Below are 124161 nucleotides of genomic sequence, written 5' to 3' on the forward strand. Positions count from 1 at the left end.
TTGAAATACTTATGCATACACGATTTTCAACTGTTAAACTACTTGCTATACAGCATATGCTTATTATCTCAAATCGTCTCAATGAGATCTCCCCTCATTCTTCTAAACTCTAACGAGTACAAGCCTAGTTTATTCAGCCTCTCCTCATAGCTCAACCCCCTCAACTCCGGCATCAGCCTAGTAAACCTCCCCTGCACTCCCTCCAAGGCCAAAATATCCTTGCGTAAGTACGGTGCCCAAAACTGCACACAGTACTCCAGCTGCAGCCTCACCAATGCCCTATACAGCCGCAGCAAGACCTCCCTACTTTTATATTCAATCCCCCTCGCTATGAAGGCCAGCATCCCATTTGCCTTCCTGACCACCTGCTGCACCTGCAAGCTGGGTTTTTGCGACTCATGCACAAGGACCCTGAGGTCCCTCTGCACCGTCGCCTGCTGCAGTTTTTCGCTCCGTAAGTAATAATCCTTCCCACCATTATTCCTACCAAAGTGGACCACCTCGCACTTGCCAACATTAAATTCCATTTGCCAGTTCCTGGCCCATTCGCCCAGCCTATCTAGATCCTTCTGTAGACTCTCCACACCCTCCGCACAATTTGCCGTTCCACCAATCTTGGTGTCATCAGCAAATTTCGACACCATACACTCGGTTCCCTCCTCCAGATCATCTATATAAATGGTAAATAGCTGAGTCCTCAGCACCGACCCCTGGGGCACTCCACTAGTCACCATCCGCCAATCCGAATAGCACCCATTGACCCCCCACTCTCTGCCTCCTATTTGACAACCAATCCTCTGGTTCAGGAGATTTATTCTAGGGATGAAGCATTTTCTTATGAAGAGAGATTGAGCAATTTTGGCCTTTACATGTTGGATTTTAGAAGAATGAAAGGAGATTTAATTGAGTTATACAAAATGCTAAAAGGGGATTGACAGGGTAGACGTAGTGCAGACGTTTCTCCTTGTTGGAAATTCTAGAATGAGAGGCCATAGTTTTAAGCTAAGGGATGATCAGTTTGAAGCTGAAATGAGAAATTACTTCAAAGGGTCATGAATCTGAATTCTCCATCCCAGAGTGCAGTGGACGCTGGACCACTAAACAAATTAGAAGAGATAGATAGGTTTTTAATTAGTAGAGGGATGAAAAGTTATGGGGAGCAGGCAAGAAGGTCAAGATAAGATCAGCCATGATCTACTGAATGGTGGAGCAGGCTCAAGGGGCTGAATTGCCTATTCCTGCTTCTAGTTCTATTTGTCTTTATATTTCTAGGTAGCTTTCTCCCATATTCTAATTTTCCCCTCCTTATTAGCTTTTAGTCATTCTTTGTTGTTCTTATGTTATTTTTATATTCTATTCTTGCGACCTGCCACCCATCTTTGTGCAATTTTTCTTTAAGTTTAATGCTGTCTTTAATTTTTTTTAGTTACCCATAAATGGTATGTCCTCCCCTTGGAACATTTCTCTCTTGCTGTGACACCTCTTGCTCTTTTGCCGTGTTTTTTGGAATATCCCTTAAAAGTCTGTCACTGCATCTCTATGAATCATCCTTTATTCTAATTTGCCAGTTCATTTTAGCTAGCATTTTTAGACCCACTCTTCTCTTCCTCAAACTAAATATTAAATTCAATCAGACCTTGGTCACTGCTACCTTGGGGCACCTTCACAATGAAGTAATTCATTAAACCTATTTTGTTGCACAACACTAGGTCTAGTTTTGCCTGTTCCTTGTTGGCACCAGAATGTGCTGTTTTAAGAAACTGTCTTGAAAACATTCTATGAATTCCTCATCTAGGCTGCTTTTGCCCATCTGATTTTTCCAGTCCATTGTAGATTAAGTTCCTCATGATTACTGACATACGTTTCTGACAATCTCCCATTATTTCATCCTATTTTGCCCCCTCTTACTGTGTCATTACCATTAGGGAGCCTGTACACTATTCCCACAAGTGACCTTTTGCTTTGTCTTTTCTCATCCCTACGCAAACTGCTTTGACATCCTGGTTTCCTGAACTTAGATCATTCTTTTCTATTGTGCTAATACTATCATTAGATAACAGAGCCACTCTCACGTTTACCTCGCTTCTTGTCCTTCCTAAATGTCATGTATTCAGATTCCAATCTGTCATACTTATTTCTATTTGCATTCAATACGTGTTTTTTTTTCAAATGCCATGTGCATTCAGATACAGGGCCTTTAGTTTTGTCCTTTTATTATGTTTGTAACTTCTACTGTTATCTGCTGATTTATTCTTAGATTTGTACTCTCTATCCCTTCCTGTTATGTCCATCATTTCTCATATTATCTTTCTCTTTTGTCTTTCTATTCTTTGATTTACCACAGCTTCCCAAATTTGATCCCTTGCCCCCATTATTTAGTTTAAAAACTCTCTACTCCCCTGATTATGCAGCTCACTAAAACATTAGTCCCAGTATGTAGATGGTGTAGACCACCCCAATGGACTTGACAATTAAACATGCAAGATAGGTATGAAAATTCATTTAAAAATACTTCCCTTACATGCTCTTTCCCTTGCCTTTTCAGCCGAATAAATTTATAAAACACAAAAACAAAAACTGCAATAGGTTATTTTTTTCCCTCTTGCACATACAGCTTTTCTGGTAAACTAACTTGAAGCTTTGGATATCTGTTCACATTTTTCAAAATCATTTCGAATGAAAGCTACTAAGTAGATAGTGCTGAAAACTGAAAAAAGTGATCTAACTAATTAAATGACACAGATAGAACCTGGGAAATTAAGTATATTGCATGATTCAACTAATTCCTGACAAAGGATACAGAACATCAGCCCAACAAAATTCAATAGCTTCGGCAATGATCACAATCTGTGATTGACCCGCACTCTGCCTCTGATGCTGGCAACACTCCAACTTTATGGTGTTTGCTAATTTGCATGATTGCTCTGTGCAGTCAGCATGCAAAATGCCATTGAGTGGCTGCATGCCTCAGCAGAAAAACAAATCTTTTGCAAGCCCAGCATCACTTACAGCTAGGCTGCACATTTTAAATTGGAGGCATGTTCCGACTGGAACTATTTGTGGAGACAGGCTGAGCAGGAAGGAAAGTATGTTTTGGAGCAACAATGGAGACAATATGCCCCAAGGTTCTCTGATGCTGTACAAGACACCTTGGTGGAAGAATTCTTTAAAATTGCTACAGTTTACAGGGAATGGTTGTCAATTGCTGAAGGAATTTGCAGGATTCTACATACATGCATACCTCTGCGTCCATCTCTGGGAGCTTTCAGTATGTGTTGAACCCGTGAAGTCAGAACAAATTCCTCCAGCAATTGACAAACACCCACTATAGACTTTAGAAACTTTAAAGAACTCTAGAATCTATGAAACACTTGTACCATTGCAGCAACACTCAGTTTAACATGTAGATAATTGATGATCTTTTTAAATAGGGGTTCCTTGCCATTGTAGATTGCAGGTTTAGCTGTGTTTAAGTGAAGGTGTTGAACAGTGCTGGTTTCATATCAGTGTTACATGGATATGCTGCATGGTTCTGGCAGCTGCTTCCTGTGCACGTGGTCCTAATATCCTCACTGAAATGGTGTCCAGTGCCATTCGCACCACCAATGTGAGCATGCACTGCAGATACCTTTCTGGAAGCTAAACTGCGCTGTGCTGAAAAACTGAGTGCTGCAGAATCAAACTTCATGGTCTTGTCACAAGAAAAGTCTTAGAGGCACAGGACAAAATGCAACTGATACGTTAAATGATGTTAATGAAAACTTGTAAGAAAAAAAGATATTTAGTATAATCCTGATTTTAGGCAACAGAAATTTTAGTCACTGAGATAAAAGTGGAATATTAAAAAAATTGAATGTATACTGAAATTGTTGGAATTTAAGAGTCAAAATGTACAAGATTATAATAAAATCTCACTATAAATTGTAGCTTTCAGATCTGGCACAGTCTATTATTAACATAGTTAACATTGAAAATTTTTTTCAAAAATATATTTAAAATAAGAACATAAAACATTTCAAAATGGCCACTGTGGAATAATATTCAAGTTTTCTATACAGATCATGTTGCACTCAGAGGTGCTTTAATACAACAAAAGGAACATTACAGATGTTACAAAATGGTCACTGCAGAAAGTGCAATAATGTTCAAATTATCTAAAGATAGACCATGTTACACTCTGAGGTGCTTCAAAATAATTGAGATAGGTGTAATATTCACCACTACATTCAATGGGACTCATACGTTCCGAGAGGTTCTATACAATTCCGCTCCTGACTTTGATGGTCTCCTCAGGGAACCCATCCTTTGCAACAGGGAAACAACTAGAATCTCAGCCCAGGGTGATGCAGCCACACACAAAGGTGGGCAACAGGATGAGGACAGTGTTGAGCACAATTGTTCCCCTTTACCTAGAGGTTTATACATTGTATCCCTGCAAACATTCCATTTTTAACTTCCAGATAAAGCAGAAGATGGCTTGGGTGATCACAACGCAGAAGTTAGGAACGGACAGACCTGCACCACATACAGCACCACCAAAAGTGCCTCACACCTGATGACATATCTATACTGGAGAGGGAATGTTTCAGACCCATGCTGTGGACCCTCTCAACCATAACCCAAGCACCTTCAGGCAATCGGACCTGATGGTAAAAGCGAGCGAATAATTGGTCAGCCCAGTTCCCTAAAAATGTTGGCTTCACAGCAAGAGGATTTGAGTATAGGAATGGGATGTTTGACTGCAATTGTGTAGGGCGTTACTGAGGTTACACCCGAGTAGTGTGCAGTTTTGGTGTCCATAATAGAGAAAAGATGTCTCTACTACAGAGGAAGTGCAGCGAAGGTTTACCAGGCTGATTCCTGGAATGGCAGGTCTGTCATACAAGGGTTGGTTAGTATTCTATTCATTGGAGCTTAGAAGAGAGGGAATCTCAGTGAAACTTATAAAATTGTAACAGGATTAGGCAGGGCAGATTCAGAAAGAATGCTCATCATTGTGGGGGAGACCAGAACTAAGGGTCATAGTTTGAGGATGAGGATTAAATCTTTTAGGATTGAGGTGAGGAGAAATTCCTTCACCCAGAGAGTGGTGAATCTTTGAAATTCACTACTACAGAAAGTAGTTGAGGCCAAAACATCATGTAATTTCAAGAGTAAATTAGATACGAGTTCTTGGGGCTAAGGGGATCAAGGGATATGTTTGGCAGGTGCAGTTTCAGGATGTTGAATTTAATGATCAAAATGAATACTTTGGATATGATTAAGTAGATAAGGAGGAGGAAGTTAGACAATCAGTGTAGTTGAAATAGGGTTAAGGGAGCAGGAGGTGGGTCTCAAGGACAAGGTGGGCTTGGAGTGGCAATGAGGTGAAGTAGGAGAGATTGGGGAGAAAGATGCAAGGTCAGGCCAAGGGCTGAGCAGCACTTTAAAGTTTAGCTCAGTAGGTTAGTGGAATTGGTCACAGCAGAGGCAGTTCACTATATTCAGATCCCTGAATAGTGAACCATTTTAACAGACAAGTAGGATCCCAAATTGCTTAATGTGATCCTTTCAGATCTGATATTAACTGATTAAACATTGAACTTTGCTTTGAAATATGTAACTGTTGATGTTGATAAAAACATCTTCATGAAGTTTTTTTTCTTGGCTTTTGAAGTTGCTATTGCATATTTGTCAAGTACTGAGAACATTCCAGTGCCTGTAGGTGACATCAGTATTACATGTTTGCCAGTGGATAATCATGTAAAATGTGGTTTCTTTGTGCATTGGAGAGCACAAATTAAAAAAAAAATCAAATTCTCTCTTGGGAAGTTAGTGTTGAGGACCACACCATTTTCCATTTCATGCATCAAGCATCAACCATTAAATATTCCTGGGTTTGGTAGGTTGTAGATAATTCTAATTTAAAATTTGTGTAACTACCTCATTAATGTGCCTTTAGCTTCAGTCTTTTGGATCAGTTTTACAATTCCCACACCAGCTTTCATGAGAATTCCAAGTGAGATTGCTATTTGGTGCCTTGATAGGGACAGATTGTATTGTAAGCCCATGGAAGATTCTGCTAAAAAAGTGATTTAATTTAGAAGTTCACCTAAAAAGAGTCATTAGATTAAGCCAGAGTACCTGATGAAAGAGCTCCATTACTGTAAGAATTGAAAATGAGCAATATCCTCTCTACACAGCCCCAGTCACCACATATTCAGCCATTGATTGAAGGTGTGTGTGCTGACTATTGCGTTTAGACGAGTGCACAAATCACCATGTTCTCACAGGCAATTAAGAGACTGGCGTAAATACTGTCAGCAATGCCCATGTCTCAAATGAATAAAGAAATGCTGATTAGTAAAGATACAATTGATTTGCCAATTCACTGCAGAAATATCTAAAGCATATGGTCATACATATTAACTATTCAAAATGTGCATTCATAGCTGTGATGAAGTCACAAAGTCTATCTTGTATTAAGTTGATCTTTCTCTAGCTATAACTAGCACTACATTCTGTACTCTCGTTTCCTTTTCTATGAATGGTATGCTTTGTCTGTATAGCATGAAGAAACAATACTTTTCACTGTATGCTAATGCATGTGACAATAACAAATCAAATCAAACAATAAATCAAAGCAGAAGTATTAATGCCTTTCACTGAATACAGATAGCAACAATGTGCATTAAGAATGAACTGGATTTTGTAGCTAGCAAAGAAATGGCATTTGCCTTTTGTCTCAGAGTACCCGCTAACTTTTGACCGGTTATAGAGCACAGACTTTCACTACTCTGGTATCTTTTCAAGTGTAGCGGCCTCTACTCTGAGGTACCTGTGAGCAAGGCAAGAAACTGTGTGGCACTTTAAAAAATTCAAGAATTTTCACTGAGTCCCATCCAGGAAAAATAAGGTGGGATATTTAAATTAGATTTAAATGAAGTACAGCAAGCAAAACAAGGATTGGGGAATATAGTCAGGATTGAGAGAGATAAAGAACAGTTTGAAAAATCTCCAAAATTAATTTTCATTTGGGGAATGAGCCTCCACTCTTAACAATACAATCTGGATAAGAGGGGTAACAGGGCAGTAGTTACCAGCCCATTAAAAGCTCACTCATTCCCGAAAGCAGTAGTGTTAACATTTCAGCTCTATTTAGTGAGGAACTAGTGGGCAAGTTCAGGATTGACTATTCTAGCCAATTCAGTGCTGTCCATCAGCAGGCACTGCAACTCTGATACCAACCTCCAGATTTCCAGGTTTAGCTGCACATGCGTAGGTGTCAGAAGATGCAATAAGGTTTACTCCATAATAACAACAAGCGCTGAAAGTTTCACTGTTATTATCAGCAGCACAAATCCAGGCCAATGCCTTTAAAATAGAAAAATGCAGCACAGAGGCCCAAACGAAAATGGACGTTGAGCCAAAGAGGAATGTTTAGGCAGGATGGCCAAAGTCTTGGTGTGTTTTAAGAATGATAGAAATGTCGAGAGATCAAAAGATCAAAGTTCTGGGGAGCTGGCCAGAGGAAACTAGAGATAGGAAGGGGTGAAGCATGCAAGTACTTGAACCCAGGGAACAGTATTTTCAATTTGTGGCAGGAGGGGAGTGGAAGTCAATATTGATCAACATGGATAGGGTGATGATCACAAAATATGTTCCTGCTAAATTGACCTTTTATCATTATGATAACCATGGTACTCCTTTTTTTTTTAAACAATTATTCAACTCCAAATGGTGAACACAGAAGTATGGAAGTTGTGTCTCTTCACAAAATTTTTATTATGGTCTTATCTAAAATTATGCACATGCTATAAAATAAATGTACAAGTAGAATCAAATGTGCATCCATAGCACAGTTATCATGCATCATTCACAAAAAACAATAAGATCTGAGCAGTTTTTAAAATCACTTTTGGTTTTTATTCATCATCTGCATTATTGACAAGGTTGACTGAAGAAAGAAATAGCCGCCAAATTAACATAGGAATAGTCTAGAAATGACAGAAGGTGCAAGACATGCATATTCTGCATGCGATATGTACTAACTTTAATTTGGCTATCCTTTGGAGGAAAAATAAAATCATACAGCTTAAATGCTTGCATAACATGCTAAGTAAAAATGTCATTCATCCTTGTCCACTGGCACTAATTTGTTTACATTGGCTTCATTAATTAAAAGAAAATGTTACAGAAATATGGCTGTCCGAGATAAATTTCATAGACAAGTTTTAATTGTCTATAAGCACAAAACATGGGGGAGTATAGAAGCTGACAATAATAGGGAAAAGTGCACACCACAGTTTGCATTTGAATTTAAACTATATTCAAACAATCTCGACAATCTGTTGGTATACATCATCAATACAACATCTATTGTTTGTGAACATCGATTCTGCATTCTTGTAGAGATTCTTTTTCTGGGATAAACCTATTTGTTAGCTTTAATACTGTCACAATTTTCATGATTGCGCAAGATTTGTCTGCTTAATGCTCATGTCACAGATCTTATACAAGATGGTAAGAATTACCATAGCAAAAATGTTACTTTAGTAACAAACATGTTTTAATGCTTTTATGTCTGAAGAATGCATCAGAGCCCTGATAAATAAGTTAAAGGTGAAAAATCCAATGCTGAAATTATGAGAACATACATTCAACTTACATTAGTAATGGAAATCAAGGTGGACTACAGACGGCATAACACATGTACTGAGAATGCACTACATGATTAAGATCCATACACTTATGAATTTTTCAATTCACATACCACAATAATTCAGGGTAAGCACAGTAACAGGCAACCCCTGAAGCAATTTACAAATCATTTAAGGGAACCAGCACCTTAGTTCTGAATCAGAATCTCTCTTCCCTCCAGCTTACCAGATGCACTTATTTCATTTGGTTGCATATCAACTGCAACTTTTTCAATTTAAAAAATGACACAGTATTCATATATTGTACATAGCAGTACTTACAACAACTGTTCGAGACACTGAACCACTGAATCACTACACTTACAATTACTGATCATTTTTAATCAATCAGCACCCCTTTCCCAATTTCTGATTTACGTCTCAAACAATTGATTGTTACTATACGACTATGCAAAATAAAAACCATTCTATAGGGCATAATAAAAAATGATAACTTGCAAACAAACTAATAATCTTGACCACAAATAAAAAGGAAAACCTAAAACCTTATGGCATTTGTAAACCACTGTCCATTTGGAGCCTACAATAAATAAAGTGTTTCACAAACAGTAACTGCTCTTTGGTAAACAGCAGCTCTGAATAATTATACATACAAGGACATCAAACATTAGTGCAGGAAGTCTGTTTTTCAAAATTTCTTGCATAAATTCAGAGAAGTAATAGTATACTTCCCCTCAAGATTATTGGCTTTTGCTTGATTAAAATACAGACCTGCATCAGCAATTGATTTCATGTTACAGCTTGCAGTCTTCAAACAGGTATCTTAAAATACAATTATTATACAGTTTAGTCCCTTGCATCCCTCATATATGTTTGTATATCTGATATATATATATTGCTTATTAAAAAAATGTTAATACACACTTATTCCTTTCAGTGCCTTTTATATCCCATAACACTATAACCTGGCAGTAAAGTAGGTTAAAATCAATTTGACTAGATACATCCAATTTAATAATGAAAGTATAGCTTAGTGGTTGAATATTTCAAATCACAACTGCAGGCTACCTACTTACTGCAAGACTATTGTGTTGTAGAATATTAATTATAATAGTCTTGTGATCTGTTCATACAGACATAGAGAAGACTAGTGGCTTGATAATCTAGGACCCTGATTACATTTCTTGCGCCTCCACAGTGTCTGTGGGTCCTTCAAATAAAGTTATTATTTAAGGCAACAAGCTATGTTGATTTTAATTTATTGCCTTGCCCAACAATTGCTGTTAATATCTTTTCATAAGCACAAAAAATCTGATACATAAGTTGTTCATATGTTATCAGAACACATTGTTCACGTCATCAGAACACAGCTTCTAACACTTTCCTCTTTGACTGAAGTGAGCAGCATTCCAGTCTCAACATCATGTAGCAGAAATACCTAAATGGAAGAACATTTACAATAGATTAACAAATCATTTGAAAGGAATTCACCTACACTCATGGTCCATTCAAAATAGTCCCAAATAGCATAGTTCCTTTATTACACAATTAACAAACTATGAATTTATTTGTTGTGTGGACTATGTGCCCTATTATCAAGTAGTTGGGAAGCAGATGCAAATTTTTTGTAGCTACTTGCATCATTACAGTTGGATTAGGTTCTCTCGCAACCTTCAAATGGGACCATTAGTTTTTACAGTGGCAGCTCACTTGCTTTCAGATGGAGGGTCATGTTGTGGCTGATATTCAGCCCTTTCCTCTTGGAGTTCTGCATGTTCCGTGGCATCGGTAGTGCCAGGTGGAGTAGCAACCTATGGCCAAGGGATTGAAGAGGGCTGAGGCCAAGGAAGTGTCCAGTAACAGCACAAAAGTCTGCAACTAGGAACTGAACGCGGATAGGATTATGCCTTGTCACAGAGCAATCAAGAAAAGCAAAACCCGATCTCTTTGGCTCTTTGCCACACTGGAAATGTAGACAATTTGTTTACATTTTTCTTTTTTTAAAAACATACAAAGGATGAAAAACATCTAACGTTACATTTTTTAAAATGGGAAAAACAGCTCCGATGTATGTAATTTTGATGAATGTAGGGTTTCTAGGAACATATCTACGTTTAGAAAAAGATATTCTTAGAAGTACCTCACACAGAATTAGATAGTACTTCCCCCTTTCAGCTTTTCTCCTATAAGTTGTTGAGGATTGGTTACATATTTTGGATTCTTTATTGTTCTCATTAAGGGGAGGGATTTCAGTACTGGGGCAGAATGAGAAAAAATTAACATGTCTAAAATAATTTATGATTTGCCTTACTGATACCTTGACCTTATCTGCAGTATATAAAGCATATTAACCAATATATGTTCTGCAAAAATATCAAAGCAAATTTTGTACATAACTTTACAAAACATGATGCCATGTGATGATGCCGAACACAACAGAATTTATAAACAGCAATACAATATGATATTATGGTTAAAACTAGTAGAGCTTTTACCATTTTTAACTTCTTTATGTTGAATGTTTTGCAGATTCCTCATCCTTTTGATTCCGAACTGAAAATGTTAAAAGAAAAGCAACAGAATGAATACTTCAAGCTTCAAATAATTTTTCTGATTTGGAACATTTTACAGTATTTTGATTTAGTAATTCAGGAGTGACTCTTTTTGGAAATATTGAAAATTGTTCTGTGCACATTAAAAGCCTGAGGAACTCCAGGTACAAAATCTTGGACCTAGTTACCATGTGGCCAGAATTGTGGGAAGGAGGTATGAAGATCCATTAGTGCCACAGTGGCCCTCAGGGAAGTGACTGATTACGGATTTCAGGGGGTAGAATGGGATGGTGGACTGCCACAATCAGGCAGTGAGAAAGTGGGTCAGTAGTCTCCCAGGATGGATGGGGTTTTGGAGAGGAGGGAAAATCACTGGTCTCAGGATATCATGGCTGGAAAGGGGTACATAGCATTTTAAGGCAAGTACTTGGAAGTCAGGAATCAGGGTTAGCAACAGTGTTCCTGCTGGTGTATACTTCATAAGTAGCTTACTGCCTACCAGGCAGCTACACCCTTCTCAGGGGCAGACAAAAGTGGGCATAATTTGCTGTCAAAATAACAGTGAGGCTCATGGTTCTTGCCATTATTTATGTGCAAGCTGTACAGCAATTTCAGGGTGAGGCCAGACATGTGGGTTAAATTGAAAAATCAAAGGTTGTTGTCCAAGATGTGTTGCAAAACCACCATCCCACTTTCTGGCTTATCATTCAAATGCATTGAATGGTATGAAATTGTTCTTGTTGTAGGGTAGACACCAATCAATTTCACCACAAAAGTTAAGTCTTGTACAACTCAGTCAAGGTACTTTTTTGACAATGTGATAAGTGTCACTTATTATCAACCAACCTTGCTGGCACTGAAAATTATTACAAGTGCAAATTCTCAATTCTTCAAGTTTTCGTTGTTCAAATTTTAAAAACATTTATTGTGTTTTTTTAATCTTTCAATCCAACCTTTTTCGCCCTCTACTTCTCTTTCTGTATCTGATTTGGCATTTGTCCTTAACTGATCAGATTGAAGGTTTATGAACTTAATTTCTAGATGCCTGCTTTCACTTGACAACCTTATCTGCTTGCACTTTCAGCAATTTACACAGCAACGTGATCCCGCAGTTAAACAAGGCAGGGCAAGTCCAACATTGTTCATCAAAGAGTTCAGGACCACCAGCAGTAATCAACATGGTTTTAGGAAAACAATTGAAACACAACAAATCTCCTGGAATTCCAAGGTGAAAATGAATTTAGCAGATCAGGGCATCATAATTTCAAATAGTTTTCTGAAGGCACTTAATAAAGCCATGTGTGATTCTTTTGAAAAAGACCAGAGGTGGGTGAGAATTAAAGACTATTTAGTTCACTGAAGTGATGACTGGCTTGACAATAGATCATACCAGCAGAAAACAAGAATTTAAATAGTGCTTTTAACTTCATAAAATGTAAAATTAAAAAAAAGCACTTCCCAGAGACGTTATCAAACAAAATGTGACATTGAGCTACATAAGACGATATTAGGGCAGATGATCAAAAGCTTGGCCAAAGAGGTAAGCTTTAAGGAACCTTAAAGAAAGCAAGCAAGGTAGAGAGCTAGAGAGGGAATTCCAGAGTTTAGGGTTGAGGTAGCTGAAGATGTGGCCCTAAAATCAAGGATGCTCAAAAGGGCTGGAACAAGAACAGTGCAGGTGTCTTGGAGGTTTGCAGGAGTGAAGGAGATTAGGAAAGGGCCTGGCCATCGAGAGGTTTGAAAACAAAGATGAGAATTTTAAAATTAAACATTCACAAAATAATGGGAAATACATATATTTAAGAGGTTATTTCCACAACACTTCTTCCTAAGTAAAATATTTTAATTCAAGATAAAGGTATTTATCAATCAATAGAGCCAACAATCACAACATTATGGAACAAATTACCGCCTTTGGAATTTTCTTCATCTGATTCCTCATCTATCCAGTGCTGATCAGTCCCTCCTAACAATCGATTTTGAGATTCACTCAATGGTCTAGGAGGAAGTGACTGTCCATCTGCAATACTGTGAAAAAGTAACTATCAATTACAGCAACAATAACTTGTATCAATACAGAGCTTTCAGTATAGTAAAACGCCCCCAAGAAGAAACAAAGAAAAAGACGGGCACTTCATGATCACAGGAGATCTCAAAGTACTTTACAGACAATGAATACTTTGGGGGGTAGGTAACATGGCAAGCAATTCAAGCATAGCACACTCCCACAGACAGTAATGTGCTAATTGTCAGATAATCTGTTTTTGTAACATTGATTTGAGGGATAAATATTGGCCATGACGCCAGCTCTTTGAAACTGTGGCATGGGACTTAAGTCGACTACAGAAGGCACGCGGCAGTCGGTTTAACATTTCACCTGCAGGTCAGTATCCTTGACAGTGCAGCATTTCCTCAGTACTACTTTGGTGTCGGCCTTGATTTCTCAAATCTCCTGGAGCTCTGAAGGAGCAAAAACTGAAACCGAGCCAAAAGAGACAGGAATGCAGGTGATGTAGACTTTAATGTATTAAAGGAGAGTGAGATGGAAAGGTTTAGGGAGGAAATCAGAGGTAAAGCTACATAAGATATAGGAGCAGAATTAGGCTACTCGGCCCATCGAGTCTGCTCCACCATTCAATCATGTCTGATATTTTTCTCATCCCCATTCTCCTGCCTTTTCCCCCATAGCCTCTGATCCCCTTATTAATCAAGAACCTATCTATCTCTGTCTTAAAGACACTCAATGACCTGGCCTCTACAACCTTCTGCGGCAAAGAGTTCTACAGATTTGCTACTCTCTGGCTGAAGAAATTCCTCATCTGTTTTAAAGGATCATCTCTTTAGCCTGACGTTATGCCCTCTGGTTCTAATTTTTCTTACTAGTGAAAGCACATTCTCTCCAAGTCCACTTTGTCCAGGTCTCGCAGTATCCTGCAAGTTTCAGCAAGATCCTCCCTCATCCTTCTAAACTCCAACAAGTACAGACCCAGGGTCCTCAACTGTTCCTCATACGACAAGCTCTTCATTCCAGGGATCATCCTTGTAAATCTCCTCTGAACCTTTCCAAGGCCAGCACATCCTTCCTTAGGAATGGGGCCCCAAACTGCTCGGTTTCAGTTTTTGCCTGAAAACACTCCTTTAAAGCTCCAGGATTTGAGATTGGAGGAATCAAGGCTGACACCAGAGCAGTACTGAGGAAATGCTTCACTGTCAGGGATGCTGTCCTGCAGATGAAATGTTAAACTGACTCTCACCCGCCTTCTGAAGTTGAATCAAGTCCCATGCCGCAATTTCAAAGGGCTGGTGTCATGGCCAATATTTATCTCTCAAATCAATGTCACAAAAACAGATTATCTGGCCAGGAGCACACTACTGTTTGTGGGAGCGTGCTATGCTTGAATTGCTTGCCATGTTACCTACCCCCAAAGTATTCAAATGGGATCTGACCAGTGCCTTATACAGCCATGTATAAGGCATGGCCACCAAGAGTGGGATGAAGGGCCTGGGCAATGCTCAAGACGCCAGAATTGGAGGAATGCAGAAATCATACATCTCTGAGCCACGTTTAAATTTTTTCTCTCGCTTAAGATAATGAGCAAATTTCAGAAAGATAAAATTTGCTTTTTCACTTAAGAAGCAGAGTGACAGCACACAGACAAAAGAGCATAAGAAATAGGAGGAGTAGGCCATCTAGTCCTTCGAGCCTGCCCCATCATTCAATAAGATCATGGCTGATCTGACTAGGCCACAAATCCTGATCCTAGGAGTGGGGATTGGGGCTGAACTTAGGATTTGGGTTCAACTCTGACCTTGTGTTTTGTTACTGGTGGAGCACACTCCTAAATAACCTTGGCATAAGTTATACAAGAATGGGGCCATATACACACATACTGATGTATGCGCACAGACTGTAATTTTATGGCCCCTCCTGGTGGTGGGGCTTTCCTCTCCTGCCGGTCAGTGGGATTTTGAATGATTCGTCACATTTTCCAGCCCTGTCCTCCTGCAAAGTAGTCGTACAAATTAAACAGACTCTCCCACACACTGGCTGAATTTTTCAGATCACACAGTCCTGCTTTCCACTATCTGAAGAGTCAGCAGAGAACACGTGGCCACTGACTCTGAGTGCCCTGCAGCCTTTTCACGCATGAATGAGTGGCAATTGCTGCAGGTGGCACTTCTGCCTTCACTTGGGAGTGGCAGGAATTTTTTAAAATCACCAATACAGGGAGAAATGAGAACCAAAATGATGGAAGAGTCTTTGATTCACTCCTCAGTCTTGAATTATAATGGATATGAAAGTCAGGCTTGTCAATTTTCCTTTATAACAAATACTTATCCAGTCTAATTGCTGCAACTGAAAACTTCTCTATTACCTTTTGCTTTCTCAGGCAACTCTGATTTTGCTTCGATAAGTTCCTCATGAAAAACAATTCAATAGGCAGCAAACAGAATTGACTGAAGAAAATGTTGGAATAATAGATACTTATAAACAAAGATTGTAAATATACTTTTTGGGCAGTTCGGTGTGGTTGACTGTGTTGGCTTGTTCGGGATCTTGACTGACCAAGCGAGTTGGGTAAGAACACCCATCACCCAGGCTGAAAGATAAGAACAGGAAGATCATATACTTTTCACTACCAGCAATGGGTACCTGACACTGACTCAGGCACCAGAAACAATAAAGGCACACCCTGCCCAGCTGATTCTGAAAAGTCCTCCACTGAACACTTACACCAAAATTGGAAGAGCTGTCCCACAGACTAGTCAGGGAATACTAATACATCAACATCAATACCTTACAGCCAATGTCCCAGACTCCTCAATCAATATAAAGACAAATCCATTAGAAGGAGTGGCCCTCGGGAAGCTCAACATTGATGGGAAACTCCTTGAAGTTTCATGACATCATGCCAAGCATTGGCAAGAAAACTCCCCATAATTACCACCAAGTACCTTATGAATCAGTTATCTCCCTCTAGAGCAACTGGAAGAAGCATTAAGGATAGCAAGGGCATATAATGTGCTTTGGGTTAAGGTCTTCAATGTCCACCAACAAGAGTGGCTCAGTAGCCTCACCCTGAAGGACATATTTGCCAGATTGGGTCTGTGGCATGTAAAAGGAGAATCAACAGGGAAAACCTAATCTACCTATTGCAAATATATTTCTCCATGACAATATTGGTAGAAGCGAAGCCCCAGTATCAGATAGAGGACACCCTCTGTGTTGTGTGACACTACCACCATGCTAAATGGGATGCAAGCTCAACTGGGCAGTGGTGCTGAGAGTCATTCACAGCAGCAGAATTGTACTCAATCACAATTGGTTTGTTATGGTTCAGTATATCCCTCACTCTACCATTACCATCAAGTCATCCAGATAGGAACGCTGATAGACAATTAAAGAGAGCTGGTATGGTCACAATGGTCTTCTTTTTATGCTGTAAACATTCTATGATTCTGTAATTAATTGGAGCAGCAGTCTCCACAAATGCCCATTTTCAAATGATAAGGGAACCCCATAATGTCAGTACAAAAGATGAGGCTGGAGCATTTGCAACCATCATCAGCCAGAACTACAGAATCGATGATCCATCTCAGCTTTCTCCAGAGATCCCCAGCATCAGAGATGCTAGTCTCTAATCAGATTCACTCCATGCGACGTCAAGAAATAGCTGAAGATGCTGGATACAGCAAAGGCAACAGGCCCCGACAGCATCCTGGCTGTAGAACTGAAAACTTATGCTCTTAGCCAAGCTGTTCCAGAGTAGCTATAACACTGGCATCTACCTAACAATGTCAAAAATTGCCCAGCCATACTCTGGGAAGGTCGGGGAGGGTTGTTAATGGAATGTTAATCTTTATTGCAAGGGGAATGTATATAATTGCATTTTTGCAGGACAGGTTGAGAGAGTAGTTAATAAAGCATATGGCATTCTGGGCTTTAACAATGGGAGCATGGAGTCCTTAAGCAGGGAAGCTATGATAGAGCTTTATAAATCATTGATTTGGCTGCAACTAGATTATTACATCTGAAATTTTGAAAAACTTGAGGGTGGATAAGTCCCCTGGGCCAGATGGGATACATCTTAGGATACTTTGGGGGGCAAGGAATGAGACTGCTGAGCCTTTAGCTTTGATCTTTGGGTCCTCACTGTCCACAGGGATAGTGCCAGAGGACTGGAGAGTGGCAAATGTTGTTCCTCTTTTCAAGAAAGGAAATAGGAATGACCCTGGTAATTATAGGCCAGTTAATCTTACTTCAGTGGCTGATAAGTTAGTGGAAAGGGCCCTGAGAGATAGGATTTATGACCATTTGGAAAGATTCAGTTTAATCCGGGATTGTCGGCACGGTTTCATGAGGGATAAGTCCTGCCTCACAAATCTGATTGAATTCTTTGAGGAGCTAACTAAGTGTGTAGACGAAGGTAGAACAGTTGATGTCTCATACATGGATTTTAGTAAGGCGTTTGATAAGGTTCCCCATGGTAGGCTCATGAAAATGATAAGGAGGTGTGGGATAGAAGGAAATTTGGCCAATTGGATAAGTAGCTGGCTGTATCATAGAAGACAGAAGGTGGTGGTAGAGGGAAAATTTTGAGACTGGAGGCCAGTTACCAGTGCTGGACCATAGGGGTCAGTGCTGGGTCCTCTGTTTTTTGTGATTATCAATGACTTGGAAGGGGCTGAAGGGTGGGTTAGTAAATTTGCTGATGATTCCAAGATTGGTGGAGTAGTGGATGAGGTGGAGGGCTCTTGCAGGCTGCAAAGAGACATTGATAGGATGCAGAGCAGGGCTGAAAAGTGGCAGATGGAGTTTAACCCTGGTAATTGTGAGGTGATTCATTTTGATAGGACAAACCTGAATGCAGATTGCAGGGTTCTAAGGAACGTGGAGGAACAGAGAGATCTTGGGGTTCATATCCACAGATCTCTAAATGTTGCGACTCAAGTGGATAGAGCCATGAAGAAGGCTTATAGTGTGTTAGTGTTTATTAACAGGGGGTTTGAGTTTAAGAACCATGGGGTTATGCTGCAATTATACTGGACATTGGTCAGACCACATTTGGAATACTGTGTTCAGTTATGGTTACCTCATTACAAGAAGGATGTGGAAGCATTGGAGATTTACCAGGATGCTGCCTGGTTTGGAGGGTAGGTCTTATGAGGAAAGGTTGAGGGAGCTGGGGCTTTTCTCTTTGGAGCAGAGGAGGATGAGAGGTGACTTAATAGAGGTTTATAAGATGATGAGAAGGATTGATAGAGTGGACGTGCAGAGACTATTTCCTCAGGTGGATGTAGCTGTTACTAAGGAGCATAACTATAAGGTTCATGGTGGGAGATATGGGAGGGATGTCCGAGGTAGATTCTTCACTCAGTGTGGTTGGGGTGCGGAACAGACTGCCTGCTGTGACAGTGGAGTCAGACACTTTAGGAACTTTCAAGTGGTTATTGGATAGGCACATGGAGCACTCCAGAATTATAGGGAGGGGATAGCTTGATTTTGGGATTGGACATAGCTCGGCACAACATTGAGGGCTGAAGGGCCTGTACTGTGCTGTAATGTTCTATGTTTCTATGATTCTGGGCAGCACTCTTAAGAAGAATGCAAAGTGATTGGAAAGATTGCAGAAAAAATTCCAGAGATAGCTCCAGGGATGAGGAACTTCAGTTATATAGATGGATTAGAGAAACCAGGACTGTTCTCCTTGGAGTAGATTGACAGGAGGCTTGATGGAGATATTCGGATAGACTAGATAGAGAAAAACTTCCCATTGGTGGAAGGATCAAGAACCAGAGAACACAGATTTAAGGTAATTGGCACCATAAGAAAATTCTTCAAAAAATTCAGCAAGTTGCTAGGACCTGGTGCAGGCAGGTTGAATCAAAGGATTCAAAAGGGAATTGGATCATAATCTGAGAAGGAAAAATGTACTGGGCTATGGAGAAAAAGTGTGGCGTGGCACAAGGCGAATTGCTCGTTCAGTGAGTGAACATGGACATGATGGACCATTTGGCCTCCTTCTGCAAAGTAGAAAAGTCTTGCTAAAGTTGTAAAGGGCATTGGTGAGACCACGTCTAGAGTACTGAGTATAGTTTTGATCTCTCTAATTAAGGAATATACTTGCTTTGGAAGCTTTTGAGGGGGTTCACCAGGTTGATTCCTGGGATGAAGGGGTTGACTTATGTGGAAGGGTTGAGCAGGTTGGGCTGATATTCAGAGTTAGAGGTGATCTTATCAATAAGATTCTAGGTGGACTGGGTAGGTAGATGCTAAAAGAATATTTCCCCTAATGAGGCATCTAGAACTAGGAAGCAAAGTTTAAACATAAGGGACTCCCTACTTAAGATGAAGACGACGACATTCTTTGAGGGTCACTAATCTTTGGAATTCTCTTCACAAAGAGAAGCTGGGTCCTTGAATATATTCAAGGCTGAGCTGGACAAGATTCTTGATCCAGAAGGAGTCAAGGGTTATGGGGACGGGCAGAAACATGGAATTAAGGTCACAATCAGATCAGCTATAGTATTACTGAATAGTGGAACAGGCTCCAGAGGCCAGTTGGCTTACTCCTGATGATCTTACTTATAATTACTTCATCTGCCACTTTATTACTCTTTCATTTATTAGTCTATATTCCTTGCCGCCCCTTGCATTCACCTCTCAGCTTATTTTCCCACCTACTTTTGTGTAGTTATCAAAAATGTTGATATAGATGGTAAATAGCTGAAGTCTAAGCACTGATCCTTTGGCACTCCATTAATTATCTTGCCATCTTGAAAATAGCCCATATATTCCTATTGCTTTCTGTCCATTAACCAATTCTAAATCCATGCTGATAATCCACTTCCAATCTTGTATAACATTTGTGTCACCTTACTGAATATATCTGAAAAGCCAAATATACTACAATTTTCCCTTATTTATCCTGCTAGCTACAACCTCAAAGCATTCCAACAGATTTGTCAAAAATGATAAAATATTAATTCTGCCTAATCATAGTGATCTTCCAGTGTCCTATTGCCATGTCCTTTAAGATAAAGTCCATCATTTCCCTACTTCCCTCAAGATTGCAAATTCTAAGTTCTCTCTTTCCCTTCTTTCATAACCAGGAGGCAGAACTTTCAACCTTGCAATGCTCGGAGACCATTGTAAAATCTAGGGAATTCTGGTAGATCAAAACCAGACCGTTCATGATCTCTTCTGCCATCTATATGCCAATTTCTGGAAGGCTCAGGTAGTAATCCTGAGACTATCTTTGAGGTTCTTTTTTTTTTAAACTTTGTATCCTAGCTCCTCAAACTCTCTTAGCAGAACTGCATTCCTAATTTTACTTATGGCATTGATTTCTATGTGGACCATAAAAACTGCCACCTCCTCCTCCTTCACACAAACTAAACTTAACCGAGGCTTAAGTTTCAGTACTTAAGCCTGAGTAGACAACAGATGCTTTGGGACTGCAGGTTGCAGCTGCACAAGATCTATTCTCCTGACCACCATCATGTTCCACCCTCCCATCCCCTGCCCATCTTAATGACTTCCTGCTCCACAATATCAGGTTCCACTTTTCCATCCTCCTTATCTACACTGATAGCAAATACCTTGTACCTGCTGGGCAATGGCAAAGGCTGAGACTCCTATATCATCAATTCCCTTACTTGCCCAAATCACAGTCACAACTTCCAGTCCTGGTCACTTACCAAATCTAAAACACCACCTATCCTAAGGGATGTGAGTATTTCCTGGATCAAACTTTGGACTTCAGTTCAACAACACTTAATTGAAGCTCCTCAAGCTGTTGGCATTTACTGCAGCTATGGTTGCCTGAGATCATGTTGCTTTCCACAAACTCCTGCATGTTGCAATTCGGCATACTTCATGTACTGTCATCTTTAGTTAAATGAACATTCAAAACCAGATTACAGTTTTTTGTAATTATGTCACCTCAATTTACTTCAATTTTTTTCTAAACAAATGCAATCCTTTTAAACTAGCTAAATTAATAAAGTATTGTTTTAAATGTTTACTGCCTCAAGCTTACATAAAGCATCCCAAAAGTAAAGGCAAAAAGCAGTACCTTCCCTCACTGAAACTAAATTCTCAGCTTGCACTATGATGCATTTCACGCATGTGTACTCTCCGCCTTAACTCTGAACAAAACATACCTTGTGAAAATAGGTAGAAGCCAGTATTTTCCTTGATCTCCATAAACCTGTTTTAAATTTTTGCTAAATCCAAGGCTAAATCCATTTTTATCAGGGCCATTTCGGAACACTGGTGCGCGGAAAGCCTCTGATGAAAAAAATCACTTGGTTAGCAGCAGTACAACCTTTTCTTCAAATCAGTAGTACAAATTTTACCAACATCCTGCAACATAGAGTAAAGAATAATCTCACGATATTTTAATAGGACAGCCTCAATTAGGGAGGAAAGAATTATTTTTCAACTTTTCAACGATAATCATGGACAGCAATGCATCTGTAAAAGCTAGGAGGTATGAGTCTTTACATTTTATTTTATATTATCAAAGTAAATTTATAACCAGTTTAAAGGTCATCTTACCTATTGTAGACCTATTTTTGCTGACCAGCCAACAGTGATAACTGAAGAGTGATAGTAAACTGATGAAGAACATGGCCGCCACAAAGAAAAGAAACAAGACATGGAATTTTGCATGAGTGTCTGGCAGATCACCCTACAGGAAGCAAAAACAACTTCAGCTTTATAGCATTTTGCCATGAACCTGACATCTGAGAGTCAAAATGCTCTGTACATCTTCAGATTTTCACTACTTTTTATAGAAAATTAATCTTTATTAGACTTATTTTTCTGGTATATTTGCTTAATAACAAAAGTCAGTAACATTTTTTGATATTGTCAGCAGTTCAATAACATATCAGGTTACATTCATTCATTAGTATTAATTATTAGCTACAATGCCAGTGACTTGAGTTTTCCATAACTTTTAATTGTAAAAAACCAATATTTGTTACATCTCATAATATTTACAAATACATCAAAAATTATTTAAAAATCAAAAGCAATCACACAATATGCATCCATTCATTTTTTTCAGATTATCTTCTCCCGATCTTTACACTTCTCCTCAGGTCATGTACCAACAGTACTCAAGAGGATATGCAGCCCAATTCTTCGTCTATGTCACTCCTGATCTGGTACTCCTGTGAACGTGCAAAAGTAGCCTAGTTCTGACTGCCCCCCAGATTGCTTTTCCCCCTACTATAGGGAGATTGCTGGCTTGTGCTAGGCTCCACCCCAAAGTAGCAATTTAGTGGAATAGCAACTACATCATAGCAGTACACTTGCCTAAGCACTCCGTCTTAACGTTTAAAATTTAAATCTCTCGCAATGAAATTGGAGGTGGGAACAGGCAAAATTCACCCATCATGCGGACAGTTAGATTCATTAATGAGTCAATTGACATCAATTATCTGAGCCCACCAGAATGTATTGGTGACTTAAGGATCACATGTGAATGGCACAACTTTTCCATGCTTCCTGAAGATTGAGAGGCAAACCCAGACTTCTGGGGGAGGGGGTTGGTATGTGTCTCTTTCAAAGGCATATGTGTCTGATTGAGGGACCTGGCTTGGACGGGGGTAACAAGTGAAAGCCACATCCATGCTCTAGCCTCTGATCTCCATGCTCCCTTACTGCCCTCACTCACTTACGATCTGGATTCTTCAACAATCCTAGGCCTTCTGCATCCTACAGTAGTCACCCCTCCAGAGGTGTGGCAGCAATGGAGAGCTGCTGGCCAGAGGACAGGGGTTCTTGCCTTTCGACTCTCAGGGAGCATGAAACCCAACTGAAGCCTGACACGGCCAGTTAATCTGGTTCCACTTCCCCTCAGAAGTTACGTGGGCTTCCCTGCAGGTTCTCCAAATGGTGGGTTGAAACCAGATCAGTTACATTAAGTTCCAGCCAATGGCTCTCAATTAGGAAGGCAAATACTTTTGAAGCCAACATGATTTTTTCCAAGGACCTTAAAATAATTTTATTAATACTGTGTATAAATTCTGTCTTTAACTTTAACATTTACTGGAATTTTAACAACAAAAGGTATCCTGAATAAAATACGAACAGATTAAGCATGAGAAAGTTATGTGGCAGAATGTGGGACATCTGCAAACCAGCAGCTAGCAGAATGTGGAAAGGAACTGGAGAACAGAAGCTAGTGAGCACTCAGTGGGCTTCAGATATGGAAGTGACTAGCTCTTCAATGGCAAACTGCAGAAAGGGAACTAGAGGATTGGAAGCAATTATGAACCACTGAAGTCAGGAGACCAGTATAGGGTTGGGAACCATTTAGTAAGGTCACGTGTATAACAATGGGGGACAGTCTGGAGTACTGTGGGTATGTCTGTAGTCTGAGTGTGTTTTGGGGTACAGATTCAATGTTGGGGTAGTAAGGTCTGTGAGCTCAGGGGATCTTAAATCCTGATAGTGAGATGCAGGAAACTGGGGTTTGGGATTATTGGATAGGGCATTCTTGATATCCGTGAACATAAGTACTGGAAGTGGCAGGGAAAGAAGCAATGATGTGCAACAGGAAAATGAAACATTTGTTAATCAGTACTGCTAGCATTCACAGTCACCTGGGAGACAGGTCGTCTGAATAAGTGCAAACTTAATGGCTCAGGCTGTCTGGAAGCCACTAAGGCAAAATTTTAGATGCATTTCCAGAGGAACTTAAGACTTTATATATTTTTGGTCCTCCATTATTTTAGTTATGTAAAACTTATACATAGCTGAGGAAACATGGCAGTTGAAATAATTAATGTTTTGAAATAATTTGAGTGAGTTTGAGACTTTTATTTATGCAAATCATCTATGTTTACCAAATAGATGAAAATATGCTACATAGTTTCCAGTTTAAGGTACATTTTCCCAGACTCCATAAAAACAATTAAAAATAATTAATTGATTTCCCATAGCATTGTATATCCTAGCAATCTAGAGAATATGTAACATGCTTATCAGTCTCTACTGCCTTCTTTTGCTGTTTCTGTCTCTCCTCTTCTGTTTCACTCTCTCTGTACTTCAGTCCTCTGAACATTTTTGCTGCACTCTGTTCTCTTCTGTTGCTCTCTTCTCCTTTCAAAATGGGATAAATGAACCAAGAATTGTTGCAGACAACATCTTCAGTGAAATTACAAGGAAGAGAGTTACTTTCAGAAGATGCCTTTCTCTTCCTTCTTCTATCATACATGCTTCCCTTGACCCCCAACACAGTCCCCTATTGCCTCACCTTCCCAGTACGTACTTTGTATGATCCCATCACTCCTTTACCTCTTCCTGGAAACTACCATCGCAATGACTGTACCTCTGTTTCTCACTTATTTCTTTGTCATTCATCTCACTCATCATATGCTTCTCTACCCCTCTGGGACAGCACTGAAAGGCACAAGTTCTCTCAATTTTCATCATTTTCTCTCAAAATTATTTGCCTTCAAGAACAATTGTTAAACAATCAAATTAGAGTGAGGAAAGAAATGCCTGCCTACCTGTAATTTCAAGAAATTACAATCAGTCCCTTCAAATTTTCACAATTAGCACTGACTTTTCTAGCCAATGAAACAAAATCTGAGATAATTAGGCTCAACTTGTTGTTTTCAAATTAAGCAATGATAAATTAAAAACATTTTCTGTCCAAACGCCCTTTGATTTCAATCTGCCTCCCTCCTCAACTTGAAAGTTTACAGAACACAAAACAAAAATTACACTATATGCAGATCTCTCTCTCATGCACAGCCTTGTTAAACAAATGTATATTGACATCAATGTTTCAAACAACAAGCTGAGGGTGGAACAGGACTTGTATCAAATTATGAACTAGAACAAACAGAACGCATGAACGGAAAACAAGTCTCTTGACAAAAGCAGTTATTGCTCTAGCAAAAAAGGAATGGAGGACAGTTATTTATTACAAACTATGCGCAGAAATTCAACCCTAGTCACTTGTAACAGTTTATAATTACCTAAGAGTCTCCATTCTGGTCAGCAATAATGATATCACTATATATAAGACTATGAAAATATATAATTTCACGTCAGAAAAACTTGAAATTTCTCATTTTTCAAAATTTGAGGAAAAGCTATTGGGCAGAAACTAAACAAAGTATTAATCCAGATGAGCGAATAGTGCTGATGCATTTGAGAAAATTCAAGTCTCAGACTGCACAACTAAAATTCATCCCAGAATCAGACCTCTGGTCACTTTGGCTCCATAAGCCATTATTTGAGATAATCAGTGAGGTTATAGTTTATCAAAAAGATGACTTTGGAAAACTTAACATCTGATAACAGCAAATTTTTTTTGCTTTTACAGAAGTTGATCAATATGTTTACTGTTAAAATATATGCTACAGTAACAGGCAAATATTTTCAAGATACTTGTATGTCATCACTCAAGCAAACATCCTATTCAGAAAATCTGCAAATTCTCCGAAGGCACATTTAGGTTAAAAGGAATCTTGATTACACTAATCAGGAGAAATTAGCATGGAGTTTCCCTCACATTTGTGCTGATACACCTGTAATCAGGGTACAAACAAATTGTATGCTTTCAAATAATTCAAGTATATAGTGGTAAGGGGCATAACTATCACTCTGCCCACGTCTTCTCAATCTTTTAATGTCCATCCGTCAAATCCTCCATATGACCAAATTACCCCCCACAAAACTGGCCCAGTATCTGAAGTTGGCTTTTTTTGGAGGTCCTATGAAATACAAAGCAGGAAGCAGTGCCATTTTTCTGGGCTTTCAGTTGCGAATTTTCTTGACTGTTGTGGAAAAAACATTATACAACTGAGATCTGCTTTGTAGTTCCCATTTCTTTAATGTATTTTTATGGCATAAGCATGAGTCGCTTCAAAAATTGGAATGTTTCCTTGATTGCAGGTTCTTAAACATCTCTGCCTAATATGCATCAATGATTGAAACCTGAATTTTAAGACTCAAAATGATATGATATACAGGTATGCGTTCATTAATTTATGCCCATTTTAAATTTAGATGGACTATAATGAGAATGTAAGATACTTCACTCTATCTTGACATTGTAAAGAATCAGCAATACATTGGACAGATTTCAGTTGAACAACCAGGATGTGCCTAAGAGGAAACTCCACACCAATGTATTTATTATTTAATGATTACTTGGTCATTTAGAGTGAAAAATAACTATTTTTGTAAATTACACACTGGCTGCACATACAGAACATTTATGAAATTACACTGAACTATTCAGCTTTTTTAACAGTGATATACTTAAAGTCACATGCAATGTACAATTTCAACTCTTATTTTCAATACCAAAAGAATACTAAAAAAGGAACACAGTGGCATTTTACCTTCGGGCAATTCACTGATGATTTCCTGCGACAAAGCTATGTGCAAATAAAGACACTTTAATGAAAACCAGATTAATTAATCCATTCATCTGCCATGCAAAAAGGCATGGATGGGATGGGATGGGATGAGAAGGGAGGATTATGAATTTGTCCAAGTGCAACTAATCTATTTGTACACAAAAAGCTGTTTGAAAATTTAAACACCTATTGTATCACCTATTTTTGGAAGTAGAATTCTTTTGCTCCTACATTTGCAAAAGAAGTTTCATTATCAAACAATTAAAATGACTAAATTAAAACTTCTGTACATGAATGTTGTCAGTGACGAAATCATTGAGGGAGTCACAAGCTTCAGTTTCAGGTAATGTTGCATTCATATAGCACATTATCACATCACAATACCCACCTGAAAGCACCACAACTAATTGTTTTCTGAACAGTAAGTAGCTGTGCCATGAATAATTAAATTGGATACATATTTAATCAGTAAGTGTTCTATTGGTCAGGATATTAGGAGAGCTTTTCACTGTGCTCTTCTCTGTATAGTGCTAAAACTTTTTGTCAACTTGAACTTTAAGAACAATTGTGATGTTAGATTAACAATTCAGCTGACAACACAGGACTTCCTAATACAGCATTGATATCAAACTAAATTATGTACCTTCACCTTCCTGTAGATATTTAATAGAATATGCTAACGCACATGAGAATGGCAGAAGCTGCCACTTTGTTGCAGTGTAGCAGTTCAGGAGCACAAGAGGCCAATTATAATGCTCACACCTGACAGATCAAATAACACGATTAAACAGTTGATGTCAATACATTTCAACATCACAGTATGTGGTGCGTTTATTGATGGCATCCTCAAATATCACCTATTTTTAAATTTTCAAGAAGTTGCTATTTCATCTTTTTGTTTGTCCCTCCAATCTGTACATTCCTTGATCAGGCTAACAGGCAACGTGATCCCAAGATTTTGTCAATATTTTTCTGTTGCTTAACTTTGGAAAGAGCACAAAAACTGCGTCAATAACACGGCACTGGAATTTTTTCACCCTTCCCACTGAAGTAGCAGCTAGTGCTCAGAAACTGCTGATGACAACCACAGTGGGTCGGATCTCAAACAATGAAGAGACAGAGTACAGAAAAGAGATAGAGAATCTGGTGAACTGGTCCAACAACAATAATCTCTCTCTCTCTTTCTATGTCAATAAAACAAAGGCGATAGATAGTCATCAACTTTAGGAAGAGCAGTGGAGGACATGCCCCTGTCTACATCAAGGGGACGAAGTAAAAGTGGTCAAGAGCTTCTGTCCAGATCCTCCCATGCCAACACTATAGTTAAGAAAGCCCATCAATGTCTCTACTTTCTCAGAAAACTAAGAAAATTTAGCATGTCTGCTACAATTCTCACGAACTTTTACAGTTGCACCATAGGAAGCATTCTTTCTGCTTGTATCACAGCTTGGTATGGCTCCTGCTCTTTCAGAGACCACTAAAAACTGCAAAGGACTGTGAACAAAACCCCCGATTCATCATGCAAACCAGCCTCCCACCCACTGACATTGTCTACACTTCCTACTACCTCAGAAAAGCAGCAAGCATAATCAAGGATCCCACACACGCAAGACGTACTCTATTCCACCTTTTTCCATTAGGAAAAAGAAACAAAAGTCTGTGGACACGTACCAACCGACTCAAGAACAGCTTCTTCCCTGCTGCCAGACTTCTGAATGGACCTACCTTGCACTAATTTGATCTTTCTCTACACCTTAGCTATGACTGTAACATTACATTCTGCACTCTCTCCTTTCTTTCTCTATGTACGATATGCTTTGTCTGTATAGCGCGCAAAAACAATATTTTTCACTGTATGTTAATACATGTGACAATAATCAAATCAATTTGTATTGTCAAGGCTGGCAACACTATACTTAAATGTGCAGCTCTGAACTGACATTCTCATAGTCAGCACCAAGAGTATCTAAACCTTGTCTTTACCCGAAACAAAAACAGAAAATGCTGGAAAATCTCAGGAGGCCTGACAATATTTGTGGGGAGAATAGAGTCAATGTTTCAAATCTATATGATCCTTCGAAATAGCTGATTCTCTTTGCACTTAACTGTGACAAACGGTCATACAGGCTCGAAACATCGGTCCTATTATCTCCCCACAGATGCTGTCAGACCTGCTGACATTTTCCAGCATTTTCTGCTTTTGTTTCGGATTCTTGATCCACAGTAATTTGCTTTTGTCTTTGCCCAAATTGTGTAGTATGTTTTAATTTTGTATTTTACTTGTACAGCAATTAAATTAATGTGAATACCAATTAGAAACCATTTTAAAAGATTCTTAACATTTAAGTACCAGAAATTGGTGACACTGCAGGCATTCTGTTCTGTCTTATATTGTTAAGAAAACTACATCTAACAGATGATTCTCGTAACAGATTTCAGTGGAATGGTTTGGTGAAATAATCGCCAAATGGAAGTTAATTGAGATTTTGTAAAAGTGTACTTTTATTATTTCTGAACTATTTGAGAGACCTCCAGTGCAAATATTTTTCATGTGTTCGTTATGATCAAAAATAAGATTGCACTGTGAAGCTTTCATGGCAAAAACATCCTGACCTATTCTTATAGAATATCATCTTCTTACATGACCCTCCAACTTGCTGATTCAATAAACTCAACACAGGGAAACCTTAAAATTATACAGTACAAGAGGCCCATTATGCCTGTGCCAGTTCTCGAGAAGAGCTACCAATTAGTCTAACTCACCTGCTCTTTCCTTATAGTTCCACATGATTTTCTGATTAGATTTAACCTTCAACTTTTTTGACAATTAATATTGAATCTGTTTCCACCACTCTTTCAGATCATAACCTGAGTAAAACAAATTCCCCTCATTTTCACTATTTTGCAAATTTTAAATTGGTGTCTCCAATTACTAAACCTCCTGTCAATAGAAATAGTTTTTCTATATCTACTTTCTCAAAGCTCCCCCTGCCCCTTGTTCTGAAGTATCTATTAAACCTCCTTATCATTATCTGCAGCAAGAATAATAATCCTGGCTTCTCTAGTCTCTCCAGATAAATTTAAGTAAACCTCCAGGTATTGGTTCTGCACCTCCTTAAAACTGTGCTGTGTCTTATCATTTTTCCTTCTCTACTTTATCACATCTGCCTAACTGTTTCATCAGTTGGTTTGTGTCCTATTGAAGTCTGCTACTATTTTCTACACTGGTTACGACATTTCCAAATTTTGTGTCACCTCCATGTTGCTTTTAATTATTTTATTTTACTACTCGATACTCAATAGGATTTAGGAGTTGCAACAATAAAGGAGGTTTCTGGCAATATGGAACAACACGTCATAAAAATAGGATGGCTTTCTGGGTGCAACTGTCAGTATTTACAACAGGAAATTTGGCACATCAGCTACAACTCTCACCAATTTTTACAGATACAGATGCAATCAGAAAGAATGCTTTCTGTGGTGTATCACAGCTTGATATGGCTCCTGCTCTGCCCAAGACCACAAGAAACAACAAAAGGTAGTGAATGTAGCCCATCCATCACACAAGCCAGCCTCCCATCCATTGACTCTGTCTACACTTCCCACTGCCTCAGCAAAGCAGCCAGCATAATTAAGGATCCCATGCACCCCAGACATTCTGTCTTCCACCTTCTTCCATCAGAAAAAAGATACATAAAAGTCTGAGGTCACATACTAACTGACTCAAGAACAGCTTCTTCCCTGCTGCTGTCAGACTTTTGAATGGACTTACCTTGCATTAAGTTAATCTTTCTCTACGCCCTAGCTATGATTATAACACTACATTCTACACTCGTTATGTTGTCTATGAACGGTACGTTTTGCCTCTATAGCATGCAAGAAACAGTACTTTTCACTATGTTAATACATGTGATAATAAATCAAGTCAAATCATAAGTTCATTGAATTTATTTTTAATTATCCCATAAATTTCTTTGTTCTTTACATCTTTACTATTTAAATAATTTGAATTGCAACTTCACACCATTGTTAATAGGTGAATATTTTCACTTTACAACTGATGAAAAATACAGCAAATACAGAGGAGTGATCTGTACATAAAACTACAGTGGCACCAGTAGACATGAAATATCACTACACTAACTAACTGAAAATGAGGTGAACTTTCATCAAGGCCCATCTGATTATCAACTGATTTTTGAAATTTGATGCTTTGCAATAAAAATGAAGATTACAAATGTAGTTATATAAAATAGTCAATGTACAGCTCTCTGAAAATATACTCAAATGCAAGGATTACTACATCTATGTATAGCTGTTTTAAAAAAGTATAAATCAAATAGGTGACACTCACAATTTTCGCTGCTATGTGACAGAAGACTAATATCTGATGCACAACGCTATGTGAACACACGGCAAATAAGTTGAAGTCATGTAATGGTGACAAAGGAGATTTCAGAATACATTTTACATCCTTTTTGGGAGTAATGAAGGAAGCGTTAGTCGTACAATAATGGGATACTTAAAAAAGGACTGAAAACTCTAGATGTGACCAGCTGAAGAGCTGTCACATGTAGAAAGCAATTTTTGCCATTTCCCCCAAATGACTTCCAGTTTGTCTTCAGAACAAAACCAAGACCTTTACTAATGCCATAAAGTGAATTTTTAATGAAAACGTGGACCAATTTTCTTGATGTTCACACTTGTACACTTCAAGCAGGAGTCACTGCAATCTAAAATATTAACACTCCAGAGACACAAGAGCTTGTTATAACTGCTCTTCTTGTCACCCTCAAGACAAGCTAATCCAGCAGGTAACTTTGCTGTAATCTGGAACCTTCCTGGTCTTGAGTTTAGTACCGTATCATGCAGTATATTTTCTTAGAGTCATCTGGGGAGTTGGGTTCACATTTTTAAAATTAATCTTAGCTAAACAAGATACAACAAAAGATAACATTTGCAAGTAAGAAATGGAGTCTAAGGGTTACTGAGGTAAACTAAAATATAAAAATATTATTAGCCAGATTCTGTTCTTGTCCAATTCTTAAGCCTACAGTCTTCCAATGGAGACAACATGTGTAATATTACTTAAAAACTAGAAGGTTTTCCAGTGGATGACTGTGGTTAATTAGTGAATGAAGGATGAGGTTATGTCTGGTTTGCTAAAAATTTGCCTGATATTCACTCTACACACCCTACAACAATACAGGAGTGCTGGTCGTGAATATCAGGGTTGAAGACCTTCAATAAAGTGGCCAAATTGAAAGATAATATATATTTTCTATATGTAGCTATCCTAATGTATTTTTTGTGGTCTTCATGATATTATTTGCTGCTCATGTATTTTTAGAGCAAAGGATTATAAAGGGATTCCAATGCAATACTTAAATGCAAACATTGCAGACCCATTATGAAGATTAAGGAGAGTCTCACCATCAGCAACCCTTGTCAAAATAAAGCCTTTAAAAAGGAATATTCCTCCAATCTCTCCAATGGCATGATTCCCAAATATCTGACTGAAAAATATAATCTTCATATCAAATTCCCAAAAAAGTGAAATGGCAATTTTGTGCAAAATAGGAAAGCATAGACTTTGAAGGTCAGATTGTGGTTTTTTTGCATGATTGCAACACTTCCTTTTGAACACTTGGAAGAGCACGTTCTACCACCTTACTCTTAATGATTCATTAAGAATGGCACATAGCTATAATATCCTTACTCATTTTGCAACTTTTTGTTTAAATGAAAAGATTATTACAGTGAAAAAGCTAGCAAAGAGGAACTACTGTCCAACAGCACAAGTCCTTGGAATTGGCATACCCTGAGTTCAACATACAATTTTGTGAACTGTTCTAGGTTACTGATTACTTTTGATTCAATTTCTTCTCAATACCGAGGGTCAGTATGTCCTCCAGGCAGTAGCCTGCTCTCTCACCAATAAATATGTTGAAGACTTCAACAAAAACATGATTAAGTAAGATCACAAATTGAAACACATTTTGTAATGGTTTTGGAGTTTCTCAATGACATAGATAGAAGTCCATAAAAATAGAAAAAGTAGAACTGATTATCCATCAGTAAATAAAACATCTGTCACCGACATTAGATTTGGAATACAAAATACAAGATCAATCTTTTCATTTACTAACTTCTACTTTAAGATATTGTACCACTCAACATGATAACTGCTAGCCTTCTATGAATTTTTAATGCAAAATTTATCTTACAGCATGTGATGGTATTTGTGATACATTTGAAGACTGAAAATGCAGGACATTATAGCAGTAACTGCTAAAATGACAGGGGAAGAGAACAGCACTGAAAATTACTATGGAAACTTCATACAATAGGAGATATTCATACACAAAATGATCAAAGAATTAGCTAGTACCTAATGGCCAATAATTTTATCAATTTAAATAAGTCTTTAAACTGATGTTTTCATTTTGTAGCTTGCATCATTAAAACTGTAGGGATAATCTCATTTAAAGCATTTGACAGAACAAAAAACTGGGAACTCAGGTTGTTATACTGAAATTTAACAAACATAATGCAGTAGTAGTTAGTTATCTATTTAATTGAAAAAACATGTTTGAGATGTTGCAATATCTATAAATGTTTTGATGTTTTTTAAGAAGAAATGTACAGGCCCAAAACAAAATTAACACATCTAGTTTTGGTGATACCAACTCCCAATTTCTGACAAAAAATGGACAAAATACAATTTCTGAAAACAGGCTTTTTTTTTAAAACAAAGAATGAAATGTTCTACATTGATGATTTGTATTACAACATTTCTGTTGTAACTCACTGATTTTTAAAGTTTAATTTTTTGTTTATTATTAGTGTCACAAGTAGGCCTACATCAACACTGCAATGAAGTTATTGTAAAAATCCTCTAGTCGCCACACTCCAGAATTTAGCATGGCCAATGCATCTAACCAGCACGTCTTTCACACTGTGGGAGGAAAACAGAGCACCTGGAGGAAGTCCACACATATGGGGAGAATGTGCAGTCTCTGCACAATGACCCAAGCCAGGAATTGAACCTAGGTCCCTGGCACTGTGAAACAGAGTGCTGACCACTGTGCCACTAACTGACATGAAATACAAGAAAATGTTGGAAAGGCAATTACTGCTGGAACAAAGAATTAGTAAGAAACGTCACCATAATTCCAGATGACCATAGGCTGCTCTCCCCTTTGAGGGCAAGAGCTGGCTGGTGGTGACAAATAACTATTCTATTGAGAAACACTGGCTGGAGTGCCCAAAACAAAGAGCAAAGCAAAAAGTCAACTTTAAATGAAACAAGCTCTCAATACAAACAGATAATCCTCAAATTGACATTTTAAGTTTGATATTTTTACTAGAGCAAATTTTTAAGACGTTAAAACTTTTCTAAATACACTTGGAGGAGACCAACCAAGGTGGTGTCTTCCAAATTTAATTCTAGAAATGCAGACACTTTGCAGTGCAAGTTTTAATGACCTCACACCAGATGGAGATTAACAGGATAAGTGCTTCAGCTAGCTCATCGGCATTTCATTCCAAATGTTTGACCAGAACAGGAGGAATGACAAATGGTAAACACCCCAGAATTTTGCAGGAAATTTTCTATTCTGGAAAACCCTAAGGTGCACTTAATGTTCACTAGAAACTGTTCCTTCAACATATTGAATTTTATACCAATCACATACATTAGTATCCCTTAATATTTCAAACAACAGTCTATTACTTGAAAGCAGTCCTCCCAAAAGGCAATGTAAATGAGATTCTCCGAACAGCTCACATTTCCACATTTAAAGGATATTTTAAAAGTTTACGAATGGCAATTAGGTACTGAAATCTTACTCACTTGCTAAAATCTGGTTCTCTAAATATATTGGAACTATACACTGAACTTTATAGCAAGCTGCTGTGAAATCAACTCTCTCTTTAAATAATGTCCGCACCAGATAAACGCATACCCAATCCACTTCTAGAACTGTGATGTTTCAAACCTGCATTTCCATTCAGTCCCATTGTCTGAAACTCTTGGATCGAGAGGGCTAAATGAAGCTATCAAATGCTTACACTATTGACAAGATCAGGATGTGTATCTAGCCTAGCAGGATGGGATGAATGTCTCCTCTCTCTGCTGGTTCTACATGAAATGAATCTATAGCCTCAGTTCAATTCCTACTGATGCCAAATTATCAGCATCAACTGCCAATTTTAAGTATGACTGGTGCCCAAAAAAAACACTGGCACATTGTCAGTGCTCATTAACTTGGATTAAAGTACACTGTTGGAACAGAGCATAGAGATTGAAATCCATTCCATGCCAGACCTTGAAGTGTTTAATGCTGGCATTATGTGCAAAATATATTATGTGCAAAATATATAATGTTTGGATCGTCAAAATCCTCACCTTGGTGATCACGAAGATTCATCAAAATGGTATTTTAGATTGATCCATTACCCAAATCTATGTAAACTATTACTAAACTATTTATTTAATATATTGTGGATTATTAACTGAAGAGCAATTTCAAAAATTTCACACAGGGACTGCCGTAAATTTCCGAAGACAGGAAGTCACTTGTGGACTATATGTTTTCTTTTTAAACATATTCAGGTTGTGTCTATACTGAATTTCTGCACACATAAATGGGTTATGGTAGAAACCACTGACCAATTAGCTATGTTAACCACAGTTCACAGGTTACACGTTTATCAGGATTGAACAGTCTTAAGATTGTTAAAACAAAACTTGAGCTTTCAATTATGTTAATATAAATAATGCAATTGTGCAAGCTAGTCATTTAAAAAAAAGACTTTAAAGAATATTAAATTGATCCAATCAAGTTTGCAACTACAACAGAACCTCAATTATCCACGCTCCCTTTATCTGCAAGGAGAAGCATGTGCAAATTCTCAGTTGCATGTGCCTACATAGGTCCTGTCAGATGATCTGTCGGTTTAAAGCTACCTCACCTACAAATGTAGCAGTTGGGACCTGCTGGTCAAAATGCCCAATGATGTAAAAATATACCCCAGCTACTGGAGCTGCATGCTCATCTGCAACAATCCTGTCAACAGTCTCTACAGCACTGATTTAGCAGACTTTAAAGAGTCTATCTGAACACTAGCAACAACACTCAGGTTGTTAGAATTTGCAGTAGTAGTAGCACTAAATAAATTTTCTTCATTCTTAAAGTGACGCCAATGCTCAGAATGGACTGGGCAAACTTAAATCCATTTGTTGCTTGCTCCAAAAACAAAAACAAAATTTAAAACCCAATTGAATCCAATTCAAGGTTCCCACAAAGGAGACCGGCAAGATCCAAGCTGACAAGGTGAGGCATCACACCCCATCTTGGGCTTGATCTGATGCTTGGTCTTAGCCAAAACTGCTGCCAATTGAACTGTGTCTGATAACATATTGCATTCAACACTTAATCTTGTTGCCCAGAAAACAATTATAATTGGAAGCAAATCTTGGGTCTTTTGTTTACTTGCATGTTAGCAGATAGCATGAATTGCTATCTGGAGAGACTAAGGTGGGTTGATAAAGTAAATGCTGCTACAGGGATGGTAGGGAGGGTTACAGCATTCAAAAGCACAAGGCAGCATTTGGTACTATAATTTGGGAGATTAATTTTCCAGGGAGAACAGTTGGATAATTGTGGCTCCAATTTACACAGTCTTTCATTAAGAAATCATATTGGATAGTTTCAAAAGGGAAATAAGTAAAATACAATTTATCTTCTACAGAATATGTAACAATCACAAAAGATAAACTTACGGTCCAAAATTTGATGAAATATTGTAGCACAGTTGCCGCAATGAACAAACAGTATAACAAAGAATATGCCAAAAACAGCATAAAAAATTTGTAGTTTGAAAATCCCACGCAGTTATTCACCCTAAAAGGAATAAAATGCAGGTTGTTAGGCAAAAGTGTACATTAGACAACACTAATTTACTATAAAATATCATAATAAATCAAACTTATGATTCTATTTTAATCTTTGAACATAAACAGACAATTAGATTTGAACAAAATATACATGACTGATATGAAAACACTTTTGCATAGATTATAGCTTGATGGATATCCATGAAGACACCAAAGGATGATGGTTAAAAAGGCTGACTCTGCATTGACATATGATTTGTGGTCTACAGCAAGGAACACAATGTGCAAACATGGAGTTAGCACAGGGGCCAATTGGACAGCAGCTGTTACTATGCTTTGAACAGACAGAGATTGAACATAGACCCGGTGTCATGCTCCTGAGAAAGTATGACCCCCTGAGAGAGACATGATTCCTTCAGCATCCATGATCCAAAGGATAGTGATTGATGAGAGCCTGTCCTGTGAATGTGACACTGGAAGAATGCTAAGTACCAGCAAGATCTGTATGAGAGAGTCAAAATAACATTGGGAGTGACAACCTGCAAGACAAACCATCGCAATAAGACCCGGAGTCTGTGACTCAAAAAAGACATCAGAACCCACTGGAGAGAAACTGATCACCTTGCCTTGCCATGGGTTATATTTAAGTCCAAGCTGTGAGTTATTTGTACAGTGAAGTTTGAACATTTTTGTGAAGCTTTTGATATCTTTTAGATTTTTTTTAAATCACAAAGCAAGTCAGAGGTTCGATTCCTTGTGTAATGAAGTGAATCAGATTTTTATATTTTGCGTAGAATGAAGCAAGACAAATGTTGAATACTTTGTGAAGTTTTGATACCTTGTGTACCAGAGTTTTTGATACTTTTGTGATAAATTGGTAGAATACAATATAGGAGATTGAAATACAGTAATTCAAGAATTCTGAATGTCTTTGTCTACAATATAAGTTGACCTGAGCTCAAGGAACAACAAGGTATTTACAAAAAATAATGTATTCCACCTTAATTTGTTTCCCCAGTTTATACCAGATCTTTATTCAAGCCTTTTATAATTTAGTTTATTTCCATTACATTTATATAGTCTGATAAATATAGATCTAGCAGGGCACTTCAATCTAGTTTGATGCATATCCTGGACCATGTGGGAACTTCATGGACAACCACACATGCAGGGCGTGTCGTCAACTAGAGGACCTCAAGTTCCAGATTATAGAGCTTGAACAGCAAAGTCAATGTTGTGCATTCAAAAGGCCGACAGGACAGTAAGTTTCTAAAAGTAGTCACCTGCAGAGTATGGGTTTACAGGTGGAGGAGGAGTGGGTGACAAACACCCTGTCAAGCAGGACCAGTAGGTAATGAAGGATTTCCCCGACTGCACCTTGCGCTCCAACCAGTATTCAGATTTGGATAATGTGAAGGCGATAGTTCTTCTGGGGAGTACAGTCAGAGCCAAGTGTGTGGCACAACAGGAAGCTCAGCTGTACAGGGAGACAGGTGGAAGACAGAGAAAGCAATAGCGATTGGGAATTTTATTAGGAGAGTAGACAGGCATTTCTACAGCCACAGACCTGATTCCAGGATCGTTGTTTCCCTGGGACCAAGATCAAGGATATCATCGAACTATACAGCAGTGAAAGAAGAATAAGGGAAGAGGGATAGCTGCAATGATTAAGGAAATATTACAACGTTAGAGGATGAAAGAGTAGGGTTAAAGAAAGAGTTAAGAAACAATAGGAGTATCATTACACTGCTGCATGTATTCTATAAATACCAACTACTAGTAAAAATATAGAGGAGTAAATCTGCAAGGAAATTTCAGAGAGGCGCAAAACAGTAGTAATAAAATTAAATAGTGGGTGATTTTACTTATCCTAATATAGACTGGAATAGTAATTGTCTAAAGGCAAGGAGGAGGAAGAAGAATTTCTGGTGTTCAGGAATGTTTTCTTGACTAGTATGGTCCCAGCCCAAGGAAGGAGGCATTCTGAATTGAGTCCTTAGGAATGATGTGGGAAAGTGGATTAAGTGTTATGAGGAATTTTTGGAAAAAAAATGAAGCAATCTAAACTGAAACTCTAGATTGCCCCATTTTCATTGGGGCAAGACCAAATTTGTCCCAGACAAAACTATAAAGTAACAATGGGTTGCATTTAAAGAGGAGATAATTTGGGTACAGTCATGAAGTGTAAAGGTGGAGCAAGGATGACAGGAGCAATAGAGAGCAAAATGAAGCAGAAAGAGGGGTATAAAACACATGTCATTTGATGATGCATGCAAAAACAAGGCTGAAAGTTCAAAGAGGAATAAGGAAATAAGTGAGGCGTAGCAAGAGTGAAAGAGACTGGCAGCTAACATAAAAAGGAATCCAAAAGTCTTCTAAACAAGTGAAAAAGGAATAGGATCACTGAAGTGATTAGGGATCAAAATGGGAATCTATGTATGGTATAAATACTAAAATGAGATTTTGCATCTTGCTGAGGAAGTCAAAGAGCTGAGTCCACTTGCCAACAAATCACTACTCTCTTTTCACGTAATATAAATTGTTCCAAGCACTATTGGCATTTATCAGTTGTCTTGGAGAGCAATATGATAGCACATCCCTTTTTCAGCAATAGAATGGGTTAAAATTAAGAGATATTAGAAAGGCTATTTGTGTTTAAAGTTAATAAGACGGATCTATCCAAGCATGCTGAGGAACTAAGTGAAGGAATTGCAGAGATACTGGTCATAACCTTTTAAGCCTTCTTAGATCCAGGGTGGTGTCAGAGAATTGGAAGATTTAAAGTGTTACACTCTTGTTCAGAAAACTATAAGGATAAACTCAGCAACCATGTACCATTCACTTTAATCTTGATGGAGCAAAAGCCCTTCGAGATAATAATAAAGCCACTTGGACTGTATAGATCAACTAAAGAAAACCAGCACAAATTTGTTAAAGACAAATCGTGTTTAACTAACCTAACTGAGTCCTGATTCCTTGATGAGATAACGAAGAGGGCTGATGAGGGTATTGCTGTGTAATGAGGATAATCGGTTTACAAGGACTTCCAAAATGCATCTGTTAAAGTGCCACGTGATAGACTTGCCAAAAAGTTGGCAATTAAAAAAAGAGAATAAAAGGGACAGTGGCAACATTGACAAAGCTGGATGAGTGACAGGAAACAGTAGTGGTGAATGTTTGTTGTTCAGACCAGGGGAAGTTATACATTGGGGTTCCCAGCAATTGGTACTGAGACCACTGCTTTTTTTGATTATATTTTGATGACAGACTTGACTGTGCATGGCACAATTACAAAATTTGCAGATGACAAAACCTTGGAAGTATTCTGAACTGTTGATGAGGATAGTGAAGGACAGCAGAAGGTCAGAAGCAGATGGAACGTGTTGGCATATGGCAGATGGAATTTAACAAAGAAACGAGAAGTGGTACATTTTAGGAAGAAAAGTCTATAGAAAGTAAATAGTTCAAGTCTAAAGATGGTGCAGGAGAAGAGGAATATGTGAATATATTTGCACAAGTTGAAGATAGCAGGTCATGTTGAAAAATTATAGTAATAGCATAAAAGTATCCTGAACATCTCCTTGTAAGTGCATGAACAAGGTTAAGGGAAAATCTCCCCCAGTTTTCTGCTCCTTTCTCAAGGTGAGGAGTAAAGTTTTTGCATCCTTAATGTCACATAGAAGCACAAAAACTCAGATCAGAAAAATCAATATTGTGTTCCACTACTCCTTTGTAATAAGTATTACTCAAAAATGTTACCCTATGGCAGTTTTACATGCAATAACAGTACTGCCACAACACAGCTGTCGTTGTAGAAAAGTTATATTTTTATCAAAATGTAAGCTTCATGGATGACTAAACTACTTTTGTACTGAAAGCACCAGTGTTTCATAATTTCTGCAAGAACTAGGAAACTGTGTAGTCTACCTATGTTGCTTGGATATCACATGTCTGTTTTTGATAGGTTTTGGCACTTCACACAAATGTAAAGCTGAACAGTTATATGAAATTGTTATATTGAAATTTTAATCAAATGCTACATTTTTCTTGGTAATATTAAGTCCCTTTCACTCCCGCCATGTCAAGATCCTTTCTGTGACAGATTTTTTTCACTATAGGTTACTTCTGTACTTGAGTAACAAGTATAACTAAAATGTATAGTGTATCATGTAACATACCAAGGACAATGATGATCCATTTTTAATACACACCTGAAAAACACAAAGGTTAACATAAAATTAATCAAGTTTTGTCCACTGAATGTTCAACTAAACTAGCAAACTGATATTTGACTTATTTCTTGAGACTGTTTTTGTGAATAGATGGACGAGTAATATGCACATCAATTCTCTTGAGATGGAAACTGATATTTGACTTATTTCTTGAGACTGTTTTTGTGAATAGATGGACGAGTAATATGCACATCAATTCTCTTGAGATGGGTTTTATTCTAAGATTGCTCTGATGATTTTCAAAATTCATTTCATTATTTTAGCCAGTCTTCAGTTGTTTTCAATTCAGATATTATGCTGGTTTTCAGCATTTCTCCCCTTTGGAAAGTTGATGCTGAGATCACCCGATTTCGCACCAACTATTGTTTCTGAAAACTGAGAATGTTAGCAACTTTATGATTCAGTTTACATGCAATTTGCATGTGTTTGTTCAGTTGAAGTAAATTATGTGCCAATATGTAGTATTTGTTAAATGTGATAATTCCAGCAAATGTGATTGGAACAGTCTCTCTCTTCCTCTTTATTTCCATTGTTTTTGATTACTACTATGCAAGACAAATAGGAGAAGAAAAATAGCAGTTACATAACATCCTTCACAAGCTCAGGACACATTAAATCATTTCGCTGCCAACCTTCTGAACTGTAGTCACTTGTCATGTAAGGAATATGGCAGGCAAGCTGTGCACAGCAAGTCCCACAAATAGCAATGAAATAAATAACAAAATAATCTGTTTTGGATGTTGGCTGACGGATAAATATTAGCCAGGATACACAAGGATCTCCACACACTTGGAAAAGTACCACAAAATCTTTTGCATTCATCCAAATGCTGAAGTTCAAGCAATGCTGGATCCTTCCAAGTATATCAGATTCTCATGAAAGTATTCTGATACTTGTTTGTAGTTTTAAGTAAATATTTTGGAGAGGCTGGATTATGGATTGAACATTTTGGTGACAGACTCAGCATACATAGGTACCTACTGAATTTAGCTTCTTACTTGTCATTCTATTTAATTTGATGAGCGTGGCAATTTGGTGGAATATAGACCAGCAACTTTGAATACCACTGGAAGAGCCAGCTGTTATTTATATGGGAAAATGTTCCATATGAATGAGTGAATGGTTGATTAGTTCAGACAGTAATGAGATGTATTATCACAAGAATATAAGAACTAGGAGCAGGAGCAGCCTACCTGGCTCCTCAAGCCTGCTCCACCATTCAATAATATCATGGCTGATCTTTTTGCGAACTCAGCTCCACTTACCCGCCTGCTCACCATAACCATTAATTCTTTTACTGTTCAAAAACTTATCAATCCTTGCCATAAAAACATTCAACGAGGTAGCCTCAACTTCTTTGCTGGGCAGGGAATTCCACAGATTCACACTCCTTTCTGTGAACAAGTTCCTCCTTAACTCAGTCCTAAATTTGCTCTCCCTTATTTTGAGGCCATGCTCCCTAGTTTTAGTTTCACCTGCCAATGGAAAAAAACTTCCATGCTTCTATCTTATCTGTTTCTATAAGATTCCACCCCCCCCCCCCTCATTCTTTTGAATTCCAATGAGTATAACCTCAGTCTACTCAGTCTCTCCTCATAAGCCAACCCTCTCAACTCAGAAATAAATCTAGTGAATCTCCTCTGCACCCCCTCCATTGCCAGTACATCCTTCTCAAGTAAGGAGACTGTACAGAGTACCCCTGATATGGCCACACCAGCACCTTACACAGCTGCAACATTACCTCTGTTTTTAAACTCCATTCCTCTCGTAATGAAGGATGAAATTCCATTTGCCTTCTTAATTACCTGCCAAACCAACTCCTTGTGATTCTTGCACAAGGACACCCAGGTCCCTCTGCACAGTAGCATGTTGCAATTTTTTACAATTTAAATAATAGTCCATTTTGCTGTTATTCCTACCAAAATGGATGACCTCACATTTACTGTCATTGTATTCCATCTGCAGACCCTCGCCCACTCAGACTATTTATATACCATTGCAGACTTTGTGTCCTCTGCACACTTTGCTCTGTCATTCATCTTAGTGCCATCTGCAAATTTTGACACACTATACTTGGTCCCCAACTCCAAATCATCATGATGCCTTTTGCTCAGATCTTGAAATAATTTTGAATGCATTGGTAGTTGATTTCCTCCCAGGTAGTTAGTTAGACGGCATTAAAGGTACAAAGATATTATGAGGTGGTATGGTGATATTTTGCTCAGACCTTGAAATAATTTTGAATGCATCGGTAGTTGATTTCCTCCCAGGTAGTTAGTTAGACGGCATTAAAGGTACAAAGATATTAAGAGGTGGTATGGTAATATTTTGCTAAATAATTGAGTGATAATGTTTTGAGGATGAATTTTATCCAATTATTGCAAACATAGTATTTGAACTAAGTAATGTTCATTCATTTTTCTAATGTTTAGTAAATTTGACAATTGACTTCCATTCTGAAGAGTACAGCCGAGTGTGAGACAGAGAGCAAACTTATAGTTGGGAATTCGGTTTACATGGCAAGTTCTGGCAAGTTTTTTGCTTAGAGGCTAGAGGTCAGAACTTTACAGCATGGAAACAGGCCCTTTGGCCCAACTTGTCCATGTTGTTCATTCTTTACTCCTAAGCTAGTCCAAGTTGCCCACACTTGGCCCATATCCCTCTATACCCATTTCACCCATGTAACTGTCTAAATTTTAAAAGACAATATTGTACCTACCTCTACTTCTGCCTTTGGCAGCTCGTTCCAGACACTCACCACCCTCAGTGAAAAAATTGCCCCTCTGGGCACTTTTGTATCTCTCCCCTCTCACCTTAAACCTATGTCCTCTAGTTTCCCTACTTTTGGAAAAAGATGTTGACCTATCTATTCCCTCATTATTTTATAGAACTCTATAAGATCACCCCTAAGCCTCCTACACTCTTGGGGAAAAAAGTCCCAGTACATCTAGCCTCTTTATAACTCAAACCATCAAGTCTCGGTAGCATCCCAGTAAATCTTTTCTGCACTTTCTAGTTTAATAATATCCTTTCTATAACAGGGTGACCAGAATTGTACACAGTATTCCAAGTGTGGTCTTATCAATGTCTTGTACAACTTCAACAAAACGTCCCAACTCCTGCATTCAATGTTCTGACCAACAAAACCAAGCATGCCAAATGCGTTCACCACCCTGCCCACCTGTGACTCCACTTTCAAAGAGCTATGAACCTGTACCCCTAGATCTCTGTTCTATAACTCTCCCCAACATCCTATCATTAAGTGAATAGCTCCTGCCCCAATTCGATCTACCAAAATGCATCACACACATTTATCTAAATTAAACTCCATCTGCCATTCATTAGCCCACTGGCCCAACTGATCAAGGTCCTGTTGCAATCCTAGATAACTGTCCACTATGCCACCAATCTTGGTGTCGCCTGCAAACTTACTAACAATGCCCTAGAAATTTTCATCCAAATTATTAATACAAGTAACAGTGGACCCAGCACCATTCCGAGGCACACCGCTGGTCACGGGCCTGCAGATTGAAAAACAACTCTCCACAAACGCCCTCTGTCTTCTGTCATCAAGCAAATTTTGTATCCAATTGGCTACCGCACCCTAGATCCCATGAGATTTAACCTTATGCAACAACCTACTATACGGTATCTTGTCAAAGGCCTTACCAAAGTCCATGTAGATAACATCAATTGCATAGCCCTCATCTACCTTCAAAAAACTCATTTGTGCAACATGATTTTCCACTCCCAAAGCCATGCTGACTATCCCTAATCAGTCCTTGCCTCTCTAAATGCCTGTAGATCCTGTCTCAGAATACCCTCCAACAACTTACCCACCACAGATGTGAGACTCACCAGTTTGCAGTTCCCAGGATTTTCCCTGCTGCTTTTCTTAAACAAAGACTTAACATTTGCCACCCTCCAATCTTCAGCCACCTCACCTGTGGCTGTCGATTATTCAAATATCTCTGCTAGGGGGCCTGCAAATTCCTCCCTGGCCTCCCACAACACCCTGGGATACACCATCAGGTCCCAGGGATTTATCTACCTTGATACACTTTAAGGTTTCCAGCACCACCTCCTCTGTGTTATGTACACTCCTCAAGATATCACTATTTTCCAAGTTCCCTAACATCCATGCCTTTTTCAACAGTAAATACCAATGAGAAATATTCATTTAGGATCTCTCATTTCTTGTGGATCCACACATGTGGATGACCTTATTGATCCTTAAGAGGCCCTACCCTCTCCCTAGTTACTCTTTTGCCCTTTATGTATTAAGCTCTTTCAATTCTCCTTTGCCTTATCTGTCAAAGCAATCTCATGTCCCCTTTTTGCCCCCCTGATTTCTCTAACTCTACTCTGACAACCTCTATATTCTTCTAAGGATCCACTTGAAGTCAGCTGCCTATGTAATATGCCTTCTCCTCCTTTTTGACCGGGCCTCATTATCCCGAGTCATCCAGGGTTTCCTTCTTCTACCAGCCTTGCCCTTTACTCTAAAAGGAATGCACTTACCTGAACCTTGGTTAACTCACTGTTTGAAAGCCTCCCATTTACCAGACATCCCTTTGCTTGCCAAAAGACTCCCCCAGTCAACTTTTGAAAGTTGATTTTAGATTAAATTTAGATTAAGAGTCAGGCTCTGAAACAGAACTTTCAGACTTCAAACAGCGCACAGGCCATTATCTGTTAATCAGCTGAAAGCAGTGACCTTCAATGTGTTAATTACTGCAGCATGTAGCTGAGCCAGTTAGTGACTCATCAATTGTTCTATATAAACAGGTTTTTAAATCATAAATGAAAGCAAAATACTGCAGATACTGGAAATCTGAAATAAAAAGCTTAAAGAGTCATACGGACGCGAAATGTTAATTCTGTTTCTCTCTCCACAGATGCTGCCAGACCTGCTGAACTTTTACATAATTTTCTGTTTTAATTTCAAGTTTTCAAGGTGCATTGAAGGCCTGTTTATGTGGTTTCAACATGCACAGAGAGAAGGCAATGCCTGATTGAGACGTAGACTAAATGTGTAGTTCGGAATTTGGTGCAGAAGGGGAAAGAGATACGCCTTTTGCTGCCTTTCTTCAGCCTCCAATAAAATATAGAAGTTACAAATTGATACCCAGAAACAGAAGGTAACTAGAAACAGCAGTTTGAAGAGCTGGGTGGAGGTTGTGTTGCAGGTGGCGAATCTGCCAGTTCAGACCATTCCAAGAAAATTAAAGTGTGACATAACAGTAAAGAAGGGAAGTTATTGACTGGTTGGTGAGCATTTTATCTTTTTCTCTGAACTAAATGAGGGAATTTTAATCTGGATAAGTATAACATTAATTGAAATAAGTATCTTCTGAAACTTGGATAATTTATTAGTAAGGTTTGTGTAGTAAGATTTACTTGCAGTAGCAAAGCATTTTAGTAGTGGGGTTTATTAACTATAAATCAAAAATAAATTATACAGTACAACAACAATGGCAGAGTTGGTGTGTCGTTGCTGCAGGTTGTTGGGAGTTACTGCGTACACCGTGATCCATGGCAAATGTCTGTGGCTTGAGGAGTTTTATTGAGTCAAAGAGCTAGAAGCTGAGCTACAAATACTGCAGGCAGAATTCTCCCAACCCACCTGTGAATAGTTTGCTGGTGGGCAGGCATAGAAAATCTGATGAGCCAAAATGTTGGAAACCTGCAGGCATAAAATTATGCAATTCACCTGAAGGCGGGTTAATGTTGGGTCAGTCTTCCCACTGGCATGTGACATGAAATTAATTTGTGCCTCATGAATAAAACAGCTGACCGTGGAATCATGTCAGGCCTTCCAATCTTTCATCATGCCAGCATCAAACCTGATTGATAAAGGGTGCTTTGCACAAGTTGGACCTTGTTACACCAGAGACTGTGAGGTGAACCTGGTGTGGTGGGATCTGTATTCAGCTAAAGAAGGTATGGACATGTAATACAAGGGGGGACTGTGAAGCACTCATGAAGGGGAGAGGAAGGAGAAGAACCTTGCAAGTGACAGTGCACACAATCATGTGTATGAGAGCGTGAATGAGCAAGGGAATGACCACCACCAGATCCAGTATTAGTGGAAGAGGCTGGTGAATGACAATGGACATCTATACCTGCACATCGTGAGGCTCCAGGTAAACTGGAGGCACAGTGTGTGAGGGAGGTACAGCACCACCATCTCAAAAGCTCAGGTAAAATGGAATCATCCAAACTTGAAAGCAAGATCAGTTCTGTCTAGGCGGACTGCGAAACAGGCCTCTAGGGCTCCTTTTTGGAATGGATATTCATTTGTTGATGCCACTACAGTGGACAGGGTACTGGTCAATTACACAGGACTCAAAACCTATTGCCCAAGAAGCAAGAGCAAGGTAGATTCTTAATTGTGCGCTTTGAAAGGGATTGGCTCACGTCAAATTTGGAAAAGCTGCAGAGTGAAAAACACTAAAGCAGCCTTGGAGAGTGAAGGCTATTGTCAAGGCCGCACAGCTGCATCAATTCTGCCATCCCATCGGCCAAGGGGAGTCACAGATTAACAATTAATGCCATTTATCAGTGGCCAAACAGATTCCATTCATTCACGATGAGCAAACAAAACCTTATAGTTCTGCCAAGTTAAGACTGGAGTTCAGAACCACATTGGTACAATGATGTAGTTCACAAGTTCTTACCCTCAAAAACAGCACATCAGGAAAGATGGAGGGGAACTTGTCTGTGCATTATTAATGAGGTTCCAAGCGCTGAATGCCACCATTCCGGTTAGTGGAAAAGGCACTGCCAGAACAACCTGCCACTGTGCCTAGTCTCTCAAATGGGAGAATTTCAACGAGATGGGAGACAACCGAGACCAGACCAGAGAAGGAAGCAAGCAAGAAATGGCCAGCAAGAATCACCTTCACAAAGATGAACCAGAGGGACACTCAGACTGGATCTTGAGCCTACCAAGCCACCTTTACAGTAGCATAGCCAAATCCTGGGTGTTTCTTGCATACATAGTGGATAATTTGCAGGTTAACTATATTCAATAAAGTTTGCTGTATTATATATCTGTGGCCATACTTCGTTCTTCTCATAAATAAAAGCACCCGAGTAAAACTTTAATTAAGAAGCTGGTTGAAATCTCTGAATTGGACAGATACAACAAGGTTCTTGCAGCTTGTATGGGTGAGAGTGGAGACAGCAGGTGCTTGAGAGAATTGACAATGGCACTGAGATACAAGAAGCCATTCAAGTTGGGGGAGTAAATAGAAATGTACTGGTAGTAGGGAACAACATAGCAGGGGGGTGGATACAGTTCTGTCACCAAGAGCAAAGGTCCCAAAGTCTGTGCCTACCTGGTGCCAGGGTTCAGGACATTTGCTTTGGGCTGGAGAGGAATTTGCAGTGGCTCAAAGACTGATATGAGAAATGGTTTTTGATTGATGGTGCACCAGCCCCAGTACTGAAAAAAATGGGAGCTGTACCTGAACCAAGAAAGAACCACTGTTCTGACTGGTCATACAACCTAATAGTAGTGGATCAGGGAGAGTGGGGTTGGGGAGGAGAGAGAAGGGAGGGATCATGTAAAAGGATAAATCAAAAGGGCAACAAGATAGTAGAGCAGGGCAGCAATTTGAGTAAACATAACTAGAGTATGACAGGAAGCAACAGAGCATACAAACATAACCAGCAGGTAAGACCAGGGATTGTAAATGCACATAAGCTGTTGTATCAAAATGGATGAATTTTTAATACAATTAGGAATGAATATAATATGTATGACCTGATAGCTGTAGGCTACAGGATGGCTAAAGCGTAGACCGGAATATCAAAGGGTACTTGACATGTCTGAAAGACAGGATTCATAGAAAAGGTGATGGAGTAGCTCTGTTAATTAAGAATGTCATTAGTACAGTAGTGGGAGATTACCTTAGCTTGAAAGAATCAGTTTGGGTAGAGATAAGAAATATGAAAAGCGAGGTCACTTGCAGGAGTAGTTTATAGAACCTCTAACAGTTGTCACACTATAGGACAGACCAGACAGGAAGAAACAAATGAGGTATGAAGGAAGGGTACTGCAATAATCATGGGCAGCTTTTATGAATAAGTGTATTTGGGACAATTTCTTAGAGTTATACATCCTATTGCCAACCAGGGAAAAGGCTATTCAAGACCTGATAATATGCAATGAGATAAACTGACTCAATAACTAACAAAAAAAAAGAGGGAGAAATTAAGAGTTTTGCACAAATTACAACATTTTAAGCAGGATCAAACACAGACACACACCCATATATAAAATTTGAGGGCGGAATGCAATATTCAATATGTAACGTACAACACATTTACAATGAATATTTATATATTACACAACCAGCCCATTAAAGATTCCACCTCCAACATTAGAATATGTTATTTGGCTCAGTCATTAATACACCCCACAAAAAAAAACAATCTCAAGGTCGCAAGCATTAACCAGTAATGCCAATCTTAAATTTTGTTATTGTGTACAAATGAGAGCTTGGAGAAAGTGGAAGAATATGGCGTTGAGACAGATGATCAGCCATGATCATATTTATTAATGGAGCAAGGGTGGAGGGCAGATGCTATACTCCGGCTCCTTATTTCTATGTTTCAATGAATGCAACTTGCCATCTGATTGTAACTGCACTGTTGTGACTCCAGTCAGCACTGCTCACTTGCATAAATTAAACTTATGAAAATGGCATTCAAGTGCCGACGTGTTTCCTTAAATATGAAAAGGATCATACTTTGAGTTATGGGAGATATTGGCAAGCTCTAATTTCAAACCATAATCTCTATTTGCTATGCTGTGGTTGGAACTTGTGTAAGGCTCCTGCTCATTCTGCAATGTGCAGATTCGTACTTGATTACGTCTGCGGCAATGCACCTTTACCTGCACACTAAGCATAGTGAGCAGTAGCCAAAAACTGAGTTTTTTTATCCACATTACAAGATTTAGAATTACTTGATCAATGTATTTGTGAGGTGAAGTTCTTTCACATTCAAGAAACAGTCATCAAAACATACCCTTCCTTCAGTTTAAATTCCAAACCAAATTAGCAATGAGCAGAAGTTCAATACAGAGTAAATCATAGCACAGCATTATCAGTGGAGTCAAAGTACTGTACTATGAATGAAAAATGAGACGGGTTCAGTGTAGTCAATACCCTGTCATTAAACATGATTTTCCTAACCCATTTATTATCCTGAGGCAGTAATGTATCACTACTGGTACATGGTGTGCCATACTTACAGAAATTTGCATCATAAGTGAATGATTTATATTTTAAAAAACATGGAGGAGCCAGTCTTTACTTTGCACATTCCTTTTGTCTGAGTTTGTAAATTTACCCAGTAGAGTATTTGAGGCACCCCATGCATTTTATAATGTAGACCCAAATACAGTATAGCCAGATTAGCTTTGGAAAGGTAATAGATTTAATACCGTGTGCTTGTCGGGATTGAGAGCACATTTCCTCATTCTTTTTCAAAACAAAAAACCCTACATTTACAAACATAAAAATCAACTTACATGTCGCAGGCAGAGCAATGATGACATCGGTCAGGTTTAATTACTTGACACCTATCACAATACCTGATAGCTGCAAAGAAGCAAAATAGATCAATATGGATCAACTTGGGTACCAAGAAATATAGCGAATTGGTAAAATGCGCTATTTATACACTATTAATGTATACATTTCTGAAGAATCTTCATAAATGCACCCTCCATATCCAATATGTCATTATTTTATGATTACACATTCAGATAATGGAACATCAATTATATATCTATACAGCTCATTAGAATTTGTTTAAGACTAAGTCATGATGTGTCATGCTACTGGCTTTTATAAAGCAGGAAAATGCAAAGCATAACAAGAGCCACAAGTTTTAATCATAATGCAAAAGGTTAATATTCTCACTGCAAGTTATGATGCAAAACAATTTTGAAATCTTTCAATAGTGACTTTCAATATTTTAATTTCTTTCATTTCCCCTTTTACTACTCATTCTTTCTCCTTCTTTCAATCATTCTGTCTCTCCCTAGATTCTCTTTTTCTATCATTTTGCTTCAAGTTAGGTAGAGGTGCAAATAAAAATTATTTTCATTCAAGCAGAAACAAAAAGAGAAATAGCTTTTGCTCTAATTGTGCAGTCACAGTAATTACATCACAAAAAGATTATTTCCCACTCTTCAACCAACACAATGGATATGGAAATATGACCAACGCATAATGCTGATACTTTAAAGTTGATTTGCACGGGGTGCTACAAAATTACTGCTAAATACAAGTAGTGTTCTGAGCATAGAATAACTCAGATTACAGACTAAAGTTAAATTTTAGAAAGTGGTAAGGGAATTGTGACCAAACCATGGCTTACAAAGGAAATTAGAGATAGTATCAGATTCAAGGAAGAAGCACACAAATTGGCAAGAAAAAGCAATTGGCTTGAGGATTGGGTGCAGTTTAAAATTCAGAAAAGGAGGACCAGGGGATTGATTAAGAAAGGGAAAACAGAGTAAGAAAATAAGTTAGCAGGAAACAAAAAAATGACTGTAAAAGGTTCTACAGCTACGTAAAGAGAAAAAGATTGACAAAAATGAATGTAGGCCCCTTAGTCAGAAATGGAAGAATTAATAATAGGGAATAAAGAAATGGCTGAGGAATTAAATTTGTACTTTGCTTCGTCTTCACAAAGGAAAATATGAACGATACACCAAAAGTGCTGAGAGAAACAGGTTTTAGTGAGGAACTGAAAGAATCCAGCATTAGTAGAGAAATGATTTTTGAGGAAATTGATGGGATTGAAGATGGATAAATCTCCAGGTCCTGATAATCTTCATTCCAGAGTACTTAAGGAAGTGGCCCTGGAAATAGTAAATCCATTGGTGGTTATTTTCCAAAATTCTATGGACTCAGGAGTCTTACCGATTCCTACAGATTGGAGGGCTGCTAATGTAAGCTCGCTAGTCAAAAAAGGAGATAGGGAGAAAACAGAGAACTGTAGACCAGTGAGCCTAACATCAGGATCGGTGAAGTTGCTGGAGTCTATTATCAAGGATTTCAACTTGGCATTTGGGAAGTAGTGATATAATCAGGCAAAGTCGGCATGGATTTATAAAAGGGAAATTATGCTTCACGAATCTATTGGAATTCTTTGAGGATGCAATTAGTAGAGTTGGCCAAGGAGAACCAGTGGATATGGTTTAGACTTTCAGGAGGCTTTTGACAAGGTCTCACATAACAGACTAATATGTAAAGTTAAAGCACATGGGATTTTAGGTAATGTCTTGGGATGGATAGAAAGCTGGTTAGCAGATAGGACACAGAGTTGTCACAAATGGGTCTTTTTCTGGTTGGCAGGCAGTGATGAGTGGGATTCCACAGGGATCTGCGCTAGGACCCCAACTGTTTACATTATATATTAACGATTTGGAAGAGGGATCTGAACATATTGTCTTAAGTTGCAGATGATATAAAGTTGGGTGGGAGGATGAGCTGTGAGGAGGATGCAGAGTTGCTTCAGCATGATTTGGACAGGCTGAGTGTGTAGGCATCAGTATAACGTGGATAAATGTGAGGTTATGCACTTTGGTAATAATAGGGAGACAGATTTTTACTTGAATAGGTGTAAATTGAGAAAGGTGGATACTCCACGAAACCTTGGAGTCCTCATGCATCAGTCGCAGTACAGCAAGCAGTACAGAAGACAAATGGTTCGTTGGCCTTCACACTGAGAGGATTTGAGGATAGCAGTGTTTTGCTGCAATTGCATAGGGCTTTGGTGAGGCCACATCTGGAGTATTATGTGCTGTTTTGGTGTTCTTGTCTGAGGAAGGATGTCCTTGCCATAGAGTACAATGAAGGTTTATCAGGCTGATTCCCTGGGATAGCAAGTCCGTCATATGAGGAGAGACTAAGTCGGTTAGGATTATAATCACGAGAGTTTAGGAGAGTGAAAGGGTTCTCACAGAAATTTATAAAATTCTAACAGGGTTAGACAGGGTAGATTCAGAAAGAAGGTTCCCAATGGTGGAGAATCCAGAACTAAGGGTCATTGTTTGAGGAAAAGGGGTAAACCTTTTAGAACTGAGGTGAGGAGAAATTTATTCACCCAGAGGATGGTGAATGAGTGGAATTCACTACCATAGAAAGTAGTTGAGGCCAAAACATTGTGTGATTTCAAGAAGAAATTAGATAGAGATCTCATTGAGACATATAAGATGATGAATGGGATGGATAGGATAGAGGTGGAGAGGCTCTTCCCACTCAGAAAGGACAGTAGGACTAGGGGGCACAGCCTCAAGATAAAGGGGGGGCAGTTTAGAACGGAGTTGAGGAAGAACTTCTTCACTCAAAGGGTGGTGAATCTCTGGAATTCTCTGCCCATTGAAGTGGTGGAGGCTACCTCGCTAAATATTTTTAAGACGCGGGTTGATGGGTTTTTGATAAGAGAGGGGATTAAGGGTTATGGGGAGAGGGCGGGAATGTGGAACTGAGCCACGACAGATCAACCACGATCTTATTGAATGGCGGGGCAGGCTCGAAGGGCTAGATGGCCTACTCCTGCTCCTATTTCTTATGTTCTTAAGGCTAAAAGGATCAAGGGATATGAGGGGAGGGCAGGGTTTAGGGGTGGGGGGGGGGGGGGGGGGGAGAGATGGGGAAGAGATCAGGATATTGAATTTGATGATAAGCCATGATCAAAATGAATGGCAGAGGATGCTCAAAGGGCTGAATGGCCTACTCTTGCTTCTAGTTTCTATATTTCTAGATGGAAATAATTTAAAAGGAGGAGGAGGAGGAGGAGTGGAATTCTCCCAAAAAGAATTCTAAATGTCAAATTTGCAGGAAAACTGGAGAAATTCATGCTTTATTTTCCAATGGGAGTTCAGACTAGAATTTCTCACATTCTGTGCACTCGAGACTACCAGCATGAACGTCATTAGATTTCAAGGGACAGGGCCTATTCCCACTCAGGAGGCTGAAATCAGCAGGCTCTGCGCATGCGCAGTGGCTTCAAACTGTTTCACTGCCAGCTCAAGCACTGGCTAGCCAAGGATTCTGCTGCAATGCTGCCCCCCCACCGTCCCGATCTCCAGCCCCCCCTTTCTCCTGCAGCAGCACCCCCCAAGGCAGTGCCAACTCCCCAGCAAGCAGACTGTCTCTGCAGTGCAGATCCCCCTAGGAAGCAGACCCTCCCCCTCCAAAATTGCTGGCCTCCCTGCACTACCAACTGATCCCAATGGCAGAAGGACCCCATACTCTCACCGATTGCCCCTCAGTTCTGCCCTCATACATGCCACTCTTGGCAGTGCCCCAAGCCTGGTGGGCAGTGTCAAGGTGCCCCCTGGACATCAGCACTTTGCCCCTCAGATAGTGACAGGGCACAGGCTGGCACTGCCAGGGTGTCCATGCCTTGGGGACACCCCCTGCCACCCAACTCCCAGGGGGGAACCAATTGTCCCCCTTAACTCCAGCAGAATCATACCAATAGTTACCTGAAAGTGGGGACCTACTATAAATCCCGCTGGAGTGAAATGCTCCTGGCCGGGGCGGGGGGTGGGGAGCAGGGGCAAGGGGGCCTGGAGAATTTAATCTTGGGCTTGCTAATTATATTAAAGACAAGTTTTAAAAAATGACTTATCTGATATTCCTGCTAGTTTCCACTGCGGATCTGAGACTGGTTTCCAGCAAAGATCTCACACAAATCCGGCACTGAGATGCACTCGCGGTGGGAAGGCGTGTGCGGTTCCCACGCATGCCTGAATCCCACACATGCCTGGCCACGAGATTGTCCCACCTCGCTGTGCTAGAAAATTAGCATGGTGGGGGTAGGAGAATCACCCCCAGAGAAGCAAACTATTTAGTCTCTCACGCCTGCTCGGACAATCAATTAGGCATGGCTGATATGTACTCATTTATCTGCCTTTGCTCCATATAACTTGACACTCTTAACATTTAATATATTAATCCAGAAAATTTCAATGGACTGAGTATCCATTGGCATTTGGGGTAAAGAGTTCCAAATTTTCCCTACCTTGTGTGTAAAAGGTTAATGTTATTTGCATCAGATAGCTTGTTCGGAGTGATGTATAATTTTAAGTTGAATTTATATAAACTTGTGTCTTATTAAAAGGTAAACATATTTCAGTTTTATTCAGGTTTTGCTTATGAACTTTGGTGCCTGGGAGTCTGGATAGACTAGTCACTAAAAAATTTTGTCCTGTGGGGTTGTTTCTGTATATACATTTTTAACAAGGTCGAAGTTGAAGCGATGGGTTAAAAGGGGTTGAAAGGTCAGTGATTCTGGAAAACAAAGTAGAAAATCTTTACTTTTACCCAGTGACAACGATCCATTAGCTTTGAAAAGGCAGGAATTCAGAGGAGGAGGAGGTCAGTGTGTATGTCAGAGAGAAGATGGGGATTTTTAAACTCTCCAAGAGAAACTGTAAGGCTAGGTGGACAGTAGTTAACTGAATAATCACTTGTGACTCAGTAAAGTGATCTGTTCAGTGGAGGTGCTACTGGAAGGTGAGTTTAGGGAACCCATTTGTTTGCTATGCAGTTGGAAGAATCATTGACTTGAGTGTCTTGGAAAGAGATACAAGTTGGGCAAAAAGCATCAAGTAAATGCCCAGGAATTCACCACAAGAAAACTGTTTGCAACTGTTTCAGTTCCAATTGAGAAACCTTTGCATCAAGCTGGTGATAACTCTTCACAGGTTTGTGTGTATGTAAAGATATTGCTGGGGTAATGGAATAGTGAGAATTTGAATCATCGGCTTTTGTTTGCATTGAGATTTTTCTACCCTTTTTGTCTGGTGTAATGTAGTTAATTATTCTTGTTCAAATACATATTTTGTTTGAATTAGAAGTTCATTAGCAAAGTCCTATGAATTTGTTCAACAAATTTCCTTCACAGTTCCTTACAAAAACATCAAAAAAGTTAGGATCAATCCAGGTTTTATTCTGGGATTTGACTGGTCTATCACTAACAGTAGTTGAGACCGTAACAACTAGTGATATAAATGAATTTGCTGCACTTTCAAAGCGAGAGTGAATTTGAGGCTTCAAACGAAAAAAGCAACTCTCTTCACTGACTGAAATATTCCTTAAATGCTTAGACTGTCTTTCCTATACACACAGCCGTTAGGTAGATAATGGTGTCCTTTCCTATTTCAAGGATTATAGCCACATGTGACAGAGGGGTCAACATAAGAAAGAGGAGGAGTAGGCCATCTAGCCCTTGGAGCCTGCCCCACCATTCAATAAGATCATGGCTGATCTGAAGTGGATCAGCTCTACTTGCCCGCTTTCTCCCCATAACCCTTAATTCCCCTATCAGGGACCTATCTACCCGTGACTTAAATATATTCAGCGAGGTAGCCTCCACCACTTCAAGGGGCAGAGAATTCCAGAGATTCACCACCCTCTGAGTGAAGAAGTTCCTCCTCAACTCTGATCTAAACTGCACCCCCATTATCTTGAGGCTGTACCCTCCAGTCCTGCTATCCTTTCTAAAGCTGGAAGAATCTCTCTACCTCTACCCTATCCATCCTCTTTGTTATCTTGTACATCTCTGTAAGATCCCCCTCAGCCTTCTAAACTCTAACGAGTACAGACCCAGTCTATTCAGTCTATCTTTATAGGCTAGCCCCCTCATCTCCGGTATCAGCCTAGTGAACCTTCTCTGCACTCCCTCCAAGGCCAATATATCCTTCCGCAAGTGCGGTGACCAAAACTGCACACAGTACTCCAGCTATGGCCTCACCAGTACCCTGTATAGTTGCAGCAAGACCTCCTTGCTTTTATATTCTATCCCCCTCGCTATAAAAAGGCCAATATTCCATTTGCCTTCTTGATCACCTGCTGCACCTGCAGACTGGGTTTTTGCGATTTGTGCACAAGGACCCCCAGGTCCCTCTGCATCATAGCATGCTGCAGCTTTTCACTTTTTAAATAATAATCCCTCCTACTATTATTTCTACCAAAGTGGATAACCTCGCACTTGCTAACATTATACTCCATCTGCCAGGTCCTCGCCCACTCGCTCAGCCTATCCAGATCTCTCTGCAGACTTTCCACACCCTCCACGCAATTTGCTTTTCCATTCATCTTCGTGTCATCAGCAAATTTTGTTACCCTACACTCAGCCCCCTCCTCCAGATCATCTATGTAAATGGTAAACAGTTGAGGCCCCATCACTGATCCCTGCGGCACTCCACAGGTCACCAACTGCCAACCAGAATAGCACCCATTGATTCCAACTCTCTGCTTCCTATTAGGCAGCCAATCCTCTATCCACGCCAACACCGTACCCCCAACTCCGTGCACCCTAACCTTCTGCAGCAACCTTTTGAGAGGCACCTTATCAAATGCCTTTTGGAAATCTAAAAACACCACATCCACTGGTTCCCCTCTGTCTACCGCATAAGTCACATCCTCATAGAAATCCAATAAATTTGTTAAACACAACTTCCCCCTAACGAATCCGTACTGCGTCTGCTCGATCAAACCATTCTTTTCTAGGTGCCTTGCTATTTCATCTTTGATGACGGATTCTAGCATTTTTCCAACTATAGGCGTTAAACTAACCGGCCTATAATTCCCTGCCTTTTGTCTGCTACCTTTTTTAAACAGCGGCGTAACATTAGCCGTTTTCCAATCTTCCGGCACTTCCCCGGAGTCCAGTGAATTTTGATAAAGTCAGTGCAGTTAAACAAAGCGTTCAAAGTACTGCAGCTCAACCACTGAAAAGCTATACCTGACTCCAAGAACAAAAGCAATATACTGAAGATCTGAAATTAAAAACAAACTGCTGGGAGAACTCAGCAGGTCTGGCAGCATCAGTGGAGAGAGAAACAGAGTAAATGAAGCATCACCTCGAATTCCAAACGATAGCTCCCAAGAACAAAGAACAACCCAGCACGGGAAACAGGCCCTTCGGCCCAATGAGCCCGCGCCGCCGCATCACCCTACACCTACCCTGCCCTGCGTGTCTGCGAGTGGAACCCTTAACTTAGCCAGATTCAGGGGAGGATAGTGTCAATTTGGTATAGGGAAGGCGAATGGGATGCTGGCCTTCATAGCGAGGGGGATTGAATATAAAAGTAGGGAGGTCTTGCTGCAGCTGTATAGGGCATTGGTGAGGCCGCAGCTGGAGTACTGTGTGCAGTTTTGGGCGCCGCACCTGCGCAAGGATATTTTGGCCTTGGAGGGAGTGCAGAGGAGGTTTACTAGGCTGATACCGGAGTTGAGGGGGTTGAGCTATGAGGAGAGGCTGAATAAACTAGGCTTGTACTCGTTAGAGTTTAGAAGAATGAGGGGAGATCTCATTGAGACGTATAAGATGATGAATGGGATGGATAGGATAGAGGTGGAAAGACTCTTCCCGCTCAAAAAAGACAGTAGGACTAGGGGGCACAGCCTCAAGATAAAGGGAGGGCGGTTCAGAACGGAGTTGAGGAGGAACTTCTTCACTCAAAGGGTGGTGAATCTCTGGAATTCTCTGCCCGTTGAAGTGGTGGAGGCTGCCTCGCTAAATATTTTTAAGAAGCGGGTTGATGGGTTTTTGATAAGAGAGGGGATTAAGGGTTATGGGGAGAGGGCGGGAAAGTGGAACTGAGCCACGACAGATCAGCCATGATCTTATTGAATGGCGGGGCAGGCTCGAGGGGCCAGATGGCCTACTCCTGCTCCTATTTCTTATGTTCTTATGTTCTTATACCAATCAGCCTAAGAGCACATCTTTGGGGTGTGGGAGGAAACCGGAGCGCCCGGAGGAAACCCACGCAACCACAGGGAGAATGCGCAAACTCCCACAGACACAGGCCCAAATCCATGTATCTGCACAGCTAGCAGTGCTAGTCACCGAGCTGTTGCGGCGCCCGTCTACCGGTCCAGGATCAAGCACACACACCGGCACAAAGTACTAGGCCACTCCCGGAACCTCCAAGAGCAGCCCACACACGACCCACCGTGTGCATGCCCCTTGTTTGACAACAAGGTGGACCTCCACCTGCGGAATAAAAAGACAAAAACATTAACATACGAGTCTGCAATTCCGGTGTCGTCCTGAGGCTCTGACCCTATTTAATACCCTCTACTATAACCCTCCATCCTTGTTTCGCTCACGTGTTTATCTAAGTAAACCTTAAACAAGTCCAACGTTCCTGCCTCCACCACCCTACTCGGTAGCGCGTCCCATACCACCATGACCCTCTGCGTGAAGAACCTTCCTCTCACATCCAAATTATACTTCTCCCCCCTCACCCTTAGATCATGACCTCTCGTAATTGTACCCAGTCTAGGGAGCAGCCTTTCACTATTGGCTCTATCTATTCCCTTCAGTATCTTATATACCTCTATCATGTCTCCCCTCAATCTCCGTCTTTCCAAGGAGAAAAGTCCCAGTTTATCCAACCTTTCCTCGTAACTCAGTCCTTCCATGCCAGGCAACATCCTGGTAAACCTCCTCTGCACCCTCTCCAGAGTCTCCACATCCTTCTGGTAGTAAGGTGACCAGAACTGGACGCAGTACTCCAAATGCGGTCTAACCAACATTCTGTACAACTGAAGCATTAGACGGCAGCTCCTATACTCTATACCCCTTCCTATAAAGGCTAGCATTCCATAAGCTTTCCTCACAACCTTCTCCACTTGTGTCGCAACCTTCATAGACTTGTGAACCTGCACTCCCAGGTCCCTCTGTATTTCTATACTCCTAATCGGTCTACCTTTTATCACGTAGCTCCTCTCTGCATTATTCCTTCCAAAATGCATCACCTCGCATTTGTCAGGATTAAATTCCATCTGCCACCTATCTGCCCAATGTACCAACCTATCTATATCCTGCTGTATCACCTGACATTCCACCTCAGTATCCGCCAACCCTGCCATCTTGGTGTCATCCGCAAACTTGCTGATCACACCACGTACGCTCTCTTCCAAGTCGTTTATGTATACTACAAAGAGGAGAGGTCCCAGTACTGAGCCCTGCGGCACACCACTGGTCACTGGCCTCCAGCCCGAAAAAGGTCCCCTCAACAACTCTGTCCCCTGTCTCCTATTGCCCAGCCAGTTCTCAATCCACCTAGCTACCTGTCCTTGTATCCCATGCGCCTTAACCTTTTCTACCAGCCTACCATGAGGGACTTTGTCAAACACCTTACTGAAATCCATATAGATGACATCAACGGCTCTCCCATCATCAACCGTTTTTGTCACCTCCTCAAAGAATTCTACCAGATTCGTAAGGCAAGACCTCCCTCTAACAAAGCCATGTTGCGTATCCCTAATCAGATTGCAATGCTCCAAATGCTCATACATCCTGCCCCTAAGTATTTTTTCCATTAATTTCCCTACCACCGATGTCAAACTCACCGGTCTATAATTTCCAGGGTTATCCCTACTACCTTTTTTAAACAGCGGTACCACATTTGCTTCCCTCCAGTTTTCTGGGACCTCACCTGTGTCCAAAGAAGAGACAAAGATTTGCGCCAGAGGCCCAGCAATTTCATCTTTCACCTCCCTAAGCAGCCTGGGATAAATGCCATCAGGCCCTGGAGCTTTATCCTTCCTTACGCTACCTAAAAGCCCTAGCACTTCCTCCCTCGTAATAGATATTTCCTGCCACTGATCCACAGCTCCCTCCAAGACACTGCACGCCACCGAACCCCTCTCCTTCATGAATACCGACGCAAAGTATTCATTCAGGATCTCCCCCATTCCCTCCGACTCAATACATAACTCCCCACTTTTGTCCTTAAGAGGACCAATTTTCCCTCTATTCTCTTGCTCCTAATATAGGAATAAAATGCCTTTGGATTTTCCTTAATCCTATCAGCCAAAGCCATTTCATGCTCTCTTTTCGCCCTTCTAACTCCCCTTTTTAGCTCCCTCCTACTCTCTCTATATTCCTCCAGCGCGCTCTCTGTACCCAGTTGTTTCGACCTAACATACGCCTCCCTCTTCTTCCTTACCAAGTCTTCGATACCCCCTGTAATCCACAGCTCTCTAATCCTACCTTTCCCATCCTTCCGCTTAACCGGAACATGCCTCTCCTGCAACATTTTCAGTTTGCCCTTAAAAGCCTCCCACTTGCCAACCGTGGACTTGCCAGCTAACAGTCCCTCCCAATCAGTGTCCTTCAGCTCCCTCCTAATCCGGCTGTAGCGCGCCTTCCCCCAGTTCAGCACCCTCCCGTTTGGCCGGCACTCATCCCTTTCCATTTTTATCCTAAGGTAGACGGACTTGTGGTCACTGTTAGCCACATGTTCGCCTACCTGAACCTCAACCACCTGCCCATTACCCAACACTAAATCCAGTATAGCCCCTTCCCTAGTCGGGCTAGTTACATACTGCTCTAGGGACCCTTCCAAAACACATTTTACAAACTCCTCTCCCTCCGTACCCCCAGCTCTAGGCCCCCTCCAATCCACTCCAGGAAGATTAAAGTCACCCACTATGACCACCCTATTCTTCCTGCACCTGTCCAAAATGCCCCTGCAAATGGCTTCCTCCACTGACCTTGGGCTGTTGGGTGGCCTATAGTATACCCCTAGCATCGTAATCTCTCCCTTTTTATTCCTCAACTCCACCCACAGCGACTCAATCCCTAACTCTTCCATATTGTCCTCCCTCTGCACTACTGTGATGTTTTCCTTAACTAACAGTGCCACCCCTCCACCTCTCTTCAACCCTCCTGTCACACCTAAAACACTTATACCCAGGAACATTCAGCTGCCAGTCCTGCCCTTCACGTAACCACGTCTCCGTTACAGCCACTACATCTAACTTCCTCACAAATATCAAGGCCCTAAGCTCATCCGTTTTTCCTGTCACACTCCTCGCATTGAAACAGACACAGTTCAACCCACCAGTGTCCCTCGGAACCTCCTTCTCCCTGATAATTTTCCTTTCACCCAACTCTCTCCCAGCCACATCCCCAGCCCCCCTCCCTATTAGTTTAAACCATTCCTAAACACACCAGCTAACCTCCCTGCTAAGACACTAGTTCCCCTCCCATTCAAATTCTCTCCACCCCTCCTGTACAGTTGCCCTTCTCTCATAAATACCTCCCAGTGGTCTACAAAAGTGAAGCCCTCTACCCTACACCAATCCCTCAACCATGCATTCAGCTGCATGATCTCGTCATTCCTAGCCCTGCTGGTACTAAGCAGCAACCCAGAGAATGCCACCTTGGAGGTCCTGCTCTTCAGTTTGGACCCCAACTCCCTAAATTGCCTACGGACATCTACCCTACTCCTCCTTCCTATGTCCCCCTCCCCTATGTGTATTATTACCTCTGCCTGGGTCCCCTCCCCTTTCAAAATTCCCTCTACCCTTTGTTACGTCCTGTACCCCTGCTCTAGGGAGGCAGACCACCATCCTGGACTCACGCCTCTGCCCACAGAACCTCCTGTCAATGCCTTGGACCCTTCCATCCCCTACCACTATCACCTTGCCAGCCCCCTTCTGTCCCTCTAAGTCATTCTGGCCCTCCTGCCTATCCTTTTGTGCCCCTGTCGATGAATCTTGGGGGGGCCACTGGGGAGGCTGGGGGACCATGACTACTCTTCTTCTTCTTTTTCCGCCTAACAGTCGTCCACCCATCCTGCTCTTCAGCCCTTGGGACCTCTTCCTGCTCACGGTTCTTAGACATTATCTCTTTGTTGTCCCTGACCAGAAACGCATCTTCCAAACGCCCCTCGAGTTGCCTGACCCGGGCCCTCAAGCGCTGCAATCTAAACATTTAGCACAGATGTGGACCTTGGGGAGACGTGACGCCACCAAGAACTCCCACATGCGGCACCTAACACAGCTTATGTTCCTCCCCATAGCCCCTGCCATGTACCAACCTCCTGTATGTGGCAAAAGGTAGAAAACTGCAACTCCCTTCTCTAAGCCTGCTCTCGCCTAAGCCCAGCAAGCCAAAGCCCTTCTCACTCAGCTCCCACTCACTCTGCTGCCCGCTCCTGACGCTGCCCACCGTATGCTGCTACCTCCTTTTTTATACCCCCTGCTCCCCCTTCCCGACAATCCCCTCGCCTAACTTCTGGTACGGAAGTAAACTACACTCTCACAAACACCGCGAACCGGAAGTACAGTCACAAAGCGATTCCACGTAAATCAAGTACTCACCACAGCCACCAAGTACACTGCTCCGGAGAACAATGTCCTCTTGGACTCGAAATATTAACTCTGTTGCTCTCTCTACAGGTGCTGCCCAACCTGCTGAGTTTTTCCAGCACTTTGTTTTTATTTCATGACTTCCAAGAACTTGACTGGCTAACAGTTACAATGTTTCTGCTACATCTAATAGACATTTCAGTATAATCAAAACATCAGAACAATGTGTTCCTTAAAACATAAATGATATTTTTGTTCTTCTAATAAGCCAGAGATACTGGCAGCTTAGTGCAAAGGTATGAGCATCATATGCTACATCTATGGAGATGATCCAGAAATTAGTGGGTCTGAAGGTGACATAGGCATGGATAAGGGTTTCATAGGAAGAAGAGCTGAGACAGGAGCAGTGATGCATAGTGGATGGAACAAGCACCCAATAGTGATGGAAAAAATATAAAGTTGGAAACTCAGCTCAAATGTGAACAGGATACCAAGGCTGAGAGAAGGCCCGGAAGAGTGATGAAATTGGTGCCAAAGGTACAGAGCTGAGGGTGAGGGTTGATGATGCCTTCAGTTTCTCAACCTTTAACTTGAGGATACTGTAGCTTATCCAAGATCCATGATTAAATTATCAGACAGAGGCAGTGTAGCAATTGAAATGAGAATGGGGAAGTAGATCTGACCGTCATCAGCATACATAGCAAAGCAGACTTCATTATCTGCAGATGATGTCACCAATGGGCAGCACATAGGAGGAGATATTGGTCAGATCCTTTGGGTATTCCCAAGGTAAAGATGCTGGGGTGGGAACAGAAGCCATTGCTGGAAATGCCCTGGTTTTGATTGGATGGGTAAGCGTGCAAGCAAGAGACAGCAATGTAACTAAGCTAAACAATGGAAGAAAAGCAATGAAGGAAGGCGGCGTGAAGAAGGTTAACCACCTCAAAGAATGCAGAGAGATCAAGGGAAAATGAATTGTGGTTTCAATATCTTTTGTGATTTAATTTAGGGCTGTTGGTACCACGGTAGAAACAGAACCTGATTGAACAGAATCGAACATGGAGTTTTGGGGAAGAATCCTGGAGCGGGATAGAGAATAAGGGATGGGGTGGTCATTTGTGAAGTCAAAGGGGCTTATTTTTGACAAAGATGCTGCGGGAAGTTTTGAAAGGCAGGGGACAATACCCGAGTAAAGGAAGTCACTTAAAATGTTAGCTTTCCAGAAAGGGAAGCCATGACATTTAAAACCAATCTCCATTGTTCAAGTTTCAATCCAAAACTGCAACCTCAAGAATCCACCACTACTTTTGTTTTACATATATATAACTCTATTCTTTATATTCATTCATTTCCATCCATTCTGCCCCATTATCAGCAGACATATGAGAATGTATCCCAATCCAAATTGTTCCTTAAATTTCACCTCACCGAGCCAGAACATCCCTGGCAGTGATTTATTCAGAGATTGATAAATCTCTCCCCACAGTATGCCGTTTGAGATGAGCAAATCAGCAAAATGAAAAACTGAACTCGAATCCCTAACGCATCATGGGTCAACGTGCTTATGCCCCATTCTTTAAAAGAAAGGTTTTCTGTATGACCAGATATTTCTGCATTTTTCTTTTGCAGGAGTCAATATGTTGCAGCCAAGGGGCAAGAAAGCAGTCATTTCTTGCATGGCAGGCTCAAGATGTCATTAGTGATCATCCAGGCGTAATTTATCCAAAGGGACATCATAGAATGACTGTTTGGCATTTTGCTGGTGGACACAGCTCAGAGTACAGCAGCAGGTTAAAAAAAAGTGGGAAAAATAGTGTTTTAAACCATGCTGAGCTCTGGGAAGTTCAAAAGGATTAAAGCTGGAATTTCAGGAAGCTATCTCAAATAAATGAGATTAACAAACTTCTTCGAAATAACAGATGCTATCAATTGATGTTTGTCATAAGCAACAAATTACTGGACCATTTTTTATGGTCAGATAAGGAATACTGAGAATGCGCTAGAATTTATTTATCACCAAAAAGAGAAAATGCTGGAAAACATCAGCAGGGCTGGCAGCATCTGTAAGGAGAGAAAAGAGCTGACATTGAGTTCAGATAACCCTTTGTCAAAGCTAAACAGCATAGAAAGTGGGAGATATTTATACTGCAGGGTCAGGGAATGAAAGACGAGTCATAGCAGTCTTTTCCCCTGGTTTTAATGGCTAACAGTTGTCCACAGAGAGAATAAAGGGTGCGAATGGCCAAATGGCAGAGAAGCTGTAAGCTGCGACAGATGAAGATGTTGGGGTGGGGGAGATAGGACAGGTAGAATGTAGAAAAAGGGAAAACTGCTGGTGGGGTAGAAAGGTAAGGGAAGGGGGGGGATGAAGTGGGAGGAAAGAGTGGGGAGGCAGGGAGAAAAAAGACGACAAGAAAGAAATAAAAGGTAGAGAACAGTTAAAAATTAGGTAAAATAGAATGAAAACAAAAAGGAGGTTGAGGTGGGGTAGAGCAAATCATTGGAAGTTGTTGAATTCGAAGCTGAGGTCAGAAGGCTGCAAAATGCCTAGCTGGAGAATGAGACACTGTCCCTCCAGTTTGCATTGAACTTCACTGGAACATTACAGCAAGGACAGACATGTGGGCATGGGAGCAGGATCACGTGTTAAAATGGCAAGCAACCAGAAGGTCAGGGTCCTGATCTTACACAGACTGAAGGTGCTCAGCAAAGTGGTCACCCAGTCTATGCTTGGTTTCTCTGATATAGAGGAGACCACATTGGGAGCAGCGAATGGAATATTGCAAATTGAAAGAGGTGCAAGTGAAACGCTGCTTAACCTGGAATGAATGTTTTAGACCTTGGATGGTGAGCCATGAATGATGGGAGGGGTGTTGGGTATAGTGAGTGGATTAGTTATTCCAGAGGGAATGGTCTCTGCGGAATGCTGACAGAGGGAGTGAAGGGAAGATGTGCTTGGTGGTGGCATCACGCTGGAGTTGGCGAAAATGGCAGAAGGTTATGCTTTGCACGCGAAGGCTGGCTGAGCGAAATGCGAGAACGCATTCTCTCTTTTGGTTTCAGATTCCAGCACCTGCAGTAATTTGCTTTTATGTCAATTTTATTTAGTGTCTTGTTACAGTAATTTAGAGCTGAAAAAATAGTGGAAGTTGAATATAATGGAACCCGTTCATTATAAATCCCTGATACGTCTGTTTAAATTGAATGACACCTAGAATTGAAAATATTGTGGAATCATTAACAAAAAGACGCAGTCCTGACCAAATGATGGAGTGAAGGTCATTCGTGAAACAGGGAAGTTTGGTGAGGATGCTTCACTGAGGAACTCCTGCAGCAGGAACAATGATGACTGTTCTTTGATGATTATAATCATCTTCCTTTGCATCAGGAAAGATTGCAGCCATCTGACGGTTTTTCCCCTTGATCTCTGCATTCCTCGGACCTTTTGGAGCCACACTACTAAATTCTTGATTTTGAGGATATTGAATATTTGGATTTCAGCTCTTGTGGAACCTGGACTGAATGTCAATAAGCAGGCTATTGGTGAATGAGCATTGTCTGATAGCATTACTGATGATTCATAAGAAGTTATGAGGGAAATAATTGGTTGGGTTAGATTCGTGTTTCTGTGGGGAGGACACTTGAATAATCTTCCACATTGTATTCAGCACTACAGTTGGAAAATGTTACAATCCCTTTTCTGTATCCTCTGCACTCAGTTGCTTCTTAATGCCATATGGAATGATCAATATTTGCTAGACTCTAGCAACTCTGATACTTGGACCTCAAGAATCTTCAGCACTTTTAGCCGAAGATAATTGCAAACTCCCACCATTGTCTCTTGTACTCTTGTTTGGGATTCATCATGATTGAAGGTGAGGATTTTATGGAGCAACTCCTCATCCTGTGGGTTAATGGGTCATTCACACTGTTATTGACTAGAAATAGTAGTTCTGAGCAATGTCTACATGTTGTTCAGCACATAGATTTCCAGTATTGTAGAGTCACTCAGTTAATATCTTGTTCTAAAAGATAGATTTTGCTGCCCAGGTACCCTGTTGCATACTCCCCAGTAATTTTGCAGGTGGTCTCCCAGCTTAGACTTAGACTCAGAGCTTGATGATTATTCAGCAGTGAAGGATGTGCTGGGCTAAGGTTACAGGCTGGTATAAAATTTTGCAGTTACTAAATGCCCATAGTATTTCTACTGCTAGATCTGATATTAGTTTGTCCCACTCAGTACATGATAAAACATGTCATCACCGTGTAGATCTGCCTTCACAAGAACTCTTGTAATCATCTCTTCCACCAGGGCTGTTGTAACAGACATGTCGGCGTCAGGCAGATGTTTGGTGAAAATGAGGTCAAGTTAGTTAGTTCCTTGCATTGGTTCCCTCAGTAATTCGTCATACAACAGTATGGAAACCATGATTGTACTATTGAATTATTCTTGATGAAGACCACCAATTTTATGCTCTGTTTTTCAATTGATTTCAACATTGCCATGAGGAATATCAAGGTGGGAGATTCTTAAATTGCAGGATATCAGCTTTTAAAACCTCTCATATTACAATAATCAACTTGGGAGCAAAGAATATGAAAACAATGCAGAGTACATAATTTACCAAAAGTGAATTACTTTGTGCATTTATCATTATTTGCTCTTATTAATTTCTCATGTAACTGGAATAGCAATTTACCTCCATTTGCAGTTCTGGTGTAAAGAGGTAAGTCCTTGGCAGCTCTTCTGAGAATTTCTTGCTGTGCTTCTGGTCTTTCTTCCCGATCATACTGTTCCTTGTCAGTTTTGACTAATTTGAACTGCAAGAAAATGGAAGGCATTACATTCAGTTCTGAAATTCACTACCATCTTTTTCTTCAGGATCCATTACAAGACCCACTTTTAAATTACTCCAAAGTTCAATTATGTTAATATGACAGCAACGGCCAGCAATTTCAATTTCACATGGCTTTCTATAAAAATACAATGTACAGTCTTCCAAGCAGAATATGTTACATTGTATTTCATATAGCTACATTAGCTTTCAAGATTCCCAAATCTTGTTACATCCATTCACTAAAGTATGTGTCCAGTTCCTACTTGCAGCATTTATTGGTAGAATATTGCAGCTTGCTTTATTTTTTCATTAGTATTGCAGTCATTAGACTACACTTAATTACTAAAATATTAATGTCACAAACGTTCATTTGACCATATCCACTTGCCCTGACACCAATCTCTCAAGCTAAGTCTGAACTGTGGAACATGGATTTGGAGGAGTAAACCAATGTCTACCAAGACCATTTTCTTCCACTTTTGCCAATAAAATATTGTTCTTTTTATTCTTAGTACTTCACCACTGGAGTTTATTCTTTCAATCACTACATCTTGGCCTCTGGCATTTCTTTCTAAAGGCCCTCTGATTTACCAACTCTTTTTGCTTTCAAAAGTCTCTTAAAGCCCTTTCTCTTCAACCTTAACTTAGTCCAAAGTTATTTCATTCTCTACCTCTTGCTTAGCATCCATTGTTTCTTCTGTCTAAAAAACACTCAAAGATGTATCTCTTTATGTGAGCAGCACTATAAAAAAAGTGTTCTGATGTAAATCATTTACATTTCATTAAATAGATTTATGGAATAGTAATTCTAGAGAGACTTGCAAAGTGAATTTCAGCCAATGAATCAACAAGTGATTGTAATTCCTGATATACTGACATTCACAAATTCCTTCCGCAAAAAGACAATGACTAATATCACAAAGTACTGTTAGTGGGAGAGGGGAATTGTGTCCATTATGAATCATTATCTAAGATGGAAAGGGAGCAGATTTTAGCAAGGCCTTTCAATATAATGAGTTTGTTTTTCTCCTCTTTCAGGACAGGGAAATGTCAGCAAAGTCACATTTATTTCCCATCTTCAGCTGATCCAAAATTGTATTAGTCGGCTTTCTCCTTGAACCACTGTGGTCCATTTGGAGGGCATTAGGCATCAATCACGTATTTGGGCTGGAGTCACATGGAAGCAAGACAAGATGGGGGACAGCAGATTCACTTTCCTGGAATACATTAGTAGACTTGAGGAATTTTTACATCTATCACAGCAGCTTTCATGGTAAGTTTTCTGGTCACGGTCCACAAAGTACCACATTACTGAATTCATGTTCACAAGTGGGATTTGAATTCTTGACTCTGGGTTTCTAGACTGCTTAAAACTAGTATCAAAAGACAAGTTTCCTTTTATGATATAGCTTATTGTGTATCCAGAAGGAGTAGAAGTGCTCCTTTGGGCTCAACATTAAACACTCCCTGCCCTCTCACTCAAAGACTTTAATTGGCATGTTGACCTTGCTAATGCACCCACAGCTTTTTAATCATGAGGCAATTTGCCATGGTCCCGGTAACAGAATTGCAGTAAGAAGTCTCACAACGTCAGGTTAGAGTCCAACCAGTTTATTTGATAGTAATCTCACAAGCTTTCGGAAACGGTGTTCCTTTGTCAGTTGTGAGGAAGGTTCTGATCAGAGAAGGGCATATAAAGTCACACACAGTTTACAGAATGCTGATTAGAATGCAAGCCTTTACAGCTAACCAACTATTCAAGTCTTAAGATGCAGACAGTGTGAGTGGAGATAGCATTTGCATAGGTTGAGATGTGTATCATCTCCAGACAGGACAGTATGTGAAATTTTACAAGTCCAGGCAAGTCATGGGGGTTACAGATAGTGTGAAGTCCTGGCTAAGCCAGAGATAGAGAGGTTTACTCGAATTTAATGGCAGAACATAATTTTTTTAAAAAAACCTGTTTCCTGCAATTTAGGGAAGGCTGTGGCACAGTGTTATTGTTGCTGGATTAGTAATCCAGAGACCCAGGGTAATGCTCTGGGGACAAATGGTGAAATTTGAATTCAATAAAAAAAAAACAATCTGTAATTAAAAGTGTCATGATGACCACGAAACCAATGTGAATGTCAGAAAAACCCATCTGGTTCACTAATGCCTTTTAAGGAAATCTGCTGGCCTTACCTGATTTGGTCTGTATGTGACTCCAGACCCAAAGGAGCAGTTGACTCTTAAAGAGCCTCAGGGATGGGCAATAAATGTTGACCCAGCCATCAATGCCCATATCCCATGAATGAATAAAAAAAATTTGACACGCTGTTGCTTGCCAGATAAGTAAACCAACTCTAGGATGCCACAGCCGTAATTGCTCATGAATGGTTCCTGGCAATCTCTATGATAGGAATAGGCTTCAGTTGCAGAGGGGTTAGCAATCATTTGTGTGGAGCAGGTTTAAACTGAGGGTTGTTTGCAAATCTCAGTTGCAGGGAAGGCTTCAGGTTGCTGATTGTGGCAGAAGCTGGACAGAAGCTACATTTCAGCAGAAGGGAGGTTGCAGATGTATTTGAGAAACCAAGAGGAGCACCTCTTGGCCTACAAGAAGTGCTATAAAACTACTTACCTTCAAGAGACAGCAGTTCCTGCCTTCATTTTTCTGCCCGTTTCCCAAACTCTGGGATACCAGGCTAGCAATACCAAAATTTAAAATTAGGTTAATGCAAACGATGAGAGTCTGATCTACATAGAATGAAGTATTCTGCCTCTCCAAGGCATACAGATGCATGGTTCACAATCTGCTGGTGTAAAAAAATGGTCATGTGCATTGGTTTGAGGATATGTTCCCCATTTTTATCTCCCCAGAGGATCAATATCAGGACCCTGAACCTTTTTTCCTGGATTCACCAATTTACCACTGATGTTCAGAGAGTGCCCCCTCATTGGCCTTGTAAACACCCCACACTGACTTAATATGCCCAGAGTGGTAACAACAGGGTTTGCATGTGAACTGATGCAAATAGTGGCTCAATATCAATTTTTCAAAAAAATGTTAAAAGCACAGCTATTAAAATGTTCAGAGATCCATCAATAAACCCCATAGACAGTAGATTGTGAAATTAGCTGTAGCTTACTGCGTAAACGAAAGACAGAGACACAGCTTCTCTCTGTGAAGTTCAAGTGGAGATAAAAACACTTCAGCAGAGATGATATCTATCAAGGACTGTCGTCAAGAATCACCAAATTAATCATCAAATCCATTAAATCAGTTGCATGTTGAAGATTCTTTCCATGAGGACATAAAAGGAATTCTGAATGAAGTACCTCTAAAGTTGTTTTATAACTCAGTCAACATTTAACAAAAAGAAAGGTTTGCATTTATATAGTGCCTTTCATGGCTGCAGAACATTCTGAAGCATTTTACAGCCACAATCTTATCAAATAGGCTATTCACAATTTCAATTTTTCTAGATTTTAACCTGAATCTGCACCAGTTCTAAATGAACTAAAAAACATATGTCGGCATGCTGCAACAGTTGCTCGCGAGAACGCTTATGTAAAGATCTGAAAGGCAAGGTAGGAGCAAGACCTGCTTCCTAAACAGGTATTGGTGCAACCGAGTTTCTGCAGCTCATAACATGAAACAACCTAAATAATACTGCAGTGTTTCAGAGAGCACTGGTGTTACTAAAACCCGAGTCTTGCTGTGCATGTCTTAATTTCCTGGCAACATTTTTTTTCCAGTAGTTTGAAGGGTGTAGTCTCTTGCTTTTCTAATTTGCAAATTACAGGAAAACTGTGCAGCTCAGAGCCTTTATTATCTAAATGACCACTCTTGTGGATTAAGCAATTAGTATATGCCAAGTCAACATGATTCACAGACCTACAATTTCCATACTTCAAAGCCACAACATCTCCAAGTTGACCTTTCTTGTTAAGATTTCGCTGTCACTGAATGACAGTGATTTGCGACAACAACAAAGCATGATCACGGTGAGTAAAACTCACTACAAAGAGCAGCACAGGAACAGGCCCTTCTGCCCTCCAATTTGTTTTGCTGCACAGCAGGAAATGCATTTAAATGGTCTCCTTCTAACAGTGAATATAAAGTATATATACAACTATAATAAACAGTATCAACCCATCCCCTGCAAAGTTGCTATGAGGCACATCTGCAATCAGAAAATTGGGATATGATCATTAGGTCATTCCCTTCATTACTGATTCGCCCACCATAGTTACTCTGTATCTATCCTACCAGATCCTCCTTATATTTTAAGCACTGCAATTAGATTAACTCAAGGGAATACAAGCCATTTCATGCAACCTGTCCTCATTATCTAACCCTTTATTTAACCCCGATATCATTCTGGTGAATCTGCACTGCAACAAGGTAATATAAAACTTTCCTAACATTTGTGTGAAAACTGAATGCAATGTTCCAGATGTTAGCAAGGCTCCACATAACTGAAAGATTATTTCACCCATGAATTCCATCCTCTGAGATTAAAGGTCAATATTCCATTGGCTTTATTTGATTACTTTCTGTATCTGTGCACTTTTAGTGACGGACACCAAGTTCTTCATTCCTCTCTTGACAATAAGAAATGGTGATTTTCCTCAGATCCAAGGTGAATAACCTCACTGAGGCAAATTTTCCCATTCCATGGGAAATCCCATGCCATGGGAATCACAGCGAGGAATGGACCATGGAAAGGTCCGTTGACCTTCAGCAGGATTTTCCAATTTCGGGGCCAGAAAATTCCACCCGTTGAGTCTCAGTTTTGTCCATCTATTTTCCAAAGCAACATCTGGTTTAAGTTCACACATTTCACTGTGGTTCCCAATTTACTGTCATCTGCAAACTTGGACAAGTTCAAGTCATTAACTTACATTTTGAAAAGACTGCAGTACAGGTCCATGGGGAACACATCTTAGAGAATAAATCCTTTAAAACGCACCTACTGACAAGTTCCTACCTCTCAAACAACATTCACTGACACTGCAACATTTGCCATTCTAGCAAGCTCAAAATATTTAACTAGATTAGTTCCATGATAGGGGATGTCCAGCACTACTCAGATCTGAAACTCATCAACAGCAATATGGATTTATATAGGGTTTTAATGTAATAAAACATCCCAAGTTGCTACATGGGAGCATAAACCAGACAAAATTTGACCCCAAACCACATGAAATATCAGGAACAAAAGCTTGGTCAGAGGGAGGTTTTAAGCAACATTGAAAAAGGACCTGAGACAGGCATAAAGAATGGATTTAATAAGGAAGTCAGAGCTTACAGATTAGATTGCTGATATCATGAATGTCAGTGGTATCTGAAGAAAACTGCAGAATTACATAATGGTTATAACACAGAAGGAAGCCAACTGGCCCATCATTTCTATAGTGGCTCTCTGAAGGAGCAATTTATCTAGTGCCATTCCCCTGCATTCTCCCCATAGCCTTGCACATTCTGCCTTTTCAGTCACTAATCCAATTCCCTCTTGAATGCTTTGATTGAACTTGCCTCCACCACATTCTCAGGCAGTGTATTCCAGATCCTAACTATTCGCTGTATAAAAAAAGTTGTTGCTACTGCTTCTTTTGCCAATTATCTTAAATTTATGCTGTCTGGTTCTCTATCTTTCCAATAATGGGAACAGAATTCCCTTACCTACCCTGCCCAGAGATCTTAGATTTTAAATACTTCATCAAATTTCCTCTCCAAGGGGGAACTGTCCCTACTTCTCCAATCTTTGGAACTTCCCAGGAACCATCCTCTAATGCCTTTACATCCTTCTTAAAGTGTGATGCCCAGTGCTGGATGCAATATTCAGTTGAGGCAGAGCCAGTACTATAGGTATTGTGGGTGCACAAGAGCCCAGAGCTGGGGGGAAAACACCGAATTCTCAGAGGGCTGTAGGGCATGAAGAGGTTATGGAGATAGAGGGTGGAGGCAACCAAGGCACTTACATGCAAAGAGAATTTTAAACTTGAAGTTTGACTGAAACAGAAGTTAATGTAGGTCAAAGAACACAGCGATCATGGGTGAACAGAACTTGATGCAAGTTAGGATAGGACCAACAGAATTTTGGATGTACTAAAGTTTATACAGGAAAAGAGACGCAAGGTTAGCTGCAGAGCATCAGAATATTATTCCATCACAGATTAGATTATGAGCGTCAACAAGCATGCTACACTATTCAGCTATGAAGAACATTAGAACATAGTGCTTTATTCCACTTCTCCCTTCTTTGCAGCCTTACCACTTATCTTATCCATGATCTTGCTGCATGCTACTTGGTCACAGTGGCCCGGTCCTTGCAGTTTGTACTGAAGTCAGAGGGCACTCACCACTGACCTCAAACAAAACTGCTCAAAGAACTAGCTATCTCTGTGGCGTTTATTTCCTCTTCCTTGATACTACATTGTTCCTGTGTCCAGCAACAGTGATGTCATCAAGTAGGCTAAGTAGCTAATTGCATTGTAGAATTCTTCCAGGCAGCAAACCAGGAAGTAAAAATCATCAATTTTTCCTCACATTTTAATCATTTTACATTGGGACATATTGTACACATGGGTTTACGGTCTTTTCAAAACTTTTCAAAAATTAAAATCTCTGGATTTTTATCATAAGGATGAAATTTGACAATCCACAAATATGTAGACTTCATTTCTAATTTGCCAGGAAGATTATTTAGCAATAACTTTGGCTTTGTACACCAAGAATAACATTTTCACGGTTTTTACAGTGAGACCAGCAGCATTAAAGTGGACACTAACATCATTAAGAGCGACTTCACAAAATTCAGAAATAGGGAGCTTCAACAGCACTACATAGATCACTGACAGCAACGTCAGGATTTCTGCATTTAACTGCCAGAGGCTGCTGGCAGTTTTGCAGTTGCAACGACAACAAAAGTTGATAGATGTGTCATAATTACGACAGCAAAATCCAAGCCACAATCTTGGTTTCACTCCCATTTGCAGGGCCCCTAGTGTATATATTATGCTACATAAACAAATTAATTGACCTGACATATCATGAGACTACAGTATCAAATCAAACATTCTTTCTCTCCACAATAAGTTGTTTTTTTGGAAAAACCGCAGCTTTATTTATCATTGCACAAAATTGATTAATGGCTACGATAGCAAGCTTGGGCTGGAGCCACATTGCCAAAAAGAAATTAAAATGTTTTGTTATTTCCTCATCCACTTTACTTCATTAATGCAGAACTTTAACTGCTAGTTTAGAAGAGATTAGTGCCCCATTTTCCCTCTTCCTCCTGCTTTTCCATTACACTATCTCCTACCTATACTCCACTCTTCATCCATGACCCGAAAAATCCCCCCACTCTTCATCCATTACATCTCCCAATTGTGAGCCTCTATTTAGGCTTTGGGCCAGCTTACCAACACATGCTCATGGTACTAGTTTCCATTGTTGTGATCACAACAGCTAACTGCGCTAGATAATATTTTCATATTTCTAAAATTTTACAATAAAGACAGAAATTTTTGCATGACCTGTATTTTTGGGTCATTTTTTATTTTCATATTTTTTGAAATGCAGGACAGTTGCAGAAAGTTATGAACATACTAGAGTAGTTTTCAAAAGTAAGAATATTAAGCATGATACAATCTAAAGATTTATAAGAATTTACACCCCATTGCAACTTTTCTGTAATTTACTAATTTACTAAATTTATATATAAACTTTAGTGAAGCTTTTCATTATTACTCTGGTTTTAGAATTTTGAACAATAGCAAAACATGTTTAACAAACTTCATACAGATAGGAAGGACCTAGATTCCAATGCCACCTTCCCATATGACAACTTCCTAACTTCAAACAAACTACCAGGAATTGAATGAAAGACAGATGGATCCTTACTGGAGTGGGAGGAGTGGAAGAAAAAGAACCATGAATCACCAGGTTTTATGTGCACACTAGCAGATGGTTCAAAAATGGCAGAAGCCTGGAAAGTGCTCCCTTCCCATCTGCTAAGGATAGAAGACATTGAAAACAGGAAACAAATGGACATAAATCAAAATCTTATGACTAAGTTAAATTTTACTTATTTCCCTACTGTATTGCATGCAAATTTGTTACAAAACTACAATCAATTTTACTTGGTAAGGGTGAAATAACTGGAGCTGAAATAGGCTCAAAGCCTTTAAGAAGCCGAGCAGATCTTATTATATGAAGTCACCAGAAAATCTAGCGTAGGATTCATTTTTCAATTGAGCAAAAGCACTTAATTTCCAACCGAGCCGGTTGTCCATTTACCCTAATTACCAGAAGCTAGAGCACAGGTGTTTAAATGATAAAGGAATTTGACAGGATCTATACAGAGAATGTATTTTCACTGGCAGGAAATCCAGGAAAGGAGGAGACCATTTTAAAATTAGAGCTAGTTGTTTAGAAGTGAAATGAAAATGATTTTTTTTAAGAAACACTAATAGTGCAAATTTGCAACTCTCGGCAGAGGCTGTGGATAATGGGTTAAGTGAAGTTGAAATCAGCCAGGCCAATTGTAATTTGTTTGTACATATTGATGCAGCAGCACTGGTTCCTGCAATCTCAAGGGAGGCTAAGACACACAGACCCACAAATAAATCCTTCATTCAAACAGGTACAAAGCAACATTCAAAACAATCGGAACGATTACAAAATTTTAATCACACAGAAGGATGCCATTCAACACAAGTAAAAAATTATCCACAGTCCCAATTCTTCACTTTTTTCATACCCATCTAATACTTTTCACACACTTATCCACTTTCCATTTAATAACAATGAATTCCATTTCCATCATAGTTTCTGGTAGAGTACTCAATTTATTAATAGCTCTGATTAGAAATAAAGTCTTCTAATTTATCCCCTCTCTTTGGAGAGTGGGCGAGGCGGAGTAGAAGGTGACTTAAACAAATGTCCTCTAGTTAACAACTCTTACCACTGGAAACAGCTTTTCTCCAATTTCCTTATAAACAAGTTTTTAAACTCAAGTTTGAACAGTTCTATCAAATGTTCTTCTATATCTTGTTTGCATCAACAAAAAAAAAAGGCATTTTTTCTCATCTTTATTCAGAATTACAGTTCCCTTTCCCACATATTACTACAGTGAATCTCTTCTCTTTCCATGGTCTTGATATTCCACTTAAGGTGTCCACAAAGATGCAAAGTAAAGCAATGTTAATATTTTAAACAATTTTTCTACACAGGCAGCAAACAACTCAGAGCAGGATGGGAGGATGAAAGGTACCACCAAATTTCAAAATAGTCTACAGTTTAATTCTAAAAATGAAAAAAGCTTTTTGGACTAAATGATACTAAAAATACATCTGCTCTGCTAAAATACAGAATATTTAGATCTTAGTATTAAAACTTCATCTTAGTTACATACAAGAAAGCAACAATTTCAATCACTGTCTTCACACCTTTAACAGTGATCAACATTTTAGATTTTGCGACAAATTTTCTTCCTAAACTTATTTCAGCAAAATAAACACACACACCTCCCAAGGGCAAGTCATTGGAATTGGTTTATTTTGTGCCTTACCATTTCTGAGAGCACATGGTACAGCTTTTAACAGCTACAGTGATTAGGAGTGTCAAACATAAGTCGATGTGATAAGGATAAGAGAAATATAGTCATTATGACTAAAACAAAACTTACACAGGTGGGAAAAGTAAACAAGAGTGGAAAAGAAAAGGTCATGCTGGAAATAACACTAGAATGACTTCACAGGAGCAAATAACCAAGAATGCCAAAACTCAGATCTAAAAAGGTGAGAGAATGATGAACTCAAGGAAATTTGTAATAGTAAGAGGGTTGTATTGGAGAAATTAATAGTACTGAAGGTTGATAAGTCTCCCGGATCTAATTCTGCATCTGAGAATGTTGAAAAAAAAATCAAAGAATCCCTACATTGCAGAGGCAGCCATTTGGCTCATCAAGCCTGCACTGACAACAATCCCACTCAGATTCTTTCCCCGTACCCCCATGTATTTACCCTGCTAATCGCCCTGACACTGAAGGGCAATTTGGCATGGTCAAATCAACCTAACTTGTACATCTCTGGATTGCGCAAGGATATCGGAGCACCTGGAGGAAACCCATGCAGACACGGAGAACATACAAACTCCAAACAGACAGGTTGGAATTGAATCTGGATCCCTGACACAGAGGTAGCAATACTAATCACTGTGCCACCAAAAGAGGTGACTACGGCAATCGTGGATGCTTTGATGATCATTTTTCAAAATTGTATAGACTTTGGAATGTTTGCTGCAGATCAGAAGGTAACAAATGTCATCTCAATATTTAAGTTAACTGCTAGCCTTGCATTAGTAACAGGGAAAGTGTTTAAGTTTATTAGAAAGGATGTGATAAATGGACACTTGGATAATAATGATCTGATTGTGAACAGTGAACATGGAATAATGAATGGAAAATCATGCTTTTATGAACCTGGAGTTACTTTTGAAGGTGTTACTAACAAAATTGATAAAAGGGTAGTCAGTGGACATAATTTGTACTTGGGAGTAGCAGCAGGCTTTTGACAAAGCCTCCAAAGGTGGTTAGTTAGCAAAATTAAAGCACATGGGATAGGTGGTGATATACTGACATTAATTAAGGATTGTGCAAGGGTACCAATCAAGTGGGCTGCTTTGTCCTAGATGGCGTTGAGCTTCAAGTGTTGTTGGGGCTGCACTCATCCAGGCAAGTAGAGAGTATTCCATCACGCTGTCTTGTGCCTTGTAGATGGCAGACAGATTTAGGGAGTCGGGAGGTGAGTTACTGGTCACAGGTCACAGGAGTCCCAGCCTTTGAACTGCTCTTGCAGCAACAGTGTTCAGTAGTAGCCCAGGATGTTGATAGTGGTGGATTCAGTGATGGTAACGTCACTGAAGAGGAGGTGGTTAGGTTCTCTCTTGTTGGGGATGATCATTGCCTGGCACTTGTGTTGCAGGAATGTCACTTGCTAACCTAAGCCTGGGTATTGTCTAGGTCTTGATGCATTTGGACACTGACTGCTTCAGTACGTGATGAGTCGTGAATGGTACTGAACATTGTGCAGTTAACTGCCAACATCTGCACTTCTAACCTTATGATGGAAGAAAGGTCATTGATGAAGCATGACTGGACCTAGGACATTACCTGGAGGACCTCCTGAAGTGATGTCCTGGAACTGAGATCTCCAACCATCTTTGTGCCATGTATTAACTCCAAACAGCAGAGGGAGAGAGTCCCCTGCCTCCCCACCCCTTCTCAATTCACTCCAGTTTAGCAAGGATGCCTTGATGTCATACAGTCAGATGCTGCCTTGATGTCAAGAGCAATAACTCTCAGCTTTGGAATTTAGCTCTTTCATCCACATTTGGACCAAAGCTGGAATGAGATCAGGAGCTGAGTGACCTTGGGAGAATCCACACCGAGCATCAGTGAACAGGTTATTACTAAGGAAGTGTTGCTTGATAGCACTGTTGATAACCCCTTCCATCACTTTACTGATGATCGAGGGTAGGTTGATGTGATAGTAATTGGTTGGGTTGGATTTGTCCTGTTTCTCATATACAAGACATTCCTGGTCAATTTTTCACATTGCTGGGTAGATGTCAGTGCTGAAGCTATATTGGAACAGCTTGGCAAGGGACATGGCAAGTTCTGGACCATATCTCTTCAGTACTACTGTCGCCGTCAGGGTCCATAGCCATTTTCTCCCCCCCCAGTGCCTTCAGCCGTTTCTTGATAGCAGTGTAGTGAATTGAATTGGTTGAAGACTGATATCTATGAGGTTGGAGGCTTCCAGAGAAGGCCGAGATAGATCATCCACTTGCACTTTCAGCTAAGGATTGTTGTGAATGTTTTAGCCTTATCTTTTGCATTTGTGGAGCAGTGAGTTGCTTAGCTGTCCATCACCACTCACAGCTGGGAGAACTGCAGAGCCTAGATCTGATCTGTTGGTTGTGGAATTGCTAAGCTCTGTTTATTACTTGCTGCTTATGCAGTCTGGCGTGCAAATAGCCCCGTGTTGTAGCTTCACCATGTTGACACCTCATTTCTATATATACCAATTGTTGCTCCTCATGTCCTCCTGCATCTTCATTGAACTAGGGTTGAATTCCTGCCCTGGTAGCAATGGCAAAGTGAGAAACGTACTGGGCCAATACAATTCTGCAGTTGCTAATGGACCACAGCGCCTCATGGATGCAAAATCTTGAGCTGCCAGATCATTTCAAAATCTAGCCCATTTAGCATGGTGGTAGTGCCAGACAACACAATGAAGGGTACCCCCAATGTGGATAACCTACTACTGCTCCTATCAAAAAAACGAAACCAATTGAAACGTGTGTTCTTTTGAGCTTTTATGTTTGTTATGTCTTTTGCAAGCTTATAAAATATGTATGCTTTCTGCCATTAAAAGCTCTTAAAATTCAATGAATTAAAACAACTTGAAAATAACATGCAATAAAATACTTCAACAACATATGCAATCTTACTCAAGTCAGGTCCTATATATCACACAATAATGCAATGTCATTTTCAAGGAATAACAATGACTGATCACAGAGATAATCTGATTGTTTAAGTAAACTGAAATACACTTTACAATGAATCATTGCATGCCAAAGATTGCATTAGCTAAATAGGATATTTAGAAACAGCAAGTCACCACTTTGGACCTTGGCAGAGAATTGACTTTAAATATCATGGCTTTCACAACAGCACAAAAATCAGAGACCACTAGTGCTCTAGGTCTTGGATTTCATTTGGCATCACTTTTGGCATTACCTTGCTGCTTCTTCCTTCATATCTAATTATTATTTGCAGCCATCTGTTATTTTTATGTGAACCAGGCTGCAGTGAGCAGCAGATTTCAGAAAATAAAAACCAAAATATGTAAAATGCATTACACCCATTAGGTACTGATGAAGGCTGTCATCCTTTGCCTCCTCCTCAGCAGTGTATCTGCTCAGTGTTGTGAATTCAACTGCAAATAAAGTCCCCACAAACTATACTTCCCATTTGTTCGTGGGCAGAAATCTCAATATATTAAACCACCTGATGGTTGACTTATTGCTGTGGGAAAGCAGAAACATAGACAATGGAAGTAAGAGTAGGCTTTGTGGCCCCTCTAGCCTGCTCTGCCATTCAGTAAAATCATGACTAATTAGATACTTCATTACCTTTTACACACACTATGTTAATCAGGATCCTATCAATCTGTAACTTTAAACATTCTGAGTTTCCACAGCCCTCTGGAATACAGAATTTCAAAGATTCATAAATGTCTGTGTAAAGAAATTTCTCCTCATCTCAATCCTAAGTACCCTACATCTCCCTTATGGTGAAATTGTATCCCCTGCTTCTAGACTCCCCAACCAAGGCAAACATCTTGCTTGCACCTGCCCTGTCTATTCCTTTAAGGATTCTGTGTGTTTCAATGAGATCACCTCTCATTCTTTGAAATTTTAGAGAAAAAAGGCCCAGTTTGCTCAATCTCTCTTATAAGACAGTCCTGCCGTCCCTGAAACTGATAAACCTTTGTTGCATTCTCTCTAGCAATCAAGAGGTAAGGGGACCAAAACGGCACACGTACTCCAGGTGCAGTTTAACCAAGCTTCTATGCAATTGAAGCAAGACATCACTCCTCCTATTCTCAAATCCTCTTGCAATAAAGGTAAACATTCCATTAGCCTTCCTAATAGCTTACTGCACCTGCATGTTAGCCTTCAGTGACTTATGGAAAAGAACACTTAAGTCCCTTTGAACATCTACACTTTGTAATTTCTTTCTATTTAGGACATACTCTGCACATCTGTTTCTTCTACTAAAATGGATTATTTCACATTTTTCCACATTATATTCCATCTGCCATGTTTTTGCTACTGACCATCTCTGTCCAAATCCTCCTATAGCTGCTTTAACATCTTCTTTACAACACACATTCCTTTAGCTTTGCTGTCTCAGTGCCAGGTTCAATTCCAGCCTTGGGTGACTTGTGGAGTTTGCACGTTCTCCCACTATCTGCAGGGGTTTCTTCCGACAGTCCAAAGATATGGAAGTTAGATGGACTAGCCATGCTAAGTTGCCCCTTAGTGTCCAAAGATGTGTAAATAAGATGGATTAGCCATGGTAAATGCTTGGGGTTATGGGGTTAAGGCAGGGGGACCTGGCCTGGGTAAGGTGCTCTTTCAGAGAGTTGGTGGGCCATGGATTCTTAAATGAAGAAATTAAGAATACCTGAAGTTCATCTTCAAACCATCTGCCTAGGTAAGTTAAAAGTATTGTTTATCAAGACTCTCGCATTGGATTTCTTTTTCATTTAAGGTTACTCTCCATCTCAGAGAAACTGTCATTTTGGATCCCTGAATTAAACAAAATTGATATTGGATAACGCATAAAAGTAATCCAGAGATTAAATTTACATCAACGTGCTTTCTGATGGTGGTTATTAGGCGTATAGAAACTATAACATTTCTGTCACAGAGGTCATAGAAGAACTCAGCCAGTACTGAAGTCTCTCTGCTTTAATGTGTCCTGAACAACATGCAGAATCAAACAAATTTGCAATCTCCATTAATTCCCCTGTGAGTTGTTTTCTGGCTGATCCTGCAGCCCTCACATAGAACAAAAAAAATTCCCAAACTGTGAGGAGTGATTAAAAGCATTAATAAGACTTATGTAATTTTCAGAGGTGAAAGTGACAATGAGAGAAAATATCTCAGACTCAACATACATTCTTTTAAGAATTATCACTGAATACTCATCAGTTCCAGCAACAAAATATGTATTGGTAAATGGTAAGATGTCAGTCCTGACCTCTGAAATATTGGAGTTCGGATCTGATGCAATTGACATTTTTATTGAAATTCAGACAACTGCAGTTTACTGTCAAATTCCCATATTTAATATTTTATATCCTATTTCTTTATTAGAAAGAACATTTTTCTGAATTTTCAAATTAGAGTCACTCAGAATCGACAAGTGTTCTCGGGCAATGCAGCACTCACGTCTTTTAAAGGATTCGCTGGGGCTGTAAAAATGGTCTTCCAATAGGACCACACAAACATGACAAAAGATAGATGGAACACCACGAGGTAGATAACTGAAACAGAGAATAGAATAAAGATTTTAAGTCAGCAAAACTTACAATGCTCTATCGCTGGCAATGCATACTTTGCAGAAGTGCAAACTATAACGAGCTTCTAGAACCACAGAAACTTACAACACATGTGGCATGTTGGTTATGCCAACTCTGCCAGAGCATTTTAAAAAATGAATCCCAATGCCCTGTGCCTCCCCTCTGAAAAAAATACCCAACTTTCCCTCAAAAATATAACATTTCCTGTGGCAAAACGTTACATGCTCAATCAACTATATAAAATAAATTCCTCCCAATGGTTACATTTATAAAGTGCATTTAACATAGGTCACCTAAAATGCTTCGGAGACTAAAAGGAAGCAAAATGAATTTATGAAAATTGAAGGATAGATTATGGACTCAAGTTTAGTTGAATAGATAGGCTTTTTTTTAGAAGCAGAGAGAGATTGCAATGTAAAGGGGTTGGGGTGGGATTTCCAAAGAGAAAGCCCAAGGTAAGAGGCAGACCAACAACAATGAAGAGAAAGGGTGCGGGTTAGCAGTGATAGAGAGAGGCAAGACACTAGAGGGATGGGAAGAGAAGCCACAGAGGAAAATATGCAAGCTGCATTTACACAGGTCAAAGTTAAATGATGCAATGATAGTCCCACAAAGCTGGACACTGGAGGAAAGGCAAAGAATAAGGATTGTGTCTAATGCTACAGATAAGTCAAGAATGACAAGGATGAATAAAACACTTGTGTGACAATCACACTTGAGTGGCTCTCCACTCAAGAAAAGTTAGTACTGACGCTAAAAGGAAAGTGGAAACTAGACTCAAGGAATTCTAAATGCATTTTGGAAAGATCAGGTGCAATTAAGATGTGACAATTTTAAAAGAAATGGAGGGTAGAAATGAGTTGGGAACTGGAGAGGACAGATAGATCAGATTTTTGAGGGGGAAGATTTGAGAGGAAGACTGATGCTATCTGAAGAAACAGACCCCTTTAAAATGCCAGCTAACATGTCCACTAATTGCCATTCCAAGGAATCTACGGTTTTTGTCTCCTTATTTAAATTGGGATATGTTTCCATGGAGGCAGTTCAGAGAAGGTTCACTCAGCTTATTCTTGGCACGATGGGGCACGAGGAAAAGTTGATCAGATTGAATCAATACTAATTGGAGTTTAGAAGGCTGAAAGATACTCATATTGAAACATACAAGGTTCTGAGAGGTCTTGGCAGAAGTAGATACTGAAAAGATGTTGTATAAGCATCTAGAACTAGATGATAATCTAGAACTAAGGAGGGATATATTTACATTGAAGGCAGTTCAGAGATGGCTCACTTGGTTGGTCCTTGAGATTAAGGGATTGTTTATGTGGAAAGATTGAGCAGGTTGGGTTTATGTTAATTGAAGTTTCGAAGAAAGTGAGATAATCTTACTTAAAGTTCCAAGGAGGGTTGACAGAATGATTCTGGAAAGTTGTTCTCCCTCATGGTGGAACTTAGAACAAGAAGGCAGAGTTTCAAATGAGGATGAGGAGGAATTTCTCCTCTTAGAGAGCCATTCATCTTTAAAATTCTCTTTTCCTGGCAGCAATGGAGGCTGGGCCATTGAATATATTCAAGACTGAGTTAGAAAAATTTATGATCCACAAGAGAGCCAACAGTTATGGGGAATTAGGCAAAAAAGTGGAGTTCAGGCCACAATCAAATCAACTATGATCTTATTGAAAGGCAGAACAGGTTCATGGGCCTAATGCCAGTTTTTATGTCTACATTAATATGATGTGGAGATGCATGAATTGGACTGGGGAGGTACAGTATGAAATCTCGCAACACCAGGTTGAAGTCCAACAGGTTTATTTGGTATCACGAGCTTTCGGAGCACTGCTCCTTCATCAGGTGAGTGCACCGAGTCCCCATTTCAGCCAATTATACATACTGAATGTAATTTCAATGTGTTTTGGTCACAGCTCTCAAAGTACATAAAGTAATTTTAAGCCAAACAAGAGTGAATCTCAACAGCAGTACAGAAGAACAAAAACAAAGAGCTTACTTTTTGGTGGCTTTAGAAGCAACAACTTCTAAACCACTGATTTGTAAAGTCAAATGTCTTGGAGATGTACAATTAAAACTTGGGAAGTGACCTCTGGACTGAGGTTACATCAATTCTGCAGCAATATGTGATCTGAGTAGTTTGATTTTCTGTCAGAACTAATATTTGTGCTCTTGGCACATTTTTCTACTTCAACATTTTGCATCCACTTGCACTCCTTTGTGCACCCCTCCCTCTGAAATGTTCTCAGGTCATTTGGCTTCTTGTTTTGGTGTCATCCATGGCTTTTCATGCGAGGCAGAAGGCTGTGGATTAATTCACAAAGAGCTGCTTCCGCTGCCTCCCTTCCTATTTTGCCCAGTTTCCATTTCAGGGTGGATTCAACAATGACAACTACACATGAACAAAACAGATGTTCCAAAGTAATGCACACAATCTTTAAAAGAACTACACACATTTGCATGTCATGTCTGGCCAGGATTTTCTCCAATATCTGTACAGACCTTGTCTGATGAGGGAGTGGTCTACACAGATGAGCAATTTGGCTTATGTAGGCAAGTCTGTCCCAGTGAAAAATAGTGGGGCAATGGTTATCAAGGCATGTACTGCACTTCATGCCTTTTACCCCAGATAATTTCCACTTTCAAATCTTATGCTGTCCCAAGATCTGGAGGGGGTGATTTTTCTGGCCTTGCCAAGGCTGGTGCAAATTGCCCCAATCCCAGAAAATAGCATGCAGACTAAAAAACGGGCTTTGCCCCACCGAACAATTTATAATCGCCCTGCTTCCTTTTCTACTGGTGCAAACCATTACCGATTAGCAATTAAATGTGCTTAGCACATTCGACGCTGGGTTCTCCAGCTCCAAGGGCCTTCAAACTATTAGGCACGGTACAAGCCCAACGTGTCTCCCAGTGCACCGAGAGATCAGGGCACCCTTTCAAAGGGGCCTCTTGGCTTTGCAGCCGGGATCACCAGTCTTGTTTGGGCTCCTCCCAGAACCAGATGGAGTATGAGAGTAAGCTTGCAGGGAACATAAAAACTGACTGTAAACGTTTCTAGGTATGTTAGGAGCAAAAGATACAAGATAAATGTAGGTCCCTTATAAATCAGAAACAGAGCATGCAAGTGGCTCTATGTTTCCCATGGCGTCATGAAGCCCCATTCAAAAACCGCATAGGATTCCACTCCCTTAATGTCCAGACCATCTGTGACAATGCCAAGTGCATGCTGCAGGTGTGTGCCTGGTTCCTGGGCAACATCCATAATAGTTACATCCTTGGTCACTCTCAGATCCTGGTGGTCTTAGAGAGAAAAGCAGCTAGTGTTGGCTCCTCAGGGAGGAGGGATGCCCCCTCAGGATTTGGCTTATGCTGCCTGTGCAGAGGGACTCATTACAACTTGCACATTGATGCAGCGTACAGTCAGCTCAAAATGCTGTTCCGGTGCCTGGACCTGTCAAGGGAGCCCTCCAGTATAGCCCCCAGAAGCGTGTAGTGGTGTGCTGCGCACTCCATAATCTGGTGCTACAACAGGACGAGGAGCTGGCAGGGCAAGGAGTACACAGAAAAACTGGTTGGACTCTAACTTGGTGTTGTAAGACTTCTTACTGTGGTTAACCCAGTCCAACGCCAGCATCTCTACATCAGAGTGACGGATACACAGAAGACTGCCACATCTCCTCAGGTGAGTACGACATTGGGGAGGGTGCTGATGGCAAACCCCCGGAAGCAGCAGAGTCAAGGCCTCGAGCAAATGCTACAATCCAAATAGGGTGCAGAGCTCAGGGCACTTTGATTGCTTCTCATTTCAGGGGTGCCCAGGACTAGGGTGGGCACTTGCATGGTTCCCTCCATACAGGGTGGACTTTCTTCAATTGTGTACCGTCAGCAAAAAGTTAGCCCTGTCTGTGCTCCTTTCATGGGTAGGACATGGATGCTCCAGGATCATACCAGCATCACTGTCATGAACGTGTGAAGAAAGCTCAACCATTCAACTGGCATTCTTGCAGAAAGGCAAGGGAAGAGGTGCTGTCAGTTGGCATCCAGCATAGATCTGAAGGTTGACAGTACATACAGGAATGAAATGGGAGTGAGGCGGCTCTAGGAAGGTGCATAGTGATATTTAACACATTATATCAGGGTTTACATCAGTGGTCACTATCGCATCATGCTTATCACCTGTGCCCATAGTGTGACTATATCATCTGGACGTTCCTAACCCTACCACTTCAGCTAGATGCTTTGCCAGGATCCAGAGCTGTGGCAGAGGTTGTCAGCTGTCTGCCATGTCCTGTTGTCTGAGATAACCTTAGTGGACACCCTCTGGAGGACCAGGACCTGGAGGGCCCTGACTGCTTCCCCACAGTATGGGTGTGCCACCTTCCTGGATGTGCTGAACTGGTGATATGTCAAGTCACAGGGGTGGGGGGGAGGGAGGGAAGGAAGGATCTGATGGTCTGGATACCCCAGGGTCCCGTGGGTGGAAGGTCTTAGGCTATGCACTGGATGATCTTCTCCCTGTGGAAGTCTGGGACCCCTGGGGTTTTCCATGGGATAGAGGGGCAGTTGCAGTGAGATCCAGAAGTCCTACTGCCTGCTAACACTGACACTTGTAGATACCCACAAGTGCCACCCCATGCAGTTCATGCTCTGCACCATGCATTCATCACCCACCACGGAGTGCATGTCATGCATCAATGTTTCCACAGTGAACATCACCCTGACAGTGCAGAGTGCTGGTAACATCGCCTCAGACTGAAGGCAATGGGGTTCTTCCAGACAAAATCCAAGGTAGGATGATGAACTCCCTTCCTGGTACTTGCAACTCCATCTCTGCAGCTCCAGCAGCTGGAGGATGACTGAGTCCAGCAGCACATCATCTGTATAGGGCTGAGCTGAATCCCGGCCTCCAGCATTCCTGGGACATTCCTGCCTCCGCCTACTGTGGATCATCAGCAGTGAGGTGCTGACCATTGAGTGGCCCAGAGCCTGCATACTAATATGGTTCATCAAGGTGCAGGCTCCGGGTCACTCAGTGGACGGTGCGGGGGACAGTTGTTATGCCTCCTCTATGTTGACCTGTGATATCTCTTTCTCTGAGCTGCCTGAGCCTATTACCACCAGAGGTCAAGAGGATAGACTAGCCTGGTCGACTGATGGGTGGGGGCATTAGTGCATGTGCGGAGGTATAAGGACAGCAGAAATGTAATTCATGAATGGCTGGATTTGTTGAGAGTTCTCACTTTTGCTTCTTGTCCCCACCTTGCCTTCAGCACAGGTTCAGTCCTGCCCCTCTCCAAGCAGCTCTAGGGCTCTCTCCTCTAAGGGAGAGAGGATTTTCAACTCCTGCTGGCTGTGTCCACACCTGCCAACTGTGTTCATGGGTGTCCTGCAATGAGACAGATGGGGAGAGTGTAGGCAGGACTGGTGCCAGATCAGATGCTTGACATGGGTGACTGGGAGATGACATGAGAGGAGCCAAACTGCAGGGAGGATAAGGAAGGGTATGGGAGGGCAAGTGGTGGGATCCGTGAGTTGGCAGTGAGTGAGCTCCCATTGGAAGTGTGATGGGAGTGAGCGCGTGCACGGCAACAAACCTCTCACAAGAGGTTATTGCAGAAGGTAAGGGGGCATGGAGTTGGGGGTAGGGTGTTAGCGTGGATAGAAGATTGGTTGTCAAATAGGAGGCAGAGAGCGGGGGTTAATGGGTGCTATTTGGATTGGCGGTTGGTGACTAGTGGAGTGCCCCAGGGGTCGGTGCTGGGGCCTCAGCTATTTACCATTTATATAGATGATCTGGAGGAGGGAACCGAGTGTATGGTGTCAAAATTTGCTGATGACACCAAGATTGGTGGAACGGCAAATTGCGCGGAGGGTGTGGAGAGTCTGCAGAAGGATCTAGATAGGTTGGGCGAATGGGCCAGGAACTGGCAAATGGAATTTAATGTTGGCAAGTGCGAGGTGGTCCACTTTGGTAGGAATAATGGTAGGAAGGACTATTACTTACGTGGCGAAAAACTGCAGCAGGCGATGGTGCAGAGGGACCTCGGGGTCCTTGTGTATGAATCGCAAAAACCCAGCCTGCAGGTGTAGCAGGTGGTCAGGAAGGTGAATGGGATGCTGGCCTTCATAGCGAGGGGGATTGAATATAAAAGTAGGGAGGTCTTGCTGCAGCTGTACAGGGCATTGGTGAGGCCGCAGCTGGAGTACTGTGTGCAGTTTCGGTCGCCGCACTTACGCAAGGATATTTTGGCCTTGGACGGAGTGCAGAGGAGGCTTACTAGGCTGATACCGGAGTTGAGGGGGTTGAGCTATGAGGAGAGGCTGAATAAACTAGGCTTGTACTTGTTAGAGTTTAGAAGAATGAGGGGAGATCTCATTGAGACTTATAAAGATGATGAATGGGATGGATAGGATAGAGGTGGAGAGGCTCTTCCCGCTCAGAAAAGACAGTAGGACTAGGGGGCACAGCCTCAAGATAAAGGGGGGGGGCGGTTTAGAACGGAGTTGAGGAGGAACTTCTTCACTCAAAGGGTGGTGAATCTCTGGAATTCTCTGCCCGTTGAAGTGGTGGAGGCTGCCTCGCTAAATATTTTTAACACGCGGGTTGATGGGTTTTTGATAAGCGAGGGGATTAAGGGTTATGGAGAGAGGGCGGGAATGTGGAACTGAGCCATGACAGATCAGCCATGATCTTATTGAATGGCAGGGCAGGCTCGAAGGGCTAGATGGCCTACTCCTGTTCCTATTTCTTATGTTCTTAAATGAGAAGGGCGATTTATCTCGCTGCACCAAGGTTGTTATTCAGTGTTTTCCCTGATGCCGTAAGACCATGCAGCTGTGCAGCAAACTGGCACACAGTACCGCTGTCACCATTGCCCTTGCAGAGTTGATGACCTTACTGGCAAGCCTTCTGCCCCTTTGTGGGCAGAGTACATCCCACTTCTGCTCTACCGCATGAAATATTGTTAACTGCCTAAAGGTATAGTGCGATTTCTTACCAACGCCACCTGTGAGATACTCTAGTTTTTTCACTTAGCCAAAACATTGAAAGATTCCACCCATTATGATTGAAGTCTGACAAGTCCCCAGGACTAGATAGCTTGCATCTTATGATTTTAAAAGATTTGGCCAATGAGATAGTAAATACTTTGAAAATTATAACCAAAAATTCCCTTGATTCTGGGGCAGTTTAGCACTCAGCAAAGAAGGTCCAAGGAGCTGATTAAGAAGGGGAAAATTGAGTATGAAAATAAGCTTGCAGGAAACATAAAAACTGATTTTAAAAGTATCTATAGGTATGGGAGGGAAAAAAACAATTGGTGGGCAAACGCAAGTCCCTAACAGTAAGAAACAGAGCATGCAAGTGGCTCTATGCTTCCCATGGTGCCACACATTCACGAACTGTGAAGGATTCCACTCCCTTAATGTTCAGATCATCTGTGACAAGGCCAAATGCATACTGCAGGTGTGCGCTCAGTGCCGGGGAGTATCTACATCCTCGATTGAATCGGATTTAGAGTCGGGGAAAGTTTGATTTGATTGGAAAAAGAATGAATCTAACAACCTTTATTCAACAACGTAGGGAGAAAGAGAGCAGGAAACTATAAGCCAGTTAACCAAACAGGTCACAGGAAAAATACTGGAATCTATTATTAAGGAGGATATAGCAGGGCACTTAGAAAACCTTAATGCAATCATGCAGTCAGCATAGCTTTGTGAAAGGTAAAAATGTTTGCCTTATTGGTGCAGCTGAATTACCTGAACAGAAAAAAGCACAAAACCTGACAGGCATCATCCTCATTTCCAAAGACTGACGATAAGGACTGTCTGAGGAAACACCTGTTTCCCACACTGCTTTAAAAGCACGTCACTGACTGTAAAGATCTTTGCAATGTGTTGAGTTGTGATATGTGCCATATAAACATGTCTTTACTTTGTTTGTTGTGTGGGGATGGGTGAGATCCCACAGGACTTGTGATTGAGAACATTGTTCTCTGCCATCATGGTGTGATTCGGATGAAAACATTGAGAAACACAAGTTCATAAATGGTACAAAGATGTAAAAACATAATGTTAGATGAGGGAGAGAGACTGTAAGCAACTTGTGAATTGGCCCATACCTTACATATTATGACACAGAATATGTGGTCAAAAAAAGTCATTTGGTCCAGTGAGTCAATGCCCATGCTTACGCTCCACTCAAATCTCCCCTGTTCGTTTCCAATCAAAATCTGCCAGAGTAACTACTGTCATGCCCAGAAGATATGAAGGAAAAAATATAGATACATCCTGCTGACTTTGTAAGCTTTTTTTTAAGTGGACAAACGCTGAAGCCCAACTAGCTACAGCTCACACGAAAGGAATTTCTAGCCTTTAGAAAACGACAAGAATCTTGCTATTTCCAAAGCAAGGCAAACGCCCCCTGACTACAGAAATTAAATTCCAAGAAAACGTGCATAGACCTTTTACATTTCTCTGGCCAGTGGAGATATTACAACCGGGCAGTCAGGTCCCAGGGATGACTGTGGCTCGACAGACCATAAACATTTATTTTGTTTAGCAATGCAGAGGAACAGAATTGCACGATTGCCAATTAACTTTTAACAAATTAAAACCTTTACAGAACAAGATTAACTAGCATGCACTGCTTCTTCATCCCAACTAAACCTTTATGGAAGCACACAGATTTGTATGGATTACACAAGTGACAAAGCATATTCTAATTTCCTGAGTACACAGTCCATGTAAACCAATGAGCACATCATACTCTGAAACAAAGTGACAGATACTACTCAAAGCAAATTTTCAGTGAATTTCTCTGTCCAGTTTTAAATTGCCTGTTCTCACCTACACTGTTTTTTTAGTGCAACTTGTGTACCAGTACTGATTGCAGGACTGATTCACCCTTGCATGCTTCTCCCATTGTGAAAGTCAGCACTACTGGAAAAATGATCACCCCAGTTTCAGCCAGCTAATCTCTCTGGAGGGATACACCAGTGGACTTTTGACTCATATGAAACAATAATTCCCATTTTGTCTGTGGTCTTTGCCATGTACCTTCTTTTTCACTTATCCCCCTTTTATTGCAAACACTGTCGCTGCATTTTGAATGTGTGCAAACTAAATTAAACATTAAATTTTAGCTTATTTTGAGTTTACTGTGGGTTATTAATAGAGAATTGGATCACTCCAAATTTGAGGCGATTGGGAAAAATATACCACCACAAAAATGGGGGAAATCAAAAAAAGACCTGTTTACAGATGGATAGTGAGAGGAAAATTCCGGGCTGTTTTAAATTAAACACCCTCCTATCTGTAACATTATCTATTCTCCTCTCCCTCAAATGCTGGTCTATTTCTTTTTAAATGCATCCAAATGATTCACTTCAACTGTGGTGGCGAGTTCCAGATTCTTATTACTCTTTGGGTAAGGAAGTTTCTTCTGAATTCCTTATTTGATTTTTTGGTGACTATTTTATAACTATGCTCTTCCCCAGAAGTGAAAACTTCCTATCTGCTCTATCAAAGCCTTTCATAATTTCTAAAGAGCTCTACGGGGTCATACCTCAGCATTCTTCCTTCAAAAGAGAGAGACAGTCTGTCAATCCCATCTTGATATGTAAACTTGTGCTTTCTGGTGTAATTTTTAAAAATTTTCTCTGCACTCTCTCCAGTACTTTTATCACTTTTATAATATATTGACCAGAATTGCATACCTATTCTAAGCGTGGTCTAACCAAAGTTCAATACAGATTTAGCATAACTTTCAATTCTATCTCTACAGAAATAAAGTCATGTTTGCATTTTTGCAGCCTTGTTAATCTGCAGTGAAACTTCTAGCAATAGATGTACTCGTATTCCAAGGTTCCTTTGTAGCTCTACTCCATTTAGTCTCCCACTTCTTGCTCTCAAAATGAGTGGAGACACGCGAGGATGGTTTTCCCTTTTCCACCTCTTAACTGATTGCAACAAGATAAGTTTGTGTTTTAACCCCTTGAGTGCTGTGACTCTCGAACAGACAAGACAGGCTTTCTCATAATTTTGAGAAAAATACGCATTTACTTCTCAACACCCAACTGTATTTACAACAGCACTCACACACACATTAGAATATCACAAAAGATATAGAGTGAACGTACGTCCAAGAAGTCATGATTATGCTTGAGATTTTGAGATGGAAGCTGGGAATATCACAGATGATTCCCTTTTGGCTCATTGAAGAAATGGAGGTTGGAAGTTTCTGGTGATAAATTTAGAATAGTTTACTCCTGGCAACAGCAGGTTTTTCTCTTTACTCCAGTTGAGGAGTACTCCTAGATTCATAAGGCTGATTTTGGAGATGAGGGGGTTGGACTATGAAGAGAGACTAAATAGACTGGGTCTGTACTTGTTGAGTTTAGAAGGATGGGGGCGGGGGGGGGGGGGTGGAATCTTATAGAGACGTATAAGATAATGAAAAGGGATGGATAGGGTAGAGGTAGAGAGATTCTTTGTGCTTAGAAAGGATAGCAGGACTAGAGGGCACAGCCTCAAGTTGGGGGGGGGGGGGGGGGGGGGAGTGGTTTAGATCGGAGTTGGAGGAGGAACTTCTTCACTCAAAGGGTGGCAAATCTCTGGAATTCTCTGCCTGCTGAAGTAGTGGAGGCTACCTTGCTAAATATATTTAAGTCACGGGTAGATAGGTTTTTGACAGACAAGGGAATTGAGGAATATGGGGAGAGAGCGAGAAAGTGGAACTGATCCACTTCAGATCAGCCATGATCTTATTGAACGGCGGGGCAGGCTCGAAGAGCTAGATGGCCTACTCCTGCTCCTATTTCTCATGTTCTTATGAGGTGCAGCTAAGTCCCTGTAGTGAAGAACTGGCTTGGATCTTCAAATTGGTATCCAAATAGCTAGCCCAACTTCTTTGCCAACTCGTGGATTCTAAGCAGGGTTCTTCCTTTTCTCTGCAGAACCTCATCCCTCCTTGGCCACCTTTACTCCCGAAGAGATATTATGTTGCTCTCAAAAAACATCTTAATAAATGTTCTTATCCTAAGCATGTTTCTGCCAGGTGATCATAGGATTAGTATTCCCACAATTCACAAAAAAAGGTCCCTAACAAAGTGAGCACTAACACACAACGGGGTTAAATCTCAGCCATTTGCATCTCCCTGTGATAAAATGGGAATGAGGAAAACCATTATATGGAATTTATGGATGGGTCTTTTTCTGAATGGAGGTCAGTCACCAGTGGAGTGCCCCAGGGATCTGTTCTAGGACCCTTGCTGTTTGTCATTTTCATAAATGACCTGGATGAGGAAGTGGAAGGATGGGTAAGTAAGTTCGCTGATGACACGAAGGTCGGTGGTGTTGTGGATGGTCTGGAAGGATGGCAAAAGTTGCAGCAGGACATAAATAGGATGCAGGACTGGGTGGAGAAGTGGCAGATGGACTTCAACGCGGATAAATGCGTAGTCGTCCATTTTGGCAGAACCAACGGGATGAACGAGTACACAATCAAGGGCAGGAGTCTTGGTAGTGTTGAGGAGCAGAAGGATCTTGGGGTCCGGGTCCACAGGACTCTTAAATCGGCCTCGCAGGTGGAAGAGGTGGTCAAGAAGGCGTATGGTGTACTGGCCTTCATTAATCGAGGGATTGAGTTTAGGAGTCGGGAGGTAATGCTGCAACTTTATAAGACCCTGGTCAGGCCTCATTTGGAGTACTGTGCGCAGTTCTGGTCGCCTCACTATAGGAAAGACGTAGAAGCTATTGAAAGGGTACAGAGGAGATTTACAAGGATGTTGCCTGGACTGGGAGGCATGCCTTATGAAGTTAGGTTGAGGGAACTGGGTCTCTTTTCCCTGGAGAGACGTAGGTTGAGAGGCGACCTGATAGAGGTTTATAAAATGTTGAGAGGAATAGATAGGGTGGATTCTCAGAGGCTATTTCCCCGGGTTGAAATGGTCGCTACGAGAGGACACAGGTTTAAGGTGCGGGGAGGAAAGTACAGAAGTGATGTTAGGGGTAAGTTTTTCACTCAGAGGGTGGTGAGTGAATGGAATCGGCTGCCGTCAGAGGTGGTGGAGGCGAACTTGCTGGGGTCTTTTAAAAGACTTCTGGATGAGTATATGGGGTTTTATGGGATTGGGGGTTATAGATAGGTGTTGATGTGATCGGCGCAACTCGTGGGCCGAAGGGCCTGTTTGTGCTGTAGTGTTCTATGTTTAATTTTTCAGCCACTAAGCCGATGGGGTCATGGTGTATTGGCTTCTGTAAGTATCTAGACAACAGCAATTAAGTCCAGAGGAAAGTTCTGTTGGATTTTAAATGTCAAAAATGTTGCAAAAAGTAACTTACATGCCCTAACCAGACAAGCAGGCCAACGTCCAGCCTTGGGCATTTTTCATGTATAAATTGGCAGACAAGGAGGAAGGTTGCCTGAACCTTTCAATTCCCTCCTGTTACAATGCAAATTGTCCATTCTCCATGTTGTTTTTGAAGTATTTATTTGTCATATATCCGCAGGTACAGCTGCATTGGCATGATAGTTGTCTTGAACCTATTTGCCAATTATTTGCCCAAGTCTATTAATATCCTTCAATTTGTTGCAGCCATCCTTCATATTGACTGCCCCCTATTTTTTGTCATCCACAAATATAGAAATTGTGTTTCGATTCCAAAATATTATGAATTGTGAACTACAGCGTACCAGCACTGATCTTTGTGGAACACCTTTCCCACTCCTTGAATAATTATTCGTTGCTTTCACTCACCCCCTCAATGCCTCACCCACGAAACAAAAATTTATTTTATTTTTTCCTCCCTCAAACCCCTCTCCAAAAATAAAACAGAATCTGATCCAGCAACAGATGCAGACCCTCCCCCCCAAAACAAAACTCTCCAACACACACACCACTTGGATATCCACCCCAACACCCGAAAACACATAAATACCCGACCAGCAGCCCCCTCCTTCGAGCACGCATCACCTCAACGGCTACGTCCCCCCTGCCAACTACATAAAACACAACAGAAGCAGACCATCACACACTAAGGTCCAGGAGGCAAGACAACAAGCCACAGGATAAAGGCAAGGCAAGGCATCACGGCGAGCAACAAGGGTTGGACGTGAGCTGAAAGAAAAGTGGCAGAGCATTAAGAAAAGGGGGTATGTCCTTTCTCTTCCTGCCCCAAAAATCTCTGCTTTGACTTGAAGTCAACTGGAAATCCATTCTGCCACTGATCCTCTGACTCCATAATCTCTGATCTTATTCATTAATCTATTATGTGGCACCTTACTGTAGGCCTTTTGAAAGTTCAGATAAATTACATCTGCTGTATTATCATATACTTTGTCTATTATTTCCTTGAAAAATTCAATAAGGTTGGTCAAGCGAGGTTTTCCCTTCTGAAATCCATACTATCTATTCATACTTTTTTCATTTCTAGATATTTGTCTGTGCTCTCATTTAGTAAGGATTGCATTATTTTTCCTACTAATAATCTTAATTTGACTGGGTATATATTCTCTGAGCATGTTCTGTCTATATTTTTAAGACGCGGGTTGATGGGTTTTTGATAAGAGAGGGGATTAAGGGTTATGGGGAGAGGGCGGGAAAGTGGAACTGAGCAGCGACAGATCAGCCATGATCTTATTGAATGGCGGGGGAGGTTTGAAGGGCTAGATGGCCTACTCCTGCTCCTATTTCTTATGTTGTGTTATGTTATCTGCCAATCCCAGCACTATACCTTTTTCTAACAAGCAATTAAATAGTAGCATTGTCTTTTCTATCACTTCCCTCGATTCTGGCAGGTGACTATACCGACAAGTGCAGTTGCTTGGCACATAGCTGGAAGCAATAATCAACATGTATAAAATATGTAGGCCCAGCTCAAAGCTGCTGGGTGGGAAAGGAATTGGTGTACTATAGCGCAGGAATCACTGAATGCTGTGAGGTTATGTTTATTTTATTTCTTTCAAACAGTTACAAAGCCAATGCTCAGAGTGGACAGGGAACGCCCTTAATCCATTGCCTTACTTCCTCCAAAAACCAATTCAAATTTAATCCAATTCAGTCTTCTCAAATGGGACATATTGGATCTAAGCTGACAAGAACAGCATTACACCCGATCTCATGGTTGATTTTGCATTTGATCTTAGTCTATAGGTCGAGGGGTGCTGGTGAGGCTATTGAAAAGTAATGGAGTGTTCAAACGTAATGCTAAGATAATGAAGTACAAGACTAGATTTGTACAAAGCCTTGGTCAGGTCTCATTCTGATCACAATGTCCACTGAGTGTACCTTCACATGGGTGATTCTTAGGCCCTGAAAAATGCTCAGAAAAGAGCCATTAGATTTAGACTTATTTTTAAGTGTCTGCAGTTAAAGTAAAGTAATCTTAGGAGGAAATTTGACTGAGGTAAGATATTGAAAAGATTAAAAATCAGCGATGGTTTTGTGCACTAGAAATGTTTGAGAGAATCAGGGAACACAATTACATGTTACTTAACCATAAAACTAGGTTATTTAGGTGGTGTTTCTTTTCACGCAGAATTATTAACTATTAGGACAAATTGCCAGCACGTGTGAGTGTTTATTTATTGCAAGCATTCAAAAGTGAGTTAGATGCATTCCTGAGAAACTGAACATACAGAAAGTAGGTAGGTACTAAAACCTTTCAATCACCAACATCTCTGGGAACTTGGGGGTCAGAAAAAAAGCGTGGCTAAGAAGACTGGGTAATGGAAAGTAAAAGTCACACCACAACAATATAAAACAATTTTAGCTTGAAGGACAGGTTTATCTTTTCCAGTTCCTAACTTTCATATATTTGACTGGTTTAGTGAAGACTACATAGGATGGTTGAAAATAGAATATGGAATTTCCATCATCAAATATTATTCACATTTGATTCAGATTTCACCAATGTGCTTACACCCCATACTATTCAATATGCGTCATTTAGTACAGCAACCTTTTAAAATAATTTAATGATTTCTTGTTCAATTACTGTCGACAGAAAATTCCACATTCTAAGCATATCTTTCAAAATTTCCTATTAATTTTTTTAAAATTCTTTATGCATACTTTGGAGTGAATTGACATTGCCGGCAAAACCAGCATGTATTTATTGATCTTGAGAAAGTAGTGAGAAGCTGTCTTCTTGAAGCACTGCATGTGGTGGGTGAAGGTACATCCATGGTGCTGTTAGGAAGGGATGTCCAGCACTCTGATCCAGCGACAGTGAGAAAATGGCGATATAGTTTCCAGTCAGAATGGTGCGTGACTTGCAAGACAACTTTCAGGTGCTAGTATTTACATACTCCTGCCATTCTCATCCTTCATGATGGTCAAGGTCATAGGTTTAGGAGATGCTGTCACAGAAGGCGAATTGCTGCTGTGCACCGCGTAGCTTGTACACTGTAGCTATGTTAAACCAGTAGTGGAATGTTTATGGTGCTGAAGCGAGTGTTGATCAAACAAGTTGCCTTTTCCTGGTTGGTAGCATGCTTCCTACTCTTACCGAAGGCCTGTGCAGCACACAACCTCATCACCAACACAACCTTCCGTCTGCCTACCTGTAACAAGACCTCCTGGATGCACCCCCGCATTGGCATCTTATCGATTGTGTCACTGTCAGGAGAAAAGACAGGCAGGATGTCAGAGTAACCAAGGCCATGTGTGGTGCTGACTGCTAGACAGATCACAGGCTCATTGTCTCCAAAATAAGGCTCCGCATCAGACCCAAGAGGCAACCACAAAGAAGCAAGGTTATGAAAAGAATCAATGCGGCCAAGCTAAAGAACACCAGATAACTTCAGCACTGGGTGAAGACTTAGAAATCAAACCTCGCAGGCAGCACTGAGGACGACTTGGAATGCTTCAGGGATGCTATCCATACATCTGCATTGAAGATGCTCAGGCCCTCCACCCACAAGATTGGTTTGATGAGAACGATGAGGAGATACAGGCTCTACTTGTTGAAAAGCACCGTCTTTATCAGGCCTGTCAGAACGACCCATCTTCAGCTGCCAAGAAAAATGCTTTTACTAGTGCTCACAGAACAGTCCAGAATAAACTGCGTAAAATGCAGGATGCCTGGCTGAGCACCAAGGCAGATGAAGTACAGGGATATGCTGACAGAAACAAGTTGAAATGCTTCTGTGAAGCCCTCAACACTCCCTATGGACCTCAATCTCTTGGGAGTTCTCCCCTCCTGAGTACAGATGGTACAACTCTCATTACAGAGAAGGCTCAGATCCTGCTGAGATGGGCTGAACACTTTGAAGCTGTCCTTAACCGACCGTCATCTATTATTAACGATGAGGCAATAGACAGGATTCCCCAAGTTGATATCAACAGCGCCATGGATGAACCACCGGTAGTAGCCGAGGTCACGAAAGCTGTCAGCCAACTATCCAGTGGCAAAACCCCAGGGGCAGATGCCATTCCCGCAGAGATCTATAAAGCTGCTGGTCCTGCACTTAGAAGCTCACCGAGTTGTTCCAGTCCTTTTGGAAGCTAGGATCCATTCCTCAGGAACTTAAAGATGCTTCCATCATACACCTCTACAAGAGGAAGGCCAATCGGCAAGTATGCGACAACCACCAAGGAATCTCGCTGCTCTCCATCACAGGAAAAACTCTTGCAAAAGTCCTGCTTAGTCATTTGGTCACTCATCTGGAGCTGGGCCTGCTTCCAGAGTCACAGTGTGGCTTCCGCAAAGGTCATGGGACTACTGACATGATTTTTGCTGTGCGCCAACTTCAGAAGTGTCAGGAGCAGAATCGCGAGCTCTACACAACCTTTGACATGATCCTCCACAGGCCTTGTTGGCTTACAGTATCAAAGGCTTTTGTGAGGTCAAAGTTCAGCTGCTGCCCGCCCCCCCCCCCCCCCCCCAAATTCAGATGGTACGCCAGTTCCATGATGGCATGATGGCCAGAATACTGGATGGTGGAGAATCGTCTGAGGCACTCCCAGTCATCAATGGTGTCAAACAGGGCTGTGTGCTCGCACCCACACTATTCAGCATGATGATTACTGCCATGCTGAATGATGCCTTCCAGGACAGTGTTGCTGGAATCAGCCTCAAGTACAGAATGGATGGGAAGCTTTTCAACCTGAGGAGACTTCAAGCTATTACCAAAGTGAAGGAGACTGTTCTGAGAGATTTCCTCTTTGCCGATGACTGTGCCCTGTATTCTGGCTCAAAGCCAGAGATGCAAGTCAGTATGGACAAATTTTCCACGGCTTGTGACAACTTTGGACTCACCATCAACATTAAAAAGACTGAAGTCATGCACCAGCCTGCTCCTCATGCACCATACACAGAACCCAAATCACAATCAAAGGGCAGAAACTACAGGCAGTGGACCAGTTCACTTATCTTGGCAGCACCCTCTCCCAAGCACTGACTATTGATACAGAAGTTAACTGCAGAATAGCAAAGACAAGTTCTGCTTTTGGTGAACTGTGGTCCACTGTATGGGAATACCGAGGAATCAGGCCAGCAACAAAACTGAAGGTCTACAGCGCTGTGGTACTCACTACCCTCCTGTATGCCTGTGAAACGTGGACTGTGTATCGAAGGCATGCAAGACAGCTCAATCGTTTCCACATGACTTGTCTTCGCAGAACATTACGCATCCAATGGCAAGACAAAGTATCAGACACTGAAGGTCTCTCTACAGCAAGTCTACCATCAGTCCACACACTGCTGATGAGAGCGCAGACCCAAGCAGCTCTTTTTTGGGGAACACTCTGCTAGAAAAGGCTCACATGGAGGGCAGAAGAAACATTTCAAAGACACACTCAAAGCATCCCTGAAGTCGCTTGACATCGACACGACCACCTGGGAAACGCTGGTACAAAACTGCCCTACCTGACACTGCCTCATCCACAAAGGCTGTCAAGCTCATGAAGCAAGGTGTATTGCTGAAGCACAACTTAAGCGCAAGCTGCAGAAGTCCAGAGCCACCAGCGCAACAACTACAGTGTCTACACAAGTCTGTCCAATATGTGCCAGGACATTCCATGCCCAAATTAGCCACCTTCGGACACACCGCAACCAGCCTCAAAATGACTAATGGTGTCGAGGTCCTTATCGATGATGATGGACGAACAACAACAGCATGCTTCCAAAAAGTATTGTTGAAACTCTGAAAGCTCAAGGAGTACGAAATCAAATGTTGGGGATTCCTCACGTCACTCCTGTTGGTGGGTCTATCCTCTGCATGACTAATCTGATAATACAACTACTACATCACCATGTCACTCCAAAACTAAAGAGTAAAAAAATTACCTGCGCCGTGGTTTAAGGATAACTTGGGCTTTTATTTTTGGTACTTAGTCCAGTTCCGGCTAACTGAACAATGTAACTGTGTTTTTGACTGATATTATTTCATATCACAACAAATTTCAGCAAAACGTCACCAACTTGCAACTTCATAGGAGCACCAAAAATGGCTGATGTGCAAAAATAAAAATTTATACCCAGGGGATATCAGTTGACTTTTAAGTTGAGGTTCAGAAATCTTTACTCTCCAAATGGTTCATTCTGTAATTATCATTGAATGCTAAATGGTTAAAGATTCCTTACTCTATTGTGAGCCCTCCCACTGATGACTGCAGAAAATATGCATGACAAAGTGAAATTGTTGTCACATCACAGCTAAGTTCCCTATTTATTGAATTATCCACATTCAAATGCAAAACATTTTTATTGTGTCATTTTGAGACATGAAAGCACAGATTGCCAAATATAATCCTTACCTTTTTCTCCAATGCTTTGGATGGTAACTGCAAAACAGAAAAAGAAACTGTTGAAACTTGGAAAACCAGAAGATACATCTTGCACATTAACTGAAGTTTGCATTTCAGTGAGTATAAACCATGATACCCCAATTAACACCAGTCACAACACAATATCCTAGTTGTTTTACAGCTCTACCTCCAATGGCAGTTGATTTTACAGACCATAAAATGCACAAAGTAGTATGGTTGCAATGACCTACCTAATTTATCTTGGGGTGATCTACCTAAAAGGGGAGATTTTCACTAGAGCCTCTGAAAACATTCTCACTTGGTGTTAACGCAACATGGAATGTTAACTCATGGGTTTGGAAGAGATACAGTAGACAGAGGGGAACCGGTGGATGTGGCGTTTTTTGATTTCCAGAAGGCGTTTGATAAGGTGCCTCACAAAAGGTTGCTGCAAAAGGTTAGAGTGCACGGAGTTGGAGGTAAGGTGTTAGCGTGGATAGAGGATTGTTGTTTAGTAGGAAGCAAAGAGTTGGATTCAATGGGTGCTATTCTGGCTGGCAGTTGGTGACTAGCGGAGTGCCACAGGGATCAGTGCTGGGATCTCAACCATTTACATAGATGATCTGGAGGAGGGGGCTGAGAGTAGGATAACGAAATTTGCTGATGACACGAAGATGAGTGGAAAGGTAAATTGCATGGAGGGTGTGGAAAGTCTGTAGAGAGATCTGGATAGGCTGAGTGAACGGGCGAGGACCTGGCAGATGGAGTATAATGTTAGCAAATGTGAGGTTATCCACTTTGGTAGAAATAATAGTAGGAGGGATTATTATTTAAAGGGCGAAAAGCTGCAGCATGCTACGGTGCAGAGGGACCTGGGGGTCCTTGTGCATGAGTCGCAAAAACCCAGTCTGCAGGTGCAGCAGGTGATCAAGAAGGCGAATGGAATGTTGGCCTTTGTAGCGAGGGGGATAGAATATAAAAGCAAGGAGGTCTTGCTGCAACTGTAGAGGGCACTGGTGAGGCCACAGCTGGAGTACTGTGTGCAGTTTTGGTCGCCGCATTTGCAAAACGATATATTGGCCTTGGAGGGAGTGCAGAGAAGGCTCACTAGGCTGACACCGGAGATGAGAGGGCTAGCCTATGAGGAGAGATTGAATAGACTGCGTCTGTACTTGCTGGAGTTTAGAAGGCTGAGGGGGGGATCTTATAGAGACATATAAGAAAATGAAGGGGTTAGATAGGGTAGAAGTAGTGAGATTCTTCCTGCTTAGAAAGGATAGCAGAACTAGATGGCACAACCTCAAAATAAGGCGGGGGGGGGGGGGGGGAGCAGTTTAGATTGGAGTTGAGGAGGAACTTCTTCACTCAAAGGGTGGTGAGTCTCTGGAATTCTCTGCCCATTGAAGTGGTGGAGGTCACCTCGCTGAATATATTTAAGTCACGGGTAGATAGGTTTCTGATAGACAAGGGAATTAAGGGTTATGGGGAGAAAGCGGGAAAGTGGAATGATCCACTTCAGATCAGCCATGATCTTGCTGAATGGCGGGGCAGGCTCGAAGGGCTAGATGGCCTACTCCTGCTCCTATTTCTTATGCTCTTATGTAGACACACACAAGCTATGAAACTAAATCACAACTACATATGTGCACAGTTCTGTTTACAAAGTTTAGTAGCATTGAAGCACTATGGACTTTTTTGCAGTATAAACAGGTGGCTTTCCCAATACAAAAGCAAAATACTACAGAAGCTGGGAACAGAAACAAATGCTGTGAATACTTAAACAGGTCAGGCAGCATTTGTGGAAAAAGTGAACATTTCAGATGATGAAAGGTCACAGGCCAGAGTGGATTTCTACAGTAATTGGGAGATGAGTGAATTGTTTCTATTTCTATAGATAAAGCTGCTGGGTTAAAAAATGAAACATTTTGAAATAGTGAGAATCTCCTTTAAAAAAGTGAGAATCGCCTTTTCATTTTCCTCAATTTAATTTTCCCGTCAAGCTGTTAACCCTACTTGAGCTCTGGTTTTGCAGGGATTGCCCTCCAATACACTGTTCAACTGGCCATCCTTACATGGTGATGGTTGCAAAGTATTTGGAAGCATTGGCAACGCTCATAATCAAGTCTAGATCTTGATCTCACCCAACACATGCACTTTCTGTCAGGAGTCACTAGCTAATGATCAGGATTAGGAACACTGGATGCTTGTCCCCTTCTTAGGTTTTTTGTTCTGATTAGAACTGAACAGTTAGAAGCTTGGAACTTCCAAGTATTAGCAAAAAGTTTTATCCTCTTCAATAGGCTCACAAAAAGCTACGAGCATCTGAATTGGATTACATGTAAAAGGTATCAACTAAACAGAGTGGGTATTGATTCGTCAAGTTTTGGTAGCCCAGATTTATACACCATGGTACTACATTCAAACAAAAAACACCACAAAAAGATGGGATTTAAATATGCAGGAAAAGTCAAACCATTAGAGAATGCAAAAATTTAGCTTTGATCTAACACTTCCTCCTGGCTCGTTGCACATCTAACACAGACAATAGCAGTTTCCACATACTGTATCCACTACTGCCAACTAAGGGAAAGCTTAAAAGAAATGCACCAAAATTGCAAGCGAATTGTGCAAAAATCACGTTCTATATTTGTTGCTTACTTTGTCAGTTCATGGTTTCCTTTGTTTTGACATAATTGGTTAAAAAACCTACAACAGAGTACTATTCCCTACTTCCTGCTGAAAATCAGACCACTGTACAAACAGTACATTTTGGAGGAAAGCTAAACTTTGATTCTTCTCATTCATCCTTTGCACCTTTGGAATATATTCAACAAATTATTCTAGCAAACGAAGGCCTGATTTTTCTTTGAGCTCCGTTTAATTTATAACCTTTTCCTGGCATGTAATTATTGTACAGAATAATTTATCAATTGGAGGAAGATGCAAAAAGCAAGACAGCAGATCTTTTAAAACACAAAAAGCGGAAATCACAGTAAGTCAAGCAATATAATTGAAGAATACGAACGTATTGGGTATGTCTTCAAAACTGAAAGAAAGTCAAACCAGCATATTAATACAACCAGAAAGAGGGATGGGGGAATATATATGAAAAATAAAAGAGGTAGCATCAGTAGAATAATATACCATATAATCTCAGTCAATCAAGACAGTTAAGGAAATGAAATAGCCAGGAAAATAAGAGCCCTGAGAGTAAATGTGATCAAATTCATGAAATGAATAACCTGAGAGGTGGAGGGAGGATAGATGTAAAATTAAAACAAGATTAAAATGTTAAATCAGAGAAAGCCCGAGGTCAATATTTGTACCCGAGGGCCGCAGCATACTGAAGAAAAAGATGAGATAGTGAAAAGAGAAGAGATTTTTCATAACCACTGGAAGTCTCAAAGCACTTTGCAGCCAATTGTGAAAATCTCAATAAAGACTGGTAACTGTTTTTGGAAATCCAAAGGCTCAGGTATATACTAAAAAAGAAATCCAGAAAAGGTTCTGGATTTAAAACAAAAGAATTTACTGCCCAAAAATCTAAAAAATATGAATAACTACATTCTTAAATAGCTATGGTAAAGATCCAAAAGTACAATTAAAAGTTTCATATACTTTAATCCAATTTTTTTTAACCTAACTTTCCTTCTACATCCATTTGCTTTACATCCCATACAGCTCAAATAAGATGCTTCTCAAAAATTGGAAGATTAACCACTTGGTCTCAAATATTCATAAAACAGTTGAGATTTCTTGGGCCTTCTGATTTCCAGCAAGGCTGTTCCTTCAGATTTCCTCTACCTATCTGATCCCTGTAAATTCTTAGTTTAACTTAGGCACCACTACCATCTTAAGCGGAGCTACATCAAAACTCCCTGGTTCTAATACTTTCACTCTAAAGTCTTACATTTAAAGCTCATTCTTGCTCTCTCCTCAGCAACTATCCCTAGAAGTCCAGTTCACTATTAGAAGCTCTTTGGTTAACAAGAATTTAAACTCTCTTATCCAGCACACCAAATTTCAACTGAATCTTTCTTAAAAAGATATTTCTTGTAGCAAACTTGTTCTGAAAACTTAACTAAGCCTAAACCACATGCAAAACAGAATTAACTTATGGTAGATGCTTTTCTATTGTTTATCACCCAGGCAATTTGGCCACATGATCAGTTAGTTGCTGGATGCCAGTTACTTTGCAAGCAATCCCCTTTCAAAGAAATTTAGTTCTCAGAAGTACCATCAGCCCAACATAAACATATATGGGCCATCACACAATGTGAGCTTGGGTTGAGCTTCATCCCAACAGATTGCAAGGACAATGACAAATGTTCAAGAACTGGAGGGGAGTTAATCTAACGAGTTGTTGTGTTCATCAGCATTACACATGTGGACAGAAAAGAGATGATTGGAAAAATAATCAAACATGTGGTTTCCTGAATCTAGAGAAGACCACAAGCAACAAATGCAATAGATTATCAGCACTGCCATCTTTCAGGTGTAAGATTAAACCAAGGACCATCTTCTTTCTTGGGTAGACAAAATAGATCCCATAGCTCCTTTTGTAAAAGGACAGGAGTCCTTCATACCTTGGACAACTTTATCAAGATAGATTAGCTGGTCAATTAACACATTTATTGTTAGTGAGATCTTGCTGCTGTTATAATCCCAGTTGATGTTATACTGAGAGCCCCCTTGACCCACTAACTCAACCTTCCAGATGTATGATTTCAAATTCTGCTTTCAAAAAGATGCATTTTCAAATTTTCAACACTTTCCTTCATTTGCTTCCATCAAAGTTTTGTTTTCAAGTTTCATGCCTCCCTCTTCAGGGCTTTTGTCTTAAAGGCTTTTACACAAACTCCTGAAATCCAGCCATTGATTTTCACAATTATTTCAAATAATGTCTCCTAAACTGTAATAAGAATATCCCAAACCTGAAAATTACTTCAGATATCTTTTTGCTGTCTCAGCTTTCTTCTCTGCTCTGCCTGTCTTTACTGAACAATTCTCTGTTCTAGCACCTTTAACCTCATTTCTTGGAAACTTCTTTTGATTTCTCTAGTTTTCTTAATTAGCTGGTCAATAACTCTGTGCTTTTCTTCACCATTACTCCATGGTTTGGTTTTCTTCTAGCAAAGCTGAGAGAGATGTTCTCTCTCTAGTCTTCGAAACAAACTGCCAATGAATTCAACTACCTTAAAATGAGCCCCCGATTGCTATACAATAACTTCTATTTACTCTTCACACAGTAATTTCTCTAAAGCACAATAGAATCATAGTTTGAATTTAAATCAAAACCCCCTCACATACGAAGACCTTTTTCCGACAAGAATCTAACAAAAGGTTTACCCTTCCTTGCACAGAAACATTAAATAAACCCACTTAAAACTATACCTTATTTCTACCATTTACCAATACAAATATAAATCTCTTAAAACTACCTTTGTTTTCCTGACACTGTGGTCAAATTAGCTCCAATATTTGCCTACACAACAGTGACTGCACTTCAAAAGCTCTCTAATTAAACTGCTTTGGAATGCCTTGAAGACTTGGAAGGAGCTACACATTTCTTTCTTTGTTGCTTCCTCCACCAAAGTATATGTAAATTGCTGGTACTCAAAGAAATAGTATACAATAAAAACAGAAAACACTGGTAATACTCAGCAGGTCTGGCAGTGTCTGTGCAGGTTTATGACATTTCATTAGAACTCTTCTTCCAATGAAAGGTCATCAACTTGAAATTTTAACTGTTTTCCCTCCCATAGAAAGAAGATTGCCCTCCATCTCCAAGAAGATTGCGCATATCGACATGCCCTCCATAGATGCACCCAGACATGAATATTTCCAGCAATTCAGACTTCCATCAAACAGTATTTTGCAGCTGTAACAGTGTTCGTGTCCATGGACAGCATCAGATGTGGTAAATAGACTGATGATATTTCTGCATTTGCATGGGAATGGGCTAGGCTAGGACAGCTGAAGTAATGAAAATGGTCTCTCCAGAAAAGAGAGAAGTTAGGGAAGGGAAAGATGGATTCCAAGATGTGATCATACACACTAGATGATATACCATTCTGTCACTACAAAATGATCTCACTATGCTATACATCTTCCTTTCTGCCCCGTTTTTGGAGATACTGCTCTCTCTGCAACACTGGTTCACTTTTCCACCACTCCAACTTCCAGTTGCCATTCCCCAGGTATTCTCCTATTCAAATGCAGGTGATACATTGATTCTTCATTCACGTCCACTTGCAGAGTTGTCCACCATCCTAATGTTTCTCTTATATGAAACAGTAATTTATATTTACTTTCATTTGTCAAGTAAACTATGCTCAGTGTGCATAGTACAGACTCTTCAACAATGGGTGAACCAAATGCAGATTAGGTGACTATTATGCTTATTATCTTTGACTCGTCTGCAAGTATGAAGCTAAGCTAACAGTGGTTCATTTTTTTTGCCAATTTTCCTCCTAACAGAATTGTTATAGACCTTCTCCACTCTTACCTCATCTTTCTCCTCAGTGCCCCACATTGCTAATGGCCTGAGCAATAGCTTCACCAACTTCAGTTTTTAATTACATTGTCATTTTCAAACCTAATTTCATGCCTACATCCTAGTTTTACATCTCTTGCCTTTACATCAGGTTTCACTTATTTAAATAATCATGCATCCCTCGTCTCTAATGTCTCAATGCTTCTACTGCTCAACTAAGGCTGTTCCATCATTATAACACTTTTTCACTGTGCATGTTTGATATATTTCTCTCTACCCCTCCACCATTTTGCTTGCATTAATATTTTGTTCCATCTCCCGTTCTTAAGAGTATGAATTTTGAACAGTCAACTGTCTGCCCTCTCCACAGATTTTCAATTTTTTGACAGTGATGAATCTTCTGGAAAATCCAATGCAAGATCATTTGCATCTTTACATCCAGAGTATGAGCTAAGCACTTTTATATCCCAATTAATGGGTTGTGAAGCAATCGAGGCATATAGTATTCAAATAAATACATACATAAGAGGGTCTGACACATTGAGAACAATGCCTCTGTCCATTAAGATGGTATAGGTCATAAATGTTGGAAAAAGATTCAGGAACAAAAGCAAAAAGTCAAACATCCAAAAATTTTTCATCTCCTGTTTATTCAGTTCTTCTCTGAAGTCTAAGACACCTATAATATTCTATTCGCACCCAAATCATTTAATGTTAATGCTGTATATATTCTGAATATTGTCATGGAAACCTCAAATTCAGATCTATAAAGCAGCATTAGTTTAAGGAGGGCACTGAGGGAAAGGGTTTTATTTTTAAGAAATTTAGCATTCATAATATTTTCATAATGACAATCATACATCATCTTTAACATTGCAAAGCACTGCAAAGTTTCTCATGGCTGCATTATCAAAAAGTTGACATTGAGTGCTATAAGGAGATATTCGATCAATTATCAAAATCTCAATCACAGATTTGATTAATTATTGTCACATGTATACAATACAATGAAAAGTATTGTTTTTTGTGTTTTAGGTAGGTTTTTAAAGAGAACATTATAAGGAAAGGTAGGTTAAAAAAACTTTATAAAGGGGAAATTTTTAGGTTTAGGGCTTAAGCAGCTAAAGCACAGCACTAGCAAAGGAGCAATTTCTGTATCATCTCTAAATTTCTTAATCATGTCACCTACATTTAAATCTAAAGCAGCCCATTTGATTACTCCCCCTTCCATAAATATTCAATCCCTTCATTACCAACCAACAGTGGCAGCCATGTCCACCATCTACAAGATGCACTGCGGGAACTCATCAAGGTTCCTTAGGCAGCATTTTCCAAACCCACGACTACTACCATCTAGAAAGAACGGCAGATACCTAGGAACCCCATCACCTAGAGGTTCTCTCCAAGCCATTCACCATCCTGACCTCAAAATATATCACCGTTCACTGTCACTGGGTCAAAATCCTGGAGCTACCTCCCTAACACCACCTGGGGACTGTAGTAGTTCAAGAAGGCAGCTCACCACCGCTTTCTCAAGGGCAACTAGGGATGGGCAATAAATGCTGGTCTAGCCAATGACACATCCCATAAATGAATGAAAAGAAACACATCATGAAAAGTGCTGGACCCTGTGGGACCCCACTGAAATAGTCTTCTAGTCACAAAAATACCTGGCAACCCTTTACTGCTTGAATCAATCTTGAATACAACATGCCATAGATTCCACAGGCTTTTACTTTTATGACCAGTCCCAGAAATGGGACTTCGTCAAAAGCTTTGCTGAAACACAAACAGCTAAACTTCATTAATCCTTGTTACTTCCACACACAAAAAAAGTCAAGTCAGTCAGTGGGGCCAAAGGCAAGCATTTTCCATCTAGCCCGTAAGTATTAATGCGGACTGCAGCACTATTGTGCCATTCAGGGTACGATCAACGCCAGCAACAAACCTGGGACTTCCTGGGTTGCGAGGAATCAGAGAACACTATAGAAATGTAATTAATATCTTCTTCCATTTACCTACTTACTTAATCAAAAGTAGGAGTCAATCTTATTTAGATTTAATAACCCGATCGAGGTCAGAAACTTTGTCTTACTCTCCATAATACAAAATTCTAACGTCAGTGACATTAGAAGCTCTTCTCTCCGCATATATTTTGAAAAACAACAAAGCAATTAATTCTACAGGTGGCGGACGATGATCACAATCCACTGCGATTAGGCTGCAAATTAAATCCTTCGCTGGCCAAGCTCTCCAGTTTTAAGATCAGGCAATCCATGGTCTTGTTAAGTGTCACCGCTGACAGGGAGTGGAAGTTGCTGGGTAGAGGGACGGTTCCAGATGGTAAACCGGGCGTGTGTGCGCGCAAAGTGCCGGTGGGTTCCACTCTGTCAACTGCCTCCTCTTTTAAAAAAAGGACAGCTGCCCGGTCCGAGGCTGAGCAAAGCCCCTCAGCCCCGCTCAGTTTGTTCCTCCAACTCTGCCCCGCCTTGACAACAAGCATGTTTTGAACAAAATTATCAACGGTCACACAGATAGTGCGCGCGTTTGTGGTTTACTCACAGATGCATAATTCCACCACATAAGCGTAATAAGACCAACAGGCAACGAGTGTGATAAAAAAGACGGGAATCCAGCCGACTACCCGCTGACAACACCTCAGAATATTAGACGGCGCCATCTTCCTCCCCTCCCCCGCGCCGGAGGGCCGGCCTATGCGTCATCACGCACAAGCACATAGGCGAGCGGAGGAAGGGGGAGAGAGAAGGGGGCGGCTGTCACGTGGTCTATCTCTGATGCAGCCCAGGTGCGCATGCTCTTGTTTCATATAGGGATTTCCCTTTGTCCAATGCTCAAGTCATGAGTGTATGAGTGTGATGGAACACTCCCCATTTGCCTGGGATGGGTGCTTCCCAACAACACTCAAACAGCTCAGATTTTTCAAAAAATTATTTGTGGAATATAGGTATCGCAGGCTGGCCAGCAATTATTGTAAAAAGTCTCACAACACCAGGCTAAAGTCCAACAGGTTCATTTGGTACCAAAATCCACTAGCTTTCAGCGTGCTTGCTGCACCTTCGTCAGGTGCAAGCACTCTGAAAGCTTGTGAATTTTGCTACCAAATAAACCTGTTGGACTTTTACCTGGGGTTGTGAGACTTCTTACTGTGTTTACCCCAGTCCAACGCTGGCACCTCTACATCAGCATTTATTGCACAGCAAGAAGTCTCACAACACCAGGTTAAAGTCCAACAGGTTTATTGGCAACACAGCTTTTGGAACCTCGCTCCTGGGTGAGGACTTGTGTTCGCAAACAGGACATGTAAAAACACAAACGCAATTTACAAGCTAATGGTTGGAATGCGAGTCTTTACAGGTAATCAAGTCTTAAAGGTACAGACAATGTGAGCGGGAAGAGGGCCAAGCACAGGTTAAAGAGGTGTGTATTGTCTCCAGCCAGGACAGTTAGTGAGATTTTGCAAGCCCAGGCAAGTCATGGGAATACAGATAGTGTGACATGTACCCAAGATCTCGATTGAGGCCGTCATCATATGTGCGGAACTTGGCTATCAGATTTAGCTCAGGGATTCTGCGTCATGTGTTGTGAAGGTCACCTTGGAGAACACTTACCTGAAGATCAGATGCTGAATGCCCGTGACTGCTGAAGTGTTCCCCGACTGGAACGGAACACCCCTGCCTGGTGATTGTCGAGCTGTGTTCATTCATTCGTTGTTATAGCGTCTGCATGGTCTCCCCAGTGTACCATGCCTCAGGACATCCTTTCCTGCAGCGTATCGGGTAGACAATGTTGGCTGAGTCGCAAGAGTACGTACGTGTACCTGGTAGATGGTGTTCTCATGTGAGATGATAGCATCGGTGTCAATGATCCAGCATGTCTTGCAGAGGTTATTGTGGCAGGGTTGTGCGGTGTCATGGTCACTGTTCTCTTGAATGCTGGGTAGTTTGCTGGGGACAATTGTCTGTTTGAGGTTGTGCGGTTGTTTGAAGGCAAGAAGTGGGGGTGTGGGGATGGCCTTGGCGAGATGTTCATCATCATCGATGGCAAGTGGAAGGCTCCGGAGAAGATGTCGTAGCTTCTTCACTCTGGGGACGTACTGGATGACAAACGATATTCTGTCCACCATGTCCCGTGTTTGTCTTCTGAGGAATTTGGTGCAGTTTTTTGCTGTGGCACATTGATCGAAGAGTAGAGCGCCATGTCCTGTACTTATTAGGGCGTCTTTCAGTGTCTGTTGTGATCCTCCTCATCTGAGCAGATCCTGTGGATACGGAGGGCTTGTCCGTAGGCTTCTTTAACGTGTTTAGGGTGGAAGCTGGAGAAGTGGAGCATCGTGAGGTTATCCGCGAGCTTGCGTTATCGTGAAGTGCTGAGGTGACCGTCCTTAATGGAGATGCATGTGTCCAAGAAAGGATGTCCCGCAGCATGGTACATTGGGGAGACCATGCAAACGCTACGACAATGATTGAATGAACACTGCTTGATAATCACCAGGCAGGAGTGTTCCCTTCCAGTTGGAGAAAACTTCAGCAATCATGGGCATTCAGCCTCTGATCTTCGGATAAGCATTCTCCAAAGCCTTCACGACACACGACATTGCAGAATCGCTGAGCAGAAACTGATAGCCAAGTTCCGCACACATGAGGACAGCATCAACTGGGATCTTGGGTTCATGTCACATTGTCTATAACCCCCGCGACTTGCCTGGGCTTGCAAAATCACACTAACTGTTCTGGCTGGAGACAATACACACCTCTTTAACCTGTGCTTGGCCCTCTCTCCACTCACATTGTCTGTACCTTTAAGACTTGATTACTTGTAAAGACTCGCATTCCAACCATTAGCTTGTAAATTGAGTTTGTGTCTTTATATGCCCTGTTTGTGAACGCAAGTCCTCACTCACCTGATGAAGGAGCTTGAGACTCCGAAAGCTAATGCTGCCAAATAAACCTGTTGGACTTTAACCTGGTGTTGTGAGACTTCTTACTGTGCTTACCCCAGTCCAACACTGGCATCTCCACACCACATTTATTGCCCATCCCTAGTTGCTCAAGGGCAGTCGAGAGTTAACTCCATTGCTGTGGCTCCTGAGTCATGTAGGCCAGATCAGTGAGGTCGGCAGGTTTCCTTTCCTAAAGGATATTAGTGAACCAGATACAAAATTCTGAGATCACGTGACAACTGACAGAAGAACAGCTTCTTCCCTGGCTGTCTTAAGACTTTTGAATGGACCTACCTTCTAATAAGTTGATCTTTCTCTGCATCCTAGCTATGACTGTAACACTACATTCTGTACCCTTCCCTTTCCTTCTCCTCTATGTACTCTATGAATAATATGCTTTGCATAGCACGCAAGAAACAATACTTTTTACTGTATACCAATACATGTGACAATAATAAATCAAATCTCAACACCATCCAGGATAAAGCAGCACCCCCCACCCCTGCTTAATTGGCATCACATAACGAACATCCATGCCCTCTGCCATCGACACTATGTAGCAGCAGTATATACCATCTACAAGAATCACTGCTAAAATTCACCAAAGATCCTTAGACAGCACATTCCAAATCTACAACCACTTCCATCTGGAAGGACAAGGGCAGCAGATACATGGGATCACCACCACTTGCATGTTCCTCTTTAAGCCATTCACCATCCTGACTTACATTGAGTAACACTATCACATACTCAACTGCAGGCAACCATTATTGAAGTAACTTTATTTACACCTCCCCAACAAAGATGGCAGCAGAGAAGGTTGTATAACAAAATGCTCAGCTCTTGCAATGGGTGGGGGAATAACATGGTATCTATGATATGGTCTATTTCTAGCAAAGAAGAGATTCAATTTTTAGATCTGGCAGCTTCAGTCATTGGGACTGGTTTTATTTTGGCTGAAAAACATATATGTTAAAATAAAGCTTCCAAACATTGCAATGGTGATGCTACGTCCACAATAGTGCAGTGGCTGTGAAGACCTTTGGATTGCCCAGTCACCCAGTGGATTATATGAGACCAAAAGAGAGAGAGGTCACAATGTACTATGAAAATTAAAAGGCCTACAAAAATACATAACAAAATTGAGTTTGGCATATAAAACAACATTCAACATATCAAACAAACCAGTTCACCAGGATAAACAAAGCAATTAGGGTTGCAGAGAGTAGAAAGGAAAGCTTTCAATAAGTATATTCAGAGTAAACAGGAATTCAAAATTTGTGAAAGACTCTAAAGGGAATCTATATGGGTAGGGTTACCAAACCTGTTGGAATAGCCAGGAATCTAACAGAATAGGCATCAAATAAATGGCAGTCCAGGAGATTTTAAAACAATATTTTAAGGAAATCTAGAGCCTGAGAACCTGAAGATGTTGAGATTTGTTCACCTTGTCTATGTACCAACCGACATAAGAACAGCTTCTTCCCTGCTGCCATCAGACTTTTGAATGGACCTACCCTGCATTAAGTTGATCTTTCTTTACACCCAGCTATAACTGTAACACTACATTCTGCACTTTCTCATTTCCTTCTCTATGAATGGTATGCTTTGTATAGCACACAAGAAACAATACTTCTCACTGTTTACTAATGCATGTGACAATAATAAGTCAAATCAAATCAAATCAAGTTTGAACTCCTGTTTCTCTGTCTTGAATGTCCCAGTCCCTTACCACTCTGACCAGATCATGGGCCAGCTCCTTAAAACTTGTCTGGGATGTGAGATAGGGGATCCCACCATCCAAACATACCCTTTCATTCTCCTGTTTTTCCTGTGGGGACAGTTAGAATATAACCAAATCAATCATAACTGCAGACTTTCCAATAGCCAACTATCCACTAGCACTTGGGTAATGAACATTGCCTGCGGGTTATCAATGCTGCCATGCAAATATCGCTCCTAAATTCAGAAAAACTCTATGCATCCTCAGGACACCACTCACTGTTACATTCTGGTGCTTGCTGACCAGGAGACATGCCACCTGGGACTATCTCTGGACTCACCTTGCCAGGCCTAAGCTTGTCATTGAAATATTTCCTGCACTGATCCACTCCCTCCTCATCAGTCCTTTGATTTGAGTTATTAATGTCATATGTATTAGTATATAAAGAAAAGTATTGTTGCTTGTATACAGACAAAACATACCATTCATAGAAATGGAAAGGAGATAGTGCAGAATGTAATGTTACAGTCACAGATAGGGTGCAGAGAAAGATCAACTTAATGCAAGAAAAGTCCATTCAAAAGTCTGATGGCATCAGGGAATAAGTTGTTCTTGAGTCAGTTGTACGTATCCTCAGACTTTTGTATCTTTTTACTGATAGAAGAAGGTGGAAGAGAGAATGTCCAGGGTGCATGGGGTCCTTAATTATACTGGCTGCTTTTCCGAGGCAGTGGGAACTATAGACAGTGTCAATAAGTGGGAGGCTGGTTTGAGTGATGGACTGGGATTCATTCATGACTCTTTGTAGTTTCTTGCAATCTTGGGTAGAGATGAGCTATACCAAGCTGTGACACAACCTGAAATAATGCTTTCTATGGTGCATCTATAAAAGTTGGTGAGAGTTGTGGTGGACATGCCAATTTTCCTTAGTCTCCTGAGAAAGTAGAGGCATTGGTGGGCTTTCTTAACTATAGCATTGATATGGGGGAACCAGGACAGGTTGTTGGTGATCTGGACACCTAAAAACTTGAAGCCTTTGACCATTTCTGAAGTGAGAGTCATGTCCTCCACTACGCTTCCTGAAGTCGATGACTATCTCCTTAATTTTGTTGACATTGAGGGAGAGAATATTGTTGTCAGACCAGTTCACCATATTTTCTATCTCTTTTCTGTACTCCATCTCGTCAGTGTTTGAGATCTGACTCACGATGGTGCAAACTTGAAAATCAAGTTAGAGGGGAATTTGGCCACACAGTCATTGCTGTATAAGGAGTGTAGTAAGGGGCTGAGGACATAGCCTTGTGGGGCACCAGTGTTGAGAATGATTGTGAAGAGGATGTTGCTGCTTGTTTGTGGTTAGAAAGTTCAGGACCCAGTCACAGAGGGAGGAACAAAGCCCCAGGCCATGGAGTTTGGAGATGAGTTTTGTCGGAATAATAGTGTTGAAGCCTGAGCTATAGTCAATAACTAGGTGCCTGTTATAGGTGTCTTTGTTATCTAGGTGTTCCAGGGTTGAGTGCGCCGACAGAGAAATGGCGTCTGCTGTGGACCTGTTGTAGCAGGAGGCAAACTGTAGTGGATCCAGGCAATCTGTGAGGTCAGAGTTGATTCATGCCATGACTAACCTTTTGAAGCACTTCATAATGATGGAAGTCAGAACCATCGGACGATAGACATTAAGATACACTGCTTGGCTTTTCTTTGGTACCAGGATGATGGTCATCTTTTTGAAGCAGATAGGGATCTCAGATTGTTGTAAAGAGAGATTAAAGATGTCTGCAAATATCCCCGTCAACCAATCCATGCAAGATCTAAGTGCTCTTCCGGGTACCCCATACAGGCCAGTAGCTTTCCATGGGTTGATCTTCGAGAAGGCTGCTCTGACATCTGCAATGGTGACCCCGAATACAAGTTCAGCCAAGGCTTCCGGGTGGAGGTTGTGAGCTCGTTGGCCTCTTGCTCAAAATGGGCATGGAACGCATTGAGCTCATCAGGGAGGGGTGCGTTGGAGCCGGCGATTTTAATGCCTTCATCTTATTGCCTGTTATGTCTTGCAGATCTTGTCATAGTTGACGGGGTCATGTGACTAACCTGGGACTCTAGCTTGGTCCAGTACTGTCCTTTCACATCTTTGATGTATCGTTTTAGATCATATCTAGCTTTCATGTATAGGTCAGGGTCGCCTGACTTGAACACCTCAGGCCTAGACTTCAGCAAGCAGTGGATATCTTTGTTCATCCATGGTTTCCAGTTGAAGCTAACAGCAGCATCCTCTGCTGTTAGCCTCAGCAGCCACCTCCAGCCATGCCTTATTGGTCAGCTTTGCAGGATTCCTATTGCCATTGGCATTGTTACCACTTCCAGCAGCACATCAAACGAGGCATCAGAAAAAACAGGGACAGCTTTGACATAGGCTCTCTTCCTCCTCTCTGCTCTCTGCTCAGCTTTTCCTTCCATCATGGAGACAAATTGCAACCTTAGCAATGGCTGTCGCTCACCCTTAAAATCGGGCCTGTTCCTGCCTTCGCCCTGCCTCATTCCCAAATCCATCCATTTGGAAATGAATGCAACACTAGACTAGTTTTGTCCCTCAAGCCTGCTTTGCCATTCAAGTAGATCATGACTAATTTCTACCGCAATGCCACCTACCCATTTTATCTTCATAACCCCAATATCTTTGCTATTTGGAAATCTATTGATTTCTGCATATTCAATGACTGAGTCCACAATTCTTTGTGATAGTGCATTCCAAAGATTGATCAGCCTCTAAGTGAAGAAATTCCTTCTTCTTTTAGTCCTAAATGGACTATATCTTATTCTGAGACTATGTTCATGCTTCTAGATGCCCCTCCCCCCCACAGCCAAGGGAAATATCCTTCCTGCATCTACTTGGTGGAGCCTGTAAGAAATTCAATGAGATTGCCTCTCATTCTTTTAAACATATAGGTACATTTTCCTTAATCTCCCCTCATTGGACAGTCCCACCATCCCAGTGATTAATCTAGTGAACTTTCATTGCACTCCCTCTATGACAAGTATATCCTTTATTAGGTAAGGAGACCAAAACTACAAGCTGTGCTCCAGTTGAGGTCTCATCAAGGCCTTGTGCAATAGTAGCAAAGCTTCTTTACTGCTGCATTCAAATCCTCTTGCAATAAAAGCCTATGTGCAATTTGCCTTCCAAATTACTTGCTGCACCTGCATGTTAGCTTTCAATGACTTATGAACAAGGACACTCAAGTCCCTTTTGGACATTGTCACTTCCCACACTCTCTCCATTTAAGAAAAACTTTGCATTTCAGTTTTTCTGACCAAAATGGATAACTTCACATCTTTCCATCTTATAATCCATCTGCCAAATTCTTACCCATTTACTTAGCTCGCTAAATTCTCCTGAAGCCTTTTTGCATCCTCCTCACAACTCATATTTCCAACTAGTTTTGTGTCATTAGCAAATTTGGAAATATTACATTTGCTTCTCACATCCAAATCATTGACGTCGATTGTGAATAGCTGGGAACCAGGCACTGATCATTGTGGCACTCCATTAGTCACAACCTGCCAACCTGAGGAATCCTTCTGGAAATCCAAATAACCCACTTGTAGAAAAAACAGAAAATCCCCCATCTTAAGTGTCCAGTTATTACAGGCAGGAGTCTTTGGCCTACCAGCCGCATGTTTCCAGCTGACAGAAGATGGCGCAATGTTTGCCAGGGCTGGAATTCTCAGGTCCAACTGCTGTCAATGGGAATTCCCACTGATGTCACCTCACACCAGTGGGAACTCCATGGGCAGAGATGGGCAGAGATTCTCTGGTGGGACCAGAGAATCCTGCTGGCGTGAACAGCCAGAGAATTCCGGCCCACATCCTTTACGATAGAATCTAGCATTTTCCCTACTACTGATGTCAGGCTAACTGGTTTGTACCGTCCTGTTTTCTCTCTCCCTCCTTTCTTAAATAGTAGGGTTACATTTGCTAACTTCCAATCTTCTAACTGTTACACAACCTATAAAATTTTGGAAGGTGTCCAACACACATTCACTATCTCTACAGCCATCTCTTCCATCATTCTGGACGTAGGTTATCATCACCAGGGAATTTATCAACATTCAGTCTCATTAATTTCTCCAGTGCTATTTTCATGCTAATAATAATTTCCTTTGGTTCTCATTCTTGCTAGTCCCTTGATTCTCTGGGAGATTTTTTGCATCTTCTTCTATGAAGTCAGCTACAAAGCATTTGTTTAGTTTCTCCGCCATTTCCGTATTCCCCATTATAAACTCTCCTGATCCTGTGTTGGGCCCACATTTGACTTGGCCAATCTTTTTCTTTTTACGTATAGTTTTTAATTATGTGCCTTGCTAGTTTACATTCATTATTAATTTTCTCTTTCTTTATCAGTTTCTTTGTCCTCCTTTGATGAATTGTAAAATGCTCCAAATTCTCAGGCTTACTATTTTTTCAACAATTTTATAAGCCTCTATCTTTGATCTAATACAATAATTAACTTTTCTTGTTAGCCATGGCTGAATCACCGTTCTTCCTATTTTTTCCTGTTTGAGGTCTTGTGCTTCAAAGAAATGTGAATTTGTTGTAAACCATGTATTAATTCTTTAAACACTAGCCTGTCTACCATCATACCTTTTAGTATAGTTTCCCACAGTCAGATTGCAATTCATACCATCATAGTTTCCCTTGTTTAGATTTAATATCTTAGTTTTGAATTAAACTACATCACTTTCAAACTTAATGTAAAATTCTATCATATTTTAGTCATTCTTCCCAAAAGTCTCCTTTACAATGATTACAATTATTACTTTGCCCTTTCTCATTGCACAATATTAGATCTAATGGCCCATTATCCAATTGGTTCCAGAAAACTATCTCATATAATTCCAGGAATTCATCCTCTATAGCATTAATGCTAATTAGGTTTACTCAGTCTTTTTGTGGATTGAAGTCCCCCATGATTACTTATAAGCCTTGTTATATGTAACTCTAATTTTTGGGCTTGTAATATGCCCTACATTACCACCATTAGTGTCCAATAAACAACCCCTAACAATATTTTCCACCCCTTACTCTTTCGTAGTTCCCCTCAAACACACCCTACATTCTTGATCTTCCAATGTAAGATCTCACTCACTGATGTACAAATCTCACCCTTTAAGTAATAGTGCTAGCCTGCCTCTTTTTCTGAAAATCTCTGGAATTCTCTGCCCGTTGAAGTGGTGGAGGCTGCCTCGCTGAATATTTTTAAGACGCGGGTTGATGGGTTTTTGATAAGCGAGGGGATTAAGGGTTATGGGGAGAGGGCGGGAATGTGGAACTGAGCCACGACAGATCAGCCATGATCTTATTGAATGGCGGCGCCGGCTCGAAGGGCTAGATGGCCTACTCCTGCTCCTATTTCTTATGTTCTTATGTTTTCCTTTTTCCCTTCCTCCCAACATGTTTAATACCTTCAAATGTGTTGTTTCCAAGCTTGGTCATCCTGTAGCCATGACTCCATAATGGCAATTGAATCATACCCATTTGCTTCCATTTGTGCTGTCAGTTCATCACTGTTATGGCAAATGCGGTGTGCACCCAGACAGAATACATTTATTTGTGTTTTTTTTGTTATTGTCACAACCACTTGCCCTTTATGCTGGTGCATTTAAAAGTTTGTACCCTCCGTTTCTTCCTGCTGCACTCAGATTATCAATTCCCTTATTGTTATCTTGCTGTCTTGCCTTGTCCTCTTTAATTTATTGTGCCTTCCCTCACCTACACTATTCAGTTTAAAGCCCCCTTTACTGCCCTAGTTATACAACTTGCCAGAACACTGATTCAAGTACTGTTCAGGTGGAGATCATTCCAACATGACAGCTCCCTCTTTGCCTGGTTCCAGTGCCTCATGAATCATTTTCTTACAAACCAATCTTTGAGCCAATCATATTTACCCTATTCCAATTTGCTCATGGCTCAGGTAATAATCCTGAGATTATTACCTTTGAGGTTTTGCTTTTTACTTAGGTCCCAACTGCTCATACTCTGTAAGTGGAACCCCCCCTTCTAGTCCTACCTATGTCATCAGTACCTATGTGGACCATGGCAATCGGATTCCACTGCATACCTCTCCGCCTTTCATTACAAGTTCCTTTCCAGCCCAGAACAGATGTCCAAAACCCTGGCTCTGGGCAGGCAACACAGCCTTCTAGACCTGCTCTCAATTGCAGGGGACTGTGTCTGTCACCCTGACTACACTATCCCCCACTACCACTCCATTCCTACGAACTCACTTTGATTATATACCTCAGTGCCATGATCAGTTCGCTCCTCCAGTCTGCAGACTCCACTTTTGTTCCTACTGATTGTAAGAACAAGCTGGACAATTGCAAGGGCTGAGGCTCCTCCAATTCTTCTTTCTCAATCCCCATACCTGCCTTATCAGAGCCACATTCTTCTGTTCCTGAACATGTTCAAAATCCGATGACCTTAGGCTAAAGGGTGTGACTGCCTCCTGCAACAAAGTGTCAGCTAACTTCCTCTTCCTTGATATGTTGCAGTGTAAGAAGTCTCACAACACCAGGTTAGAGTCCAACCAGTTTATCTGATAGTAATCTTACAAGCTTTCGGAAATGGTGTTCCTTCCATTTATGCTGTCACAAAGAAGGAACACCATTTCCGAAAGCTTGTAAGATTACTATCAAATAAATTAGTTGGACTCTAAATTAGTGTTGTGAGACTTCTTACTGTGTTTACCCCAGTCCAACGCCAGCATCACTACATCATGTTGCAGTGTTGCCATTCAATCTTCACTTCAGTGACTCTGCACCAAAATTCCTCCAGCCACAGAGACTTGGATCACACAGGATTTCATGTGCTCCCACACTTTACAGCCACCACATATCACCTGTCATGCCTTCGTTGTAGTGTTTAATTAATTAAGTTGAATTATTTTACTGATTCATTTTTAATTAATGTCACTCAATGTGCATGTACTTATATTCTTATTATTTCAATAAATGTTCTAAATACCCTGATTGAAATCCTCTGGTTAAAATAAATAGGAAATACTTAGCAGCCAATCTAATAATTTTACTATTAATAACTTTACTATTAATAGTAAAGCTTATACAAAAATAAAACTTTCCAATTACTAAAATTGCCAGAGTTTTTACAGACAAATGAGAAAAATATTCACCAACAATCAACTACTTGTTTTTCTGTAATGCCACATTTTGACTTTTATCAGAATGTGGTCGGTCCTTTCTGGAGCCATGGATTGGACTGGACAGAATATCTGGGTCCTCCTCTCTCCCACTCTTTTAGGTGCTGTTATCTGTCTCTAGATCATCCTCTCTCTCTTATTAGGGATCTGACGATAGGGCACTTAGAACACAATAATATGACCAGGCAGAGTCAACACAGATTTATGAAATGAAAATCAAGTTTGACTAATCTATTCAGAGCTTTTTGTCATTGTAGCTAGCAGGGTGTATAAGAGGTGACAAAGCGAATGTAGTGTATTTGATTTTGAAAAAAAAATTCAGTAAGGGGCCACACAAAGGGTTCATAGAATCATAGAATCTTTACAGTGTAGAAGGAGGCCATTTGGCCCATTGAGTCTGCACCAACCACAATCCCACTCAGGCTCTATTCCCGCAACCCCACATATTTACCCTGTTAATCCCCCTGACACTAGGGTCAGTTTAGCATGGCCAATCAAGCTAACCCGCACATCTTTAGACTTGGGAGGAAACCTTATTACTCAAAATTAGAACTTGGGGGAATGGAATATATTAGCATGGATTGAGGATTGATTCACAGAAAGAATATAGACAGAGTAGGAATAATTGGGACATTTTTTGGCTGGTAGGCTTTAACTAATGAGATACCACAATCCAGCTATTTACAATTTATATTAATGACTTAGATGAAGGGACAGAATGTAGTGTCCAAATTTTTTGATGTACAAACTTGAGTGGGAAAGTAGGCGATAATGTAAATGTGAAGAGCCAGCAAAAGGATTCAGATGAGTTATTGACTGGACAGGAAAGTAGCAGATGGAATATAATAAAGAGAAGAAACTGACTTTGGTGGGAAAAGTAGAAAAGCAGGATATGCTAGAGCTGGAAAATGTTGATATTCAGAGACATGAGTATCTTTATGCACAAATCACAGAACATTAAAATTAAGTTACCACAAGGAACTAGGAAAGCTGATGTTATGTTAGCCTTTATTAGAAAAGGACTGGGATATAAGAGTAAAGATGTCTTAGTACAGTTATACAGAACCTTAGCAAGATCACACCTAAATAAATAGACCAGGAACATACAACATTTGGCTAGAGCATCATTATCATCAGATGTCCCCAGCTTGCTGATGAAGAAAGCTTGAAGATCAGACTCAAAAAGCAGCTCTCAGATAGTTCCAGAAAGGGAGCTGGTAAGGAAGCGGTTAGGAGAGGAATGACTGGGAGTAACAGTGGCATAACTATGGAGGGTGGCAAAGCTGATCTGGGATATTGGTAATGGGGAGCAGGAGGAGGCTGTGTTAAGCAGCTCTGTTATTGAGAGTGGGCACCTTCTGCCAGCCGGATTCGAGGCCGACGCTTCTGCTTAGCTCCCAAAGGAGATGGCAGACATCATTAAATCTTTCGGCTACAATTAGTTAGTTTCAGATTCTGGTCATGTCAGGATGAGTTAATCAGTAATAGCTGGAAAATTAGTAGATCAATTAACATCTCACACTTGTAATTTCCGGAACTACCAGAAACATGTTTTGTATTTATGCTGCTATGATTATGAACGTCACAACAAAATCTTTACATACATTCCATGCAGCTCCCAACGATTTCACGTCTAGCTTTTTTCCACAAGGTAGTGGTGCACCCTTGGAGCAAGCCTTGTATTAACCCCAGTGTAACTCAAGGAGCTAATGCATGTTGCAGAATCCACTCTTGATATCACACTGTTCCTTACTGCTATTGTTAATAGTTATCTATGGCCAGAAGCCTGCCTCCACATCAATGACATATCAGTTTGGCTGACTTCCTTTGAAATTTAACAGCATCATTACATATACATGACACATGACATTCATGCCTATGCAAGCATCCTGGTATTGAGCTTTGGAAGAAGGTCACAACATTGTGATCCAGTGAATTATAATGCCTTCAGGATTCTATTCCACTCTGGAAGATAACCCCAGCTTTAATGGTCAAATAGCAGGAAAGTCCAAGTCTTGGAATCAAGTTACCACGGGGACAACAGATTTATAATCGGAAGTGAGCACATATTTTTTGCCAGTGATTGTTCATAAGTTGTAAAATAAAAGCAAATTAAAAAGGTGAATATACATTCACTTGGATGTTACA

At 40.8% G+C, this 124161-nt stretch overlaps 1 protein-coding gene across 2 annotated transcripts; it reads right to left on the reverse strand.

The window, feature by feature from the left end:
- Nucleotides 1-7882: 7882 nt before the first annotated feature.
- On the reverse strand, nt 7883-110826 carry LOC145349056 (palmitoyltransferase ZDHHC20-B-like). Of its 2 annotated transcripts, XM_080197333.1 has the most exons (14): nt 110676-110826; nt 101627-101653; nt 82729-82823; nt 67572-67692; nt 50265-50334; nt 40667-40699; nt 36375-36495; nt 26570-26605; nt 21756-21888; nt 21359-21485; nt 15703-15792; nt 13101-13219; nt 11135-11192; nt 7883-10077 (listed from the first exon to the last, which is right to left on the reverse strand). In XM_080197333.1, exons 1-13 carry the CDS (start codon nt 110791-110793, stop codon nt 11149-11151), a joined length of 1134 nt encoding a protein of 377 aa, XP_080053459.1. In that variant the 5' UTR covers nt 110794-110826; the 3' UTR covers nt 7883-10077; nt 11135-11148. The 2 variants fall into 2 exon arrangements, with proteins under 2 accessions (XP_080053459.1, XP_080053461.1); XM_080197335.1 differs by lacking the exon at nt 26570-26605.
- Between the last annotated feature and the right edge of the window lie 13335 nt (nt 110827-124161).

Source organism: Carcharhinus amblyrhynchos, chromosome 10, assembly GCF_965287045.1.
Source record: "Carcharhinus amblyrhynchos chromosome 10, sCarAmb.v2.hapA, whole genome shotgun sequence".
NCBI lineage: Eukaryota > Metazoa > Chordata > Chondrichthyes > Carcharhiniformes > Carcharhinidae > Carcharhinus > Carcharhinus amblyrhynchos.

Coding starts and splice junctions, on each gene's coding strand:
- LOC145349056 (XM_080197333.1), bottom strand. CDS start 110,793: ATGGCGCCGTCTAATATTCTGAGGTGTTGTCAGCGGGTAGTCGGCTGG. Junction 15,793..21,358: donor CTTCTACCTATTTTCACAAG/GTATGTTTTGTT, acceptor CTTATCTTTCAG/CCTGGGTGATGGGTGTTCTT. Junction 13,220..15,702: donor CACACCGAACTGCCCAAAAA/GTATATTTACAA, acceptor ACTTTTTCACAG/TATTGCAGATGGACAGTCAC.